At 42.6% G+C, this 144,179-nt stretch overlaps 1 protein-coding gene across 1 annotated transcript; it reads left to right on the forward strand.

The window, feature by feature from the left end:
- Positions 1–453: 453 nt before the first annotated feature.
- On the forward strand, positions 454–107,541 carry B3GLCT (beta 3-glucosyltransferase). The gene is made up of 15 exons (XM_032610845.1): positions 454–827; positions 14,648–14,697; positions 20,865–20,904; positions 33,885–33,994; positions 46,434–46,510; positions 47,318–47,429; positions 60,600–60,736; positions 64,744–64,807; positions 70,479–70,598; positions 72,174–72,243; positions 80,641–80,754; positions 83,069–83,168; positions 89,718–89,837; positions 98,005–98,149; positions 107,061–107,541. The coding sequence occupies exons 1-15, from the start codon at positions 755–757 to the stop codon at positions 107,226–107,228; spliced, it is 1,500 nt and encodes a 499-aa protein (XP_032466736.1). The 5' UTR covers positions 454–754; the 3' UTR covers positions 107,229–107,541.
- Positions 107,542–144,179: the final 36,638 nt, after the last annotated feature.

Raw genomic sequence — 144,179 nt, forward strand, 5'->3', positions numbered from 1 at the left:
TTTTATCAGACTTTTGAATAAAAGTCCTTCCCTCTTCCGTTATGGTGAACCCTTAAAATTACATTTATACAGAATTACGTTTACACAAATTTCTGTTAAAAGCCAAATTCCAGGCCTAAGCTATTGGCCAAATTCCATTAAAAAAAGAATATTTAGTAAATTAGTTGAGCTGATTAAAAGCACCTTCATCAAAGTAGAACATTGGTGCCAACGATGTTGAGTAGAATTATTGATTTTTTTAATATAGCAGATGGTACATTAGCAGGGAAGAAAAGTGATTCTCCTTCCCCTCCTCTGCCGCCCATTCCCTCCCCCCGCCACCCCCCCACAACCGCTTCACTCTGGGGATAAGAAGGGGCACTAGAGACTTACTGGCGACCACGGAAAGAGAGGTGATGGAATAAGGTGGGAGCGCACGAAGGCAAAGGATGGGGCCTAGGTGAGGGAGAGGAAGGAAAAGGAGGGGTGGAGACCGCAGGGAGCAAAGGTCAGATGCCTGGAAGGAGGGCGCTGGCCCCGCAGAGGAGCGGCCACCTCGACCCGCACCCCGGCCGCGAGTCAGGCGGGCGCTCCCGATACTGGCCGCCAGAGGGCGCGTCCGGAGCCGGCGCGGAGCTGGGGGAGGGAAGAGGGGAGCCGGCGGAGGAGGGTCAGCCGCGGCGGCAGGGGCGGCGGCGGCAGCGGCGGCGCAGCTCCGTTCTCCGCGCGTCTCGCGTCCCCGCGTCCGGACAGGGCGCGCAGCCCAGCCGCCGGGATGCGGCCGCCTGCCCGCCGCGGCCGCCGTCTGACGCTCCCGGCACTGCTCTCGCTGCTCACCTGCTCCCTGGGTAAGTAGCGGGCGGCCCGGGCGCGCACGGGAGAGGCGCGGGCTCTCCGGGAGCAGCCGCCCACGCCCCGCGTCCGCGCCGAGTGAGACGCCGGGCGGCCCAGCCCTGCCCCGCGGGCGCCCGCGCCCCGCCGCGCCCACGGCAGCGCCCTCTCGCGGCGCCCCGGCCGGACTCGGCCCCCCCAGACCTTGGGACCCAAGGGCGCTCCTTCCCGGCCCCTTTCGGCTCGCGGGGTCCCGCCGCCGCCACGGCCCGACTCGCGTCTTCCCGCTTCCTTCCGCTGCGAGCCGGCGGCCGGCCGGCCCACGAGGGCGCGGCGCCCACCCCCACAGGAAGCGCGGAGTGAACGCAACTGCGAGAAACTTTGGATGGAGGGAAGCGGCGGCCGCGGGTCCGCCCCCTTGCCTTCCGCCCGCGCCCCACCGGCCCCACCGGCCCCCCCGGCCCCCAGCGCGCCCGGCGCTTGCGGCAGAGGCTGGAGGCGGGCGAGCTCCGTGGCCCAGGTCCCCGCGCGCTCCGCTCCGCCCCGCCCGCCCGGCCCGCGAGGGCGACCGGCGGTGCCCCCGGGGCTTCCTGAGCGGTCTCGCGGACCTGCCCTGGCCCCCTCGGCTGGGGTGCCCACCGGGCACCAGCCCCTTCTACGGATTCCTTGACCAGGAAGGGAGGGCCGGGTGTCCGGCTGGGCCTCCGTGTATCGGTCGTGCCTCTGGGGAGGCCGTGGGGAAGCCTTCCCGAATCTTGCGTCTTCATGGGGGAAAATTAGAGAACACTTCTGCAAACGGTGCTTGTCTGCTGCTGCTGTAATGCCCCTTCCGTTTTTTCTTCCATGCTCCTCACAAGAGCGTGCTCCCCCCCTTTATCATAAAATAATGTGATGAAAGTTTTTTTAAAAAATCATTGCAATTGACTTTCACGATGAGATGTGTTCAAGCTTGGAGGAAAAATTATTCCTTTTCAGTGTTCTTAGGGTTGTTGTCTCTTTTATCACAGACTTTTGTGTTTCCAGCCTGTTAAGAGGCAGTAATTTCAGATTTTTAGAAATGGCAGACTGGTGCGATTTAGAAAAAGACATAGCGTCATTGTACAGTGCTGTTTTGGTAGCCCACCGGACAGACGTTTTGATTTGGACTTAAATTCTCCGAATAAGGACTTTAATCTGTGTACCCCTGGCATGTCTATAGGAGCTCCGTAAGTGTGGGAAAATCGAGTGAGATTAATTGGTAATTGTTCAGGTGCGTGACTAAGTAACAATGTAATTAAAAATGTTTGTGCACCTTGGGCAGAGAAGGCTATAACTGACGGTGGGGAGCAACGGAACTTGGCGGGGATCTGCTTTAGTGGAAGAAAAGAGTTGCATTGCTTGGGAGGGGGGCCGGCAGCCCTGGGAGAAGGGAAGGTTGGAGGGGTGGGACCGGGTCTAGGGGACTCCTGGCTGCATCGGTTGGCCTGCTGCCTAGACGTTTTGCAACTCACCAAATGGGGTGGGTGGTAACTGAAATTGGCATTCTATTAATAGCCCTGCACTTCGTAAGATGTACTGGGGATATAATATACGTATATAATATATATTCACTATACAGGCTGAAGTACACTCTTGTGTTGCTATGTGTATCTATTTTTCACTGCACGTAAGGGAATATCTGCACTGTCCACACTTGGTAACACATTAAAGGACGTAAAGAATGAACTAAAATGTCCACATGTTTTTAGAGATGTCTGTTAGCCTTGTGAAGTTGTCGGATAAGCACAATAAGTAAAACATAAAACCTGTTAAGAGTTCCCCGGGAGACATTTGGCTTTGTGAACTAGCTTTCATGGGTTGGTACAGAGAGGAAACTATTCTTCCAGGTCTGAAGTAAATCTTGAGTTCCTTTTATTGAGCTCTGCTTTGATGTAGTGGAGGGGCACCAAGAAATAAAAAGCTGTGGTACTTAGTCTTTTTATATCTTGGAATCAGGGTTCTTGGACTCTTGCTGAAATAGAGAACATGATAGGAGTTCCAAGGCATGTGAACAATCCGGACAGAGTAAAGATACCTTAAATATTCCCTGATAAGGGCAGGGTGGGGGCTGACTGTATATAGTTTAGTTTTCCCACAAATTGTAGTATATTCATTTGAGCTTTTAGAGAAAAGTCAATATAGAACGTTTATCTTACACCCATACGGTTATACAGACAAAATACACTGCAACTTCAGTTCTGAAGTCCAAAGCTAGTACTAAGAAGATTTATTCATGCCTCTAGGTCAGCCACTGTGGCTTCTCGTTGCCTTGAGTCTCAGTTTTCTCATATAAAACAGGAGGCATAGACTAGATAAAATACTAGAACTTTGCCATCTCTTACAGTTTTAACTGATTCTATTGTAGCAGAATCTGCTATCTGCCCCTCCAAAACCCTTAGTTCCTTCTTTTCCTGGATGAAAAACCTCTTAGATAATTAGCACTGTTATGGACTGAGTTGTGTCCTTCAAATGCCTATGTTGAAGCCTTGATCCCCAATATGACTGTATTTGGAGAGGTGCCTTTAAGGAGGTAATTAAGGTTAAAAGAGGCCATAAGGGTGGGGCCCTAATGCAATAGGACTGGTGTCCTTATAAGAAGAGGAAGAGATGCCAGACAGGCTCAGAGAAAAAAGGCAGTATGAGGACACAGTGAGAAGACATCCATCTAAAAGCCAAGGAGAGAGGTCTCAGCAGAAACCAACCCAGCTGGCACCTTGATCTTGGACTTCTAGCCTCTAGAACTGTGAGAAATAAATTTCTGTTGTTTAAGTCCCCCAGTCTATGGTTTCTATTATGGCAGCCCTAGCAAACTAATAATACAGGGGTAAGGGGAAGGGTGTAGGAGGGGTAGTGGTGGTGGTGGTGGCAGTGTGTCTAGTGGACAACATTTTTCATTGGCCCTTGCAAACAGAGGTAGCCAGTGAGCTATCTGTAGAGCTCTTCGGGTGCGTCTCTTGGTAAAGCTTATTAAAGGTGGCTGACCCAGCTGAGATGTAGGTCCTCTGCCATTGTTTCCTCCCCCTTCCCATGGCCTATTATGTGAATCTAATGGCTGGAGCTACAGTGGCCATCTTGTGACCACGAGGTGACCTTGAAGACAGAAGCCTACTAGTAAGGATGGTAGAGCAGAAAGGATGGTACCACCTGGGCGCAAGGTGGATGTGGGGCACTGTGCTAGGCCAGCATTACCTATTTCCACACTTGTATTGCATTAAAGAAAAAATCTGCCTTGTTTAAGCCTCAATTGTTGGTGGGGGGGGGGCGTTTATTACATGCAGCCAAACCTAATTCTAATTGATACATCTGTGAAGAAGCTTATTTGAACCAGTGGTCAAATAGTAGATGTTAACGTTTATCTTTCGTATCCCTGTTTCTACTCTGAGTCAGGATTATATTTCTTAGCACCTGCCAAAATTAGGGATGATTTTTCATTCTGATCCAGGTCTCGCTCTGATTCTTTTCATTGCAGTAAGCCAGACATTTTAGGACCCCAAGAGTCACCCCTGGCTCCAGGCTGGTTTGTGTTTTTTTATTTTGGATTTTTAAGCCCTCCATTTATTTCCTCAGCAGTACTCAGATATCACTGGCACAGATTTTAACGGTCTGGATGGATTCTCTGTTGTCCAGGTAGTCCAGGCCCCCCAAACTGGCATGGCTGTCTTGCTCATGGACTTGACCCAAGGGAGTTGGCCTGTGGCCAATAGTCAGGCTCTGGGGGGGCGGGTGGTGGAAGGGGAGGGAGGAAGAGTAGCTGTTTCACATGGGGGTGGGGGAGGGGAGGAGATGTCGAGACCCTCTTGTTAACTTCTTCTGAGGAAAACACTGTGCGCCCAGTGCTTGAGCAGGTCATAATTACTGGTCTCATTTGGACCATTAAGGGCCAGGTGTTTTGCTTTTCATTAGAAACATTATAAAGCAAGCCTAATTTGCAAATGTTACCCGTTTTGCTTCCTTGTAGCATTACAGGTAGTCTATCTTGGCGTTGAGCAGATTCTCGCTGAAGAACAATATACAGGAGTGCTAATTCCATCTTTCCAAATATAAAGGAAAAATGGTGGTGGGTATCAGGGGCTTATCAGACCTCTTATTGGTTGAGAGTCTCTCTTAATGTCACATTTCAACCGTCTGATCACTAAGCTCCCCCCAAAGAAAACAGATTCAGCGTAGGTGCTGATTTGAACTACTAGAACGTGTTAATAACTTTAATAGTATTAAAAGGAAGAGCTGTACTCACAGTTTCTTCATCTATTCCGAAAGTGTCGAGTACTGTCTACTATGTGTCAAGCCCTGGGGTTGACAGGGCAGGAAGGAGACCCATTTAGTCTGTCCCTACCCTCGTAGAGCTCTCAGTCTTGAAGGGGACCTTGAACACGAACTGCACCAGGAGTAGAATTGCAGCCTGCCCGGTGCTGCGGTGACGGTGTCCAGGGCTCTGTGCTAAGTGTTGCGGGGATGGTTGTGGCTTTTTACCTGGAGTCTGGAGCAGTGGTTCCCAACGGGGGGGGGGGGGGGGGGGGGGGGGGGGGGGAGGGGAGGGGCCATCTTGCTCCCCAGGGAGCGCTTGTAGATGGCTGTCACAGGGGCTGGTTTGGCAGGAGAGCTGGTGAGTGGCCAGCTCCCACCGCAAAAGAGTCAATTATCCGGTCAAATCATCAACAGTGCTGGGCTGAGAAACCTTGGAGTTGCCTGTTTTCTTTTCTTTTTTTTTTTTTTTTTTTTTTTTTGCCACATCGTGCGGCTTGTGGGAACTGAGATCCCGGACCAGGGATGGAACCCAGAGGGCCCAACATTGAAAGCCCGGACTTGTAACCACTAGGCCACCAGGGAACTCTGGAGTTTCTCAGGGAAGGGCATCAGAGCTCAGACACAAAGGGGAAGCAGAGATCAGGTACCTGGAGGGAGTGAGGAAGGAGGAGGAGCACGCCCACAGGGGCAGAGCTGTGCTGGAGGAAGCTGGTGGAGAAAGACAGGACTGGAGAGGGGAGGGGCTGGGTGGTCAGTCGGGGCTGCTTATGCAGGGCTGTGAAGGCTAGGGGAGGAATTCTGGGCTTTGTCCTTAGAGTGGGAGTGGGTACTGCGCGGTTGTCTTAGTAGAGTGACAGTGATTTGACTTCGAGTTTAAGAAGCTCATGCTCGTTAGAACAGGGATGGGAGGGGCCCGTGTGGACGTGAGGGACCAGTGAGGAGGCCACGTGAGAGCTGATTAAGAGTCTGAGGCGTGGTGGTTGACTGGTCCAGTGGGCTGAGAGGAGGGTCAGGGATGTCATAGGTTCTTGCTCTGAGCTGTAGGTGCAGAGTGCCTCTGTTTACTGATACAGGCACTGATGGAGAGGGACCAGATTTAATCCAAAGAAGAAATTTTTTTATTGTAGTTAAATATATACAACATAAAATGAATCATTTGAACCATTTTTAAGTGTACAGTTCTGTGGCATTAAGTACCCAGATGGTTTTCTAAAATTTACTTTTAGTTTTAAGGGGAGCTGAGGATGATGAGTTGCATTTGGTCAAGTTGAGTTTGGGGGTGCATGTGAGATGCTTAGGTACCACGTCTGGTGGGTAGTTAGTGCTGCGGGTCTGGAACTCAGAGGAGAGGTCAGCTCAGGAGAGATTTGGGGGAAATTTGAGTTGTTTGTTATTTTTCTTTCTTTCTTTTTTTTTTTTGCGGTACACAGGCCTCTTACTGTTATGGCCTCTCCCGTTGCGGAGCACAGGCTCTGGACGCACAGTCCCAGTGGCCATGGCTCACGGGCCCAGCCGCTCCGCGGCACGTGGGATCTTCCCGGACCGGGGCACGAACCCGTGTCCCCTGCATCGGCAGGCGGACTGTCAACCACTGCGCCACCAGGGAAGCCCTGTTATTTTTCTTTTTTAAAGAAGAGAGCACTGATTGACAACATAAATTTAAACGTTTACTCAAAATGTATGTGTACTGAAGATTTGGAAGAAGTTGGAGAAGCAAACAGTCTATCTGTAAAGCTGATATGATGTAAAGCTGTAGGTTTAGACAAAACAAATGAGTTAAAGTACCATCAAATAAGATTTGAATGCATCTCAAGTATAGCAGTGCTGGTCTCTCTGAGGGATATGACTTGCTTCCACTCATAAAGGAATATTTTATGATCTGAAAAGGTGATATGTTTTGGTTTACATCATTGCTTCCCATAAGAAGCTCAGGGCCCTTTGCACATCACGCTGCATTTATCTTCTCTGGATCCTCGAGGGTGGATATGCAGGAGCTTGCATTTCTACCTTTTTTTTTTTTTTTTTTTTTTTTGCATTTCATTTATGGAATGAAGGAAGTAAAGGAAGATAAATGGCCAAAGCCTGTTGGGAGAAAAGCCTTGTTCCGTCCCCTTGAGTGCCACTTTCCCTGTCCATCCCAGTGCCTGTCAGACTCCAGCACATACGGGAACACCTCAGGGTCTTAAAGAGTCCCCTTTGTTAAGGTCCCCTTTGTTAAAATGCAGATTTCTGGGTCCCAGCCCGAGAATTTTTGGATTCAAGAGAGCCAAAATGAGGCCCCATGGATCTGCATCTTTAATAAGGGGCCAGGTGAGTTGTGTGTGCTGGCAGGTGCAGAACCCTTCTCAGGCCCCCCTGGCCCAGGTGTAAACTGGGACTGTTACTGGGTGATTTTCCTGCAAGTCTGTAGAATGTAAAGGTGATTGCTGGTTGCTTTGTCTTTAAGCTGAAGTCAGGAGCTGTTATGGAGAAAGCCAAGTGTGGAACTGAGGCCTGATATTCGGCAGTCAGGTGTTCTGTCTCTTTGGAAAGGGAACTAGAAACCCCAGAACTCGAACTAAGAAGTCTTCCTCTGGTTCCGGCCTCATTTGGCAGATTTATAGATGCTGCTGGAGGGACTGTAGTGCGTGGAGCATGAGTCTCAAAAACAGGAGCAGTACGTTGTTGGAGCAGAGATTTTTGGATAATAGACAGGTGAGTTCCCAGAGGCGCTAGAACATCTCAGGCTGCGGGTGCCGCGGATTCAGTGGCACCAGCGGGCGTGCTTTTTGGGACTGACTTTTTATGTTACAAAATTAAGATACCAGAAGTCAGGCGTAAATGAGCCTGACAGTTAACTGCTGAGGATACTCTAGCAGTGTAGAGGAACTGCACGGAGTGCCGACTTCCTTGTGTTTGTATATTTGCTCTCCCGGAGCCCTTGTGTGTGTTCTGGAATGGGCTGTGTGATCAGGATTCTTCTGCCCCTCACCCATGACTCCGCCTATGGAACGTGCTTTATGAATCTCTCTCCAAACTCTGTTTGAGTCAGAATTTTCTTGTTTTCAGATCCTGAGCGGCATATGGGTTTTCATATCATCTGTTTAAATGAGATACGAATCAAAGAAGCCAAAGATCTTTTCCTTCCTAAAATATACGGTTATTTCCTTTTTCTTTTTTTCCCTCCCATTTACTGTCCTCCCTGTGCATATGCTTACCCTCTGGCACATAGAATATATTGGTCCTGGCAAACGTCGTTTCCAAGTGAGGAAAAATCTGTATTCCAAGCTCCACTTTCCCACTGACTTCTATGAGGAAATGGGGGACGTGTTTCAGACGGAGCGAGTGCAAGCGCGGGCAGCCGTGGGCTGAGTGTCGGGGCTGTGTGCTCCCTGCCACGCCTCTCGTTACTTCTCCCAACTGGCTGCATCCTTTGTAAGTGAACCCCTGGAACACCGCAGAGGGGTTCCCGACACGAAGTGCCATCCACCTCTCCACCTGCTGTGGTGGCAGAATTGTGCTGGCGTTGTCCCCAGAGCGGCAGATCCCTGAGAGTTTGCTGTTGGTACCTGGCACCTGAGCAAACGGCTCAGCTCCAGCTCTCCCCGTAGGCCAGCCGTGGCCCGGGACGTGTGCAAGCATTGCCTTAGACCTCCCCGGTTTAAATTCCCCCTGTACAGGGAGGGGGGCAGAAGCTCCCAGAGGCCTCGTTGCCGAGCTGCTCAGCGGTGGGTTGGATGGCATGTGGTGTGGGAGTTAGACTCCAGGTGTGAGCAGGGTGCTGCCCTCGTCCTCGGGGTCACGCGGGGCCCCTGCGATGCGGCGCCTTCCCTCGTTCTGTGGAGCTCTCACGAGAGGGCTCCTTCAAAGGACACCTTGAAAACGCCTCACACGCCTGCCTCCTCCTCTCTGCCTGGCCGTGCCTTTTTGTCTCCTTTGCAGTTCTGCCCCTGAGATGTCGGGGCTCCCCCGCCCCTGCCTTCCCCGTCCAGCCTTGCACCCTCAGTTCCCTGGCTCGTGGACACACTGAGCGCGGAGGCTCCCCTCACGCCTCTGCGCCGAGCGGCCCCCTGGGGACCAGGCTGCCATGCGGTGTGTCCACTTGAATGCCCGGCAGCACCTCGGGAGACTGGGAACCAGACTGAGTTTTCCCACAATCCGCTCACCGCTCGTTATACTCCAGCGTGTGACGGGCACCCCAGTCTACCCGCCCCTCGGATCTGAAACCCGAATCACCTACACTCGTCTCTCTGCCCGCTCCTTCCCTGCCCTCGTCCACCTGTAGGGTCCGTCTCAAGGCCTGGAAATTCTGCCTCTTCGGTATCTCCAGCTCCACTCTCGCTCCCCACGCCGCTCTGCCCAGGTGCTGCCTCGTCTTAATTCAGTCCCTGACCTCTCATTGCCTGGCTCCGTTACCCTCCCAGCTGGCATGCGTGTGTGTCTTTCTTTGTCCCTCCACAGCCCACCCCACACGCTGCCTCTGGAAACTTGTCTAGGGCACACATTTCCACATGGCACTCCCCTCCTTAAAAGCCTCTCAAAGCTTTTAATGGCACTCAGAACAAAACCAGACTCCCTAGCGCTAACCCCTTTCCCGCTGGCCCTGTCATCCCCAGCCTCACCTCTGGCCCCAGTCACACCCTCCCCCCAAGCTGTCCACGCCCGGGTCGCTCCCCTCCCCCCGGCTGTCCATGGTCTGGGCACACTGGGCTGTTTAATGTGCTTGGTGTGCAGGAGCCTGTTTCCAGGCCTCCTCCTCTGTACTGGAAGTCTCTGCTGTCTGGAGTTTACTTGCTCAAGCCCCGCGTTGAGCTTGCTGCCCTGCTTGGTGCTTTGCCCTCCCTCTTCAGGGGCTCCCTTGGCGGTGCCATTAGAACAGCTGCCATCAGAGGGTGCCCATCTGCAGTTGGTCGTTGGTGGAGGGACTCGTCTGTCACGTGAGACCATCAGCTCCTTGGGGAGCTGCTCATTCATCTTCGCCCGGCTGCTGGCATGACACGTGGCTGTGACACATGCAGCCACTCTTTGATTTTCTGTTGAACAAACAATAGCATAGATGAATAATGATAGTGACAGTAGCTGCTAACACCCAGAGCCTCAGCGTGTGCCAGGCCCCGTTCTGGGCCCGCTACATGGGCTGCACCACTGGATCATGAGCCGCCAGCAGCGTTCTGCCCTCTGTCCTCGGCCCTGCGTAGTGATGGGCCCTCCATCCTGTGGTTGGGTGCCCCCTCCTCCCCCCGACATGTCCACAACCCTGGAGACAGTGGATTTGTCAGGAGGACGATGAGGAAAGCAGGTCCTGCCCCAGTTCCTGGACCAAGCGCGTTTGTTTCTGTTCCCTCTGCTGCCAGGGATTATCTTCAAAGCAGGTAGTTGGAGCAAAGTAAATTGGCTGCAGACCTTGCATCCTGGAGCTTCAGGCCCCTTCAGAGGAGCTGCGATTAAACCTGGAAGCCCTAGGGAGCCCGAGTCGCCGGGGGCAAGGCTGTGCCGCTGAAACCTGTTCAGTGAAGTAGGTCGCAGCAAAGAACGGACCAGGGGGAGCCCTGAGCCAGGGGAGGCTCCAGCCGCGGGCTCCCAGGGGTGTGGTGGGCTCCGACCTGTCCGGCCTGGCTCAGATCCCTCCCTCCCGGCTTGTGTGGAGGACCCACGACCACCCGGCCCCACCGCGGTCGATCGTTTGTTTCCTCTTCCAGCAGGGCCACCGCCAGCACCTCCTGAGCCTTTAGTCTATACTGAGCCCTCGCTGGACGCTTTCCGCCTCGTCTCACTTCATCCCGGCAGCTCTCCTCCGAGGGGGTCATTTAACGTCTTACTGCTTTCGGTTTTTGGTGTTTAATTTGGTTTCTCTGATAAATGTTACCGGGAGAGCGTGGGAGGATAAGTCCGGCACAGGAAGGAAACGGGAGTTAGGAGGCGCAGTCGCCTTCCTGCCTGGGCTGGTCCTGCTCCCTCCCTTCTTCCCTCCCAGGAACAGAAGACCGTAGGTTAGTGTTGCTTAAGTCATTGCAATTAATTCCTCTCCCTCTCGCACTTGAGGGCTAGGCTGGCCTATAAATCTTAGGCCCAGGTTAGCTGTACAGTTTGATTTATCTCTCGGGATAGGTGTGCTAAGGCACATTAGCTGGCTTGAATCATTTAAAGTTATCCTAAGAAAGGTCTTATTTCTGTTGCCTGCCCTGATTTGCACTTTAAATATAGTTCCCTGGAGCGACTCACAGGAATTCATGTTGAAAATAGAAAAGGGAAAATGACTTTTAAACATCAGTTTGGCATAGAAGAGCACGATTTACCTTCGAGTATTTCTCCAACTGTGCATTAAGGCCAAGCTTTCAGGAATAATTTTTTCCCCCACTGAACCTGGAAATTATGAAGCCAGACAGCAAACACGGAGCCTCAGCACCCCCCCCACCACCGGCCCCGCCATGCTCTGTGAGATACCTACTCTGTGCTCTTGTTAGCCTTGTTGAAGGTGACAGGTCTTTTCTTACCTCACTTGCTAATTTTTCTCACTTTCCTCCTCTGTCAGCACCATTTCTCCTTCATTTCCACGAACTGCAAAAGCTGGCATTCTGTTGGTAGGAATTCTGTAAATGATTCATTATTTTCAATTTGGATTTGTTAACGGTGTAGCGTATTCAGTGCCTTCAAAATGCATTTGGTTCCTTGATGATTTCTTTTGTTTTATTTAGATTATGGAAATGCAAAGATAAAACCAGCTAGTATTTTTTTTTAATATTCATCTAATGGGGATTATCTTGCCATATTATGATTTGCTCTTCTGCCTGAAAGTAACGGCATTTCTTACGTTACTGCTTTAAATATTGTATAATTTATTTCTATTGTGGGAAAAAGGAGTTCTTAATTTCACAGCAGAGTGATAGGGAGAAATGTGTTTTGTTTCCTTTTTTTTTAGAAAGATATTTTACCATTAGGCCGGTATATTTTTGGAGAGAACTAAAATCTAGTTTACCCTTCCCTCAGTGCAGCCTTGTCTGAATAAAAGTATGGTGTCTTTATTCCATAGAGACAGGGAGGATTTGTGGAATTCACTTGATTTCAGGGGAACATCTTTCCTATCTGTAATTTCTACTTTAAACAGTAACAGTGTCAACTAATATTAGTTGCTTATTTATGAAAGGTTATGTGTTGGTAATATTTAGAACCAACACCAACTAAAGACAGTTTTTCTTCAGTACAGAATCTGTGTTCTGAAGGGCAGGGGCTTTTGTGTTAACATACTCTTCTTTTTCACATAGCTACCTGGCTTGGCAAAAAAGTGAGGTAAGACTAACCCTGGTTATTAGCTGAGGGGTCACTGAACTTGTTAAATTGGGAAGGTTATTTTTCTTGATAAAAGAGGAAATTCTAACCCAGAGAGCTTTGACTGTCCATGTTTGGAATAAGGCATCGATGGGTTTGGGGAAGATGGATATTTGAGTATCAGGTCCTGCATTAGATTGACCTCAGGTTTTATATCCCGCAAGTTGCTACAGTGTTCTGTTTTCTGGAATTCTGTGATGCTGAGTGGTGTTGATGTGTTGCAACCTCCCTGTATGATGTTTATTAATAATTCTATTTTTGGGGCTTCCCTGGTGGCGCAGCGGTAGAGAGTCCGCCTGCCGATGCAGGGGACACGGGTTCGTGCCCCGGTCCGGAAAGATCCCACATGCCGCGGAGCGGCTGGGCCCGTGAGCCATGGCCGCTGAGCCTGCATGTCCAGACGGAGCCTGTGCTTCACAACGGAAGGGACCACAACAGTGAGAGGCCTGCGTACCGCAAAAAAAAAAAAAAAAAAATTCTATTTTTGAGACCTTCTTGAGGGTTTTAAATGTGCATGCTAGTTTAGAGATAAACAAAAACAGAATATTAAATACCCAGAAGCAGAATTTAAATGGTGTTTGAGGTTAAATCTCTCCTCTCTTCTTAGAACTTAATGAATGATTTGGGCTCTGCATTTGCCTTGGCATGTGTGTGTGCGTGTGTGTATAAAAAGTGAGAAAGCAGATCATACCCTAGTGAACATAAATTAAATGGGGGCACTAAGCTCCTTTGTTCTGCTGGGTTGGCCATGTTCGCTGTAAGGAGGAGACAGCCCTGAAGTGACGGATTGGGAAGACTTGCATTCATTCGTTCAGTCACTCACGTGGGTAAATATTTATTGACCTTCTGTGTGCTGGCTGTGTTCTAGATTTGGGGGCAAACAGTACATAAAACCACATATTCCTGCCTTCATGGGGCTTACATTAAACTGATATATAAGACAAGCAGTAAACAAATGAGTATATATTATGTCAGTGGTGGTAAGTGCTCTGGAGGAGAATAAAGCAGAGGCAAGGGCGGGGGCAGTGGTGGGCTTTTCTCTCGGGAGCCACATACAACACCTGCTGGCATCTCAGCTCCCACAGAGAGGTTCATTTGTATTTCACCCTGCCTTCTGAAACGTCATCCTGGAGGTGGGAATGATTAAACCACGTTAGTCGTTTGCCTCTTAGCGTGAATATGTGTCAGATTATCTCCTTTGAACAAATGTTAGTTGAGAGAGAATTTGAGGTAGTGGATGTCTGGGGATGGGGTGGGAGGGATCAGAGGTATCGGGATGGGTGGCGTTGTCTCCTGCTTCTGAGTAGGACCTCCTGCTACTCAGGGACTACCCCCAACCCCCATGGGGCTTGCACTGCATTACTGTTCCTTGGAATTGCCTGGCCGGCCCTTCAGTACCTTCCTGCTCCATGGCATTGCTCGTTTTTTCCCTGGGAATGCTAATTGGAGAAAGCAAACTCTACGAAATGCTTTCCTCTTAGCTTTTCAGGAGAAGTGCATTGTAAAATTAAGGCATTATTCTTTGCCTGGTTAACCTTCCTGACCGTTGGGTTTATCATTTTGCTTTCTATTTTCCACATGTTACTGTCAGGTTACTATTATTACGATTTTTAATGTGGAGCCTGGATGTGTCTCTAGGGATGTCTTTGTCTGTTTACACGCTCCGACTTGAAACATTAAATCATTCTAAATGGGGAATGATTCTAATTCCTCCCGCTCCCCTGGCCCCGTGGCTTCAGCAGGGTTCTGGTAACGCTCCCCTGCGTGCGTGGAGCAGTATATGCGGCGTGCTGCTGACCCGAAACCGCTGAGACGGAAAGCTTGCCCCAGATTTAGCTCTGCAGCCCGCCAGGCTCCGGCAGGGATGTGAGAGTAGGAATTTGTACTTCTTCCTGCTCGATTCTCAGCAATTCCCCTTTGCTTCAGAAGGCACCAGAATCCAGGTTTCTAAGAAGTTGTATTCCATATGCATCTATCTTGTGGTTTGTAGCTACAGACACGAATGGTATACTCAGATCCTATCTCCGTTGATGTAGTATTTCCTTAGCTGGTAGCCTAAGCATGTTGCCTTCACACCGATGGATAATCTTCAGTCTGGAGAAAGGCAGCCTGCGGTACTAGTTTGTAGCAATTGCAGGTGCTTTTAAAAATGAGCAAAATTGATCATGTTAAACTATGATTTTTTCCCCCATTTGAAGTAAAACTGTTGACTATGAGAATGAACCCTTATTGCTGATTTTAATGTAAAAATGTTTCTCTCTTTTTCCAGCTTTTGCTTTGGTTTCTAAAGATGTGAAGAAGGAGGTCAAACAGTCTAAGGTACGAATTGTAAAGTCAAATCTATTCCTCCTGAGATTTGTCTGTATTTTCTTTAATAGGAGCTGTAATGATTTCATCTTTCAATGAATTAATGAAATGTTGGTTAACACAGATTTTTGAACCCAAGCAGCAACTTACAGATAGGTTTGCTTTAAAAAAAAAAAAAAAATCCTTTATAGTTAAGGCAGATCCACTTGATTTTAAATTTCATTTTAAGAAAAAAGGTGCTTGGTTATGAAGCTAGACATTTTAGAAGTCTTGCTTGGATACCGTAGTTTTCTCCAGTCTTACTGCGTCTTAACCTTGGCCTTAATTTTCCCAGCCTGTGAAAGGATTCTGCTGTGTCAGGGTCACCTGAGCATCCCTCACCTTGAAGGTGGCACCGTCTGAGAGGGCATCCTGGGGATTGGTCAAGAGACCCCAAAGGTGACTGCCAGGCTCCTTGCACAGTCAGAACCCGAAACCAAGACGTGGGGGACCCATGGAGAGGGGATAGCACTTTTCCAAAGCTCAGAGCTACTCCTTTGCCATCATTGGTCGCATTCAAGAACTGCATCTAAATTTTACCATTTGGGGTTGCGTTAGATCAGTTTAGCATATGAGAGAGAGAATATTTTAAAAATATGAGTTTTTTGGGTTTTTTTTGCGGTATGCGGGCCTCTCACTGTTGTGGCCTCTCCCGTTGCAGAGCACAGGCTCCGGACACGCAGGCCCAGCGGCCATGGCCCACGGGCCCAGCCGCCACGTGGCCTGTGGGATCTTCCCGGACCGGGGCACGAACCCACGTCCCCTGCATCAGCAGGCGGACTCTCAACCGCTGCGCCACCAGGGAAGCCCATGAGTTGTTTTTGTCACATTAATTAAGGCTCAGTTGACTCTATTTTTTTACCTCGCAATTTAGTATAAAAGCATTTTTAAATAGAACGTTTCTTTTACCATCAGAGTATGACTGTGCTAACTATGCCATGGGATCCCTAAATGCGAATAATAATTCCTTACGGTTTTAAGATTCTTTGTGATTAATAAAGCGTTTTCAGGCATTTCATTTCATTTGATTTTCTCAGTGATCATGTTTTTGCTAAGCAAAGCGGACATTCGCATGGAGAGCAGAGAAAATTTACCCTTGGAGAAGTTAAGTGATTTGATCGAGGTCACGTGACTGTTAAAAGGTGAAGTTAGAATCCAAATTTTCAGACTCCTTGAATTTTTCACACTGCAATTTTGTATTACATTGTCACGTGCATTGCCACGTGTGTGTTTGGCAGTAATGAGGCTCATTTATAATGAACTTAAGGGTTATTAATAGGGAATTAAAATTTTGTGTAATAGATTTAGAAATTATAGCCCATTCTTTCAAATGGAGGTTTTTACTAATCTTTTCAAAAGAGGAAATATATATATATATTTGGCCTTAAATACATATATAAATAGAATAGAGATAAGGTGAGTCCTATATCTTAGTGTCATGTCTCATGCAAAAGTATTAAAGCCCTTGAAAAATGCCATCAACCCCATCTGTGCTTAGGTCCGCAGAGCCGAAAAGCCATTAATCCAATGAGGAGCGGCAGTGATAAAATGTCCACTGTAGCCCATACCCAAGGCTGGGAGATGGAGGAGAATCAATTTGTCCAAGGTCATCTGTAGATGAACCTGAGATAGGAGTTAAGGCTCTTTCCAATAACCGCATGCATCCTGGATTATCATTAGTTTATCACTCTCAGCAGAACCGATCGGGATCTGACACTGCTGCCCAGAAGGCCGCCTTCCGTCCTGCTCACTGCACTGCTCGCTTTGGTCAAGGGCTCTGGTTCCCTAGAACTAGGCCAGCCCTGCTCAGGGCTGGGGTCCTTCCCCAGACCGATCAGATTCGCTGGTTGGCATCTGGTGGCTTCGTACCAGAATCCCGAGGCTGCCAGTGCCGTGTCATCCTGCCCGGGGCTTGCCCTCTGGCCCAGACTCCCCTCCTGGGCTCCTGGCCCCTGGCTCTGTCAGATTCTGACCCACCCCAGCTTTCCGTGGAGCCTGCCTACCCAGGTTGGGGCTCAAGCTGCTACCTCAGCCAAGCCACCAAACTGTCTTCCAGTTGCACGTTTGCCCGGCCTTACATTCTGTGCTGGCTTGTGATCCTGGACCCTGTGGGACGTAGGCTTAGAGCGGGCTCTGGAGCCAAACTGCTGTGGTTCACGGCCCTTCTACAACCCTGACACCCTGTGGGACTCACCAAACCTCACTGAGCTCATCGTCCTCGTCTGTAAGACGGGGTAACAGGACTGCCCTCAAAAAGCTGTTTTGAAGATGAAGTGGGTGTGTGTGTCCACCACTTAGAGCAGTGCCAGTTCCTGTTTAAATGTTGACCTGCTATAACAGCAAGAAATGTCTTATGCAACCTTTCAAGAGGTACCCACACAGATCAAAGTAACGGAGGAACCATAGACCTTCCTGCTTTTATCAGTTAAATGTCTTTTCTGGCGGTTGTTGACTTCATATGAAGCGGATGAGGAGGAGGATAAAAAGGGTAGGAGTTAATAATTACTGAGCGTTTGCTTTGGGCAGACATTATGCCATCTAACGAAACCCTCACAACAACCCTGGCAAGTAGGTCTTGTAGTTGTGATTCCTATTTCACTGAAACCGAGCCCTGAACTAGTGCATGGTAGAGGCAGAATTAGAGCACGGGCCCAGCTTACAACAAATGACCACATCTGATTCATTCATTTTATTCGAGATCTAGGGGGTGGTGACTGTTTGCGACCAAGTAGAAGATGCCAGTTTACGTCTCTTTCTTCTTAAAAGATGTCATAACAAATTCTTTGAGGTTGTTTTATCTTCTTTTAATGAAGGATTTATAAACTGAGCATCGCATATATGGATTGCAAATGTTGAAATCTATCGTGCCTTAAAAATAAAACCTGCACGGAAGGGTGACTTGGATTTGTCTTTTCCTGGCCAGGGTAGGAGCTGTCTGGGGAGTAGATGCCCTGGTAGCAAATGTCATTCCTGTCTGAGTAGCAATCCCGTTGACTTAGAAAACTTTGACAGTGAGCACATTTTGATGGGTATTGATAGTCAGTGTCAGAAACAGAGATAATGAAACAAACCGTGTGTTTCTTCTTGGGAAGAGCTAAGCCTTTTCACGAGGGAAGCTGGAGACAGAATTGTAAATGTTCTGTCAATTCGTTCATTTAGTCTCATTTTCTTTCTCAAAGGGGAAATTACTGCAGACCATTCTGGTTCCGTTTCAGTTCACCTCATGCAAGTATTTCTTGGATATTTTATTTTTACAGTTTACACGTCCTAGCTATTGTGTCAGGCAGTCGGAGCCGCAGTGCTTAATAACAGATAGAAAGCTGTGGAATTTTGGTTGATTTTCTTTGATTTTACCAGGGCATCTGGTAGAAAGTCCAGTTCCTGTTCCAGCTTGTTTAGTCTGGAATCGCTGAGTTCAGGATAGTTTTTGTGTTCTACTTGTGGATAAAGGTGACTTTTATTGTAGGTATTGCTCTTAGTGTACTCTCAAAATATATTTCCATCTAATGACACGTATTTTCTGAAGAATGCCTCTGGAGGAGGACCGGGCACGCGTTACCAGTGGGTGTAAGGAAGGAACGCCGGAAAGGAGACAGAGACCTGGATTTTAATCCTGGCTCTGTGGCTGGAATGGCTGTTGGAGGTTGGGCAAATCCTGTATCTTTCTGAGCCTCCCTTGCTTCCAAAAGGGGAGTGTTGGATTGGATCATCTCCCGTGCTATTTTTAAAAAAATTGTGGTAAAATACACAACATAAAATTTACCATTTTAACCTTTTTTTTTTTTTTCGGTACGCGGGCCTCTCACTGCTGTGGCCTCTCCCGTTGCGGAGCACAGGCTCAGCGGCCATGGCTCACGGGCCTAGCCGCTCTGCGGCATGTGGGATCTTCCCGGACCGGGGCACGAACCCGTGTCCCCTGCATCGGCAGGCGGACTCCCAACCACTGTGCCACCAGGGAAGCCATTTTAACCATTTTTAAATGTACAGTTCAGTGGTGTTAAGTATATTCATACTGTTGCACAAGCAGTCTCCAGGACTCTTTTCACCCTGCAAAACTGAACCTCTGCACCCAGTAAGCCACAATTCTCCATCCCCCTCCCCCAGCCCCCCACCACCCTGCCTTCCATCTCTGTGAATTCAGTGGTCCTAGGTACCTGATGTAAATGGAGTCATACCGTCTCTGTCTCTTTATAACTGGCCTATTTCACTTAGCATAATGTCCTCGAGGTTCGTCCATATTGTAGCAGATGTCAGAATTCCCTTCCTTTCTAAGGCCGTTGTATGGAGGGACCAAATTTTCTTCATCCATTCTAGTGCTATTTTTAAATCGAAAATCTCCAATTTTCCGTTATCCTCATCTGGCAGCCAAAGCTGTGGCCTGGCAAGGAGAAGGCAGCCTGGCCCCAGGGGAAGCCGAGGGTTCCCTCCCCGAGCGCAGGCCATGCTCCTGGCCAGAGGGGCAGTGAGTTCACACGCGCTAACCTAGGACGATAGCCTGGCTCTGCTTCAGCACATGTAGGGAAGTGGCTTGAGCTTTCCACTCTTCTTTTTTTTTTTTTGCAATACACGGGCCTCTCACTGTTGTGGCCCCTCCTGTTGCGGAGCGCAGGCTCAGCGGCCATGGCTCATGGGCCCAGCCGCTCCGCAGCATGTGGGATCCTCCCGGACCGGGGCACGAACCCATGTCCCCTGCATCGGCAGGTGGACTCTCAACCACTGCGCCACCAGGGAAGCCCTCCAGTCTTCTTTAGTGGCTCTTCTGAAAAGAGTTTTATCAGGATTAGGTAAAGTGTCACTTGATCCCGAGGTACAGCAAATCAGTACGTAACTCTGAGGTTCTTCTCGACTCGGTGGTATTTCTGTTCTTGAGACAAAGATAATTTCAGAAAATGCTACCGAAGGTGGCCGCTCCCCTGTGTTCCTCCCCCTCTCCCCATCTGCTGTCACGGTCCCTTCTGCATCCTAAGAGGACACTTCTCTGTGGCAGTGTCTTGGCTTTTAAGCTGTTCCAGTTTTGGTGATAAAGGCTCACAACTGCACTTCTTGTTGCGGTCTGTGAAGAAGATGGAGGGGTATTTGCCACCGTCCATTTATCATAATTATAGCATGTACCGTTGCAAATGGAAAGGGGCAGTTAGAGAGAAAATTCCTTCTTCCAGAGAAGACAATGAAAGTGGCAGATTTAGCTGCTGACACTCTGTGCTTTGTCAGAGAAGTCTTTGAAGAGCTCCTCCCTGATTTAATCAGGATCAGGATCAGGTACTTCTGTGCTCATGTGCCCACGTCCATATTTCTGCGTCTGAAGCTCTGCAGCTCTGAGATGTCCCTTCTGTGCTCATGAAAGCTCATGAGCCCGAGGCTGACCCTCTCCACGGTCCTACTCAGGCCCTCAGGGCTGCTTCTCAGGTAGGAGAGAACACGGTGGTGTCATTCTTTTTTTTTTTAGATGTACCACGCAAGCACAATATTTATTTATTTATTTTCTGGCTGCGCTGAATCTTCGTTGCGGCGCGTGGGCTTCTCTAGTTGTGACGCACGGGCTCAGTAGTTGAGGTGCGCAGGCTTAGTTCCCCCGCGGCGTGTGGGATCTTAGTTCCCCAACCAGGGATCGAACCCACGTCCCCTGCATTGGTAGGAGGATTCTTAACCACTGGACCACCAGGGAAGTCCTGGTGGTGTCATTCTTGACGGCAGTACGTCTGAACCCCCAAAATGTTAAATATGATAATTAGTAGAGCCCGTTTACCTGAGGAACACACAACTAGAATTGGTACTATCGCTGACGTATTTGTAATGCTTAGCATTTACAAGTTTTTAAAATTAACCCTCCCAAGAGCATCATGAACCATCTTACTCGGGAAGAGCGAGCCTCACCTCAATTCAGTGACGTGCTCAGGATCACATCAGAGAGGAACGGCCCCATAGGAATCTTCTGCTGTGATGCAGAAGTATTGATATGTTGTTGCTGCCCACCCCCCCCCACGCTTAATTTTGGTCTCTTTCTTTAGGGAAGCATTTCTAAGCTCTCATTTTCAATGTCTACCCCCAAATGTTAATATGTACCATACATATGTATTTGGTGTATTGCTAGTTTTGTTATGTGACGAGATTTATCTTTTTCTCTTTTATTTAAAATACAGAATTTGGAGAAAAGTGGTATATCAGAGAAAAATGACGTAGGTGAGTAATGATTTCTTTTTTAACTTAAGAGTATGTATCCAGGTGTACTCCTTGTAAATTATGTTTCAGTGAAGTGAATTTTCCTTTCTGATTTTATTTATGGGATAAATATTGTTGTCCAAATAGGCCGTCTTTGGCCCAGCCCGGTGTTTGCCCTCATGAAGACACAGGGAGAACACTTTTCAGATTGACATATTGGAAGTAACAGCTAATATGTTGGATTAAATTCCCTCGGCCACAGTTCACTGAGTTGCCAATAAGGACAGATTCCCATGCCAGGGGGGCCGCTGTGAGGGTGCGGAGACAAATGAGACAGAGGCTGTTCTTAGGGTGGCACACTTCGCGGGATGAAGGGTCAGCTGTGGCCTTTGCTCACGTGCCCTCCGCTTGGAGCCGGGTCGCCACTGCTGACCTGCAGGCAGCATGCCCGTCCCCTTCGGGTCAGCTTGGCAGCCGCGTCTTCTTTTAAAACATGGGGCGAGGCCGCTCCTGGCTGCCTTGCAGACACACTGTACCCGCCTCACAGCCCATCAGCCCTCATGTCTGCACTCCCTTTTACACACATCTTTCTCCCCACGTATAGTGAGCATCTTCAGGGGTGTGACCATGAGTTCGGATTTGGATTCCGTGGGCAGCGGGCCCCAGGGTGTTGATGGGAGGGCAGGGCCGCGCCTCTGTGTGTTGGGTCTCTTCCTAGAGGGTGTGAACTTGATCATTGTCAGTCATCCCAGGGTGGGCCATGGAGACCTGGGAGGTGGGCCTTTGGACGGGGTAAAGGGACGCTTTCCTTCCTAGGCCCTCCTTGCCTGGGCCTGGGTTCTGAGGCGTCTAGAAGGCAGGAGAGGCCCCCCTCCGGGTGGCAGGGTAGGATGGCCTGTGCTGGACCTGGGTGTGCGGGGACCACAGGGGGTGGGCTGGAGTCTTCGGATCAGAGAGCAGCAGTGTTTAAGGAGCCACGGGGGTTCATTGCTCTGCCTTTCCTGCATTACAACACCCTGTGTGGCTGAGCCTCTACTCACGGGAGGAGACTTAAAATCCTCAGAGATTTTACCTCTGCGGCCGAGCCTTAGGCATTTGGGCATTTGGCTGTGTGTTGATTCTGTGGGAGCTGGTGGGCCTCCTCGTAGTAAGTGGTTCTTAAATGAACAATGGCCCTGATCTGGAATGTGGTCTTGAACGTACCTGGGGAGCTGCCTGAGCAAGTGAATCTACAGTCTCCAAGTTGCAAATGGCAAATCCAGTGATAACTGAACTTGAAAAACGACTCAGGGAGCTTATTTGCTACACTCTTAACGTCAGTCTGCAGGACCGGGATGGCGGTGGGGCTACGAAAGCAGCCATCCCAGCAGAATCGGTGCCTGGATCCTGGTCTCACAGTGCTCAGGGCTGGGTGACCGACTCCAAGCGTGGGGCGGTCTTTTTTCCTCTTTTGACTCATTGCCTAATCAGGACATTCACTGGTGACCATGGTTCTCACCAAGTACGACATCCCTCCGGTGGCTCTTCCCGTGTGTGTGTGTGTCCATCCCCCAGCCTGAAGTCCCAGGCACTTGTTATGCAGCTTTTGTCAGAAGACCATCACATTGATTTCACATCGGAAAAACACCAGCGTGAGATAATTTTTGACCGGGAGAGATTAGTACTTAGTGGAATGGTTGGTGCATGGTATATACTCAGAAATGGGAGAATTAGAGAACCTTTGATTGCTTTTTCTTTTTGTGAATTTTTGAATTGTATTTTATTTACTTTTTTGTACAGGAGGTTCTTATTAGTTATCCATTTTATACAAATTAGTGTATATACGTCAATCCCAATCTACCAATTCATCCCACCGCCCCCCCCCCAACTGCTTTCCCCCCTTGGTGTCCATACGTTTCTTCTCTACATCTGTGTCTCAATTTCTGCCCTGCAAACCAGTTCATCTGTACCATTTTTCTAGGTTCCACATATATGTGTTAATATACGATATTTGTTTTCCTCTTTCTGACTTACTTCACTCTATGACAGTCTCTAGATCCATCTACGTCTCTACAAATGACTCAATTTCGTCCCTTTTTATGGCTGAGTAATATTCCATTGTATATATGTACCACATCTTCTTTATCCATTCATCTGTCGATGGGCATTTAGGTTGCTTCCATGACCTGGCTATTGTAAATAGTGCTGCAATGAACATTAGGGTGCATGTGTCTTGTTTTTTTTTTTAGTGGTACGTGGGCCTCTGACTGCTGTGGCCTCTCCCGCTGTGGAGCACAGGCTCTGGATGGGCAGGCTCAGCGGCCATGGCTCATGGGCCCAGCCACTCTGCGGCATGTGGGATCCTTCCGGACCGGGGCATGAACCCGTGTCCCCTGCATCGGCAGGCAGACTCTCAACCACTGCGCCACCAGGGAAGCCCGCATGTGTCTTTTTGAATTATGGTTTTCTCAGGGTATATGCCCAGTAGTGGGATTGCTGGGTCATATGGTAGTTCTATTTTTAGTTTTCTAAGGAAGCTCCGTACTGTTCTCCATAGTGGCTGTATCAATTTACATTCCCACCAACAGTGCAAGAGGGTTCCCTTTTCTCCACCCTCTCCAGCATTTGTTGTTTGTAGATTTTCTGATGATGCCCATTCTAACTGGTGTGAGGTGGTTCCTCACTGTAGTTTTGATCCGCATTTCTCTAATAATTAGTGATGTTCAGCAGCTTGTCATGTGCTTCTAGGCCATCTATATGTCTTCTTTGGAGAAATGTCTATTTAAGTCTTCTGCCCATTTTTGAATTGGGTTATTAGTTTTTTTAATATTGAGCTGCATGAGCTGTTTGTATATTTTGGAGATTAATCCTTTGTCTGTTGATTCGTTTGCAAATATTTTCTTCAATTCTGAGGGTTGTCCTTTTGTCTTGTTTGTAGTTTCCTTTGCTGTGCAAAAGCTTTTAAGTTTCATTAGGTCCCATTTGTTTATTTTTGTTTTTATTTCCATTACTCTAGGAGGTGGATCAAAAAAGATCTTGCTGTGATTTATGTCAAAGAATGTCTTCCTGTGTTTTCCTCTAAGAGTTTTATAGTATCGGTCTTACATTTAGGTCTCTAATCCATTTGGAGTTTATTTTTTGTGTATGGTGTTAGGGAGTGTTCTAATTTCATTCTTCTACATGTAGGTGTCCAGTTTCCCCCGCACCACTTATTGAAGAGACTGTCTTTTCTCCATTGTATATCCTTGCCTCCTTTGTCATGGATTAGTTGACCATAGATGTGTGAGTTTATCTTTGGGCTTTCTATCCTGTGCCATTGATCTATATTTCTGTTTTTGTGCCAGTACCATATTGTCTTGATTACTGTAGCTTTGTAGTATAGTCTGAAGTCAGGGAATCTGATTCCTCCAGCTCCGTTTTTTTCCCTCAAGATCGCTTTGGCTATTTGGGGTCTTTTGTGTCTCCATACAAATTTTAAGAATTTTTTTTCTAGTTCTGTAAAAATGCCATTGGTAATTTGATAGGGATTGCATTGAACCTGTAGATTGCATTGGGTAGTATAGTCATTTTCAGTGTTTATTCTTCCAATCGAACATGGTATATCTCTCCGACTGTTCGTATCATCTTTAATTTCTTTCATCAGTGTCTTATAGTTTTCTGAGTACAGGTCTTTTGTCTCCCTAGGTAGGTTTAGTCCTAGGTATTTTATTCTTTTTGTTGCTGTGGTAAATAGGAGTGTTTCCTTAATTTCTCTTTCAGATTTTTCATCATTAGTGTATAGGAATGCAAGAGATTTCTGTGCATTAATGTTGTATCCTGCAACTTTACCAAATTCATTGATTAGCTCTAGTGGTTTTCTGGTGGCATCTTTAGAATTCTTTATGTATAGTATCATGTCATCTGCAAACACTGACAGCTTTACTTCTTCTTTTCCGATTTGTATTCCTTTTATTTCCTTTTTTTCTCTGATTGCCATGACTAGGACTTCCAAAACTCTGTTGAATAATAGTGGTGAGAGTGGACATCCTTGTCTTGTTCCTGATCTTAGTGGAAATGCTTTCAGTTTTTCACCATTGAGAATGATGCTTGCTGTGGGTTTGTCATATATGGCCTTTATTATGTTGAGGTAGGTTCACTCTATGCCCACTTTATGGAGAGTTTTTATCATAAATATGTGTTGAATTTTGTCAAAAGCTTTCTCTGCATCTATTGTGATGATCATATGGTTTTTCTTCTTCAATTTGTTAATATGGTGTATCACATTGATTTGCATATATTGAAGAATCCTTGCATCCCTGGGATAAATCCCACTTGATCGTGGTGTATGATCCTTTTAATGTGTTGTTGGGTTCAGTTTGCTAGTATTTTGTTGAGGATTTTTGTATCTATATTCATCAGTGATAGTGGTCTGTAATTTTCTTTTTCTGTAGTATCTTTGTCTGGTTTTGGTATCAGGGTGATGGTGGCCTCATAGAATGAGTTTGGGGGTGTTCCTTCCTCTGCAATTTTTTGGAAGAGTTTGAGAAGGTTGGGTGTTAGCTCTTCTGTGAATGTTTGATAGAATTCACCTGTGAAGCCCTCTGGTCCTGGACTTTTGTTGGAAGATTTTTAATCACAGTTTCAATTTCATTACTTGTGATTGGTCTGTTCATATTTTCTGTTTCTTCCTGGTTCAGTCTTGGAAGTTATACCTTTCTAAGAATTTGTCCATTTCTTCCAGGTTGTCCATTTTATTGGCATAGAGTTGCTTGTAGTAGTCTCTTAGGATGCTTTGTATTTCTGAGTGTCCGTTGTAACTTCTCCTTTTTCATTTCTAATTTTATTGATTTGTGTCCTCTCCCTCGTTTTCTTGATGAGTCTGGTTAATGGTTTATCAATTTAGTTTATCTTCTCAAAGAACCAGCTTTTAGTTTTATTGATCTTTGCTATTGTTTTCTTTGTTTCTGTTTCATTTATTTCTGCTCTGATCTTTATGATTTCTTTCCTTCTGCTAACTTCAGGTTTTGTTTGTTCTTCTTTCTCTGGTTCCTCTAGGTGTAAGGTTAGATTGTTTATTTGAGATGTTTGTCGTTTCTTGAAGTAGGATTGTATTGCTATAAACTTCCCTCTTAGAACTGCTTTTGCTGCATCCTGTAGGTTTTGGATCGTCGTGTTTTCATTGTCATTTGTCTCTAGGTATGTTTTGATTTCCTCTTTGATTTCTTCAGTGATCTCTTAGTTGTTTAGTAATGTATTGTTTAGCCCCCATGTGTTTGTCTTTTTTACATTTTTTTCCCCCGTAATTGATTTCTGATCTCATAGTGTTGCGGTCAGAAAAGATGCTTGATATGATTTCAATTTTCTTAAATTTACTGAGGTTTGATTTGTGTCCCAAGATGTGATCTATCCTAGAGAATGTTCCGTGCGCCCTGAGAAGAAAGTGTAATCTGCTGTTTTTGGATGGAATGTCCTATAAATATCAATTAAATCTATCTGGTCCATTGTGTCATTTAAAGCTTGTGTTTCCTTATTAATTTTCTGTTTGGATGATCTGTCCATTGGTGTAAGTGAGGTGTGAAAGTCCCCCACTATTATTGCGTTACTGTCGGTTTCCTCTTTTAGAGATGTTAGCAGTTGCCTTATGTATTGAGGTGCTCCTGTGTTGGGTGCATATATATTTATAATTGTTATATCTTCTTCTTGGATTGATCCCTTGATCATTACGTAATGTCCTTCCTTGTCTCTTGTAACATTCTTTATTTTAAAGTCTATTTTGTCTAATATGAGTATTGTTATTCCAGCTTTCTTTTGATTTCCTTTTGCGTGGAATATCTTTTTCCATCCCCTCATTTTCAGTCTGTATGTGTCCCTAGGTCTGAAGTGGGTCTCTTGTAGACAGCATATAGATGGATCTTTTTATTGTATCCATTCAGCCAGTCTGTGTCTTTTGGTTGGAGCATTTAATCCATTCACGTTTAAGGTAGTTATCAATATGTATGTTCGTATTTCCATTTTCTTAATTGTTTTGGGTTTGTTTTTGTAGGTCCCTTTCTTTTCTTGTGTTTCCCACTTGAAGAAGTTCCTTTACAATTTGTTGTAGAGCTGGTTTGGTGGTGCTGAATTCTCTTAGCTTTTGCTCGTCAGTAAAGCTTTTGATTTCTCCATCGAATCTGAATGAAATCCTTGCTGGGTAGAGTTGGGTAGAGTAATCTTGGTTGGTTCTTCCCTTTCATCACCTTAAGTATATCATGCCACTCCCTTCTGGCTTCCTTAAGTATATCATGCCACTCCCTTCTGGCTTGTAGAGTTTCTGCTCAGAAATCAGCTGTTAACCTTACTGGAGTTCCCTTGTATGTTATTTGTCATTTTGCCCTTGCTGCTTTCAATAATTTTTCTTTGTCTTTAATTTTTGCCAACTTGATTACCGTGTGTCTCGGTGTGTTTCTCCTTGGCTTTATCCTGCCTGGGATTCTCTTCACTTCCTGGACTTGGGTGGCTATTTCCTTTCCCATGTTAGGGAAGTTTTCAACTGTAATCTCTTCAAATATTTTCTTGGGTTCTTTCTCTCTCTCTTCTCCTTCTGGGACCCCTATAATCTGAAAGTTGTTGCATTTAATGTTTCCCAGAGGTCTCTTAGGCTGTCTTCATTTCTTTTCATTCTTTTTTCTTTATTCTGTTCTGCAGCAGCAAATTCCACCATTCTGTCTTCCAGGTCACTTATCTGTTCTTCTGCCTCAGTTATTCTGCTGTTGATTCCTTCTAGTGTAGTTTTCATTTCAGTTATTGTATTGTTCATCTCTGTTTGTTCATTCTTTAATTCTTTTAGGTCTTTGTTAAACATTTCTTGCATCTTCTCGATCTTTGCCTCCATTCTTTTCCTGAGGTCCTGGATCATCTTCACTATCATTATTCTGAATTCTTTTTCTGGAAGGTTGCCTATCTCCACTTCATTTAGTTGTTTTTTTGGGGTTTTATCTTGTTCCTTCATCTGGTACATAGCCCTCTGCCTTTTCATCTTGTCTGTCATCCTGTGAATGTGCTTTTTCCACAGGCTGCAGGATTGTAGCTCTTCTTGCTTCTGCTGCCTGCCCTCTGGTGGATGAGTCTGTCTAAGGGGCTTGATGGGAGGGACTGGTGGTGGATAGAGCTGGCTGTTGCTCTGGTGGGCAGAGCTCAGTAAAACTTTAATCTCATTGTCTGCTGATGGGTGGGGCTCGGTTCCCTCCCTGTTGGTTGTTTGGCCTGAGGCGAACCAACACTGGAGCCTACCCAGGCTCTTTGGTGGGGTAATGGTGGACTCTGGGAGGGCTCATGCCAAGGAGTACTTCCCAGAACTTCTGCTGCCCGTGTCCTTGTCCTCACGGTGAGCCACAGCCACCCGCTGCCTTGTCAGGAGACCGTCCAACACTAGCAGGTAGGTCTGGTTCAGTCTCCTATGGGGTCACTGCTCCTTCCCCTGAGTCCTGATGTGCACAGTACTTTGTGTGTGCCCTCCAAGAGTGGAGTCTCTGTTTCCCCCAGTCCTGTCGAAGTCCTGCAATCAAATCCCACTAGCCTTCAAAGTCTGATTCTCTAGGAATTCCTCCTCCTGTTGCTGGACCCCCAGGTTGAGAAGCCTGACATGGGGCTCAGAACCTTCAGTCCAGTGGGTGGACTTCTGTGGTATAAGTGTTCTCCAGTTTGTGAGTCACCCACCCAGCGGTTATGGGATTTGATTTTACTGTGATTGCGCCCCTCCTGCCGTCTCACTGCGGCTTCTCTTTTGTCTTTGGATGTGGGGTATCTTTTCTGGTGAGTTCCAGTGTCTTCCTGTCGATGATTGTTCAGCAGTTAGTTGTGATTCCGGTGCTCTCACAGGAGGGAGTGAGCGCACGTCCTTCTACTCCAGCATCTTGAACCAATGACTGGTGGGTGGCGCAGTGGTTAAGAATCTGCCTGCCAATGCAGGGCACACGGGTTCGAGCCCTGGCCCTGGAAGATCCCACATGCCATGGAGCAGCTAAGCCTGTGTGCCACAACTACTGAGCCCGTGTGCCACAACTACTGAAGCCTGTGTGCCCAGAGCCCACGCTGCACAACAAAAGCCACCACAATGAGAAGCCCGCACACGGCAATGAAGAGTAGCCCCCGCTCGCCGCTACCAGAGATAGCCTGTGCACAGCAACGAAGACCTAACACAGCTAAAAATAAATAATTTATAAAAAAGAAAAAAAAAAAGAAAAGGATAGCTTTATTGCTTTGCTAGCAAAGGGAGACACACTGGGCTTCTGCCTCAAAGAACTGTGTGTCCCCACCTTTGATTGCTTTCCTCTTCACAGAAGAGTTAATCCTCCTACAGGGCTCCCTCTGTAGCCATCTCTGGTCCTGTTTCCTGAAAGTTCTACAGCTACCGTCAGCTTTAACACCGAGTGGGTCCTCGCTGTATCCTTGACTATCTTCCCTTCTCGCCCGTCACACTCATCATTATTGTCAGGCACTTAGTGTGTGACCCATTTATCACTCATTTCTGGAGGAGATACAGTGACAATCTGTCTTGAGTTGTGACTGTGTTTGCTCAAGGCACATTGCAGGGTTTAGGGAAGTATCAGCAAAGGGATGGGGAAATAGTGGAATCATCTTATTTGGTTCCACTGACCAGGCAGTGAGAGCTTAAGAGTCAAGTGGTTGAACGGCATGAACAGAGAAGACAACCCGGAGATCTAGACTCAGCCAGAATGCGATGCAGTCCAGGAGGGCTTAGGATGTATGTCAGGAAATATTTCCTGGTGCCGATATATAAAGAACAGCAGGAATTTAAGAACCAAACTGTACTATGCTGGTTCTTTCCTGGATTGGGGGTAGGGCTGAACGTGGTCATCGTTCATTGTGTCAGGGTTGTAGGACCTGGGTACACCTTTCCGCTTTTGCCTCATACAGGTAACTCCAGCACACGCACGCCGTTCCTTACCTCACCGTACAGCCTCCCCTAACTGTAATACTTTCAGGGCCCAACACTCCATTTGCTGTCCCGAACCTTCACTGCTCTCTCTGTTGGAAAAGTCGTCCCTGGGTGTCCCCAGGACTTGGTGTCCTCACCACATCCTCTGGGGAGGCTCTGCTATCTGGGGTCCCAGAGCGCTCTGGAGCTCTTCCCCAGTTTGAAAGCTGTTAGTCTATAGACCCGGCCTCGTTGCGTGGCACATAGATCCTTCCTGATCTGATCTGGCTGACGCAGCCTTCCTCTCTAACTTTATCACTGACTGTTCCCTTCATCCTTTTCTCAGAAATGCCCGATAAACTCCCTGGTCACTTCTCAGGGCTGCTACCAAGATAAGGTGGGCTGTGGGCTCTGTATAACTCTCTTCTTTCTGCCACTGATCTGCTACCTTGTGCCTGAGTCTGTAGGAAACTGTGTCTTATTTTTTTTTACTTTTTAAATGTTTATTTCATTTCAATTTTTTATGTTAATTTTAATATTTTATTTTTTTGGCCGCACTGTGCACATGTGAGATCTTAGTTCCCCGACTAGGGATTGAACCCGTGCCCCCTGCAGTGGAAGTGCGGAGTCTTAACCCCTGGACCACTAGGGAAGTCCCACTGCTGCATTTTAGAGGAAACTCAGGAAACACCCCTCCCCAGAAGCTCTCCCTGCACTGGCTCTCCTCCTCTGTGCCCCCAGGGTCCCCGCTTGGCTCTGCAGTGACACCCACGGCCTCGTGCTGTGATGGCGTCTTCTGAGCTAGACTCCTGTGCTGGGGTCACGCTTGCTCCTTTGTGTATCCTGGATCCTCGTGCTTAGGAGAGGCTTGGAGATGTTTGCTGAATGAGTGCACACAGCATGCGAGATCCAAGCACTTGATAAAGGAAGGGGATGATCTCTCAGGAGCAGAGGAAATAGCACAGGACCCAGATATGAAAAGGGGAAGAATTCGCTTTTTTTCTTCTCCCCAAGCCTCTTCCCCACACCAAAGAGCTGCTTCTGTGCCAACAGTGGGAACTTTGCTGATCTGGTAGAGGAGGTGGTGGGAGTTGATTCCTGCAGGGTTAACCTTTTGACAGATGGAGCTGCTCTTTTTTTTTAACTTTAAAAAATTTTTTTAAAATTTATTTAATTTATTTTTTGGCTGCGCTGGGTCTTCATGACTGCGTGTGGGCCTTCTCTAGTTGTGGCGAGGTGGGGCTACTCTTCGCTGTGGTGCACGGGCTGTAGGTGCGCAGGCTTGAGTAGTTGTGGCTCTCAGGCTCTAGAGCGCAGGCTCAGTAGTTGTGGCACATGGGCTTAGTTGCTCCGTGGCATGTGGGATCTTCCCGGACCGGGGCTTGAACCTGTGTCCCCTGCATTGGCAGGAGGATTCTTAACCACTGCGCCACCAGGGAAGTCCGAGCTGCTCTTTCAAAAAAATTTATTATGAATTATTTTGAACATACAGGAAGCTACAAAGAGTAACACGGTGTATCTACCACTCAGATTAAGAGATAAAGTATTCCTAACACAGCTGTAGCGTTTAAACCATTATCTTGATTTGGTGTCGATCATTCTCATTTCACACCATATTTGATACGTATACATGCATATATATTATATATCCATTTTTATATATTTGTGTTTATATTTTTGTAAACCATTGATTTATACTGTATGGTTATTCCCCTGTGCCTTGCTTTTTTCAGCATTCTGTCTGTAGGGTTCATCTCCAGGATCCATCTGGCTTGATCCACGTAGTGTCAGTTAATCCTTATTGCTGTGTAGTAGTCCAGTTTGTGTATCCTGTTAGGGGGCATCTGCTTTGCTTCCAATTCTTTCTTTTTACACAGTGCTGCTGTGAGCACTCTTGTTACATTCCCTTGTACACGCATCGAGAGTTTCTCAAGGATGACTAATAAGGCTGGAGTTTCTGGGTCATTGCACAGGTGCATCTTCCACTTTATTAAATTTTGCAAAAGTTATTCTCTGAGGCTTAATGACTCCAGTCTTAAAAAAAATAAATACTTCTCATTTTGATAAGTCAGTTATGTTAGTGTTTCAGATGTAGTGGATCGAAGGTTACATTTCAGTTGAAGTAGAAGATACCCGTTTGAACCTTATCTGTGTGTCTGATTTATACTGATTTAAAACAGAGATCGGTATGTGGAGGGTTCATGTTTATATAAACTCCTACAAAGAAAGAATGAGGTCATATTCAGCAGGTTGTTCGGCATTTCCTTTTAAATTTTTTGTTGAGTTTTAACCAGAGAGTATTTTGGATTATTTTTAGGATCTGGACTGCTCACCGTGGAGCTATTTGTTGTATGAATATTTGAGTGAATAAATGAATGGAACTATAGAACTGAACATGAGAACGATAAAATATAATGGAATAAATTAAAACCAAGTTAGCGGCCCTGAGTCGAGGGGTTAAAGTGAAAAGCTCCTGGTGGGGGGAGGGTCCTCACATTCATTTACTGTCAGCCTGCTGGAGGCTACAGTTTTTTAAATTTAAATTTTTAAAAAAATTTTATTTTATATTGGAGTATAGTTGATTAACAGTGTTGTGTTAGTTTCAGGTGTGTGTACAGCAAAGTGATTTAGTTTTACGTATACATATGTCTATTCTTTTTCAAATTCTTTTCCCGTTTAAGTTATTGCAGAGTACTGGAACAGAGTTCCCTGTGCTGTACGGTGCTCCTTGTTGGGTATCCGTTTTAAATATAGCAGCGTGTACATGTCAACCCTGAACTCCTAGTCTATCCCTCCCCCCACCCCATAACCAGGGTTTCATTCTCTAAGTCTGCGTCTATTTCCGTTTTGTAAATAAGTTCAGTTGTATTTTTTTATTAGATTCCACATATAAGTGATATCACATATTTGTCTTTCTCTGTCTGACTTACTTCACTTAGTATGATCATCTCCAGGTCCATCCGTGTTGCTTGGAGGCTAAAAGTTTGTGACATCTGCCTTCGGCCAGCACCCCTGTCTGGTGGCAGCGTCCTGACACAACGGCAGTCTCTTTTCTTTATCACGAGCTCAGAACCTGGGCAGGCCTGATATGCTTCCCTGGTGCGGGGCCTGAGCAGCCCCGTCTGCGGCGAGACGTCTGTGTTCTCCCCTGGCCTGGACACTGTCAAGACACCGGCTGCCCTGAAGCCAGTCTCAGCTGGCGGCAGCTATGGCCAGTGTTGCCGACAGGCTTTTACGCAGCCCTTCCCGTCACAGCCCTGCTGTGTGGAATCGTGGCTGTTTTCCTGGAGGTAACACTGCATCCTGGCCAGGTGCCTTGTGAGGTCATTGCTGAGCGTCACCTTGAAGGGCTGTCCAGAATGTGCTTGAGGTAGAGTGTTAGTTTGCTAGGGCTGCTGAAACTAAGTGCCACAAACCGCGTGGCTTCAGCAGAAGTTTGTCTCCCGGTTCTGGAGGCTGGGTTGGTTTCCTCAGAGGCCCCCCTCCTTGGCTTGCAGGTGGCCGTCCTCTCCCTGTGTCTTCACAGCATCCTCCCTCTGTGTGTCTCTTGCCCGGATTTCCTCTTTTTATAAAGACGCCAAGTACCGTATATCGGATTAGGACCTATACTAATAACCTCACTTTAACTCGATCACCTCTGTAAAGACCCAATTCCAAATTAGGTCCCATTGTGAGGTGCTGGGGGTGAGGACTTCAACACATGAAGTTTGGGGGACACAATGCAGCCCCTAACAGGTAGACACACTGTAGAGTTATGTGTGAATTGTTAAACGGCTTCTTGCAGACATTGGATTTTCAGTGACGAGGGAAGTGAGTGTTCTTTCCCACATTAACATTTGCGTACTTTCTGACAGATGCAGGAGCAATGTCACAGTTTGTTACCACAGACTTGGTCTAGTACAGCGAGCTTATTTACTTACTAACTTCTAGGAAGGAAGTTGCAGAGATCAGTTTAAAAAGGGAGATTGTGTTATTAGAATTACATATAAATTGATTCTTTTTCCCTAAGGGTTTATTGCCTGAAGGCTTGCCTTGTGGTTGTTTTTTTTTTTTTTTGACTTGTTTTCAAGTTTATTTCAGTCTTGTTAAAAAAATACCTGAAAACTTTTTGTTGTTGTCGTTCTAGATTTAAAAGGAATTGCATTTGTCATCCAGAGTCAAAGTAATTCTTTTCATGCAAAGAAAGCAGAACAGTTAAAACAAAGCATCTTAAAGCAAGCTGCAGATCTTACCCAGGTATGTAGAGGTGACTTGGAATGTCAGATACTTATTTCTTGATTCATTTATGTTTTCCAAAGCTCTTGGTCCATAGATGATCAATTTTATTGAGATAAACTACCTCGTTTTTGTTTTGCTGGCTTAATATGGACTATATTGTTTAAAATGCTCTAGTTAATTTCTAATGCTCAAAGCATCGTATTCTAAATTATTATATATATTTTTAAAGAGAATTGTATAAATGTATAGGACTATCATGGTTTCATCATAAAGTATGATAGAAAAAAGTGGAAGAAATAACTTTTTAAAGGCAGAGCTTAAAATAGCAAAGATAATTAATGTTCAAAATTTTGGTAACAAGTTCTATGGCAATTTCTATGTTGAAATAACACTTTCATTAACCTTAGTGCGGTGCTTCTTCTGTGAGTTTCTTAATCCGTTTTTAAATTGGATCTTATTAATTGAACTTTTGATTTGATTTATAATGTAATATCCAAGAAGGATTATGGAGAGAAAGATTGACACGTCCAGGTACACTTTAATGATGTTTGAAATAGGCGTGAGCTGAGTTTAAATCTGTTCTGAATGATGCTGGAGGTTTGGGGCAAAGGAAGATCTACCTTCTTGTGCTGCCATATAGGAGCTTTCTTTTTTAGCCAAGCAAAGAAATTCCTCCCAGCCCGCTCCACTATATGGCTGTGGCCTTCAAGACAGAAGTGCTGTCTGGAGGTAAAAGCCATCAAGAGCTCTCTGACAAGAGACCTGTGTGTTTGACAGACAGCTTCTTTCTGTTGGTGGGAGCCGGGAAATAAAGGGTTGGAGATATCGATGGAAAAATGAACAGCTGTAAATGGTATTCAAGGTTAAGGCACTGCTGACAGTAAAGCTTACTGTGCTTAATCTTTAAATGCTTTACGTATGAAATTCATCCACCCTCCCCACGTCCCCGCAAGGACAGACCGTCGGTTCCTCGTACCTTCTCAAGGGAGAGGAAAGTGTTGCAGGCTATAGACAGGTGGTTGGTTTTTTTTTTTTTTTTTCGGGGGAGGAACTTGGAGATAGGAGCAGCTTGATGAGTTTTAAGTTCCCCTTTGTCTGGAAACCCAACTTTGGAGATTTTCTTCTACTAAACCTTTTCAGATTCCATCAGAGAGGAAGTCCTGCAGCAACCTTGACAGGCTGGGGTTCCTCCGTGGGCTCTGGTAGAGGCCTGTGCGGGGGTCGGGGAGCAGGGCCCCACATAGTCCCTCAGTGGGGTCTGGGTGAGCATTCATGCAATTTAGCTCAGTTGGGCCTTGGCTGTTACCCCAAACTGTGAATCAGTGATGATGTCAGGACAGAGTTACGTATCGTTTGAATTCATATATGAATTAAGGGCACATATATCTCTGTACCTTGTTCCCAGAAGTACCTTCCCTTTTGTAGAGGCAGATTCATGTGTGTTTTATGAATTTTTTAAAAATAAATTTATTTATTTATTTTTTGGCTGCGTTGGGTCTTCGTTGCTGTGCACAGGCTTTCTCTAGTTGTGGCAAGAGGGGGCTACTCTTCGTTGCAGGGCATGGGCTTCTCATCGCGGTGGCTTCTCCTGTTGCGGAGCACAGGCTCCAGGTGCGTGGGCTTCAGTAGTTGTGTCACGAGGGCTCAGCAGTTGTGGCTCGCGGGCTCTAGAGCGCAGGCTCAGTAGTTGTGGTGCATGGGCTTAGTTGCTCCGCGGCATGTGGGATCTTCCCAGACCAGGGCTCGAACCCATGTCCCCTGCATTGGCAGGCGGATTCTTAACCACTGTGCCACCAGGGAAGCCCTTGTGTCTCTCTTTTCTAAAGTTCTCTGAGGTCAGTATAAAACATAAGAACGTAACATCCTGGTTACACGCTGTAATATGGCTCAACCATGTTCAGTGTTCTGCTTGTGGTAACCTTTCCTAGAAAGGTTAGGAAACATTTCTATTTCTCTAAAGTGTTGAACTTTTCTAGCAGTTTATTCTGTGCTTCTGTTTAGTTTCAGTATGCTTCTACTTAATTTGTATTGTCCTTTGCATTTACAGTTTGCCATTTAGACCACCTGTTTGGCTAGTGACTTAGATTGCCACTAGGTGGCAGTATTGGTTTTACATTTAAAGGCACCTAATAAAGCAGTATCGTCAAGCAAACCCCTCTCCCCCAGCATCTAATTTCTGTGATAATAAATGGAGTCTAGAGTAAAGCAATTGGAAACCTCCCTTTAATTATCAGATAGTCTGTTTTTCTTATTCAGTTCTTTCCTAGCATGGAGGCCAGCTCTGAGTACTGAAGTAGTTATGACAGAATTTCGTTTTAGCGCTTGGATTTAATTTGCTCACAAGATCCAGGGTGTGCGGTTACAACTTAGGTAGTTTCATATTTGGGTTAACAAGTCTTTTGGTAGTTGAAATGGCTGGAAAGATTTTACAGTTTGCATCTGTACATGATACTGGTTCATTTTTTTTCTCTTTGTAGAGTTCTTTATGTTACGTATGTGATTTAAAGTTGAATTTATTCCATGAATAGCATCTTGGAGATCCACAGATTGTCGAAAGCTCACACCGGGTCTGTAGACAATACCTGGGGCAATGATGAGCTACCCTGACCTAGAACTACATGAAAACAGAGAAAGAAGATTAACTGCAGAGAATTAAGTGCTGAGATGCAGAGACTATAGGGCAGCAAAGTCACTTGGAGAGGCAGGTCATGGCTCCCTAGTTGCAATTTGACTGGACCTTGGTTTAAGGAACTGACATATTCTTGAAAAAGAACTGACAGCCTAGTCGTCAGCTGGGGAAGACAAGGACAGCCGAATCCGGGGCAGAGTCGTCAGGGCTTCCCCAGTGCTGCGGCAGAAGCAGGCTGGCTCCTCGGAGGGGTCAGCCCCATGGTTTGCCAGGTATGTGCTGTGCCTCTAACGGGACAGGATGTCACCTGTGACCTGAATCATTAGGTCTTGAGGTTGCAGTTTTGGTTTTCTCCATCGATTTGCCCACCACGAGCATTCACCACAGTTGCTTAGTGAGGGAGGAATCAGCTACAAGTTTTACCATCTGAATATTTATCTGAGAGTCCAAAATATCGCTTCCACGCCACCAGATGTCTAGAACTGCTGTTTATTTATTCGTTACTCCTGTCGGGTTGCACTTGACTACGAAATCTGCCAAAAATTAAGGTGCAAAAATGTAATGGTTTCTGCAGTTAGGCATCTGCTTCCAGCTGTTCTCTTTTGCTTTGGCAAGTCATTGCCTACGCCTGTTTCGCCTCAAGGTGCTAAAATGTGGTCTTATTGAAAACACAAACGTTTTTCATTCTTCTCATTTGAGTATAAAAACAGGAGCCTAAGCGAACTTTCTATCTGAAACATGACACTGTCCTCGGAGTTGTTACCAGAGTGGTGAAGCTGTTTCCCTCGTTTTCTGCAACAGTCTGGGTCATTGTGAGTTGTCACTCCCATTTCCAGGTTTGATGCTTATCAGGCAGTTCATAATGGTTTTGAAGTCTATAATGATATAGTTCTTCTAGTCAGGAAGCTAGCAGACTTTACCAAGTGCTTCCTGTGTACAGAGAACCATTCTGGATTGTGGTGGAGCAGAGTTAGAGAGGATTTAGAAAAGATACTCTCGTTCTTTGAATTACTTATAAGATAGATGGTAACGATCTCATAATAGAAATGACTGTATCATTAAGTAGAAATTAGAAATCCGAAATAAGTCTATTAAAATATCTATTCAGGGCTTCCCTGGTGGCGCAGTGGTTGAGAGTCCGCCTGCCGATGCAGGGGACACGGGTTCGTGCCCCGGTCTGGGAGGATCCCACATGCCGCGGAGCGGCTGGGCCCGTGAGCCATGGCCGCTGAGCCTGCGCGTCCGGAGCCTGTCCTCCGCAGCGGGAGAGGCCACAACAGTGAGAGGCCCGCGTAACGCATAAAAAAAAAAAAAAAAAAATCTATTCAGCAATATTCATTGCACATCTGTAGCTACATTAGGTACTTTTGAACGTAACAGGACATCTCTAGACAGTCCATGGGGCCCTTGAGAAAGACGGTGGTCATGAAGCTGTTTAGGAAGTAGAGCGATAGGTAAACAGCACATGAAGGAAGACTTTTATCAGATCCGATAGGAGAGACAGGAAATTAGCTGGAGGGATGTTGGTTTGGAACACGGAACCAGATCTGGAAGACGAAGACATGAGTCATCAGGAAGGTTTGCTTTTAGGATGCCAGGGGACCTAGGATTTCTTCGGGGGGATGAGTAAAGCGTGTTTTAGCAGGAATAGTGATCTTTCTAGATCAAAATGGATGGAAAGTAGAGCTGGTGATATGGTTGACCAGTCCAGGGTTCCTAAATGTACATCTACAGATAGAAGAATGCAGATTTGGAAGAAGTGCTACCGTTTTCCCTGAGTGCTTTCTCCCTGCATTACAGATGGAAGGGTAATGTGAACTTATAAAGATTGACTATACCAAGAGGTGGATGAACAAAAGCCAGGTGGAGGTAAGGCTAACAGAAACCTATAAGGAGAGTTTGTGCAACAATCTCTGAATTAATCAGGCCCTTGAGTGTATTTTGTTTTAAATACCTGTTATGTGCGTGGCATCTGTGTGTCAATTGTGATTTGACTTCTGCTTTTTGAACTTGAAAAAAATTCCTTCTTGAGTCAGTGTTTGTGTGAAAATTCTTATTTTTTTTGTTACGCGAAATGGGCGCAGTCAGCTCGGTCTCTGGCGAAGACTCTGTTGGAGAAGCTTGAGTTTATGTTGTGATGGAGAGGCTGTCAAATGAGAGTATTTTTTTCCTTCTGGGACCTGGGATCCGGTAACCAAGGCTGATCCTAGATTGACATACTTTTTACTGCACCTTCAGAAATGTATCAACACTTGCTTAAAATTATAGAAGCCATTAATGTTCGCCAAAGGAATTTCAAAATAAGATTAAATTGGAGGCAATAAAGGAGAGAGGAGAAAGCATCATTGTGTTTTTTAAAACTAGGTTCTAGTAAAATAAAGACTCATGTACATTTTGAAGACTCTGAAGTATAATCTTAGCACAAGGCACAGGTCACGTGTGGTTGGGGAATCACTTTGAATGGGAGACAGGGAATAAGCCCCTGTAGGAGTGACTACTCAGAGAGAGGGGACAGGCTGGATTTAGAATGAAGGCAGGACCTGAGGGAGGGGCAGAACCACGGATAAGTTATGGACCCTTTTTTTTTTTTTAACATCTTTATTGGAGTATAATTGCTTTACAATCGTGTGTTAGCTTCTACTGTATAACAAAGTGGATCAGCTCTACATATACATTTATCCCCGTATCCCTTCCCTCTTGCGTCTCCCTCCCACCCTCCCTATCCCACCCCTCTAGGTGGTCACAAAGCACGAGCTGATCTCCTGGTGCCATGTGGCTGCTTCCCACTAGCTATCTATTTTACATTTGGTAGTGTGTATATGTCCATGCCACTCTGTCACTTTGTCCCAGCTTACCCTTCCCCCTTCCCGTGTCCTCAAGTCCATTCTCTACATCTACGTATGGACGCATTTTTTTTTTTTTTTTTTTTTTTGCGGTACTCAGGCCTCTCACTGTTGTGGCCTCTCCCGTTGCAGACCACAGGCTCCGGATGCGCAGGCTCAGCGGCCATGGCTCACGGGCCCAGCTGCTCCGCGGCATGTGGGATCCTCCCAGACCGGGGCACGAACCCATGTCCACTGCATTGGCAGGCGGACTCTCAACCACTGCGCCACCAGGGAGGCCCCGTATGGACGCATTTTTAAGGCATCCTCCAAATACAGAAAAGAAAATTCAGAAGTGGGTTAGGCTTATAAGGTTTTCTTTTTAGGGGGGTTATGGTGCCCCTATAAATTTCATTTTATGGCAATAATGGATTACATTTTCCGTTTTAGGCCCAAAGGGGCCAGACTAGCTGCTTAGAAACCTCCATACTCTCCCTTCCCACAGCTAAATAGCTTCTGAAGAGAGCAGACAGTTCCAATTTTGTTGCCTTCTTTTGTGGTACGAACTTTATTTAAAAGCTGGCAGAATCACAACCTTACAAATAAATGATTCTGCTTATTCACAGAAAGTTTTGGAAATCACTGTTTTCTCAAGAAGAGTTAGGTCTGGGCTCATTAGTTTAAAAAACCTCATTTCCATGCGATAAGGCAGGAAAGCTGGAAGCAAAGCCTTTCACAGATGAGCGAGAAGAAGCTTGAGAAAGTGGCCTTGTATTTTCTAGTTTTAGACGTTATCATATTGGCAAGGAGACAGCGTGAGGTGCTTCATTGAAAGGTTAGCTGTGAGAATCAAGTCGCTTTCACAAAACTTTCCTTTTTAGGTGAGAGCAACTGGATGCTAAATTACTTAGTGAAAGTTTGTTTTCTGTCGTAATCGGTAGGTGTTAAGTAATCGCGTTAAGTTATTTATTAAAGTGGAGTTCTTACTACCTAGCTGTTGAGTAAGAATTTATGCATCCACTTACCAAATCTTTGTGGAGTATTTACTTAGGCAAGGGCCTGGGCGAGATGCTGCAGGAGAAAACAGAGCAGTGAGACCGAGTGCACTTCCTCTGGGGCTTGCTCAGCTGTAATGAATTCTTCACACCATGTCGTGAATGTGGGTCTCTGTTTGGCGCCCAGCATTTGGACACCTTCCCTTACTGGAGATTTCTACCTGGTGTGAATCTGGTGGGAGTGGGCTCGGCCCACTCAGGACCTCAGAGGCCAGACTCGGGGTCTCCCCAGCTCATGGAGGGTGGCCAGCTGGCGTTGCCACGCAGGATTCTGAGTCTGGAGCTAGGGACCCATACAAGTGGTTTATTTATTTATTTACTTACTTTATTTATATTTGGTTGTGCTGGGTCTTAGTTGTGGCGGGTGGGCTCCTTAGTTGCAGCTTGCCAGCTCCTTAGTTGTGGCATGCAAACTCTTAGTTGCGGCATGCATGTGGGATCTTAGTTCCGTGACCAGGGATCGAACCCGGGCCCCCTGCATGGGGGGTGGGGCACAGAGTCTTAACCACTGTGCCACCAGGGAAGTCCCGAGTGGTCACTTTAGATCTTACTCTCCTGGTGGTGACATCGGTGCCCAGGGGACCAAGTGAGGTGGCAATGCATGCATGCACGTGTTGGAGGAGGCCAGTGCTCTGGGGCGGGTGATGCCCTGCAGGGCGACCTTTTCCCGGTGAGTCACTGTGGAGGGGGGCCCTGCCTGTGCCACCCTCTGGGAGGCTCGTGATGGGGGGCGGGGCACTGCATGTCGCTTCCTGCAGCCGCAGCAGCAGCCACCATGAGAACACAGGCCAGGCAGCAGCCCGCCCGCCCGGCCGGGGGAGGGCAGCGGAGGCTTTGTCGTGACATTTGAACTGAGCCTTAAAGAAACAGGAAGAGTTTGCCGGGGCGACTGTGAGGACTCCCACTGATGGAGAGAGGAAATCTCGGGTCTCGCGGGATGTTGGCAAAGGGCTCAGCTACTCTGTGAGCTACTACCGTGAGTTCACATTTGGGGAGGTGGGCTTGGAGGGACTAGTGAGACACCTAACACGTGGCGCCGGGGTCTGCAGTAGAGACCCTGGAGGAGGGTTGGAAGCCATAGTAGTGCCCGCAGCGGACGTTCACCGAGTGCTCACCATGGCCGTTACTTTACCTCGCGCTCATGTCAGTACACTATACCGCCTTCAAGCGTCAGCTCCTCTACGTCTATGAAGTGGTGTCTGTAATTCTCCCCATTTGCAGAGAGGAAACGGGCTTAGAGGGATTGAGCGACTTGCCCACGCTCACATCACTAACGAGCAGTGCGGCCAGGCTTGCGTCTCAGTTCTGAGCTGCCTGCTGACACACAGGTGGGGCCTTAATCACGGGGCCCGGCGGCAGATCGCTGCCGCTGCTGTGTGCAGGGAATTCCACGCCAGTTCGTAAACAGTGGTCTGTGCCCTCTCTCACCTTACCCGGCTTTTTTTTTTTTTTTTAATACCATTTATCCTTGGCATTATATTCTAGATATATTTGCTTACGGCCCGTATCCTGCATTAGAACCTGAGATCCGAGAGGCCAGATCGAAGACTCTGCCCGGTCTTTTCACAGATGTTTCCTGTGTTCCTAGAACAGCACCTGGCCCGTAGTAGTTGCTCAACAAATATTGTACCATCATAATAATATTAATAACCATCACATGCAAGCTTGTGCCAAGTGCTTGGCATGTATTAACTCACTTGACCCCAGCACTGTTGTGAACCCCATGTTAGAGATGAGATAACAGACCACAGGCAGGTCTGGGAACTTGCTCAAGGCTGAAGAGCTGGAGCGAGGATTCTGATGCAAGCACTTTGCCTCCAGAAATCAGGTCCCTACATGCTAAGCTTTATTGCCTTTCATGAGTGAGTGAATGATTCATTAAAACAGAGTTATATGAGCTATAAAAATGTACATAGTAATGCATTTCAAAGTAAATATTTAATAAAGAAATTATATCAGTGATGAGGTAATATTTTTCTCTTGTTAGGAAATGACAGGTTTCTGGGGAAAAAAATATATTTTAACATAGGCTCAGATTCCTGGAATGTTTGTCATTATAGCATTACTGTAGTCTCCCGGTCCACATGTGAATCCTGGGTTTTTAAAGGCTAGTAAATCTGTCTGATGTATGTTCCAAACAGGATATTATATCCTCATAAGATAGACCTACTTCTTATGGAAGAAATAACAATAAACAGATGTTAAATTTTGTCATGATTTATTTGTTGGTCTAAAAGTTCAGTGCCTAAGAACTATGTAATAGTTGGAATTTGGAAATACAGTTGAACTGGAATCAGTCTTAAAAGCAGGATTCAGGCCTTTAGAACTTTTGCCTAATACTGAACAAATATCTTGGTTTTTGCTTTCTAATTTAGTACTTGGTCTGAATAATGAGGCCGAATTAGACCGTAAACTCATGAACTTAAATTAAGGTATGGACAAGTAACGAATATTGGGAAATAGTCTGTTGACGAGGGAAGAGGCCAGCATCATGGAGTTAAATTAGTTGAACTTTTTCCAGACAGAGGCAGAAAGACTAAAGTGGTTCAAAACCAAATTTGCCTAATAAAGTCATTTATGACATTTAAAATATTAATCTACTTTGATCCATGTTCAGATGTTGGCTTTTTAATTCATACTAGTTCTAGATATAAATTTTTAATGATTTCTGCCTCCATATCAAGAATAATGGGACTTCTCCATTCTCAAAGCATTTTTAGAAGGCGCAGCTATGCGATCAAAACCCTCTCCCAAATGAAGACGATGAATATGTATGAGAAACAGGTAATGAAGTAGAGTGTTGGCTTTGAATTTGTTGGTTCTCAGTAATTATTAATGGCATTAAATGTGAACATGCCATGATAAAAAATGTTCAAAGGAGGTACTGCCTGAAGGTCCAGTAGGCCTTCTGACTTCAAAATGCTTATTAGGATAGCAGTAGATGTCAGTGATGGAAATAAAGGTAGATTTTGGTTCAGCAAGACAAATAGTGTTAACGTAAGATGTTTAAATTACTGTGATCAACTTTTTCTTTTTTTTTTTTCCTTTTCTGTCATTTACCCATATTTGATTATTTGCATTTTTAGTCCCTTTATGCTTGCCTCTGTTATGGTGTTATCTCATTTGTGATAGAATTTTACCTTCAACTTTTAGGTTTGAAATAGAATCATGGTTTGGTGAATAGGCATCATTTAGATTGCCGACAGGCATGACTGCCTTTGTTATAGCTTTTAGCTTTTATTCCAAAGGGCTCTGTTGATAGAACATTTTCTTACTTTTTCCTTGATTTTTCGTTTGAAAACTCATTCATCCCTGCAATTACATACTAAAAAACTCTATTTTCATCTAAAAGTGCTGTCAGGTGGTGATGTGGCATCTTTAAGGAGGTTTAATTCTTGTGGATAGAACAGACAGTAGATATAAAGAACATAAATTACTACAATCCCGAGTGGTAAGAACTGAGATAAGATCAGTTGATGGAAAATTTTATTGTGACCTTTTAAATTATTTTATCTTAGAGGTGCTAATACATATGAGTATGTGTGTATCTAAGTCTGGGTCTATGTGCATTCGCACACAGAATATATACACACAGACAAACATACATGCATATATATATGCACACACATATATAAAACAAGACTAAAAGCTCTTGGTCCTTTTTGAGAATTAGTAGACAAAAGTTTATAAGTAGAATGGCTTTGGCTTAATCAAGAGTTAATCAAGACCAGGTTTCTGAGTATCAAGGGAGGACCTATTTTATATTTTTAAGACAAAGGTATTCACACATATTTGGAGATAGTTATCAACATAGCATACTAGTTTTTGAAATGTTTCTATTTGGAGATACAGGGGTACAGAAAACTTGATTGCCATTTTTGTGTTCACCAACTGAAGCAAATTACAAAATCCAGGCATGTGATTTAGTAAACAGAAAGTAATGGAGATAGGAAAGATTGTAACCCACTAGTAATCCAGAGAGTTTATTTTAGTCGAGAATATAACTCCTCCTTTGCGCTGACTGAACCTTTGCCTGCTGCAAATTGTCGTGACAGAAGGTATTCGTAGGCCTGCCTCTGTACCGCTGCCAGGAAAGCGCCCTCACAGCCTTTCTGCAGAGGTTACCTGTCTGGGTGTAATACTTGTTGACATCACTTGTATAGTTCCTAAAACTCGGAAGGGTGGTTCTTGTTTGGTAACCACATTTTCGTATTTATTTTTGCTCAAAACAGTTTTTTAGTTAAAATATATTTTAAAGCATATATGTAATAATTTCATCCTTCTGATTCTGGCTCCTTTCCAGTCTCTATTCATCTGTGATTTTGTTTTACATGGTTGGAATTATGTGTTTTAACATTTGACATTCCCATTGTCATAATGTCTTCATTATTATAATTTCAGTTGCTATATAACAGCTCATTTGCCGCTTATTTTCTTGTAAGACTTCTTTTAGTGTTTGCTGTGTTTCTTTTCTAGCTCGTTCATATTAGCATGCTCCCATAATTATTTGAAAGTTTTATGCAAATATTAATGTTACTAGTTTTCTTCACACGATTTTTGCTCTTATGTAATCCTCATGAATATGTATGTGTGTGATATATATGCATGTGTATATATGTATGCCATATGTATGTATAAGCATATAGCTACATATGCATGTATACGTATAGATATGGCATATATATGTATGTGTATGGCATATACATGTATACAGCATATAGCTAATATATGTGTATATATATACACATACATATAGCAGTTTTTGAAAAGACAACGAAAATCACTTCATTATTCAGAATCAACAGTAGGAAAGCCCAGATTACATTGGGGTGCTGCTAATTCAACCTTTAGGAGTTTGCTTTTTCTCTCTGACGTGCCGTATTGTTAGTGTGATTTAACCTTTGATTACTGTTTTTACGTTTCATATTTGTCCACGGCAGTTAAAAAAAATACTGCATGCGACGAAGAAATGAGGCTTATTTGATTGCCCGAAGATTTATATTGGAAGGCATTCTTTTCTTCTTAAATAATAAACTTATCTGAACTTAAAGAATGGTATGGCGTCTACTTTAGTGTGGTACTATTTCATATAGTTAAGCATGTATTCTTAAAGTCTTTTGTAACAATTACCGGGGCTGTAGGCACTACAGAACACAGAATAGCCTACAGTTTGTTGGGGGGCATCCAGGCATATTAGGTGTCTGGGTTTTGACTTGTCTCAACTTGAAGTAGATTAAATAGTGCTTAACTTCAAAGCTCATATTGATAGCTTTAAAGATATGACTCTCTCTCTCTCTCTCTCTGTAGTAGAGCAGGTATGTATATGTAACCGTAGTTGTGTCTATTTCTGGATCTTAGTTCCTCCTAAGTTTATAAATTTTGATATCACATCATTATGCTATTACTGTTGTTGCCTGAATACTTGAGGATTCTATTTCTAGTGTTTAGACCCAAAGCTCTTCATTATGATGGTGTTTTAGTGTTTTAGTGTTTTTAGGGGCACTCTAAAATTTTTTCTTCACTTGAGGTAAATTGGCTATTATATCCTCTTGTTTAGCCTGAAGTGTTTTATTTTCCACGTGCTTTCCTCTGTTGTGTACACAGAGAAAGCTGTCTTTATGCCTCTGAGTTTGCCCTGACTGCTCCTGGGCTCTTGCCTTCCAGTCGCCTTTGCACGCCTGCAAATTCCAGGTCTGCTCCGGGTGTCACTGAAGACCCTTCCTGGAGGGCCTCTGAGACATGCGGAGCCTGGGGGCTGAGGAGGCTGTGTGGCTTCAGCGAAAATCCTTCACTTCTAGTAGCTCCAAAGGGAAGAGAAAAGAGACGAGTAGGAAGAGCAAAGCGTCAGATCTTTTAAAATACCTGGTTTTAAATTTGAGTCTTTTGAAGAAATTGCTGCGGTCATATTGTGTTTTTTATTTGTTTCTCTGCTTTGACGATTGTTTCTTCAGGAAGTCCCCAGAGTCCTCCTCCTTCACCAGCTGGCTCAGCAGGAAGGCGCGTGGACCATTCTTCCGTTGTTACCGCAGTACGTTTCACGTGACACGTGCTCATTATTGGCATCTCTACCTGACGCTCGTAGGCTCCCTAGTTTTCTTACTCAGAGGGTGTTTTTTCCTCAGTCAGGAAGTAAAGTCCATTTGGACTCCATGACCACTACTGTAATCGGATTTCTTGATGATTGATTCTTTTTTTTTTTCCTGTTTCACTAGGCAGTGGGTTTTATTTGAATTAATCTACAGTGACCGTAATTCCCCAGCTCCTTACTGTTTGTCTCGTATCTAAAACAGTTCTTCCCAAGTTATACATCATAAGTACTACTTCAAACTAATTAAGTATTTCTTGGATTTTTTACAAAAATGATTCAGTTCTCTGAGTCTCCTGTTTTTATATCTAGTGTACCATGTGTCTTTAGAACTACTTTAACTTACTATTAGAGAAATTAGATATATTTATAGTCAAACTGCATTATTCATACAGTTTAAGCATTGATGATTGATTCTTAATCATGAATAGCTTTTATTTTTAAATATGTTTCTTTCTTAAAGGATATAATGTCAATATATTTGATATTTTATTTGAGAATTATGTCTCTTCTGAATTGGGGTTTGTCATAGAAAGAATTAACTTTAAGAAGTCTAGCTGTTTCATAAACCAATAGTATCTGGCTTTCCTCTACGCTTAAACTATACACGGAAGAAAAATATTATGGGAAAAAAATCCAGATTTCTTGCCATTTTGTATGTCCTTCATCCATTTCCTGTTGATCAGTTTTAAACCTTATTATAAACTCACTTTATAAAGGTGATTACTATAACCTATTTGTTTTTGTCAGCTTTTCTGTAACATATAGCAGAAATTCATCATGGATTTTCTTCTGTGAAGAAGAGACAAGAATACAAATTCCACAACTCTTACAAGCACTCAGAAGATATGATCCATCAAAGGTAAATACAATTTCAATACGAGTATTTTTATTTTGCAGAAAATGCGTAAAAGAAGTTTAATGTTGATTAAGAGGTTTTTCAGTCTAACAAAAACACTTAAGTTAAGATTAAGAAGAATGAAATAGGCTGCTCTTGCCTTGTGAAACGGAGCACATTCTGTCTATGCAATGTGTATCTCAAAAAAACCTGCTTTCACTTAAAAAAAGAAGCATGAAATAACAGTTGAATATCTGGAAGCAATGTCAAATACTTCTCTTTGACGTTTGGAGCTTTCAGAAGGATGGAACTTAAAATGAGCCATTTTTAAATGAAAAAAATATATGGGTTATCAATTTTGAAGAATTAAAAAACTATTGATATAACCTAGAGTTAAGAAATAAATTTAAATTGGTTATTTCTCTTTATCAACAATGACCACATTATTTTAGACAAGAAATATTTTTTGAGTACCAACTGTGTATCAAGCACTATGATAGCAGAGGCTAGACAGACAGGGGTCCTGACTGCCTGGATGGTACAGAGTAGCAGGGAGAGGAGGGACCATTAAGAAAGCAATTACCGAGGGAGAGGACTGGGGTTGGCGGCCTGAACACAGCCTGAAGTGGTTAGTGCACCACGGCTAGCCTAGCCGGGAGGGAGTCCCGGAAAACGTCTGGAACTGCCGAAGAGGCAAGACACTTTTTCTTCCCTCTTTGTTTCCTGGTACACGAGGAGAGGGGATTAAGAGCGCTGCTTAAAGGAGCTCCAGAGATGGGCACGAGCCGCGGCTATCAGCGCGGACCCCAGAGATGGGCATGAGACACTAAGGCTGCTGCAGCCACGAAGAAGCCTGTGTGCGAGCACAGGTCACTCTCCACACCTCCCTTCCGGGGAGCCTGTGCAGCCTGCCACTGCCAGGGTCCTAGGATCCAGGGACAACTTCCCCGGAAGAATGCACAGCGCACCTCAGGCTGGTGCAATGTCACGCCGGCCTCTGCCGCCGCAGGCCTGCCCCACACCCATACCCCTCCCTCCCCCCGGCCTGAGTGAGCCAGAGCCCCCGAACCAGCTGCTCCTTTAACCCCGTCCTGTCTAAGCGAAGAACAGACGCCCTCAGCGACCTACACGCAGAGGCGGGGCCAAATCCAAAGTTGAACCCCAGGAGCTGTGCGAACAAAGAAGAGAAAGCGAAATCGCTCCCAGCAGCCTCGGGAGCAGCGGATTAAATCTCCACAATCAACTTGATGTACCCTGCATCTGTGGAATACCTGAATAGACAATGAATCATCCCAAATTGAGGAGGTGGACTTTGAGAGCAAGATTTATTATTTTTTCCCCTTTTCCTCTTTTTGTCAGTGTGTATGTGTATGCTTCTGTGTGAGATTTTGTCTATATGGCTTTGCTGTCACCATTTGTCCTAGGGTTCTGTCCGTCCGTTTTTTTTTCCACTTAAAAAAATTTTTTTTCTTAATTTATTTTAATAACTTTATTTTATCTTATTTTATCCTCTCCCTCCCTCCCTCCCTTCCTCCCTTCTTTCCTTCCTCTTTTTCTCCCTTTTATTTTGAGCTGTGTGGATGAAAAGCTCTTGGTGCTCCAGCCAGGCGTCACGGCTGTACCTCTGAGGTGGGAGAGCCAAGCTCAGGACACTGGTCCACAAGAGACCTCCCAGCTCCAGGTAATATCAAATGGTGAAAATCTCCCAGAGATCTCCATCTCAACACCAGAACCCAGCTTCACTCAACGACCAGCAAGCCACAGTGCTGCACACCCTATGCCAAACAGCTAGCAGGACAGGAACACAACCCCACCCATTATCAGAGAGGCTGCCTAAAATCATAATAAGGCCACAGACACTCCAAAACACACCACCAGACGTGGACCTGCCCACCAGAAAGACAAGATCCAGCCTCATCCACCAGAACACAGGCACTAGTCCCCTCCACCAGGAAGCTTACACAACCCACTGAACCAGCCTTAGCCACTGGGGACAGACACCAAAAACAACAGGAACTATGAACCTGCAGCCTGCAAAAAGGAGACCCCAAACACAGTAAGATAAGCAAAATGAGAAGACAGAAAAACACACAGCAGATGAAGGAGCAAGGTAAAAACCCATCAGACCTAACAAATGAAGAGGAAATAGGCAGTCTACCTGAAAAAGAGTTCAGAATAATGATAGTAAAAATGATCCAAAATCTTGGAAATAGAATAGAGAAAATGCAAGAAACATTTAACAAGGACCTAGAAGAACTAAAGAGCAAACAAGCAACAATGAACAGCACAATAAATGAAATTAAAAATACTCTAGAAGGGATCAATAGCAGAATAACTGAGGCAGAAGAATGGATAATGGACCTGGAAGATAAAACAGTGGAAATAACTACTGCAGAGCAGAATAAAGAAAAAAGAATGAAAAGAACTGAGGACAGTCTCAGAGACCTCTGAGACAACATTAAATGCACCAACATTCGAATTATAGGGGTTCCAGAAGAAGAGAGAAAAAGAAAGGGACTGAGAAAATATTTGAAAAGATTATAGTTGAAAACTTCCCTAATATGGGAAAAGAAATAGTTAATCAAGTCCATATAGCACAGATAGTCTCATACAGGATAAATCCAAGGAAAAACACGTGAAGACACATATTAATCACACTATCAAAAATTAAATACAGGGGCTTCCCTGGTGGCTCAGTGGTTGAGAGTCCGCCTGCCGAGGCAGGGGACATGGGTTCGTGCCCCGGTCCGGGAAGATCCCACATGCCGAGGAGCGGCTGGGCCTGTGAGCCATGGCCGCTGGGCCTGCGCATCGGGAGCCTGTGCTCCGCAACGGGAGAGGCCACAACAGTGAGAGGCCCACGTACCGCAAAAAAAAAAAAAAAAATTAAATACAAAGAAAACATATTAAAAGCAGCAAGGGAAAAACAACAAATAACACACAAGGGAATCCCAATAAGGTTAACAGCTGCTCTTTCAGCAGAAACTCTGCAAGCCAGAAGGGAGTGGCAGGACATATTTAAAGTGATGAAGGAGAAAAACCTACAACCAAGATTACTCTACCTAGCAAGCATTGCATACAGATTTGATGGAGAAATTAAAACCTTTACAGACAAGCAAAAGCTGAGAGAGTTCAGCACCACCAAACGAGCTTTACAACAAATGCTAAAGGAACTTCTATAGGCAAGAAACACAAGAGAAGGAAAAGACCTACAATAACGAACCAAAAACAATTAAGAAAATGGGAATAGGAACATACATATTGATAATTACCTTAAATGTAAATGGATTAAATGCTCCCATCAAAAGACACAGACTGGCTGAATGGATACAAAAACAAGACCCTTATTTATGCTGTCTACAAGAGACCCACTTCACACCCAGGGACACATACAGACTGAAAGTGAGGGGATGGAAAAAGATATTCCATGCAAATGGAAATCAAAAGAAAGCTGGAGTAGCAATTCTTACATCAGACAAAATAGACTTTAAAATAAAGACTAGTACAAGAGACAAAGAAGGCCACTACATAATGATTGAGGGATCAATCCAAGAAGAAGATATAACAACTGTAAATATTTATGCACCCAACATAGGAGCACCTCAATACATAAGGCAAACACTAACAGCCATAAAAGGGGAAATTGACAGTAACAATAATAGTAGGGGACGTTAACAGCACACTTTCACCAAAAGACATATCATCCAAAATGAAAATAAATAAGGAAACACAAGCTTTGAATGATACATTAAACAAGATGGACTTAATTGATATTTATAGGACATTCCATCCAAAAACAACAGAATACACATTTTTCTCAAGTGCTCATGGAACATTCTCCAGGATAGATCATATCTTGAGTCACAAATCAAGCTTTGGTAAATTTAAGAAAACTGAAATCGTATCAAGTATCTTTCCCGACCACAACGCTATGAGACTAGATATTAATTACAGGAAAAGACCTGTAAAAAATACAAACACATGGAGGCTAAACAATACACTACTTAATAACGAAGTGATCACTGAAGAAATCAAAGAGGAAATCAAAAACCTAGAAACAAATGACAATGGAGACACAAAGACCCAAAATCTATGGGATGCAGCAAAAGCAGTTCTAAGAGGGAAGTTTATAGCAATACAGTCCTACCTTAAGGAACAGGAAACATCACAAATAAACAACCTAACCTTGCACCTAAAGCAATTAGAGAAGAACAAAAAAACCCCAAAGTTAGCAGAAGGATAGAAATCATAAAGATCAGATCAGAAATAAATGAAAAAGAAATGAAGGAAACAGTAGCAAAGATCAATAAAATTAAAAGCTGATTCTTTGAGAAGATAAACAAAATTGATAAACCATTAGCCAGACTCATCAACAGAAAAAGGGAGAAGACTCAAATCAATAGAATTCGAAATGAAAAAGGAGAAGTAACAACTGACACTGCAGAAATACAAAGATCATGAGAGATTACTGCAAGCAACTCTATGCCAATAAAATGGACAACCTGGAAGAAATGGACAAATTCTTAGAAATGCACAACATGCCGAGACTGAACCAGGAAGAAAAAGAAAATATGAACAGATCAGTCACAAGCACTGAAATTGAAACTGTGGTTAAAAATCTTCCAACAAACAAAAGCCCAGGACCAGATGGCTTCACAGGCGAATTCTATCAAACATTTAGAGAAGAGCTGACACCTATCCTTCTCAAACTCTTCCAAACTATAGCAGAAGGAGGAACACTCCCAAATTCATTCTGCAAGGCCACCATCACCCTGAAACCAAAACCAGACAGAGATGTCACAAAGAAAGAAAACTACAGGCCAATATCACTGATGAACATAGATGCAAAAATCCTCAACAGAATACTAGCAAACAGAATCCAACAGCACATTAAAAGGATCATACACCATGATCAAGTGGGGTTTATTCCAGGAATGCAAGGATTTTTCAATATATGCAAATCAATCAATGTGATACACCATTTTAACAAATTGAAGGAGAAAAACCATATGATCATCACAATAGATGCAGAAAAAGCTTTCGACAAAATTCAACCCTCATTTATGATAAAACGCTGCAGAAAGTAGGCAGAGAGGGAACTTTCCTCAACATCATAAAGGCCATATATGACAAACCGACAGCCAACGTCGTCCTCAATTGTGAAAAACTGAAACCATTTCCAGTAAGATCAGGAAGAAGACAAGGCTGCCCACTCTCACCACAGTTATTCAACATAGTTTTGGAAGTTTTAGCCACAGCAATCAGAGAAGAAAAAGAAATGAAAGGAATCCAAATTGGAAAAGAAGAAGTAAAGCTTTCACTGTTTGCAGATGACATGATACTATACATAGAGAATCCTAAAGATGCTACCAGAAAAGTGCTAGAGCTAATCAATGAATTTGGTAAAGTAGCAGGATACAAAAGTAATGCACAGAAATCTCTGGCATTCCTATGCATTAATGATGAAAAATCTGAAAGTGAAATTAAGGAAACACTCCCATTTACTGTTCCAACAAAAAGAATAAAATACCTAGGAATAAACCTACCTAAGTAGACAAAAGACCTGTACTCAGAAAACTATAAGACACTGATGAAAGAAATTAAAGATGATACAAATAGATGGAGAGATACACCATGTTCTTGGATTGGAAGAATCAACATTGTGAAAATGACTCTACTACCCAAAGCAATCTACAGATTCAATGCAATCCCTATCAAACTACACTGGCATTTTTCACAGAACTAGAACAAAAAATTTCACAAATTTTATGGAAACACAAAAGACCCCGAATAGCCATAGCAACCTTGAGAATGAAAAATGGAGCTGGAGGAATCAGGCTGCTTGACTTCTGACTATACTACAATGCTACAGTAATCAAGACAGTATGGTACTGGCACAAAAACAGAAATATAGCTCGATGGAACAGGATAGAAAGCCCAGAGATAAAGCCACGCACATATGGTCACCTTATCTTTGATAAAGGAGGCAAGAATATACAGTGGAGAAAAGACAGCCTCTTCAATAAGTGGTGCTGGGAAAACTGGACAGCTACATGTAAAAGTATGAGATTAGAATACTCCCTAACATCATACACAAAAGTAAGCTCAAAATGGATTAAAGACATAAATGTAAGGCCAGAAACTATCAGACTCTTAGAGGAAAACATAGGAGAACACTCTATGACATAAATCACAGCAAGATCCTTTCTGACCCACCTCCTAGAGTAATGGGAATAAAAACAAAAATAAACAAATGGGACCTAATGAAACTTCAAAGCTTTTGCACAGCAAAGGAAACCATAAACAAGACCAAAAGACAACCCTCAGAATGGGAGAAAATATTTGCAAATGAAGCAACTGACAAAGGATTAATCTCCAAAATATACGAGCAGCTCATGCCACTCAATAACAAAAAAACAAACAACCCAATTCAAAAATGGGCAGAAGAGCTCAATAGACATTTCTCCAAAGAAGATATACAGATTGCCAACAAGCACATGATAGAATGCTCAACATAATTAATCATTAGAGAAATGCAAATCAAAACTACAATGAGATATCATCTCACACCTGTCAGAATGGCCATCATCAAAAAATCTAGAAATAAATGCTGGAGAAGGTGTGGAGAAGAGAGAACCCTCTTGCACTGCTGGTGGGAATGTATATTGATACAGCCACTATGGAGAACAGTATGGAGGTTCCTTAAAAAACTACAAATAGAACTACCATACGACCCAGCCATCCCACTCCTGGGCATATACCCTGAGAAAACCGTAATTCAAAAAGAGTCATGTACCACAATGTTCATTGCAGCTCTATTTACAATAGCCAGGACATGGAAGCAACGTTAAGTGTCCATCATCGGATGAATGGATAAAGGAGATGTGGCACATATATACAATGGAATATTAGCCATAAAAAGAAACGAAATTGAGTTATTTGTAGTGAGTTGGATGGACCTAGAGTCTGTCCTGCAGAGTGAAGTTAGTCAGAAAGAGAAAAACAAATACCGTATGCTAACACATATATATGGAATCTAAGGAAAAAAAAAAAGGTCATGAAGAACCTAGGGGCAAGACGGGAATAAAGACGCAGACCTACTAGAGAATGGACTTGAGGATGTGGGGAGGGGGAAGGGTAAGCTGTGGCAAAGTGAGAGAGTGGCATGGACTTATATATACTACCAAACGTAAAATAGGTAGCTAGTGGGAAGCAGCCGCATAGCACAGGGAGATCAGCTTGGTGCTTTGTGACCGCCTGGAGGGGTGGGATAGGGAGGGTGGGAGGGAGAGGCAAGAGGGAGGGGACATGGGGATATATGTATATGTATAGCTGATTCACTTTGTTATAAAGCAGAAACTAACACACCATTGTAAAGCAATTATACTCCAATAAAGATGTTAAGGAAAAAAAAAGCAATTACCATTAAAAGGGAGAGGTTTAAGGGAAACATTGGGCACTGTTAGAAACACACCAGGGTATCAGACCGAATCTGGGAAGGTCATAACAGGAAGTGACATTTAATCTGAGCCCATGGGATGAGTAGGAGTTAATAGGAGAGAGTGCTCTAAGCAGAGGGAACAATATTTGAGAAGGTCGGGGTGAGACAGTATGCATCTTGGGTGAGAAGTTCACTGCTACTTTCATATTTTAACATTTTTATCTTGTGCAGATATGATGTTGCAGCTGGATCTTGTTTACCTTTAAGTTCTGTCTGAGCACTGAGCACAGTGTTTAACACTTAGTAGGTGGTCAATAAATATTTGCATACGACTGAATAAGTCTGTAAGTCAGCTGTCCTGCTGGGCTACATTCAATGTCTCTGGAGGTTTAGAGGCAGCGCTGGAGTTTTGTGGAGAGGAAATCAGGCCGTTCAGTTCTCTTCGAGCAGCCCAGGCTGCACCCTGATCAACTTAACAGAATTCTTTAAACATGGAATAAGCAGAACTGGGTCCTTTCTGGGATCACTGGACACCTGCCCCACCCCTGTTCTGACACCCACTCCAGAAATGAGTCAGATTTGAGGAGGATGTGGAAAAGGAGCCGTGGCTTCTGGGTGCCCACTTGGTCTGTTGATGGGGACACACAGAGTTGGGCAACATTGATCATTAGGTTGATTTCTCAAATGCTGGAAAGTTTGTCACTATGATAAAACCACTGGTCTTGATGCTTTTTAAATGCTGGAAGGACCCATTGTGATTCCTCTTCATGCATTTGATTTCTGGGAACGTACAGATTGAATTGAATGAGAAGGTTGTTAGGTTAAAAGAATAATTCCTTCAAAGGAGAAAAGAATTATGAACGTGTCTCATCTAGTCTTTTCAGATGACGGCTGAGCAGCAGCTGTGTACTCGGTGCCGTATTTTATGTAAAACATTTGTTAGGCTTTTATGTTTGCCTTTGACTTGAGAAAAACTCCCAGATCTTTTTTAGGATGTAGGAGTTTTAATCTCCTCCTAGTGTTCGTTTCACCTGGAGATTATTTTTTCCATTATCCATAGCTCTAATTCTGTACAGAAGATGGTGACTCATGGTACTTTTTAATGAAAATTGGAATGATAAATAAGTTCAAAGCAAGTTCATGCAAAGCAAGTACAGAGCCAGAGGTAAAATGAGATGCTTTCTTCTTTTGTGAGCAGTACCACGTGAAAAAAAAATCTAGGATGCTTTGTTTCTTTTGAAACTAGCATTTGGGAATAAAAATTACATAAGGTTGAAGTTAGCTCAAACCAGTGTGTTTTTTTCCCCCACCATGTGAAATTTTAGGAAAAACGTATAAGACAAACCTGGTTTTGATACTGACAGAGATAAATGACATTAAACTCATAATAATGTGTTAGAGTATCGGTTACTTTGTTGGATTCTGACATTTTTTCCCTTCAATATCATTTTGTCATTCTTACTAATGCAAATTTATGCTGTTACATAATATTTTAAATGAAAAACTTTAATCTTTATTAAAGTAATTAATCTTTGTTAAATTGCCTTTCTAGGTGATTTCTGTAAATTTCTATATCTTATTGAAGTCTTTGTTTTTTCCCCACAGTATGCTTTTAACATGTGTATGTTTGCTGAAATGTCTTTAATTTTTAACTTTTAATAGAGGTGAGACAGTGCTGGCAAAGAGTAGTTCTGACACACTAATAGAACGCTGAGTTATTCTTTTACCATCTGTCTTGATTGTAATTGTCTTTATTAAGAAGGCATTAAGAAAATTATTAAGAAAGATGGGGCAGTGTCTCTTCACAGAATCTGTATTAATTTCTCCCTTAGAGTAGTTGACAGTATAATCCCCCCCAAATATTGAAAAACAATCTTAAATACTAGATAATAGCTGAACACTGCTATTAGTTGTTGAAACATAAAAACATGTTCTGCATAAATTTATGTTTGGAACAGGAGATTATAATAGTGAAAGATTATTGAGAAAGGTGCTAAAATATACTGAAGTGTTTATTTTCTTTAAACAAGCTATATTTACATGGTGTGTTAAATGTGATGATTTTCATATTGGTTAATGTTTAGTAGTTTGATTGTTTAAAAAGATGTTGAATATTCTATCTCAAGCCAAGGCTATTTGTCTTATAATCACTTCTCTTGCCCAGTGGTGACTTAATATATCCATAAAATGTCAGGAAGAAATCCTCGGGCGGAACTATGGACCTAGACACACAGTTATGTTACTGGCTTTCACATATGTTCATTTATGACTTGTTGCTGAATTGACCCAAACTAAGACTCTGGGAGGTATTTGGAACACAGCCATGAGCAGAAGAGGGCCCTGGGAAGACAGGACTGTATCCCTCCTGCTTTTATTTTCTGATAAGGGATAGGGAGTGAGGGGGTGATGGTTGGGTAAGAGAGAAAATATACAAAACTTTTAGAACTTAGGGTACTTGACTTAAATCATCTGCTGACATTTCTTTCATAGTTGCCTTTGAAAGCTCTCCTGGGCTTGCTGCATCATTTAACACAAAACTAGGGGCACCTGGGACATTTAGGTATCCTGGGATACAGCAGTGAGCAAAATAGACAACATCCCTGGTCACAAGGAGGGGATAGTCTTTTGCAGGGCAGATAGGCAAATGTGAAACGAGGTGTCAGATGGTAATAAGTGTTATGGAGAAAAATAAAGCAAAATAAGAGGGATGAAGGATAGATTGGGATGGGCTTACTTTTCCGTAGAGGGTGTTCAGGAAAAATCTCACAGATCAGGTCACATTTGAGCCAAGCATGAAGGAACCAAGGGAGGGAGTTATGTGCTCCCTACTCCTATGTCCAGCTGCCTACTTGTCTACCAGGAGCCTCAAACTCAACTTGTTCAGAACTGAACTCTTCATGCCCCTTTTTAACCTCTTCCATCTTCAGTCTCCTGCATCTCAGAAATGGCATCACTGTCTATTGAGTTGCTCATATGAAAACACCTGGGGCTGGTGATTGATTCCTCTTTCCCCTCAACCTCATGCTGGCACATTTAGTGGAGTCTCTCTCCAGGATACACCTCTCATCTGTCTTCCCGCTGTGTTGAATACTATTACTGTGGTCCAGGCTACCGTCATCTCTTTCCTGGACCATGATTTAAGCATCCTAGCTGCCCTCCTGGTTTCTGTTCTTGCCATCCCAATAATCCAGTATCTGTAATTCACATCTTCTCGTTCACCTGCTCAAAAACCTCCTGTGGTTTCCCACTGCACCTAAGATAGTTCCATGAGGTGTCACACTCCAGGTCAGCAGTAATTTTCTGTCACTGTAAAGATGCTCCGTTCTTTCACTTCTCTTGTTTTTGTTGAAAAGTTAACTGTATGTCTTATTTTTGCTCCTTTGAAAGAAATGTGTACACCTCTCCCCCAAAATTACTTTTAAGATTTTCTCTATCTTAGGTTTTTCACCCAGCATTTGCCTATGTGGTTTTCTTTGTATGTCTCTTGATTAGAGTTTATAGAGCTTCTTGAATCTATGGCTTGATGACTTGTATCCGTTTTTAAGAAGATTCTAAGCCTGTGTTTCTTCAAATGTTGATTGAGTTCCATTGTCTGTCTCTTCCTGTTCTGGGTTTTGAACATCATGTATTTAATTTATTTTTTTATTGAAGTATAGTTGATTTACAGTGTTGTACCAATCTCTGCTGTACAGCAAAGTGACTCAGTTTTACACATACATACATTCTTTTTTTAAGTTTTCTTTTCCATTATGGTATGCCAGGAGATTGGATATAGTTCCGGTGCTCTACAGTAAGACCTTGTTGTTTATCCATTCCAAATGTAATAGTTTGCATCTACCAACCCCAAATTCCCAGTCCATCCCTCTCCCTCCCCGCCTCCCGCTTGGCAACCACACGTCTGTTCTCTATGTCTGTGAGTCTGTTTCTGTTTTGTAGATAGGTTCATTTGTGCCATACTTTAGATTCCACATACAAGTGATATCATATGGTATTTGTCTTTCTCTTTCTGACTTACTTTGCTTAGTTTGAGCATCATGTATTTTAGACCTTTCACTGTGTCCCGTGTTGCCCTTAAGCTCTTTTCTGCATGTTCCTCTTTTTCTTTTTTGTGCATAAATGTGGAAATTTTTTACTGACTTACCTTCCAGGTCACTATTCTCTCTTCTGTTATGTCTAATATTCTCTTGAATTCCTAACTTGAGTTATTGCATTATTCGGTTTTAGGATTTCCATTTGACTCTTGTTTATAGATTCTAGTTCTTTGGTAAAAATCATCATCTTTTCGTCTGTTTTCATATTAATTATATATTTTTTAAACTGCAAAACCTGGTTTATCTGCGAATCTCTGTTTCTCAGTTTTCTCTGTTATTGGTCTGGTCTCGTGCATTTAATATTCTTCTGGGTTGTAGACCTTGTCTGGGTAGGTGTAGCTACAGACTGCCCTTACTTCTAGACCCTTTCCCCCGGCAGACCCTGCCCTCCAGCCTTGGGCTCCCAGAACCACTGCTGAAGTCTGCTCAGGTTAACCACTTCACTGCCGTTTCCCACTTGGTTCTTGTGTTTTCCCTTGATTTTTGTGCAGCCTAGGAGTTGAGGGAAGATTGCAGGCAGAATTTGGGGCTCATTCCTCTGGGATCCCCTTAAATCTCTACCATCTCGGCAGCTTGCAGCTCCAGCCTCTGTCTCTGCAGTGCAGCCAGATTGCACGAGTCCCCAGCTGCTGCCCTTGGTTGTGTGCTGTCCTCTGCTCGGGTAATCAGCAGATTCCTTGAGGGTAAAAGGAGGTGAATATGGGGCTCCCATGGATGGGCTCCCCTTCTCTCTCAGGTGTTAGCCCTCACATCCTATTTGCTTTCGTTGTTTTTTGATGCCCTCAGTCATTTGCTCTAAGAATTCCTCCAGCTTTTATACTTGTTCTTGGTGGGAGAGTCGGTCTGATCCAGGCTGTTCTGTTGTGACATCTGAACCCTGGTCTATCTCCTGCTTCTCTTTCGTACCATGTTTCCCATACCCAGTATATTCCAGCCATACTGCACTCATTTTTTGTTAGAATATATCAAGCTTTTTCCCACCTCAGGGACTTCGTATTAACTGCCTCACCTCTTCTTCCCCAGATGTGTGCTTAGCTGGTTCCTTGATGTTATTTAATCTCCGTTCAACTGTTAACTTCCTAAGAGGTTTCTCTCTCTTTCCAGGGTCACCCGTCCCTCTTTTATTTTCATCATAGCACTATCTGAACTTACTTTATTTACTTGCTTACTTTCTGTCTCCCCACTATTGTGTAAGCTCTGTTCCCACCTGGCGTGGGATAAATGTTAACAGATAACAAATGATAATAAATGTTCATTGAATGACTGAATAAATGAATAAAATAGGCACTGATTCTGGAAGGAATTTTTCAAATTCTTCTTTGCAGACCTCAGTGGGACATAAAGGAACACTGTTTTCTTCACATTAGTGGTATTTTGATAAGGAATATTCTATAAAATACCACTTTTATGTGTTTATAGTATAACGATGACTAGCATTTTGTTCATCCTGGCGATCTGATCTTAAATTACTTTCTTTATAGACCAAGATTATGCTATATTCAGTATCACATGAGTAATAATTATATTTTTGTTAAAATTCTTTAGAAATATATAATCTGTGCTTATTCTCTATTACCCAGGATCTTTAACTAATGATACCAATTTGTTTTTGGTCATGCATGAAATGGCTTTTTAAAAAAATTTTATATCTTTATTTAACAGGAATGGTTTTTAGGAAAAGCATTACATGACGAAGAATCTACGATAATTCACCATTATGCCTTTTCCGAAAATCCTACAGTTTTTAAATACCCAGACTTCGCTGCTGGCTGGGCCCTCAGTATCCCACTGGTAAACAAGTAAGAATTTATGAGACTTGCTTTTTGTTGCGTCTCGTGTACGAATCAGCTTTAATTTCGCCGAGTCTTGCAGTTGATGGAGCTGAGTGAACTTCTCAGCAGAGGCAGCGGGGAGACCCGCGGCAGGAGCCGGACACAGGCTCCATCACTTACTCATCCCCTCAGACTCACGCTCAGCCGCTCTGCCCTTCCTCTTACCTGCACAATGAGGCGAATGATCAACTGTGAGGCTGAGGGAGGGCCCACGAGTGCTCAGGACTCCGTACCCGGAGGAGTGACCACTGTTGTGAGCTCTAGGCGTGACTCTGATTGTCAGTAAAGAAATGAATCAGCAGCACGCCTCGGGTTGGGGTGATGACTGGTTATGTGCGTGGAGGTGTAGACGCGTTTAAACGTGGGCTGGGCAGGAGGCGTACCTAGCTCTTGGTGTGAGAATCACAGTAATGCAGTTTTTGATGTGAAAGGGGAAGATAAGTTGTAATTCAGGAGAAGCATGGCTGTTGACAGTCCTCTTAACCTAAGTAGTTCAGATTAATTGTGAGTTTTTGTTCTTTAGGGAATGGAAAGTTGATAGTGCAGTTGTGGTTCTTATATCTGCAAAGATGAAAATGTTTCTCTTATTTCTTACAGTAAGTGTCCTGTTTCTAGGGTTTGGAGTCCTGAAAAGCTTTTTAGCCCATTGTAGGAATATAAGGTAGTAGATACGTTGTCATTTGTGGTTGCTGAAACTTCTGGACTGCTCCCTTGACGTTTGAAAGTTCCTTACAATGTAACATGCTCCTTTCCAATGTAGATGCAAGTAGCAGAAACGTATGCAGAGTGGATGAAGGGAATATTGTTGCTGGAATTGGAAGCGGAGGTGGGTGGTTGTTTGGTGCAGGAGTCCAGCAATGTCATTGAGGGGAGGCTGGATCTCTCTGTCTCTCCGGCTTAGTGCACAGCATCATTTCACCCTAAATCTGGTTTGCTTTGTGCTTTCAAGGCAGTAAGGGCTATGAACTTCTTATTTATGTACAGCAGGAGAGAGCCTCTAACCATGGAATGAAAGTACTTATCCCCAGTCTCTAGGTGGATCCTGTCCAATTAAAGTCAGTTGGGACAGCTTCAGGCCTATACCATCCTCTGCACCGTTAACAGCTGCCAGAACTTCAGTGCATCGGTTGGGATCAAACTAACTCTGACCCTGGAGCCCCTGTTTTGGCCTGAATAATTGATCAAAATCAGAATTCTCTTAGAGGAAGGAAGGAGAGGCTCTGGTTCATGTGGGTACCCAACAGTGCCCACTACGGGAGCGTCGATTCACTGTGTCTCCTTTCCTTGACTTACGGCTCACTTTGTAGGTAGGGCAATGATATAGTTACTCAAGTATTTCTTCTGCTCAAGTCACCAGAAAAACTGGTTACTTAAAGACACTTCATGACACTCACTTTCTTAGACTTTCTCACCGAAAATATTTTTGGGGCTAGCAATCCCGCGTCAGTGAGTGTTGAATTAACACTGCCCAACATTTCCCAGTGCTCTAGCTACGTGATGTCCTCACGATAGCATCAGTAAAAAAAAAACAAAACAAAACAAAAAAAAAACTTGCATCTTTGGAGAAACGCTCATTGATTTTCAGTAAGATGGTTTCTTCAAATAGGTGTTACTACAGAACACCGTTACTGGTTTCCCCTGTTGTTTTTCCATCAGAAAACCTTATCTAGATGTCCTGCAACATCTTGCTCTGTTGACTGTCTCGCACGTGGGACTAGAAGAGTCAGGTAGGGAGTTTTCCTGGTATGGAGTTGAAGGAGCCCTATATTTGTTGCAAGTTTCCGGTCTAGCTGGTTGTGTCATTAGAACTGTGTTATCGGGACATAACTTGGTGCCTTCTAAAAACAGGAAAGCTGAATGTCAAATTCTCTTTTGCCAGGAACTGAATATTTAATGAAGAAGTATTTTCACAAAGTAGTTGGGATTTCTGGCCTTGTTTTTTTTGGCATTGTTGGTTCCTGAAATTAGCGTTTGAAAAGCCCTTGGGTATAGCCCTTGCTTGGTGTATAGAAAAATGAAACCTAGTTCCCACCACTAGGACTGGCCTTTTAAGTCGGGTGAATGCCCCCCTGCACACTTTTAGAACTGGGACTTGTTTGCAAGGTGACTGGGTTAGGCCCCAAGTGTCCCATGAGGCTGACTCATCCATGCGACATTCGTAATATTGAGGTAACCATCACTGGTTCTGGCAGATTCCACAGGCTGCTAAACGTAGCCACTTACAGATGTCAGTGTACATACTGATTTGTTTCCAGTCAGTCAGTGTTCATCTTAAAGAGATTCTTTCCTCTTAAAGAGATTCTATCAGTGGCTGTCACATTTTTCTCTAGTTTCCCTCAGAGAAAAATGTACAAGAATTGAATGCGAAAGAAACTCAAAAAGTCAGGAAGAGTAGAGAGCATGTTTAAGGTAACAGTTCAGAGGCGTGTATTGTCTCTTAAGAACGGGTGTGGGCAGCGTGGCCATCTGACAGTGGATGTCACGTGCCATTGGATGCTGATCGCAATTCTGTGTTCCTTGTCCGTGGCGATAAGCCCAGGTATGACTTTTCTTTTTGTGTGTGTGTTTGGTGTCTGAATGTGGTTGGCTCAGATTTTGAAGGCACTTGGCATGAGTCCAAATCCCCAAGTTACCTTAAAAGAGTTTATTCATGAAAACCGGCTCCAGCCAAGCAGAGTTCGAGTTGGACAAGATTCCACACCAGGGCAGAGTTTTCTCTTAATATATGTCAGGAATGTTCTGAGAATGCAGTCTCTCTACGCAGTGTCCTCACCCACTCCTGCCGCTGAGCCGGTGGGCAGGTACTGAGCAGGAATGGAGTAGAGGCTCCATGGGGCTTCTTTCCGAGCTGTGTGCCATCAAGCCACACTCCTACCAACCGTGAGGCCGGTGCTTCATGACTACACGTAAATGATGACCTGTGTCCTCCTTCATCTTTCCTCCGATTAGAGATAAATTTTTGTCTGTGGCTCAACCAGGCTAAAAACTCAGCGAGGACTTTTGAAACTGATTACTAGTTTTCCTTTTCAAATTACCATTATTTCTTTGTAGTTAAAATATTTATTAGGAGGTTCGTCATTGAAACGAGGGTCCCGTCTGTAGCCCTGTAATAAACGTAAAGCCTGTGGCAGTTCCGTGGTCTTGGTAAGCATGTCGTTCTACCTCCCTCAGCCTGAAATGGAGGAATGTATTGCGATTTGCCCTCATCCCTTCAGATGGCTCACCGAGTGCTCGTTTGGGCCTGGGCGGTGGGTGCTGTTTGGGGTGCAGAGCAGGAGAGGGGCGCAGGGGGCTCGCCGTGTGTGATGAATGGGGCTGTGCTTCCCACTCTGGGGGCAAAGGAAGTTTCCATTTATTCTCGTGGGCAGGTCTGGACACCCTTGAATTCGGTCTTGGAGAAAAGGTTGCGGGGGCTCTAGAGCCAGGGCCCAGGGGTCTGGGCCTCTCTTCTGTGTTGAAAAGAGCCATTAGGGCTTTTCTGAAGCAAGAAAATGACTTGAAACTGTTATTCTTTCCCGAAGCCACATGCTTTCTCCCCCAGGAAACTCCACAGACTGTAATTCATAGGGTCGTTAAAAGTAGGAGACTGAAAAGTAGCAACTTCTGTTTCTCTATCAGGCAGGCTTTTCTCTTTTCCTTTTCTTTCTCTGTCATTATTTAGTCAAGGATTATCAGGAGTCAGCACACTCCGTGGCTTTTTAAAAGACATGCATTGTATCGTATTGTGTTTTATGTTATTTTCCAGATGTTGAATAACAAACACTACGTTTGCAACAAGCCTTGCATTCGTGTCCTGGTCCGCAAATAATTGTGTTTTCATCGTCCTTTGCCTCAAGGAAATTAAACTCTTATTTTTGTCTTAAAATTTATATTTTTATTTGTTTTCAAACATTAGAAAGTCTCAAGAATGTGTTCTTCTTGTTGGATGCTTTTTTGGTTTTTTTCAAAAAACTCAAATTGTCTCTATTTTCTAGGCTTACCAAGAGATTGAAGAGCGAGTCCCTGAAATCCGACTTTACAATAGATTTAAAATATGAGGTAGGTCATTATTTGTTTGGTTAAAGGTCTTTGTAATCAAGAATTTGTGTCTTTTGATACAAAAGGTGTCTTGTGTTCCCTGAAAGGTGCATCCCCTTCGCCACTCACATCCATATTTTCCCAACGAGGAAATTGCACTTGCTACAGTCTGTGAGGGCCTTCTTCTTTAAGCCCATTTTGGTCATGTAGGTGGAGAAGGAACAGTGGAGAAAACAGTTGTGTCTGTGATTCTTCATCCTTTGTTTCTAAGCTAGGTGGATGGGTCCAGAGATGGATTTTTAAAAACATGCAAAAATGTCAGTAAAATACCTCTGGTCTTTTTTTGTGCTTTGGTTGCACATATGTCTTCGACATGTCTCTTGTGCTGGACCCTGTGGAGCAGAATTGGGCCAGCTGGTCCCCCAGCACCCTGGCATTTAGTGGACATCTGTGACCAGTCGTCCTGGAGGCAGGTGGCGGGCGTCCCGTCCTTAATCCATTAATCTCTCCTGAATCATCATCAAGAAGGTCTCTTCATGCGTACATCTGACTGCCTGAAACAGACCTGCCTTTCCCTCTGTAGGAATCTGTATTTTAGGACATTGGGGCCAATCGTGACTCAGTCCAGCAGTGCTGGTAGCCTGCCAGGAGCGAAAAGGGCACTCACAAGATTTTAATTTGGGGAGTATTTCTAAATGATGAAATAGGTTATTTGAGGAGAAATATTCATGTTAAAAATCATTCTTTTCCACAGAAGGGAAAGAATGACTAGTTGAAAGCCAGGGCCTGTCTAGATTTTTTTTTTTTTTTTTTTTTTTTTTTTTGCGGTACGTGGGCCTCTCACTGTTGTGGCCTCCCCCGTGGCGGAGCACAGGCTCCGGACACGCAGGCTCAGCGGCCATGGCTCACGGGCCCAGCCGCTCCGCAGCATGTGGGATCCTCCTGCACCGGGGCACGAACCCGCGTACCCTGCATCGGCAGGCGGACTCTCAACCACTGCGCCACCAGGGAAGCCCTGTCTAGATATTTTTAATGAAAAGTCAGCTCAGGTATAGATACCCAGGTTTGGGAGTCTATGAAACATTGAATAACGTACCAAAAAAACCCTCTAACATACGTGAAAGGTATAAAGATCAGTCAGAATATCTATGCTTAAGAGATTGAACTTGATCAGTTGCTTGGAGGCTACCTGTAAGTATCTCCCCAGGAGGGTCCCCCTTCATTCTAACGAGAGTCAACAACTTTCTTGAATTCTCTCCCTCGCCCCCTTTTCTTCATATTTGATCACATATGAATGTATCTCTGAATAATATGTAGTTTTGCATCCTTCTGGCCTTTATATAAACAGAACTGTACCCTGAATAATGTTCTAATTTGAAAGTCATCCGTGTTGATGCGTGTGGCTTTCATGAACTATTGTCACTTTGTATAACGGTCTCTCGCAGGACCACACCACAGTGTGTTTGCCCAGTCTGCTGGTCGTGGGCCTCCGGGTTGCGACTGGGTTTTGCTGTCGCAGTCACCAGCTCTATGACTATTTTTGACATGTGTCACGATGATCCTCTACAAGAATTTCTCTAGGACAGAAGCTTTTAAACTGTTTTTTGACTGTGACCGACTTTAAAAAATACATTTTCCATTGTGACTCAGTATATTTGTGTGTTGTTATTGATTTCTAACTTAGTATGATGGGTCTATATAACAGTCATTTGAAATATTTTTAGGTTTGCTTAATGGCCTAGTTCGTGTTCACTTTTCATAAATGGCGAAAAGGATGTGTGTGCTCTGATTTGGGGGTGGTATAATATTCTCTTTCTGTCTGCTAAAGAACAAATAGATTAATCAGTTAATCTGTTGTGCTTTTCACATATTTTATTTCCTCCCTCTCTCCCTTTTCCTACTTCCGTTTTGTTTGCTTGACCCGTCATTTGCTAAGGGAGGAATGTGAAAGTCTTCCACAATAGTGGTGACAGTGTCTCCCTGTGGAGCTGCCAGCTCTTGCTGTTTATACTCTGAGGCTATGTTAATTAGATGCATACAAGTTTAGAATTGTTACCTCCTCCCGGTAAATGTATCTTTATCTCTAGTAATGCTCTTTGCCTTAGCATGTAGTGTGTTGATAGGAACACTTCGGTGTTTGCTTCATCATTGTTTTCCACTTTTTTTTTTTTTTTTTTTTTTTTTGCGGTACGTGGGCCTCTCACTGTCGTGGCCTCTCCCACCGCGGAGCACAGGCTCCGGACGCGCAGGCTCAGCGGCCATGGCTCACAGGCCCAGCCACTCCGCAGCATGTGGGATCTTCCCGGACCAGGGCACGAACCCTTGTCCCCTGCATCGGCAGGCGGACTCTCAACCACTGCGCCACCAGGGAAGCCCCATGTTTTCCACTTTTTTCTTTCAATTCTTTTGTGTCCTCTTTTGATGCATCTCTCTTAAAGAGGACGTGTTTGTTTTTTTTTCTCCCAGTTTGACAATCTTTATCTTCAAACCATGTAGCAAATTTACATTTTTCATGCTTACTAACACTTTTATTTTATCCTTTGTCTCCCATTTTTTTCTTTTGAAAATTTCCTTGCTTTCTTTTAGATTTTTAAAATTTTGATTCCATTTTTTTCCCCTCCTCTGTTATTTTTGAAGTTCATTCTCAATGTCTGTTCCTTAATGGTTGTTTTAAATGCAGTAAGTCCCCTACATACGAACCTTCAAGCTGCGAACTCTCAAAGATGCAAACGTATTATAAACCTGTTACAGTGCAGTACTATATGGCCGATTGCGTTAGTTGGGTACCTAGGCTAACTTTGTTGGCCTTACGAACAAATTGGACTTACAAACTCGCTCTTGGAACGGAGCTTGTTCGTATGCAGGGGACTTACCGTACTTTAACATGTACAGTAAGTGGCTAATTAATCAATAGCCTAAAAATCTAAGGGCCTGAGCATAACAACTCTGATTATCCCTCTCCCAGTTTTTATGCTCTTTTGTCCAGTATTTTTGTTCTTTCTTTTTTTTCAACCCCGCAACTCAGATATTGTCCTTCCTTACTTTATACAGTTAAATGATTTGTATTAGCTTAACCCTGTATTTGCCGTGTCTGTGCTCACTATTCTGTTTTGCTTCTTGGACCTGCCAATGGGGATCATTTTTATTCTTCCTGAAGTATATCCTTCAGAATTTCCTTTTTAGTGACGTGGCAAATTCTCCTTTTTTTGTATTTTTTTTTTCCTTAAAAATTATTTCAGGGGCTTCCCTGGTGGCCCAGTGGTTGAGAATCTGCCTGCCAATGCAGGGGACACGGGTTCGAGCCCTGGTCTGGGAAGATCCCACATGCCGCGGAGCAACTGGGCCCGTGAGCCACAATTACCGAGCCTGCACGTCTGGAGCCTGTGCTCCGCAACAAGAGAGGCCGCGATAGTGAGAGGCCCGCGCACTGCGATGAAGAGCGGCCCCCGCTTGCCACAACTAGAGAAAGCCCTCGCACAGAAACGAAGATCCAACACAACCATAAATAAATAAATAAATATATAGGGACTATAAATAATTTAAAAAATAATAATTTGTTTCAGCTTTGTTCTTGAGACATAGTTGCATTGTGTGTACAATTCTAGGTTGTGAGACATTTTCTCTCATCACAATACTGTTCCCTTGTGCTCTGGCTTCTGTTACTGCTGTTGTGTTAGGAAATCAACCGCCACTCTCACATGGTTCCATTGTCAGTAATCTGCCGTTTCTCTGGCTGCTTTTAAGATTGTTCTTTGTCTTTGGTGTTCTGCAGTTTCACTGTGGTATATATATGTCTAGGTGCAGACTCTTTTTTTTTCTAATCCTGCTTAGAATTCATTGGGCCTTTCTATAATAGGATTGTTAAGCAATCCTATTTTTTTTAAATTACATTTAAAAAAATTTCTCAGCCATTGTCTTTTCAGCTGTTTTCTCATCCCCTCTGTTATCTCCTTCTGGAGCTTTAGATATATGCTAGAAGTTTGAACTTCTCTTCTACATTCCCCATCTCTGTTTCTAGCTGGGCTACATTTCAAATAACTTGGAGGACTTTATCTTTTAGTTCCCTAGTTTTTATTCAGCTGTGTCTAATATGCTGTTTATCCCCACCATTAAAATGTTCATTTTAAGCATTGTATTTTTCTTCTCCTTCTTTTTTTTTTTTTTTTTTTTTTGTGGTACGCAGGCCTCTCCCTGCTGTGGCCTATCCCGTTGCGGAGCACAGGCTCCGGACGCGCAGGCTCAGCGGCCATGGCTCACGGGCCCAGCCGCTCCACGGCATGTGGGATCTTCCCGGACCGGGGCACGAACCCGTGTCCCCTGCATCGGCAGGCAGACTCTCAACCACTGCACCACCAGGGAAGCCCTAAGCATTGTATTTTTCACATCTACAAGTTCTAGACATTTCTTTTTCAAATTTGGTCTCTTGTACAATCTTTCAGAAATTTTGCTTATGTTTTAAAGTTTTTCTTTTCTTTATAAAAATATATGAAACAGTCATTTTCTATTCTGCACTTGATCATTCCAATCCCCAAAGTCTTCTGGGCCTGAGCAAGCTGTGTCTGCTGGCTCTTGCCCATCATCTCGTCTCTTTGTACTACTTTTTGTGATTGTTCTGAGTACTTTAGTTCCTTGGGAACTGTGGCTGTTCCCTGTCCTATATTAAGGTTGTGGGCTCCTCAGTAAGGATTTGTATTAGTTTTTGCCGGCTGCTAGAGGCTCAGGCTGACTTAGGGCCACTTTAAATTACTCCGAGGTGTTTCTGGAACACGTAGGTGACAAATGAGGGAGGCCTGCCTTTGGTTACAGAATCTCAGGATATCTGGAGATGATTTTTCCCTCCATCTAGGGCCAGTTTTGGGGCTTTGCTGTTAGACACGCCCCACCTTGGGCAGGTCATGGGCTTTATTCTCTTAACATGCATCAGAACCTTGGCATCCTCAGAGCCCAGCTGATAACTACTGGGGAAAACTACCTTCAGTGGCCTTTTTCCTCAGGTTCTCACTTTCCATTTTTGTCCTCATAAGCTCCACATTTTTGTGCCAAGTTAGCAATACATTTTAAATGCTTTGAAAAATATTTTATCTCGATATTTTTAGATATTTTCAGCCAGTCGGTTTTTCAGGGTATGTAATTACCATCCTGCAGGAAACCAGAGTCATGATATTTCCTTTTATCTTTCTCTGTGATGTTTTAGAATCCCTGAAATAGCTTCCCTAAAATTGCTTATGACAATGTGGAATTTTTTGGAGGTCAGAATACTGATTCTTAATTAATTGTTTACGGTTAATAAAAGATTAGATTGCTGCACATGGAATTACTCTTTTTGTAAGTAAAAAAAACCCAAAGGGCTTCCCTGGTGGCGCAGTGGTTGGGAGTTCGCCTGCTGAAGCGGGGGACGCGGGTTCGTGCCCCGGTCCAGGAGGATCCCACATGCCATGGAGTGGCTGGGCCCGTGCGCGTCTGGAGCCTGTGCTCCGCACGGGAGGGGCCACAACAGTGAGAGGCCCGCGTATTGCAAAAAAATAACCAAAAAAAACACACAAAAAACTGTTGAATGCTGACGTATTGATGTGGTTCAATTTAATATTCTCTAGAGAAGGTAAGGTCTGCTTGCCCTTGAGATGTTTCATACCTTCGTGGACCTGTGGTGCTGGTTGAGAGCTTTCATTCACGCCGGTTTCCTGTGTGACAGATCGCTCTCTACATCTGGGACAGAGGTGATGGACCGCCCCTCACTCCTGTGCCTGAGTTTTGTACAGACGGGGTGGACTCTTCCTGTGCCACCGCATTTCATTCTTTTCTACCGCTTTGCGTAAGTAATGAAAGGACAGCTTCCTCGTATGTCAAAGGAAAACATACGTGCTGTGCACAATGTTGTCCTAGCACTTTCCATCCTAAAAAACCCCAACATCTGCCATGTGCCACGTGAGAACTATGTATCATGTTTCTGGGGATACTGGCCCTATAAGGTGAGCACTGTCGTTACCCTGTTTCGCACAAGAGAAGAGAGCAGGGTGGCACTGAGAGCTGCGGAGGTGTAGCCTGGAGTCATTTCTTTTGTTGAAGATGTAGCATGTAGCTGTTGGAATTCCTATTCTATTTCCTAGCAAGGCAATCTCAGACATTTCCCGTTATTCCTAAGCCTTCTCCTTGAGCCCACCCGCTTTACTTTCTCAGCCAGTGACCTCACTTTGATCTCACCTGAGACTGTGTAGAACTTTTAGAATTAACCTACTTGTTAGGGTAGACCCTTGGACCAGTCCCCAGAATGGGCCTGAAGACCCCGGGACTCAACTGGGTGGTTAACAATCCTTCCTCATAATGAAAAATATATTCACTACCTCAAACGTTGTCTGTTATTTTCAGGTCATTGATACAGAAGTCTGTGTGTTGCATTTTCAAAGAGGAGTACATGTACACACAGACACACACACTGCAACAGTGGGAGAGAATCTGTACTGTTGGCACAGTTCCTGAGGGGGAGATGTCTTTTTAGACATTATGCTTGCTTGTTCTTTAATGTCCTCCTGGACAATCTGGAGGGGTTGACCTCCTAGTGCCTTGAGTGACATGACAAAACAGTTACGTGTCGCTATAAACCAGCCCCAAATGATGCAGAATTAGGATTGAGTATCACTGCAGGGCTAAGATAGCGATAAAGGGGCCAGAACACTCCGCCCAACCCAGCTCCCTCCGTGAAGTGCCCATGGCCTGAGTGTGGATTGTCCGCAAGCCCCTCCGTGAGCCCCTTCCTCTGAGTGATCGGCTTGGGCTGGAACCAGGGCAGGGCTCCAGGCTCCTTCAAAGCGTTGGAAGTTATCCTGCCTTTGGCAGAGGACAGAACATCGCTGTTGCCTAGATTTGGGTAGACGATAAAGGGCCATAAAAATACTTTAACATCAAAGTAAGGCTGGGCCCCCAGAAGGGAGTCATCTCTTATTTTACACTAAAACACCCCCCTACTTCTCTCTCCCTTTGACAAAAATCTTCACCAGCTGGAAAAAGGAAAGGGAAGGTAGCCAACATTTACTGGGTACCTGTGATGCGCTTAATAAATAGTAGTAATAAAGCAGCCGTACGGGTGGTTGGTTATCATCCTAATTTCCTAAATGAGCAGATGGAAGTTTAGAGAGCTGAGGACGCTCGTCCAGGTGACATAGTGGAAATGCTGACCCGGGATCCTGGTGCCGGTCTTGCTGAGCAAATGCTTTGTGGTCAGCAGAGCTACAGTTCCTTTTTTCCCCTAAAACTTAATCCTGGAGACAAGTGTGATGTCCCTGACTTTGGTGAATTTGAACTTGAGAGCATGTGAGACCTAATGTGGATGTGCAGTTAAGACACATTGACTCATGTATGCATATATTTTTCTTTTTTTTTCTTTTTTTAGGGAAATCCAGTGAAGAAGAAGGATATTTTTGTTGCAGTAAAGACATGCAAGAAATTTCATGGTGACAGAAGTATGTTTTGGGTTATTCATTTTTATTGAACTTTAAAAATGCAAACTGCCTTTAAAAAAACAGTACAAACCAGATATAAACTCAACCTAAATAAAAGGGACAATGACAAATGTGCCATTGAAGTAGAAGCAGTTATTTAATCAGTATTCTTCATCATACCACTTCAGTCACCAAGATCAATTAGAAAAGACAATTTTGTATTGCAACATGAGTGGTCATAGCTCTTCTAAGGACTGATTAGAGCAGTATTTTAAATTGGAAATGGAAAAGCTCAGCTGTGGCAATCTAGGAGACAGTTAGTGAATAACAATCCATTTTGCAAAACAATGTCCTGTTATGTCCAAGTGCAGTCTCTGAGCTGTATGAGTACGAGAGGGGATTTCAGGGTAACAGAATGCCAAAAAGAATGTTTTTCTAACACTGTTCCTTCTTTTTATATTTATTTCAAATGCACACATCAGAACTTTTAAGTGAGGATATGTATTTGCTCACATGTAGATATATAGAGAAAAGAAAAATGTGCCTTACAAGCAGTGGTTCCTTCTTAAAGAAATCCTGCATGTATTGATAGATGAATGTTGTTTTTATTCAAATTGTTGGTTTCATTTCAGAATTCTACTAAGTTATTATGATACTATTTTTTAAAAAGCCTACCTTAAATATAAATACATAATTTATCTCTTTTTTCACCTTATTTCAAGCAGCACTTTTCTGAAATTGAAGGTTAGACAGTCTTTTGCATTTTCTAATTTTAACACATATTTTAATTTTTTCCATGAACAGACTCAATTTCACCAAGAGTGTGATATTTATAGAGAAGAGATTTCTAAACCAGCTGTCTTTTTCTGTGGGATTAGAGCTATGTGGGGAGTTCATTTATATAATTTATGTGATAATATATTTACAAATTATATTTTAAAGGGGATCATATTTTCCAAATAAAAGAAAATTATAATTTGGGATTAAAGTGTTTAAGACACTGACATAAATTCAAATCTTGTTATAGTCAACACTATCTTTAAAGTACATTTACTATAAACCTTCATGGTTACCTAAAATAGTCATGATAAATTCTAAGTCCTATTAAATCAGCCTAAATAAACATATACATTCATTATATGAGTCCTAAAATACTATCAAAAATCAATATAGCACTTAAAAATTTCATTTATCATAAATTTAACCTAGATTTAATATTCTTTTGTCTTTTTCATAATCTGTAAGGGCTCTGAAGGATGATTTTTTTTTAAAGTTTCTTTTATTTATTTATATATATATTTTTGGCTGCATTTTGGGTCTTTGTTGCTGTGTGTGGGCTTTCTCTAGTTGCTGCGAGGGGGGGCTACTCTTTGTTGCGGCGTGCGGGCTACTCATTACAGTGGCTTCTCTTGTGGAGCACGGGCTCTAGTCACGCAGACTTCAGTAGTTGCAGCATGCGGGCTCAGCAGTTGCAGCACAGGGGCCCTAGAGCATGCAGGCTCCAGCAGTTGTGGCATGTGGGCTCGGTAGTAGCAGTGTGCAGGCTGATTAGTTGTGGCTCGTGGGCTCTAGAGCACAGGCTCAGTAATTGTGGTGCATGGGCTTAGTTGCTCCACATTGTGTGGGGTCTTCCCGGACCAGGGGTTGAACCCGTGCCCCCTGCATTGGCAGTGTAGGATGGTTTTTGACAAATACCTTTCATTAAAAAAGTGTGAAGGCACTGCAGAAATACAAAGGATCATGAGAGATTACTACAAGCAACTCTATGCCAAAAATGGACAACCTGGAAGAAATGGACAAATTCTTAGAAAATCACAACCTTCCGAGACTGGACCAGGAAGAAAAAGAAGATAAAAACAGACCAATCATGAGCACTGAAATTGAAACTGTGATTAAAAATCTTCCAACAAACAAAAGCCCAGGACCAGATGGCTTCACAGGCGAATTCTATCAAACATTTAGAGAAGAGCTAACACCTATCCTTCTCAAACTCTTCCAAAATAGAGCAGAGGGAGGAACACTCTCAAACTCATTCTATGAGGCGACCATCAACCTGATACCAAAACCAGACAAAGATGTCACAAAAAAAGAAAACTATAGGCCAGTAGCACTAACAAACATAGATAAAAAAATCCTCAACAAAATACTAGCAAACAGAATCCCAACAGCACATTAAAAGGATCACACACCACGATCAAGTGGGGTTTGTCCCAGGAATGCAAGGATTCTTCAGTATATGCAAATCAGTCAATGTGATAAACCATATTAACAAATTGAAGGAGAAAAACCATATGATCATCTCAGTAGATGCAGAGAAAGCTTTTGACAAAATTCAACACTCATTTATAATAAAAACCTTCCAGAAAGTAGGCATAGAGGGAGCTTACCTCAACATAATAAAGGCCATTTATGACAAGCCCACAGCAAGCATCATTCTCAATGGTGAAAAACTGAAAGCATTTCCACTAAGATCAGGAACAAGACAGGTTGCCCCTCTCACCACTATTATTCAACATAGTTTTGGAAGTTTTAGCCACAGCAATCAGAGAAGAAAAAGAAGTTAAAGGAATCCAAATCAGAAAAGAAGAAGTAAAACTGTCACTGTTTGCAGATGACATGATATTATACATAGAGAATCCTAAAGATGCTAGCAGAAAACTACTAGAGCTAATCAATGAATTTGGTAAAGTAGCAGGATACAAAATTAATACACAGAAATCTCTTGCATTCCTATACACTAATGATGAAAAATCTGAAAGAGAAATTAAGGAAACACTCCCATTTACCATTGCAACAAAAAGAATAAAATTCCTAGGAATAAACCTACCTAAGGAGACAAAAGACCTGTATGCAGAAAACTGTAAGACACTGATGAAGGAAATTAAAGACGATACAAACAGATGGAGAGATACACCATGTTCTTGGATTGGAAGAATCAACATTGTGAAAATGACTCTACTACCCAAAGCAATCTACAGATTCAATGCAATCCCTATCAAACTACCACTGGCATTTTTCACAGAACTAGAACAAAAATTTCACAAATTTTATGGAAACACAAAAGACCCCACATAGCCAAAGCAATCTTGAGAAAGAAAAACAGAGCTGCAGGAATCAGGTTCCTGGACTTCAGACTATACTGCAAAGCTACAGTAATCAAGACAGTATGGTACTGGCACAAAAACAGAAATATAGGTCAATGGAACAGGATAGAAAGCCCAGAGATAAACCCACGCACATATGGTCACCTTATCTTTGATAAAGGAGGCAAGCATATACAATGGAGGAAAAACAGCCTCTTCAGTAAGTGGTGTTGGGATAACTGGAGAGCTACATGTAAAAGAATGAAATTAGAACACTCCCTAACACCATACACAAAAATAAACTCAAAATGGATTAAAGACCTAAATGTAAGGCCAGACACTATAAAACTCTTAGAGAAAAACATAGGCAGAACACTCTATGACATCAATCACGTCAAGATCCTTTTTGACCCACCTCCTAGAGAAATGGGAATAAAAACAAAAATAAACAAATGGGACCTAATGAAACTTAAAAGCTTTTGCACAGCAAAAGAAACCATAAACAATACGAAAAGAGAACCCTCAGAATGGGAGAATATATTTGCAAATGAAGCAGCTGACAAAGGAGTAATCTCCACAAGCAGCTCATGCAGCTCAATACCAAAAAAACAACCCAATCCAAAAATGGGCAGACGGTCTAAACAGACATTTCTCCAAAGAAGATATACAGATTGCCAACAAACACATGAAAGGATGCTCAACATCACTAATCATTAGAGAAATGCAAATCAAAACTACAATGAGATATCACCTCACACCAGTCAGAATGGGCATCATTAAAAAATCTACGAACAATAAATGCTGGAGCGGGTGTGGAGAAAGGGAACCCTCTTGCACTGTTGGTGGGAAGGTAAATTGATACAGCCACTATGGAGAACAGTATGAAAGTTCCTTAAAAAACTAAAAATAGAATTACCATACAACCCAGCAATCCCACTACCTGGCATATTCCCAGAGAAAACCATAATTTAAAAAGAGTCATGTACCACAATATTCATTGCAGCTCTATTTACAATAGTCAGGACATGGAAGCAACCTAAGTGTCCATCAACAAGTGAGTGGATAAAGAAGATGTGGCACATATATACAATGGAATATTACTCAGCCATAAAAAGAAACGAAATTGAGTTATTTGTAGTGAGGTGGATGGACCTATAGACTGTCATACAGAGTGAAGTAAGTCAGAAAGAGAAAAACAAATACCATATGCTAACATATATATGAAATCTAAAAAAAAAAAAAAAAAAAACTTCTGAAGAACCTAGGGGCAGGACAGGAATAAAGACTCAGATGTAGAGAATGGACTTGACATGGGGAGGGGAAAGGTAAGCTGGGATGAAGTGAGAGAGTGGCATGGATGTATATACACTACCAAACGTAAAATAGATAGCTAGTGGGAAGCAGCCGCATAGCACAGGGAGATCAGCTCGGTGCTTTGTGTCCACCTAGAGGGGTGGGATAGGGAGGGTGGGAGGAAGGGAGACGCAAGAGGGAAGAGATATGGGAACACATGTATATGTATAACTGATTCACTTTGTTATAAAGCAGAAACTAACACACCACTGTAAAGCAATTATACTTCAATAAAGATGTTAAAATTAAAAAAAAGTGTCAAGGGAAATGAACTAGCTGCTTTCTTTTTTTTTTTTTTTTAAACAGCAAGCAGAAGTGCTCAAATTGATTTACTTGATCTTGAAGCTGCATTTGGAGTACAGTATCAATGTTAGGAATGGGGGTGGTAGTATTTTCTCTTTAGGAACACATTTTTCAAGTTGACAGTAAAGCCCTAAAATTAGGGACCATCCCTGTTGTAGTTTTCATGTTCTACAGAAATGAAAAAAGAAAGTTTGCTAATTTTAATGTAGTCATTTATAATAATCTAGTTTATTGCTTGCTTAACTTTGCATAAGGTTGTGATAATCCTTTCAGGTATCTATCAAATGCTTTTATATTTGAATTTTGAGTCGAAGTTCTTTAAAAATGATAAAATCTTCGAAGCCTGTTAGGAGCATTAAAACCAAGCCTCCCAAAACCAGCCCTTAATTTGCATCTGGGATCACTGCAGCCTGAGACCTAAGAGGTATTTTGCGGATGTCACAGCCGAGTTGCTGTGACAAGCCATTTTTAAACTTGGACCTGTTTGTTTGACAAGATAAGTCTAGGCAGCAGGATTTTAGGGGCTCTGAGGTCCATTTTGCTTGATGGAAGTGAAACCTGCCTGGGCCAGTGGGCTCTGCTCCTCGTTTTGGAAATCTAGTCCAGTCAACCAGCTGGCCCAGAGAATTATCCAGTAATCGTTTTAGTTTCAGTGAGAACGCCACAGTAGCTGCTTCTGACTGCTAATCTTTTTTTTACATTTTCTGGTGTGTTTTTCACATATATTCTATCATCTGATTTCATGTTGACAGTCCTTGCGATGTGGTCATTATTTTTATTCGCTTGATATCATAGAGAAAGCTGCCTTTGGGTTGAGACACAAATAGCTTGGCATCTTGTAGACTGAGCAGGGAGCTGGGGCTCAGGGTTTCTGGCTCCAAATCCCCAATTCTTTCTGCCACAGAGAGCTGTGCTGCACTGTCTGTGGATGTATTATAAATCTAATGCTTGATAAATAGTATTTGATAGCGGTGTTGATGCTCTGCTGTGCTCAGGGTCAGTTTTGACGCGGCCAGAAGCTGTGGCAGGAGGCTTTTTATTTTCAGTAGCAGGAGGGGTCGCCAGGAATTCAAACCCGCAGATGATTTCAAATATACACTGAGCTGGGAATTCAGATTCCCATCTTGTCCTCGCATATTACTGCTTTATTCAAGCAGAATACACGGACTGGGGGGGTTGTTTTCTTTTTTCTTTCTGTATGCACTCTGGTAGAAACACTTGAAGTTACAAAAACCAAATGACAGTGAAGGAAAAAATAAACACAGACAAGACTGTATTTATCTGTGAGGAGTTGAGAGCTAGCTACACAGTGACTTCTCCGAGGCAGGCTCTCACTGTGTGTGCGCTGCCCTTGGTTCCGAGCGTAGGTGGACCCTAGCCATGGCCCCTACTCCTGGCTCCTCCAGGGACGAGGGTGAGGGATGAAACATTCTGTTTAAGGCTGTAGTCAAGGCAAGGGAACATATACAGTGAACTCATTTTTCATACTCCTTTGGAAAAATTGATAATAAAGCCAAGTTCCAAAATTAGAAAAAATGATTTTACATCTTGTAATTTTTTTTTTGCCCAACAGTGAAACAAGCGTTTCGATAACTGCTTGTGTCTTGATTCTGATTTAGATGAAATAAAGCAACTTAGGACACAGCAAAAATATACTCTATCTTTTGGCTTAAGAAAGAAATACACATCGACAGTATTGGAACAGCAGTGCTGGCTGACATGCAAGCAGTTGGTAGGGTTTTAAAGAAACTTTGAAGGTATTACATAAAGTGATGAACTGCCACAGCATGTGAAGTTATGTTTAAGCAAGGAAAAGATCTCTGGAGTTCAGCGTTCCGCCTGGTCACTTCCTCCTGGGTTACGTGTTTTTCCTTGTGTGACATGAGCTGTCAGTGAATGTTACGGATTTTCTCTGTGTCCTCCTGCCACGCGGTTCCCACGCGGGTCTCAGATACCACGTGGCAGCCACCGTTTCTGTTCGCGGTGGGTTGAGGTGTTTCTCCTCCTGCGGTCTCCCTCTCATTAAAGAGGTTAAATTACCATTTGCTCAGCCTTTAGTTCCTTTTCACAGCTTCCTGAGCTCCTAAAAAGAAACACTTTACTCCTTTCAGAATTAAAAAAAACCCTGTTTGCTATCTTCACTGTAGTGATCTTTCCTCTAGGTCTGAACACACTTCTGAAGAGTGTGTGGTAGCTGTGTTCCGTCTGGTAGGTACCATGGTGCAGTCTGCTCACTGAAAACATGAGGGTTTGAAGGAAAATGCAGCCAGCTAGCAGGCCACACCCCGTGTTAGATGAAGTGAGTGCATGAATTATTAAGGAGAGTTTGGTTCTCCCCTGGCTGCTGCGCAGATGAAGACGGGCCAGACTGCCCTGAACTGCTGTGTTAGGTCAGCCAGGAGGGGGGTTCTTCCGTCTTCCAGATGCCTCATCTGTAAACCTGGGAATCACAGCACACGCTTGGTGCTGTCGCTAAGTCTCTCCCTGAGAAGAGAAGAGAAACCAGGGCTTTACTTTGTGGTCATACTGAGACAAAAGGTGCGTTTGTTAACTGAAAACAGTAGACTCCTTAAATCAAAACCATCATGCACAATTGACTAAATTAGAAAGAAGCCTAATTAAAAAGATGAGTTAGGGCTTCCCTGGTGGCGCAGTGGTTGAGAGTCCGCCTGCCGATGCAGGGGACACGGGTTCGTGCCCCGTTCCGGGAAGATCCCACATGCCGCGGAGCGGCTGGGCCCGTGAGCCACGGACGCTGAGCCTGTGCGTCCGGAGCCTGTGCTCCGCAACGGGAGAGGCCACAACAGTGAGAGGCCCGCGTACCAAAAAAAAAAAAAAAAAAAAAAAAAAAAAAAAGAATTACTGGGATAAGTTGGTCAAGTTAATTAATATCAAACAGTGATCAAGCAGATTTCTGTGTCAGGTGTGGAGACACAGCTACCTTTGAGCATCTCACCCTAAAATGCAGAAAACGAGGAGAGTTTTCTGCTGTTCGTGTTCACTGTATTAAAATAACTTATCTGTTGATGATAGAGTTTTAGAATCTGCAACGGTTCTCAATCTTATTTTTCCACATTTTCCCAAAGTGCAGCTCAGTAACGTCAGCCATCATATGCAGTGATTCTCAGGAGTAGGGTCATGCCCTTTATAGGGTTGGGTGGTCCTGTAAGAATCTTCGGGCAGAGACATGTGTAGTTTGAAAAGGTCCCCTCTCCACCGTGAAGGAGGCAAGTTTACATCTCAGCTACAACCACATACAATATTCCAATCTTTAGGAGTAATTATATTTCCCCCCCTCAAAAGCATTTAAGAAGTCCAGTTGTGAATTTTAAATGAAGCAGCCTATTGGGAAGAGAGAAAAATTAATTAAAGTTAAAATTAGTGTAAACACAATAGTATAATCAGACTAGAAAATTTATCCTTATGTGGAGGCAGTGTATTTATCACCAGCAATGAGAAGTGCTCGGCTCTAGAGTATATGTGAAAATGCCTCAAGAAGAGGATTTTATTCCTATGCTGTTGGCATTTCTCAGGGTAGAAAGCAAGCTCTTAGTCTTGAGACACCTGAAGAAGAACAAGTAATGCTTCCCTTCCTTTATAGGTGGTTATCCCGCCGCTTTGAGATTCCAGGCTTCCTAGATGCCCGTGCCAGTGACGGTCCCCTCTCTCATTTTTTCAGTCCCCATCGTAAAGCAGACTTGGGCGGGGCAGGCAGGTCACATCGAATACTACAGCGATTACGCAGACAGTTCTGTTCCGACGGTGGATCTGGGAATTCCTAATACAGAGAGAGGTGAGTCCTTAGTTCTGACGACTCTTATTCAAAATGTCCATTCTGGGGAATTCCCTGGCGGTCCACCAGAGTCCAGGTTTGGACTCTGTGCTTTCACTGCCGTGGCCTGGGTTCAATCCCTAGTTGGGGAACTAAGATCCGGCAAGCCATGCGGCGACCCACCATCCCACCACCAAAAAAAAAAAAGCAAAATGTCCACTCTGTAAATATAGTAAATTAAGATAAAAATGAAATATTTTATAAATAGTATAATTTTTGCCACTTGTAAGTTTCTTTCTTTCCTTCCCTCACATCGTTACCCATGGATGTGGGCGGATTCTTGCAGTTTAAGTGCTTTTAGTGCTAACAAAGTTTACAAGTTTTCAGTCAGTCATACTGATATGATTGACGCACATGACAACTGTGCATATGACAGGGTTTAAGAATAGATTTCTTCGTACCTTCCTAGATCACTGTGGCCATGATGGGGTGTGCAGAGTTAATTTATCATCTTCCCATACAAAGCACCTCCTCATTTAATTTTAGCCATTTATCCAGCCAGGACTGTTACCCAACTGCTGCATGCCAGCCATTGGTAGATACTGAGGGAAGCAGGAATGAAGCTGACCGTTTCCATCCTCCTGAAGCTTATGGTCTGTTGTGGTCTAGGACGCATTTTGCTTGTACTTCTGAGAGCACTTAACCACATTCTATATGGGCTATATGTAGTATAAGCTCATATATATTAATATTTTAATTAGTAAATTGTTGGAAGTATACCTGCTTTTCTCTTCAGATTGCAGGCTTTCTAATTCAAAACATTTTTTATTTCAAAAAAAATGGAAGTAGAAATTTGGCCACCTCACCTTCAGATGCTCTTTGTTCATCTTAATTTTTTTTTTTTTTTTTTTTTTTTTTTTTTGCGGTACGCGGGCCTCTCACTGCTGTGGCCTCTCCCGTTGCGGAGCACAGGCTCCGGACGCGCAGGCTCAGCGGCCGTGGCTCACGGGCCCAGCCGCTCCGCGGAACGTGGGATCCTCCTGGACCGGGGCACGAACCCGTGTCCCCTGCATCGGCAGGCGGACTCTCAACCGCTGCGCCACCAGGGAAGCCCTGTTCATCTTAATTTTTATCCAGTGTTCCTGCCATGTTTTTTCTTTAGTTTTCTGGTTTCTCCAAACCCTTTTATGAAAGAAAAAAAAAAAAAGTGAGTTGCTTATCTTGTTCTATAATTTATCTTGATTATTTTATGGTAGTGTTGCTTATATGCCCTGATTGATAAAAGTACAGTGTAGACCAGATGTCATTCCTGTAGTTCTCAGTTATTCTGACAAGGTTAGTAAACATATCACTAAGTCTGGCTGTTTTGGAAAAATGATTTTTGTTTGAATTTTTTTTTTTGTTTGTTTTTGTAACCTTGCTGTTTAGACTTTGACTATAATAATCACTTATTTGTTGATGCACTCCTTACTTGATTTCTTTATTTTTAGTCTGACCTTATTATTGCTCACATTTATATTCTACTTTATCCAAAAGGAATTTGAGGTGGCTTTCAAAAATACATACAAAAATGGTTAAAAATACATAAAGAGATCAAGAATAAGGAAAATAAAGGTTAAATCAAGTGGTTTGTTCTCTATTGTGTCACCAAATACTTTGTTGAAAAGAGGGGCTTATTCTTTTTTATCGACTTGAGTTCTCTTCCCAAGCATTCCATTGCTACCCTGGCCCCAGCATTTTCCATTAAAGCTTCGATATCCGTTGGCATCTAAGGGACTGTGCCTCTGTCTTACTCAGTACTGTATCTTTAGTGACATCTGAGAACTGGCCACCATGTCTGGCATATTAGAAACTTAATAGCAAATACTTACAAAATAAATAACTGAAGGTGTAATCCTGTACTTTTGCACCATTGTTTCCCTAAGGTTGTGATGCTTGAGCTTCTAATATTTCCCTTCAGAATAAGCAGATCTAAGGAAAGATGGCCAGGCTCCTGTAGTTTCTTCGAGGCTTACAACTTTCTTGTATGTCTGACGTGAAGATACTAGTCCTACCTGTACTTGACCTTGTGTAATTCCCCTCACCTCTCTAGGTCTTCAGTCCCTCATGTGCGAAATGAATGCCTTTGATTTCATGATCTCTAATGTTCTTCCTGGTTCACTATGTCTACGGAAATCAGAGAAGGATAATTTTTAAAATTTCAAATTCTTAAGGTGCATGTCAGTGTTTACACTTTTACTTACAACACTTTAAAACTAAAATAATGTTTCCAAATGAATTATATATGTTTTAAGGAAAATAATGCATTGTTAAGTTTTCTTCTCACCTTTCCTAGGTCATTGTGGAAAGACATTTGCCATTTTGGAAAGATTTTTGAATCACAGCTATGACAAAATAGCATGGTTAGTCATTGTGGATGATGACACATTAATAAGGTAAGGAGTCATCCCTGTCCTAGGGTGGCTTTAAATTCTACATATACTCATAGTCAGAAATGGTGATGGGTGCTTCTGCTGCCAGCCAAGATGGAGTAACAGGGACTGGATTTACCCTCCCATCTGAAATAACCCCCCAAAAAGGACACAATATATGAAATAAGTGTTTTTAAGACACTGATATTAGGCAACAAACGACAGTCATCAATGAGACACATGAAGCAAATGAGGTGAGTCCTATGACTGCCCCAGCTACCTGTCGTAGGGAGTTTCCACGTCCCTGCTCAGGGAGGGGAACCCAGGTGGAATCCAGCTGAGCCCTTGAGTTGAAGTGATGATGCTGAGAGTCTGGGGAGACCAAGGCCATTAGAGTTAGCAGGACAGAGCACTGGAAAGGAGAGAGCTGCACAGGAAGAGAACACTGCAGATCTGTGGAGGGGCGCCTTAAGTATTCAGTAGAGTTTAGTCAGTGCATATGTATGAGGAAACTCCTGGAGGCTGGAGAAAGAACCAACCAGAGTGATTAGAGGGGGTGGTGCCCACCACTCTCAGAGGGCTGAGTATGGTACCTCTTCCCACCAGCCAGACTGGAAAACCCTTGATTCACAGGTATTGGGTAGAGTTTGTAGAAGGGTCTTGCTTTAATAGTGGGAAATAGCTAACCCTAGACTAAGCAGTGCTTTGGTCAGGCCTAACAAATACTAAAGCAAGACCCCCAAGGACCAAACTGTTTCTAAGTAACTGGCTTGCATCCAAGAACAAACCTCAAGAATATTTATAGAAACACAAAACATCTAGCACCCAACAAAGTAAAATTCACAATGTCTGTGTTTGAAATGGAGGAAGCAGTGAAATCTAACACATGTATAATTGGAGTCCCTGATGGACGAAAATCAAAAGAACAGAAATAATATGTAAATTACCAGAAATAAAAGAAGACCTTAATTTATATCTTGAAAGGGCCTAGTAGGTCCCAGGGAAAACTGACCTGGGATCATCAGCTTCTTCACATCTCCTAGTAAAACTGTTAGATTTTGATCATAAAGTCCTCTGAGTCTCTAGGCAAAATGATGAAATAATCTAAAGACCAAGAAGATTAGACTGGTGTCAGACTTCTCAAAATAACATAAGAAATATGGTAACAGTGGAGGAACATTTTCAACAAAGAAATTGTGACTCATGGATTTTATACGCAGTTAAGATGTTCTTCAGTATTGAGGCTACAGAAAAGGTTCTCAGTACATAAACTCAGGGAATAGTGTACACACGTGCCCTTCCTAAGGAATAGATTGATATTAGGGAAAGAAGTTCATGCAACTAAGATGAAATTTGGGTAAAACGACTGATGGTGAGCATTTCATGTATTTAACTTGTAGCACTAAAAGCACAACAGGGGTGGGGACATGGGTAAATAACAGTATGTGAATGTTATATGTTCTGACAAAGTATTCAACTTAAAAAAAAAAAAGGAAGGAAAAAGGACAATAGGATAAGATCATGGCCTATTGTACAGGTAATGGATGGAATTCAAAGGATACCGATGTAAAACTGACAGACCAAGTAAGAAAAAAAGCATGGTAAGACATGAAAAGTTAAATAGAACATAAATACCAGGAAAAGAAAACTTTCTAATATCCAGAATGTTAGTAGATAAAGAAACACAGTACATACAGTATAATATGTATAATAATTCAAACCTAAAATAATTTTAGTGTTGAAATCAAACATCAGTCATATCACAAAATGTGAGTGGGTTTAAATCCCCTAATAAAAGAACAAACTTTTCACATTGGCTCATAAAACAAACCCTAACTCTATGCTTTATATGAAAGATACATAATCATTCAAGAAGTCTAACAGTAAAGGGATGGATAAGGTTTGCCAAGCCAGTGGGAACAAAAAAGACAAAAAAATTCAATTCCCAACTCAACAAGTTAGGAAAAGAATCACAAAGTCAGCCCCCCCAAAACAAGAAAATAATAATGAAGATAAATGCAGAAATTATGAGGTAGAGGTCAAAAAAGCAGAGGATCAAACTAATGAACCAAAATTTTGGTTCCTTTAAAAAAAAAAAGAAATCAAATTGTATTGAGTGATTTCCAGAAGATACCATTACATGGAAAAAGCCAAGTGCACAAGAATGTATTCAGTTTGCTTCCCTGTATGGAAGAAAGAGGGGGAAATAAAACATACCCATGTAGACTTACCTGTACAAAAGACAGATGGACAGATAAGCCAGAAAACCATGAAGTAGTTTCCAAACGGGTGGATGGGAGGATCGGGTAGATGGAGTGGGGGGTGTGTGTGTGTGACCCTTTGCTGAGTTTATCTCTTAGTTTAGTTTTGACTTTGGGAAGCATGCTAATATTTTACCTATTGAAAAATAAAATAAATCTGTAAGGATGAGAAAAATCAACAAGGATGAGGAGAAGGCTGAAACAAATGAACCCAACTGCATTTCAAATGAAAACATATCACACTACAGGGAAAGTATAACTAAGGCAAATACGGCTGAAGACAGGATTTAGAGACACACCTTCAGTCGGGTGGGAAGGAGGGGGGCATGTCAGACAACTCCTGAGTTTTCAGTCACCGTGTGGGTGAAGCAACTCTGAAGGCATTTTAGGTACACTATAGGGCTGAGTAGGTGAGTAAGTGTTGGTTGGGAACCGTGGTGCTCACTGTGGGAGGATATGGGACGGGCCAGGTCAAGGAAGAGGCCTAAGGTAGAGCTGGAAGATTGGAAGTGGAGAAATCTGCAAGAATTCATCATTTCTGTGAGACTCATGATTGCCAAAGTGTGTGTGTGTGTGTCACGCACGCACACACACACACACACACACACACACACACACCTTCCTAGTCCTTCCCACCAAAGAAGACCAGAAGCAAAGATACCCCCGTAGCCCTGAGCAACTAATGACCGGCACTGATACTGCTACTTTCCTACTAAAAGGCACCAGTCTCAGAGAAATCACTGATTTAAAGGTTGAGGCAAGGAAGATACAAGAAGATATTTGGAACATTCTTTTTTATACCAGAGAGTAAGGAAGTGCTTAGAAAAAAAAAGAAAAGTGCATGTCAAGAGGACCCGGAAGTGAGCTTGGAAAGGTTCTCTTTGGCAGCATCTGCGACGAGAGCGTCAGTATGATTAAGGACGGTAATGGATTATCAACCATTAAAATTAGGAATCAGGGAGTCCATGCTTATGATAAAGAAAGAAATAAGTAAATGAGGCAGATCATAACCTCATTGAGGAGGTTATGAGGCACTCATAAATGAGGCACCATAACAAAATATCACAGACTGCGTGGCTTAAACAACACAAATTTATTTCTCACAGTTTTGGAGGCTGGAAAAGCCCAAGATCAAGGTGCTGACATGGGAGGTTTCTGAGGCATCTTCTGGTGTGAAGGTGGCCTCTGGCCTGCTGTGTGCTCACGTGACCTCTTCTTTGCGTGCCATGGGGAGGGCGCCCTCTGGTGTCTCTTCTTATAAAGACACTAATTCTGTCACGGCAGGGTCCTACCGTTAGGACCTCTTTTAACCTTAATTACCTCCTTATAGACTCCATCTCCAAATACGGCCACATCCCCGATTAAGGCTTCAATATATGAATATTTTGGTTGGGGGCATAATTCAGTCCGTAACAGGCGGGCTCTAGCTAGCAGGTTAACGAGGGGTTCTGACTGATAAATGTGGAGTGATGATGGAGCTGGAAAAGTCATCTCTTTGTAACCAGCACAGTAAAGATGGATTCAGGCAAGAATCATTAACGGATGCTAAACTCGGGGTGAATTTTGATGAGGACCAGTATATTTGCTGGCTGTTAAAGTGTCTGCCTGGAGCCTGAGAAATGGCGAAGGGAAAACTAAGTGTCCAGGGGAGACACCAGACAGCACCGTGTGATCAAAATAGATGCTCCCACTGGAGGACAGGTGGACACCACATGCCAGACAACATCACTTATGTGATACTGCACCTGGGAATGCGCAACCTTGCCTTTATTACGAGGAGACATCAGACGAACCCAAGATGAAGATCAGTCTATTAAAAAGGGGGGTGTGGGGGCATTTATTATTTTAAAATATCAATGTCATGAAAGACAAAAAGCTGAGGAACTGTTCCAGGTTAAAGGAGAATAAAGTGAATAATAAATAAATGCAGTAAAGGATCCTGGGCTCCATCCTGCATTGGAGGGAAAAATTGCTATAAAGAATGTTATTGGGTCAGTCGACAAAATTGGAACATGGGTGTTAGCTTAGATACAAGCACTGTGTCACTGTTCATAGTTCTGGATTATAATTAAGGCTGCTGTGAACCTTTGTGTACGTCTTTGTATAGTCATCTGCTTTCATTTATCTCGGCGAAATACTGAGGAGCAGAATGGTTGGGACGTATAACAGGTGTGTTAACTTTTTAAGAAACTTGTGTCAGTGGTAGTTTCTGAGGTGGCTGACTTTCACTGTTCTTAGAATATATACATTGGTGTGTTTGGAGGGAAGGGGCATAATACAGATATGTGTATGTGTATACTTGTGTGTGTGTGTGTGTGTAGATATATATAGAGAGAAATTGAGTGAGAATGATAAAACACTAAAACGTATTAATACCATTTTGATTGCACTTGAACATTTCCATACTGTTTCTGTTCATTTCTGTGCCTCAGGTTGCCTGAAGTGGTAACAGGTTGTTAAATGAAGTTCTTTGCCTGGTTCGGTAGCCAGTTCCCTTGGATTGAACTGGAGGTCTGCCTGCTTTAGCCACATTTCCAGTTTTTACCAAATATGAAGTGTGTAATAGTTGTCAGGCTCAGTATGCTTCTTCAGCTTTAATATGATCTTGCAAATATGGAAACGGTTAATGTTACTAGGAAAAGAAACCCAGATGAGATGTTAAATCCTAGTTATTTTAACCTCAGAAATTGAGGGTTTATGGTTTAATTGATAATTTTACAATATGCAGGAAGAAGGGAAATACTTCTCATTTCTTCACGCATTTGCTAGAAGGGGCTTTGAGCTTTCAGGGAGCTTTTCACCAAGCAAAGGCTGCGATTTCCTTAGAGATCTTTGTCTCTCCATGACCGAATGGTGATTTACTAGGTGTCCACACCCTTCCTTGCTTTCCCCTGCAGAGGTATTTATTAGATGACTTCCTGAATACTGATTCCAAACTAGGAGCCTAGAATGTTTAACTTCTGTGTCAAAAATTGGGTAGTTTTCAAACACTTTCTGGCCACTTAGAAACTGTCACCATTATCAGAGCCCTTGACCTTTAGGCAGATATAAACCTGATCAGTCAACTTGGAGACTCTGAGCACCGCACTTGTAAGAGATTTTTTTTCGTACATCAAATGTGTTTTCTTCTCTTTCAGCATCAGCTTTATTAGCTGGGTGTAAGATGCATAAGCACAGATGGAAAAGACGGCCCTTCCTGTACATCCCAAAGACAGGAAAAATGAAACTCCAGAGCAGCAGTGTTCTGGACGTTAATGTTGCTCTTGAGAAAAGAATCCACGATTAGTAATTGAGAGAAATGCTTGATGTATCGAGCTCTTAGAGATGCGTGGTGCTCATGAATCACAGGCTTGAGAAACACTGAAATTTACTTCACGCATAAAAAATATTTAATCCAAGGTCGGCCATGGAAAAGCTTTTTTCAAGGCACGCTGATTAATATCATGAGGGAAGCTAGGATTTGGTGTGTATGACCTGAGAAGCTCTAAATTAGAAGAAACAGTAGAAGGACTTTACAGGGCATTTGTAAGTGACAGAAGTTCTTAAAACATGGGAAAACTAGCCTTTCTTAACGTCAACCTTTGTCTCCACTTAAAATATTTATAGATTTTATTTTCCTAAGAAATCTTTTTTTCTCATCCTTACAGCAGCCATAGTTGCTGGCATTCTTCTGAGCAGCTCATGGATATTCTCAAGGCCCTTTGCAAGACACACGACAAAGAAGCATAGGGGCCAGAGGTATAAACAAATAGACACAAAAGAGCGTAGATTAGGGAAGCCTCATTTGAGAGCATAAGCACCGTGGTGCATCATAGTCTGGACGTTTCCTGGAAAGCTTGGCTGCTCACACATTCTCTTCCCTACCTGCTGGCTCCCTGCCTGACATGGACCTCATCTCTACTTCAAAAGTTCCTTTTTTAGCCATGAAGAAGTTTGTAAAATACCAAGTGCACCTGAAAAGGTGTGATGATTAGTTCACGCTCAGTGGTGAGCAGGACTGGTGGAAGTGAGCCAGGACACCTGCCGCCCTGCCCACCCACACGAGGCAGCCACGCCCGGCAGGGGCTTGGTAACACTGGAGAGGAGGCTCTTGTTTCTCAGTTCCTCTCCTGTTTCCAGGAATGCACAGTGTTCAATTTTTTTTCTTTTTTAAAAAAATCTTTCTTCTGTAAATCTCTTGAATTTCATCTCTAAATGACTTCCATATTGTATTGCATAATATAACCAGTGGGCTGTAAGAACCATGAAATACTTACTCTGAAAATGCATTTGAATTAAGTGATTATCACTTCTATTCCCTTGGGAACCTTAGCATCTCCAGGCTCCAGCACCTGCTAAGCTGTTACGATGCCAGTGAACCCGTGTTTCTGGGAGAGCGTTACGGCTACGGCCTGGGCACCGGCGGCTACAGCTACGTCACAGGAGGAGGAGGGTAACTATGAGCATGGCTTTCTGCAGATACTCACGACATTACACTTCCGCTTCCAGGATGCAGAGATGGGTCTGTAGCCATGGGATCTATACTGATACGCAGGTGTTCTGTCAGTGGGAGCTGCTACTATAATAGGAAAGTGAACATTAAACAGAACCCACAGTGAAGAATATTTTACTCCTTGAAGAGACAGTATACAAATGTATGTCAGGGAACTTGGTAGAAATGTCCCTTTAGTCGTGAGTGCTTCTAGGCAGCCAGTTAGTTTTGATAGTCTAAATGCAAAAAGTTTTGGATATTAATTTCAGAAAATAAGTCATTAGACTTTTTAATTACCCGGTGCTTATAAATCACATGTGGGAAAAGAGTGGTATAGAAGTTTAGACTTAAGCAATTAAATGATATTTGTGTGGGATTTATAGGGTTTAAATAACAGTTAGAAGTCGGTGCTTTTAAATAAGCATCTGCCTAATCTCTTATGGGGAAAGGTTTTTGATTTGATTTATGTAAGTAAATCAATTGAGCAGTCAGTCTGTTCTATTATCTCTATAGCCCTTGCTATTGGGGTATTTAGGAAGAGTCTTGTTATCCACTATAGTAATTTAAATTTATTCAGCAGGTTTTTGTTGAATGTCCACTATGTGCTGAGCAACATTCTGGGCACTGGATTGTAGACTTCTGAAGGCTAGGACTTTATATTCTTACCTTGCGATCTCCTAGATTAGAACCATTCCTGCTGCAGGACTACTACTTACTGCGGGGTCGTGTTCCAGGAGTTATGGTTTGCTCTGGCCCGTTCAGTGGTGACTGCAGCCTTGTTACTGAGGTGACCCTTTCCTAGTGATGACCAGGCCTGGGCAGGAGTACTGATCTTTGTTGATCCAGTGCTAAGGTTGATCCTCCATTAGCAATAGGAGACAGAGGTCCACAGAGGCCTTTGAGAAGACACTAAAGTGGAAAGCCAAGGCGTACTGAGCTCATTCTCGTTAAAAAAAGAAAAGGTTCCAGCTCTTTGCAGGCTTATGGTGATGCATTAGTTTCCTGGGTGAGGTGCCGGTGCCCGTTAAGCCAGAGCTTTCCCCTTTTGTAAAGGGCCCTCCCTGTTCTTTGTACCGGGGGTTGTACGTTTTGTAGCAGGAAGGTGTTAATCCTTTGAACCCGCAGATGCGCCGCGGTCACACAGCTTCTCTGAAAGCACCTGGTCCTCTCGCTCCCCTGCTCGGGGGCCTGCGCTGCCTTCCTGTGGATTTGAGTGCGAACTCTTTCCTACTTCTGTCATCTGACTGGGAGATAATCGTTCAGATTTCAACCGGAGTCACGTTGATCTGGGTCAGGCCTCAATTTTAACCACCTCTTGTTGGCCTAATTCCCAGCGTCCTGGGTGCTCCTGAGGCCGTGGAGCTGGAGTCTCTAGCGGGTCTTCCCTTCCGCCTTCCCGCCCCCAGACCCACTTTACCCGCTTGCTGCTCCCCCGGGGAAGGGCTCCCCCGGGAAGGGCTCCTCCCTGGAAGCACCTAGGCTTCATGTCATCCATCTCTTCAACAGTTCCATAGGTTAATGTGATTTTTATTTTACTTGGATTTTTCTTTGCGTTACCAGGGGAGTGAAAGTCTTTCACATCCTTTTATAACCTCTCGTTGCCGTCAGAACGTAAGTCCACATTCCTCGCTGAGGCTTACCAGGCCTCTTGTGATCTTGGCAGATGCTGTTTTAGCTTCTTAGCCTCATTTATCTGCACCCTCATCTTAAAAGAATTTGTGCTGAACCTGTTTCAGTTCCTCAGAGGCACTATTTTTTTAACTCCTCCACTCAGATATGGCGTCTGCTGGTCTGTACACAGCACTGTCCCTCACCCCAGCCTTCTGCCTGTCACCTGGCCAATCCTCCTTCATTTGGACTTGATAGCGCTATCAGTTACTTATTCCTGGAAGCCTTCGGCCTAGTCCAGCCCCTGAAATCTGGGTTTGATGCCTTTCTAATACACCTTCATAGCATATTATACAAACCATTATCATCTAATTGCCTATTGACTTTTCTGCTTTCCACCCAGATTATGAATTATTTGAAGGCAGCACCTGAGTCTCCTTTCCCATTCCATTCCCCCTTCCTAGCATGAGGACTCATTTTTTACAGAATACAAGGGATAAATGAATAAATAGATGCATGAACACTGGTACTAATCTTTACATAACTAACATTGACCAGTGTAATACTCTGTTCTTAGTAGCACTTTACAAAGATGCAGAAACATTCTTCATGAGATTGTCTTATATCTACCATTGATAAAAACTGCAGACATAAGAGTTTCTCTGATATTACAAGAGACTTTTGTGGTCATCTAGCTTAAGAATCAGCTCTTTTTTTATCAGCAAGTCAGGATCAACTAAGGGATGGTAAAACCAGTTAATGGATCATACCATCATTTAAAAATAATGAAAGCCCCACGTATCAGAGCTAACCCAGGAGCGTGGACTCCAGGGATTTATGCGTAGGTACTCTGTATTGTTTGGAAAATGAGACCTTTGTACTATTTGAATCCAAGTGTCCGTTTTCCGCTTTGTTGCTTACTTCTTGAAAGTTTGGGTATTTGGAGGATTAGTTCAATAAGTATTAGTTCAATAACTATTTTCTTTTTTGAAAATACTTCCTTACATACTTTTGGGTAGGAAGCTGTGGTCAGGATGAAGAGGCCCTGGCAGTGTTGCCCAAAGAGACGGCCGTGACCCGTGTTCATCTGCTAGGAGTCCAGGGGGGCAGGCCCGTTTCTGACGATGCAGTTCATCTTCTGTACGTGGTGTGTGTGTGTTTGTTGCTACGCTGCATGGCTGTTGTTGATCTGCGGGTATTCCCTTGGGCAAATCCCTGCCTCTCATTTCAGTTTTTCTTATTTTTAAAATTAGTATATTGTATATTAAAGGAAGTCATATTATTAGTCTTACAGCCTTTCAACATGTTTTTTATTAACATTCTTTTAATTTTTTTAAATTGATGTATAGTTGATTTACAGTGTTGTGCTAATTTCTGCTGTACAGCAAAGTGACTCAGCTATACACATAATATACATTCTTTTTTTATATTCTTTTCCATTATGGTTTATCCCAGGAGACTGGATATAGTTCCTGTGCTATACAGGAGGACCTTGTTGTTTAGCCATTCTAAATATAAGAGTTTGCATCTGCTAATCCCAAACTCCCAGTCCATCCCTCTCCTTCCCCCCGCCCCCTTGGCAAACACAAGTCTATTCTCTATGTCTGTGAGTCTGTTTCTGTTTTGTACATAGGTTCATTTGTTCCATATTTTAGATTCCACATATAAGTGATATCATACGGTATTTGTCTTTCTTTTTCTGACTTCACTTAGTATGATAATCTCTAGTTGCATTCTTGTTTTTACAAATGGCATTATTTTGGTTTTTTTTTATGGCGGAGTAGTATTCCATTGTATATATGTACCACATCTTCTTTATCCATTCATCTGTCGATGGACATTTTAGTTGTTTCCATGTCTTGGCTATTGAGAATAGTGCTGCTGTGAACATAGGGGTGCATGTATCTTTTTGAATTATAGTTTTGTCTGGGTATATGCCCAGGAGTAGGACTGCTGGGTCATATGGTAACTCTATTTTTAAGTTTCTGAGGAACCTCCATAACTGTTTTCATGGTGTGAATTTACATTCACACCAACAGTGTAAGAGGGTTCCCTTTTCTCCACACCCTCTCCAGCATTTGTTATTTGTAGACTTTTTAATGATGGCCATTCATTCCGACCAGTGTGAGGTGGTACCTCATTGTAGTTTTGATTTGCATTTCTCTAATAATTAGTGACGTTGAGCATCTTCTCCTGTGCCTACTGGCCATCTATATGTCTTCTTTGGAGGAATGTCTATTAAGGTCTTCTGTCCATTTTTCGATTGGGTTGTTTTTTTGTTGTTGAGTTGTGTGAGCTGTTTGTGTATTTTGGAGATTAAGCCCTTATTGGTTGCGTCATTTGCAGATATTTTCTCCCATTCTGTAGGTTGTCTTTTCATTTTTTTTTAAGGTTTCCTTTGTTGTGCAAAAGCTTGTAAGTTTGACTAGGTCTCATTTGTTTATTTTTGCTTTTATTTCTATTGCCTTGGGAGACTGACCTAAGAAAACACTGGTGCGATTTATGTTAGAGAATATTTTGCCTATGTTTTCTTCTAGGAGTTTTATGGTGTCATGTCTTGTGTTTTAAGTCTTTAAGCCATTTTGAGGTTTGTTTTTTGTGTGTGTGCATGGTGTGAGGGTGTGTTCTAATAACTTCAGTGATTTACATGCAGCTGTCTAACTTTCCCAGCATCACTTGCTGAAGAGACTGGGAAAGACATTTTCATATGTTTTTCCCATTTTATATTCTTGTCTCTTTTGTTGAATATTAATTGACTGTAGGTGTGTGGGTTTATTTCTGGGCTCGCTATTCTGTTCCATTGATCCGTATGTCTGTTTTTGTACCAATACCACACTGTTTTGATTACTGTAGCTTTGTAGTATTGTCTGAAGCCTGGGAGAGTTATACCTCCTGGTTTGCTTTTTCCCCCTCAGGATTGCTTTGGCAATTCTGGTTTTTTCTTTTTCTTTTTGGTTTTATGTAAATTTTTGGATTATTTGTTCTAGTTCTGTGAAAAATGTCATGGGTAATTTGATAGGGATTACATTAAATCTGTTGATTGCTTTGAGTAGTATTGCCATTTTAACAATACTAATTCTTCCAATCCAAGAGCATGGGATATCTTTCCATTTCTTTGAATCCTCTTTAATTTCCTTTATTAATGTTTTATAATTCTCAGCATATAAGTCTTTCACCTTCTTGGTCAGGTTTATTCCCAGGTATTTTATTTTTTTGGTGTGATTTTAAAAGGTATTTTTTTTTTTTACATTCCCTTCCTGATATTTCATTGTTAGTGTAAAGAAATGCAACCAATTTCTGAATGTTAATCTTGTATCCTGCTACTTTGCTGAATTCATTTATTAGATCTAGCTGTATTTGTGTGGAGTCCTTAGGGTTTTCTATATATGGTATGATGTCCTTTGCATATAGTGACAATTTTACCTCTTCCCTTCCAATTTGGATACCTTTTATTTCTTTTTCTTGTCTGATAGCTGTGGCTGGGACTTCCAGTACTACATTGAATAGAAGTGGTGAGAGTGGACATCCTTGTCTTGTTCCAGATTTTAGCACGAAGGCTTTCAGCTTTTCACTGTTGAGTATTATATTGGCTGTGGGTTTGTCATAAATGGCTTTTATTATGTTGAGATATGTTCCCTTTATACACACTTTGCTAAGAGCTTTTATCATGAATGGATGTTGAATTCTGTCAAAAGCTTTTTCTGCATCTAGTGAGATGATTGTGTGGTTTTTTACTTTTCTTTTGTTTATGTGGTGTATTACACTGATTAATTTGCATATGTTGAACCATCCTTGTGAACTTGGGATGAATCCCACTTGGTCATGGTGTATGATCTTTTTTACGTGTTGTTGGATTCAGTTTGCTAACATTTTGTTGAGAATTTTTGCATCTATATTCATCAGAGATACTGGCCTGTAATTTTCTTTTCTGGTGGTGTCTGTCTGCTTTTGGTATCAGGGTGATGGTGGCTTCATAGAATGTCTTTGGGAGTGTTCTCGCCTCTGCAATCTTTTGGAAGAGTTTGAGAAGGATCAGTATAAGTTATTTGCGTGTTTGGTAGAATTTGCCCGTGACGCTATCTTGTCCTGGACTTTTGGTTGTAGGGAGTTTTTTTTTTTTTTTTAATTACAGATTCTATTTCACTTCTAGTGATAGGTCTGTTCGAATTATCTGTTTCTTCTTGATTCAGTTTTGGTGGGCTGTGTGTTTCTAGAAAGTTGTCCATTTCTTCTAGGTTGTCAAATTTTTTGGCATATAATTGTTCACAGTATTCCCTTATGGTTATTTGTATTTCTGTGGTATCGGTTGAGATTTCTCCTTTTTCATTTCTTTTTATTTGGTTTCTGTCTCTTTTCTTCTTGGTGAGGCTGACCAGAGGTTTGTCAATTTTGTTTACCCTTTCAAAGAACCAGCTCTTGGTTTTATTGATCAACATCTTTTTAATATTTAAAAGTTGGCAGAACAGACATACTGCGCTGTAATTGGTAATTTTTCTTTTTGGGGGTGGGGGGGTGGGTAGAGCAGGCCAAAATGAAAGGCTTTCCTTTTCTTTTTTGTTCTACTGGATACTGGCAGAAGAGAAGCATTTTTATTCAAATAGGGTTTGAGAGGACGAGATGCCCGCTGTGATTGGGACAATTAGTTACCTATGAAACTTTCCTTGACAGGGCATCAGGCAGACACTTTAAGGGAAAATGTCTGTTTATGGTGAACACATGTCCCCTCACACAGGCTCTTTCCTGGGATTGGTCAGTAGAGCAGGAATTTGGCTCGGCACGTAGGTGTGAGGCCCTGAGTCACTGATGGACACTAGATTTTTAAGAGAGAGGCATTTTACGGTGAGTTTTCACCCTTGCACTTCTCCCTGTTGTATAGGTCATAAGCACTTTTTTTTTTCTTCTTGTACGGTCATATTTCCTTGTATCACCTTAAACAAAGAGCTTCTTTTTCCTCCTGTTTGGTCATATTCCATCCCGTCTTCTGACATCTCAGCACGGGCAGGGAGTGACTTCCGTGTCACTGCATCACCAGCCGTGGTCGCTGGTGTTGGTTATATGGCACTGAACTGTGAGCCCAGCTGAGCAGGCATCGACATGTTTGCGTCAGGGATCGTGCTCACGTGCTCTGTCCTCTTTCCTTCCCGACTAGACTGATTCATAGAACTCTCCCTCCCTGGGGAAGAGCTTTGCAGAGGCAGCTTTGTTCTCACTTGTTGGATCATTAGACTTTTACTAAGGGCTTACTGTATGTGAGACCCTGTATTTGGCTATGGGAATAGATGGATAAATTCTAGATAGTTTTGCCGTCAGGAAAGTTGTTGCTTATTGGGAATGAACTTGTGAACCATATCAGCCCTATGAGCTATTGGGTTATTCATGATATGAGAAGATCCATTACTACTCTAGGACCAGAAGGGAAAGCAGAAACCAATCTATATGTTTTAGAAGAGGAGAATTTATTGCAGGAACCTGGTACAAATGTATTGGAGAGGGCCAGAGGAATAAGAGGGAACAGGTGGCTTTACCCAGAGCTCAGTAACTATAGGAAGCACTGTTGCCTCTGAGGCTGAAGGAGCAAAGGGTGCTGGTTTCTGGGGCCTATTGGTGTGGGTTGCTGTGGCCGCTGCTACTGTCGGGTTAACAGCACTGCATCTGGGGCAGACCTGGGATGGGCTCCAGGTCGCTGCTGCTTTGGGACCATCACCGACGCTCTGCCATCCCATGCCGGCTGTGCTACAGCCTGTTGCTACCCACGCCCCATCACCTGCCTCTGCCACAGAGACCACCAGAGCCAGAAGCAGATGGCCTCCCCCAGTACTGGGCCCTTTGTCGTCAGGATGAAGCCAGGACCCATCTGGCCAGGGAGTCTGGAAAATATTGTAGAGTTTCTAGCCTCCTGCAATGCTGAGGAGAGCACAGAAAGGTGGGGATGGCTGTGAGTTCCACCAGAAAGTACCCAACGTATCTGGTCAAGCAGCGTCTTAGCACTCTTTGAGGCAAATCAATCTCTGTCTCCCTCCCTCTCTCTTTTTTCCCCTCTTTCTCGAAATTACCTAAAGGAAGCTTCTGTGGACTGGAATCACTCGGACCATGCGTGGTTTTTTTCAATTAGATTTGCCCTCATTGTCAGTCTTCACCTGTATAACTGAGGTACCTAGTATTTCTGGGCCCATCTACCTGCTGGGAATGTTGGCGGATTTTGTTACTGAACTCATCGAGAGTGTGTAAACTTAAGAACTATTCTGATTTTCCAGTGACATACTAGAAAAAGAACACTGCCAAGTGTTAGTGTATAGGATATATATAAAGAAATAAAATTGCCTATTAGATAAGGCAAACATATTTAAAAGTGCTTTTCCTTTCATAGAAACACAGAAACATTTCCCTCAGAATAACAAATATAAAACACTGCTGATGTCAACATCTTCATCAGAAATGTGGCTCTGAACTCTGTCTCCTTATTGAGATTACCGGTTGTGAGGAGCTAACCGCCTTCCCTGTCTGCTCTGGCTTCCCCCAGGATGGTCTTCAGCAGAGAGGCAATCAGGAGACTTCTCGCCAGCAAGTGTCGCTGCTACAGCAATGACGCTCCAGATGATATGGTCCTGGGGATGTGCTTTAGTGGGTTAGGAGTCCCTGTGACACACAGCCCTCTCTTCCATCAGGTGAGAAAAATGTTTTTATTCCTACCTCAGAGGGAGAGAGGGGGGTTTTCATCTCACTTGAAGGTACTACTGCTTTCCCCTCACCTGTTCTTCTGGAAGCAGTCTTAAGAACTGTGTGGACAGGCTCCAGGGGGAAGTCCTTAACAGACCTCTTCGTGCAGAGGGTTGATGCTGTGTACCAGGTACAGCATGAAGATGGAACGCAGAAACATCTAAAAAATGAAATGGTGTTTGGCCAGCATCCTTGCATGTAGGCTCAGGTAAAAGCTGTTTTTTTTTTTTTTTTCTTTGAGTTAAAAAAAAATTGGTGGTATTTAAAAATTATCAGATGCTATTTAAAAATATACAGGACTGACCTAACGTTGTCCTGCTAGCCACCAAGTGTTTGCAGCTCTACACTGTCCTCAGTCCTTACACTGTCTGTTGGGCTTTCTCCCCTTTGGTTGCTATTAAACTGACAGGCTAAACTTAATTAAATTTCAGTATAATATCTCAATAAGCGTATACTCTGGGGGTTATAGAAGAGATGGTGTTTACCAGAGGTGGTTGGTGCTAATAGTTTCACCATCCTGCAGTGTGGGGTAAGAAGGGAATCCTTTTGCAACCTTTTTAGTGTTTCTTTTTTGAAGAATTGGGTTAGTGAGTATTCTGATCAGTGACTATTCTGATGCTGTAAGAATAATAGCAGATAGATGCATCTGCACTAAATAACCAGAGCCCACATTCGCTTCATGCTCTCCTTTAAGAAATCAAAGCTTTTTGAAATTCGAATGCATAGGTATTTTAAGTGCTCTCGCTTACACTGAAAATATAGTCTTCATGCTTTATTTAGTAACCAGTAGCAAGCGCTATTATAGCCCTATAGAGAATTGGGCGTGACAGAAATAGCACTATAGGAGATCACTTGAACGAGGCAAAGAAAGTGCTTGCATTACCAAGAAAGGCAGAATCCATTTCTGCATTCTTGAGGACTGCAAGGAAAGATAAAGATAGACCTTTATAATAAGAAATGTATGAGAAACCTCCCTCCTGGTACTAGTCAGAAGGTACTTTGCCATGTTTTAAAACCTTGAGCCTATGTGTGGTATTATAGGACTTAGAAAAGCAAGTTGTTCTCTCTTACCCTCTCTCTCACTCTATCTCATAATGTTTCACTCACAGAAAGGAAGGGTAATTAAAACTGTTGGTGTATAAGGGAAATAATTTATCACTGTTACTATCATAATTTTATTATTTATTTATTTCTGGCTGAGTTGGGTCTTCGTTGCTGCATGCAGGCTTTCTGTGGTTGTGGCGAGCGGGGGCTACTCTTCATTGCAGTGCACGGGCTTCTCATCGCGGTGGCTTTTCTTGTTGAGGAGCACGGGCTCTAGGCCCGTGGGCTTCAGCAGTTGTGGTGCATGGGCTTAGTTGCTCCGCGGCATGTGGGATCTTTCCGGGCCAGGGCTCCAACCCGTGTCCCCTGTGTTGGCAGGTGGATTCTTAACCACTGCACCACCAGGGAAGACCCGGTCTTAGGTTTTCATAGCAGCCTTTTTCACTTAGGGAAGAATACGTTACTAAATGAAATGATAAGGATTATTTTCCTTCTTTCTTTTCTCCTTATGTAAAAGTCCTTTGAAGATAATTTAAAACATTTTTTTAAATTGTTGTTTCCCATACTTTAGAACTCTTGATTTCTCTAATTCACATAGTAAATTTTAAACCTTTCCAAAGTCATAAAGTATGCTCAAAATGTATCCTCCCCAACAGACACTGCTTTATCTTCTAATTCTTAAGCCTCTTTTAAGAGAGTTTGCTCTGATTTGGACATTACTTTCCATTTGTAATGTTTGAACACTGGTCCAAACAGTGTATTTGTTCAAATTGAGAAAGATAAAATCTAGGATTCCTGGTAAGTTAGAGCAGGCATTTGGAAACAAGCTCAGATACAAAGTTGCCTGGGCCACATTTCTTCTCCTTTTAGTCAGGGAAGGTTATCGTGAGATCACAGGTTCAGAAGGAAGCCTCAAGGAGGGTCTAGTATAGCCCTCTGTTAAAAACAAAGTATCTAGAGCATGTGGTTTTCTGCTCTTCCAAAATTATATGCTACTAATGGGTACGGCAGTGTGCAGCGGTCAGTGAATCCTCTGCACAATTGTCACAGTAACTATTTCAGGATCTGGAAGTCAACCAAAAAGCACTGAGAAGCATTAATTCCTGAAAAACTACTGTAGTTCTGGGTAAGAGCAACAGAGTCTGAGGCCTTTCTGCCTGAAACCCCCCCCCCCCCCCCCCCCGCACCCTACCCACCTTCCATCCAAGCTTGGTTGGAGAGAGCAGCAGTAGTTTCAGTGGTATGGGCCTGGCTGGAAAAAAAAACAACAGGTTTGCTGTCAGAGGGGGTGGACTTGATTTGTGGGAGATATGAAAACCCACAGGTATGTCAGCTAAAATTGTCAAATTTGGGTAGGAAACAAACAAGAAAAACCTGCATCTTCACTGGCCTGAGGTTGCAGTCTCAGTTATGGTGAAGGGACTATTGGTCAGAAGTTTAATACCTAATACCCTGGAAATAAGAAAGCATAGTAGGGCTAGAGAAGCTGGCCACAATTCTGTGGCCTACAGGGAAAAACTATGTGCATGCACATGGGACAGTGGATGAAAGTAATTAACAAGCTAAGGCATGTTTGAAAACCCACTGCAGCTCTGAACGTCCTTTCCAGTCCACACACAGATTGAAGCTTTACGGGCCTGAGACGTTTGAGCACAATCTCTGCCTATATTACAAACTAACTACTGAGCTATTCAGGCACAGGACTGACTTCTAGAAAGTCATCCTAAAGAATAAACATAAGAACTAAAACTTGAGAAACTAGCCGCCACACGCTCTACGGAGAAAGATTCCACAGTGTAAGTTCAGGCAAATTAGTTTTTAAAAAAGAGTAGTAAACAGATTTTTGAGTTGCTATAATACATTATTTAAAAATAACCAGTTTCCAGTCAATTATAGTGAAACATGCAAAGAAACATTGAACTCAGGGGAAAAAAATGTAGTCAACAGAAATGGACTCTGATCAACAGCAACGGATTCTGAATGGGACCAGATGTTGGGTTTGACAGACAAAGACTTCAAAGCAGCTAATAAAAAAAAAACTATATTCACAGAATTAAAGGAAACTGTAGTCAAAGGAAAATATGATTACGTTAACTCAACAAATGGCAAGTCTTAATAGAACAATAGAAACTATGATAAAGAACCAAATGAAAACTCTATAGTTGTAAAACCCAATAAAAGAAATGAGAAATTATCTAAATGGACATAACAGTAGATTTGAGATGGCAAAAGAAACAATCAGTAAATTTGAAGGCCGATCAATAGAAATTACCTAATCCAAAGAACAGAAAAAAGACTGAAGAAAAATGAACACAGCCTCAAAGACAAGTGGTAAAACAAAGTATACTAACATACATTTAATGGGGGTCCTTTTTAAAAAGAGAAGGGAGAAAGAAAGGGACAAAAACAATTTTTTTGAAGAAATACATTTTCTCAAAAATGTAATGAGAAACAATCTATTGATCTGAGAAACTCAACAAGGCCCAAGTAGGATAATCAGGAAAAGAATCACACATGAACATGTTATAGTCAAATCACTGAAAAACAATGACAAAGGGAAAATCTTAAAAGCAACAAAAAACCTAATGAAAATGGAAATTAAAATGTTACTGGCTGATTTCTCATTAGAAATAAGAGGCCTGAAGGCAGAAAGAAAAAAAGTTAACCAGAAATTCTATATCCAGTAAAACTATCCTTCCCAAATGGAAATGGAATAAAGACTTTCCCAGATAAACAAAAAGTGAGAGAATTCTTTGCTAACAGACCTTCCCTTAAAAAAACTAAAGAAAATTCTCTGGGCTGAAAGAAAATGGCACCGTGTGGTACCTGGAATATATATAGGAAGGAATTAAGTACACTGGAAAGACTATGTATATACATGTTTGTGTGTATATATACAGATATGTGTGTATATGAGAGGAAAAAATGTCTGTGTATGAACATAAAACATATGGATGTGTATATATACATACAGATATTTTTCTCAGTTTCACAAGATTGTTTAAAACAATATAACTATATTGTTGACTTTATAACATAGATAAATGCAATATATATGATGAAAATAGAACAAAGGCAGGGGAAAGAAGTGGAGCTTTATTGGGGCAAGGTTAATTTTGTTGGAGTTAAGTCAGTATTAACCTGATAAGTTAAAGATACATGTTATCCCTAGAGAAACCTTTAAGAAAGTAACTTCTTTGATGTTTTAGCTATATTTTTAAAGACTTAAATGTACACTGAAAGATTTTAATAAAAAAGGGCAATAAAGGAGGAATAGATGGACAAAAAAAAGTATAAAAAAATGGCATATACACTACAGAAAAACTGTAGAGGTTGCTCAAAAAATTAAATATAGGACTATATGCTGCAGCAATACCACATCCTGGTGTATAGCAAAAGGAAATAAAAACAAGGTATCAAAAAAACAAAAACAATGGCATATAACATGGCAAATGGCTAATGAAAATACAGCTATATCAAGTATTACATTAAATATGAATGGACTAAATACCGCAGTCAAAGGGCAGAGATTGTCAGACTGGATAAAAAGCATGATTTGTCTATATGTTGTGTAGAAGAGTCAAGTATACTTTAGATTTGTAGACACAAACAGGTTGAGTATAAAAGGAAAAGATATACCATGCAAACAGTTGATCACAGAGAGGAATGTAAATTGGTGCAGCCACTATGGAGGACAATATGGAGGTTCCTTAAAAAACTAAATATAGAGTTACCATATGATCCTGCAATCCCACTCCTGGGCATATATCCAGAGAAAACCATGATTTGAAAAGGTATATGCACCCAAACGTTCACTGCAGCACTATTTACAATAGCCAAGACAGGGAAGCAAACTAAATGTCCATCAACAGAGGAATGGATAAAGAAGATGTGATATGTATACACAATGGAATATTACTCAGCCACAGAAAAGAATGAAATAATGCCATTTGCAGCAACATGGATGGACCTTAGAGGTTATCATATTAAGTAAGTCCGATAAAGACAAAAATCATATGACACTACTTGTATGTGGAATCTAAAAAAATGATATAAATGAACTTATTTACAAAACAGAAATAGACTCTCAGACATAGTTACCAAAAGAGATAGTGGGGTTTGGGGGATAAATTAGGAGTTTGGTGTTTATCTATTTTATATGTAGTAGCATGTATATGTAAACAACAAGGACCTACTGTATGTAGCTCAGGGAACTATATTCAATATCTTGTAATCTATAATGGAAAGAATATATATAATATATATATATGTTATATATATATTTTATATATATATTCAGATTTTATATATATAAAATCTGAATCACTTGGCTGTACACCTGAAACTAACACAACATTGTAAATTAACTATGCCTCAACTTAAAAATTTAAATAAAAAAGATATACTGTGCAAACAGTTGATCACAGAGAGCTTGAGTGGCTATAGTAATATTAAAAACAATAGATTTTAAGAACAGAAATATTACTAGACAGGAAGTGGGCCATTTCATGACAAAGGTCAATACATCAAGAGAATAAAACAATTATAAATGTATATATACAGCTAACAACAGATCTTCAAATTACATGAAACATAAAGGGACAGAATTGAGAAATAGACAAGTATTAACTACGTGACCTGTCACATATAAAGTATTTCACCGACAACAACAGAATGAACATTCTTTTCAAATGTATATAGAACATTCTCCAGGATAGGCCATATGCTAAGTCATAAAACAAGACTCACCTCCCAGAACAATGGAATGAAATTAGAAATCGAGAAAAAAAATTGGGGAAATTCACCCAATATTTGGAAATTAAACAACACACTTTAAAATAACCCATGGGTCAAAAAATAAACCATAAGGAAAATTAGAAAACACCTTCAATGGAATGAAAATGAAAACACAACATATCAAAAACTTTGAGTGCAGCTATATAGGTGGTTAGAAGGAAATTTACAGTTTAACATGTTAAAAGGAATAAAGGTATTAAATCAATAATCTATCAAATCTGAACTAAGTGGGAATAAAAGAAATACTAAAGATCAGAGCACAAATCAATGAAATAGAAAACAGAAAAACAGGAAATCAATTAAGCCAACAATTAACTCTAATTTGGTAAACCTTTAGCTAGCTTGACCAAGAGAAAGAGAGAGAAGACAAAAATTGCCAAAATCAGAAATGAAGGAGGGGCATCATTATATACCCTACCACAATTATGCCAACAAATTAGACAATTTAAATGAAATGGACATAGACGTTTCTCCAAAAGACATACACATTGCCAACAAACACATGAAAAGAGGCTCAACATCACTAATCATTAGAGAAATGCAAATCAAAACCACAGTGAGGTATCGCCTCACACCCGTCAGAATGGCCATCATCAAAAAATTTATAAACAATAAATGCTGGAGAGTGTGTGGAGAAAAGGGAACCCTCTTGCACTGTTGGTGGGAATGTAAATAGATACAGCCACTATTGAGGACAGTATGGAGGTTCCTTAAAAAACTGAAAATAGAACTACCATATGACCCAGCAATCCCACTACTGGGCATATACCCTGAGAAAACCATAATTCAAAAAGAGACGTGTACCACAATGTTCACTGCAGCACTATTTACAATAGCCAGGATGTGGAAACAACCTAAATGTCCATCAACAGACGAATGGATAAAGAAGATGTGGCACATATATACAATGGAATATTACTCAGCCATAAAAAGAAACGAAATTGAGTTATTTGTAGTGAGGTGGATGGACCTAGAGTCTGTCATACAGAGTGAAGTAAGTCAGAAAGAGAAAACAAATACCGTATGCTAATGCACATATATGGAATCTAAAAAAACGGTACTGATGAACCTAGCAGCAGGGCAGGAATAAAGACGCAGATGTAGAGAATGGACTTGAGGACACAGGAGGGTAAAGGGGAAGCTGGGACGAAGTGAGAGAGTAGCATTGACATATACACACTACCAAATGTAAAGTGCATGGCTAGTAGGAAGCTGCTGCATAGCACAGGGAGATCAGCTCCGTGCTTTGTGTCCACCTAGAGGGGTGGGATAGGGATGGTGGGAGGGAGGCTCAAAAGGGAGGGGGTATGGGGATATATGTATACATATAGCTGATTCACTTTGTTATACAGCAGAAACTAACACAGCATTATAAAGCAATTATACTCCAATAAAGCTACTAAAAATTTTTTTTAATGATGAAAAAAAAATAAATGGAGAAATTTCTAGATTACACTTTTTAAGCAAGGCTATTTCTCAAGAAGAAATAGAAAATGTATTTAAACTTATATACATTGATGAAGTTGAATTAGAGAAGCAAGAATGCTTCCTAACTCAGTTTATGAGGCCAACATTAACCTAAAATGTCAGAGATGTACATTGTATCCCTAGAGCAAGCACTAAGAAAATCACTAAAAAGAAAAAAAGCTAGAAAGTTAACGAATTAAAATGGTACATTACAGAAGTAAAGGACAGGCCAGTGTTACTCTTGAACATAGATGCAAAAGTCCATAATAAAATATTAGCAAACTGAGTCCAGCAATATATTAAAATTGTTGCTTGTTTTTCACACTTAAAAATGAACTGTTGGAGATACAAATAGATGTAACACAGGAAAAAATAAATCCATAATATTTTTGCCTTTATTAATGCAGATTCCAGAAGTGATTAATTGCCTCTCAGGAGTCACCTCTGCAAGTGACAAGCTGGATTATTAAGCATTAGAATGTGCTAATCATTTCTGATAAATGAGGTCATGGAAAAGAACAAGACAAAACTAGAAGAGTAAAATGCATACAAAGAGGCACCTGTGATGCTGAGAAGTCTATAATCAACCTCTGTGCCCAAAATGCTAAAAGGAAATCCCAGACAGGCGGGGTCAGTGTGAGGAACGAGGACTTGGGAGCAGAGGCGGAGCAGGGTGGGAAGCTGTACACACGGAAAGAGCGCTGGCTTAAACTGCATGAGAGGGACAGAAATTGGGCAAAATATAAACCTTCTTATCTGTAAAGATCACAGCACACTGAACAGTGTAACATGGAGATTGTATTTTAGACACACTTTTTTTTTTTTTTTACAGCTGTACCTGAGGTATGATTTACATACCATACACAATTCACACACAGTAATGGTGTGAATGGTTACGTTGAAAATTTTTAGCAAATTTCCAGAGCTAGGCAACCACAAACCCGGTTTTAAAACACTAGGATCATGCCCCCCAAATTCCCTTGTGTGAATCTGCACTCATTCCCCACCCCCATTCGCAGACCCAGAACACCACTGATTTGCTTTGTCTCCAAAGTGTTTCCTTTTCTAGGCTTTCCCTACTCTGAAAGACATATGCCTAATTCCAAGTTAGAGCAGCGGACAGGCAGTGGGAACGCCCAAAATTCCTTGCCCCACCTCGCCACACAACCATGCATGGCCAAAGTTTCTTTAGACCTGGGAAATAAGTTTTTCTGCCTCTTTGCAGAAGTCATAATAGTAACTTAAATGACTTACCAAGGAAAACTTTTCACACTTATTACCACGGTTGAGGAATATCCCAGAGGCATGACTGTGGAACCTAGAAGCAAAAAGCGATGCATTGGGGATACAAAAGTAATTGGAGATGCAGAAACAAAGAGCCTACACTTAGAGGGAAGATTTTAGTGGAAAAGATTTTCCTTCTTGCTTTTAGATTCCCATAACCAACATCAGATATTGAAGGAGAGCAATCGTTTCATGCATTTAAGTGCTATTCTGAAGCACAATTGTTTTCGATGAGTGAGAGAGCAGGATTCTCTGTTCTTCCTGCAGGCTCGGCCTGTGGATTACCCTAAGGACTACCTATCTCACCAAGTTCCCATATCGTTCCACAAGCACTGGAACATCGATCCCGTGAAGGTCTACTTCACATGGTTGGCACCCAGTGAGGAAGACAGAGCCAGGCAGGAGACACGAGAAGGCTTTAAAGAAGAGTTATAAAGCATGGTGGCCTGTGGGCACAGGCAGGACACAGAAGCAGAGACTGGCATTGTCCTGCTGTGCTGGATCACGCTGCTTACGTGCGACATGCAGCATCGGAAGCTTCCTGACTTTGGGTGGACGTTATTATACGGTAATTTTTGAGTTGAGTGTGGGGAAGGAGTCACAGGGAAAACAGATTTTTGTTTTCTGGGGAAGATCACCTGCTTTAGCATTATGCAGTTATTGCGATACACAGTGATTACGGTGTATCTTTCAAGCTGTGAAACAGCTTTATTTCTGTCATAGAAAAATAAATGGTACCAGAATTTTCCTTCCTGTCCTGTCTCTTCATTATAATGAAAGTTTCAGTTGGGCATGAGTCTGGAGAGACGTGATTGTGTTATTATATACATAAAAGAAAGAAGAGGGAAGGTCTCTTGATCTGGATATTACAGTGGGGTGAACTTTTTAACCGTATTATTTTTTTTGCGGTACGCGGGCCTCTCACTGTTGTGGCCTCTCCCGCTGCGGAGCACAGGCTCCGGACGCGCAGGCTCAGCGGCCATGGCTCACGGGCCCAGCCGCTCCGCGGCATGTAGGATCTTCCCGGACCGGGGCACGAACCCGCGTCCCCTGCATCGGCGGGTGGACTCTCAACCACTGCACCACCAGGGAAGCCCTTAACCGTATTATTGATGATCGAAATTACTTCCTGGTAACTCAGTAGGAAGACTGCTGTGTTAAGGATCATTCATAAAACGTCATAAAAGTCTAGTGATGAAAAATCCCCTGTAGTCTATAATCCGGGTTGTTATGTTTTATCTGGTTTTCTGTTTGTACCTCATAAAAAGAGAATAATAAGCCTTCTGCAAGAGCTTTCTCCTTCTTTAGAGGTTCATCTGTGTTCTATTTCTCCCTGAAGCCCTATCTTTATGACCTACTTGTAACACAAAAGTGTAGTGGCTGCTGCCAGAAGATAATGTTCTCAATATCTTAAAAAAAAAAAAAGTTGTCATATTTTATTCAAGTCACTGAGCTCAGAGTCTCAGGAAGTGAATTAAATTAATTGTACCTGGTGTTTTACTCTTATTTTTATTTGTATGTTATATAATGACTCTCTCCAGACTCAGAAGAGACCCCCATTGTAAGGGAGGACCACATGGTGATTTGGCAACTTCCCAGGTTTCTTAAATAATGAAATTTGCAGACAGTATTTTGAAACAGCTCTAATTTCCAAATCATACCTTTAATATACAGTAACTTAATACATTATTAATTTTAAAGCATATTCTGTATTTAACATTTTAACTATATAATTCAGTTTTCTAGAGGTATTTGCATAAAATTTGATATGTCTTAAACTAGTTTTGGTATAGTAAAATACTTTCCTCTTTTTTTAATAAAAATTGTTATTAATTTTGCCTGTAATGTTTTTATAGCCAAGCACAGGGTTTTAAAGCCATGCCACCAAAAGTATCCATGCGTGTGTTTTTTAACAATACATTTTTCTTGCAGCTTATATGTAACTGATTTCCAAAATGATGCAGTAGTATTTACCATTTTTCCAAACTAGCAAATACCAGGACTGTTGTGTTTTCAGTGATAACTGAATACACTGGATTCATTGCTGTGAGGGTGGATTTTGTGGTCCGTCCAAGGAACGGATCCGGGATGATCAGCCGGATAAGAAGCACCCGCAGGACGTGTAGATCTGGCCAAGCTATTGCTGGTGACGTCAGTACTGCTGTCATAGCTGGGATTACTGTCACTGGTAGTCACCTTCATGTCATCTGTAATCATGCTCCTGGTGGGCCTGGCTGCCTAACCCAGTGGAGAAGAGCCTCCAGTTCCCACTCTTGCCTAACACTGTCACACTCAGAAAAAAGTGTACTCATTTGATAGGAGTATACTGGCAGCCGGACAGGAAGATCCACGTCATCACGCTTTCCCTGTGTTACGATGATCAGTGCCTTCTACTGATACCGGAGCACCTTCTCTGGTACTTTGAGGTGTTAGTTATGTTTACTTTTTGGAAGGATGTAAGCCTAACCACAAGTAAAAGACCTTTGCCTAAATTTCTGATTTCTCAGATGTATTTATTAGTCCAAGTGGAGTGGGAGTTGGGAGGGCTGTGAGGAAGAGGAATGAATGAAATCAGAGAAAAAAGTTGGCAGCTCAGTAAACACAGTTTTTAAAAAGAAAAATAAAAACCTATCCTTTTAAGAGAAAACCATCAGACACTGAAGATATATTTATACAAAGTCTACAAAACCATTATCTATTTTATTATATAATGAACTGGAGATATTTTGGAACTGATTCTCATAGAATTCATAACTTAAGAACCAGTTTTGAATCTGTGCTTTCCTGGACAGATACTTTCCTATTCGTATTTTCTTTGCCTTTTAAATAGAAGTTTGCTTCAAATGGCTGTTTTTATACCGGGATATCAACATCAAGGAGGTACAGGTGGAACCACCGGAATGCCGTTTTTGCTTTTAAGCCACTTCTGCTGATACAGCCAAAGCAATTTGTCGGACAGTGTAGGATTTTTACATCTTTCCGCCAAATTGGAAATCCAGACACAAACACGGCCTTTATAGGCTGTTTGGGAACACAGAACAATAGCATGCTGGGCTGCAAGTGATGCTGTGCATGGGTATTTAAATATCAGTGCTCCTGGGTTTCCTGATTTACTGAATACCTTCAGTGCTTCCACATCCATATCATTATAATTGTTTATGTATTTTCCTCAAAAATTAATAATAGAGTAGACATTTGTAAGAATGTTTCCGTTGTCTTCCATTCATAATCAGAGACGGAACTTCCGTGGACCAAAATGAATCAATGATTCATCCAGCAACTGTTTATTAAACCCCTACTATGTGTCAGACCTTCCAGGATGCCCCTTGTCTCTTCTACTCACCACTCCATCCCTGGCATCTTTGAATGCCTGGCACACAGTAGGTGCTACTGTTTTATGTTCCCAAGCTTTCTAAAAGCATGTCACCTGCAAAATGTGCTTTCCCTTGTCTATAGAAAGTGAAGACTTCGTTTCTGGCATCAAGTCTTTGAGCACATGTCTTCACTTTAAAGACACATATTTCTGGAGGGGGTTGGGGTAGGTACAAGGGAAAAGGACATAAACCGGTAACAAATGAACAAGATGATTTCTAATAATACCTAAAGACACTAAGAACAGGGAGGCAGAACTGGATGGGGGCTGGGGACTAGCTTGGATAGAGTGGTCAGAGAGGGCTGCTAAGAAAGTGATGGTCGAGTGAAGACCCCACTGAATAGACAGAGTCAGGAATGCAGAGATATGTGCGCAGTAACTGCAAACATGAAGGCTTTAAGGCGGGGACAAATCTGGCATGTCTGAAAAAGCAAGCCTGTGACCGCTTAGCTGTCATCACTGCTATTAGTAAACATCCAGGTGATGTCAAACAGTTGCTACGGAAGTCTGGAGCTCATTGGAGCAGTCGGGCTGGAGTGATAATTCTGGAACTCATCAGCATTTTTAACGGTTTTGAAAGCCACAAGACTGGACAAGATCGTGCAGGGAGAGAAGGAAGTAGAGTCAGCCTGAGCAGTCAGTGAGGTGGAAGGGACACCGGGGTAGGCAGGGGAGCTGTGTAAGGGAAGCCAAGGAAGGAGTGTTCTGAGAAGCAAATGATCAAGCGTGTCACGTGTTGCCGAGAGGACGGAGAAGTGACAGTGTGACTGGGCAGCGTGGAAGTGACCTTGACAAGACCACTCCCAGTGAGTGGGGCAGGAGGCGGGCAGGATGGGAGCTGCGATTGTGGAGAGCGATAATAAACATTTGGGCCGGGGGGGGCGGATCTACAGTTAATCCTTTTTATGATTTAAAGACAAGGAAACAGGGGGTCTTGGGAGTTTATATTTTAAGATGGAAGATTCTAGGAAACGTCTGTATGAGATGCGAATGGCCTCGTAGAGAGGGAGGATGACGAGTGACTGCATCGACGGTCCTGGCAACATGGGATGGACCCCAGAGCCCAGTGGGGGAATCTGACAGGAGGGTCTACTGTCAAATGTGGGGACAGTGTAGGCACAGAGAAAGGTTTTTAGATTCGCTGATATGAAGATATGGGTGTTTACATCTGATCATTTCTATTAAGTGTGAGACAGTGTTATTTGCTGGGAGTGTTTGACTTTTTACATGGGTTTGCTTTATGGAAACCGCAACATTAATAATAATAACCACAATGACAACCACTTACATAATGCTTACTATACTTGGCACAATTCCAAGTGTTTCACACATTAAGTTAGTTAATCCTCACAATAACCCTCAAAAGTGAGTACTAGTGCTTTCTCCAATTTATATTGGAGGTAACTGATTAAGTAACCAGCTCAAGGTCACAGAGCTAGTAAGTTTTGAACCCAGACATTTTGGCTCTAGAGTTTGTTCATGTAATCTCTGTGCTCCTTCACCTCTATCAAGAACAATGTTGCCTCTTCCCCGACTGAATGTATATCTAGTTCTGAAACACTATCATAGGTAAAGATCACCAAGAATCCAAGAGTTAATCATGAAGTAACCCTAAAAGGCAAATATTATATATCAAATAAATTATAGAAGCAGTATGTGCTGGGAGGTTAAAAAAGGAAGAAACTAATTGAAACTGAATTTTGAACTTTTCTTCTAGAACTTTGGAAAACAATACCTCTGGTAAGGGTTAAGATCCTCATACACCGTTACACTGTGACCCAGAAGTTCTACTCTGAGGCATATACCCTAGTGAGACACTCACATCCTTGCACTAAGAAGCATAAACAAGAATGTTCACAGCAGCATACACAGTTCAGGAGAGCTGAAAGTTGCAAACAGGCTCCATGTCCATTGCTTGAAGGATTCATAAGTTCTGGAATGTCTTTACAATCTCACATTATGCTGCGGTTAGTACGAATGAAATACAGCTACGTGACACATCTCAATGTTAAGATGTTTTAAGGTCACAGGACAAAACTTATAATAGGATCTCCTTTATATAACTTAAAACCATGCAGAATTTAAAAATAAACATGTAAAAATACACATCTAAAAAATTAAGAAAAGAGAAGGATAAACACAAAATTCAAGACAGTAGTTACCTTTGCAGGAGAGACAGAGGAATATGCTCTCATAGAGACACAGGGGACTCAAAGCTAATGGTTAGTTCTATTTCTTAAACAGGTTGGTGGGTACATGGGTGTTTGTTTTATAGGTATTCTTTATGCCTGATAAATATGTTATGAATATTCCCTGTTCAACATTTAATTTTGATGTAATTAATGTTAATAATGACTTGCTTTAATTAAAGAACAAAAATGTCTTGTTTAGCACCGGATGTGTGAGTATTAATTTCCTGTGAGTATTAACTGTTGTTCCTGCAACAACTTATCACACTGGCTGGCTTTCAAAAAACAGAAATAATTATCCTGTGTCCTGCCTGTAGAATTTGGGGAGTCTATCAGCCTTCTTTCATCTTGTCCTGTTTTTGTCCCTTCTGATTCAATCTGGCAACATTCCTGCTTATATAACAAGCTCAAAAACCTTTTGAATCTCCTGTGTATGTTAAGGGGATTCAGGCTATTAGACAAAGGCTCCTCCACAGATCTTTTCTGATGATGTCATCCCTATTCCCGGCTCCTGCTGAGATGATTGAGGGGCTCCACTGGTCATCAGGGAACCCTCTGTGTGATGGGAAACTCTAACCTTTCCATCCTTTCAAGGCACTAGCCAATCACTGTCCAGCTACACCTGTGGCTTTCTTTTCGGAATGTGCTTTTCTAATGGTGAATCTCCTAATTTTAGCATCTCTTACCATGTGGATTTGCTGAAATTTTCCCAAATCATCAAGTCCAGGTTCGTTTTTCCTTAACAGTTACCTCAATTTATCTCTTTCCTCTCAAATTTTCCCATAAACTACAAGAAGAAACCAGGTTGCATATCCAGTACGTTGCTTGGAAATCTCAGCAAAACATCCAAGTTCACTGCTTATATGTTCTGCTTTCCGTATAACTATAGGACATAATTCAGACTTCCTGCTAGAAGAATTACTTCCTAGACTTCCTGCTACTGCATAACAAAGGATCCCCTTTCCTCCAGTTTCCAAAAATATTTTCCTCATTTCTTTCTGGGCCCTCACTGGCAGGGCCTTTAAGGTTCAAATACCTACCAGCATTCTGTTTCTAATGATACGTGTGTTCTCTAAGGCTTTCTCTCCTTGCTCCTTACCTCCTCCTGAGTCCTCACCAGAAGCACCTTTAACATCCACTTCTACCAAAAGTCTGTTTAAGGCAGTGTAGGCTTTTCCTATGATGCATATCAAAAATTCTTACGGCTTCTCCCCACCACCCAGTTCCAAAGCCACTTCCACATTCCTAGACATCTGTTACAGAAGCATCTCACTTCCCAGGACCAAAATCTGTCCCTGTGGCTGATGTAACAAGTTACCACAAACTTAGTGACTTTAAACAACCAAAATTTATTACAGCATCACTGGGCCAAAGCCAGGGTGTTGGCAGGACAGCGTTCCCTCCAGGGGCTCTCGGGGAGAATCCATTCTTTGCCTCTTCCTGCTTCTAGCGGCTGCTGCACCCCTTGGCTGTGGTCGCATAACTCCAATTTCCACCCCCGTGGTCACTCTGACTTCTCATCTCATGCCTGTGTATCAAATACCCCTCTGCCAGCCTCTCGTAAGGATACACGTGACTGCATTAGAGCCCACCTGGATAAGCTAGGATAACCTCCCCATCTCTAGACCCTTTAGTTAATCACATCTGCAAAATTCTTTTTTTTTTTTCCATATAAAATGACATCGACAGGCTCCAGGGATTAGGACGTGGATATCTGGATATCTTTTGGGGAGGGAGCACCGTTCAGCCTACCACAGTACGAGTGATTCCTCCCATTGGCAGACAAGTGGGTGAATCAGGGGAGTCTGAGCATGGCCTGCCTGTTCTTTCTTTCATTCACTCGACATACGTGGGGTTTTGTTTTTGTTTTTTTTTTTTTTTTTTTTTGCGGTACGCGGGCCTCTCACTGCTGTGGCCTCTCCCGTTGCGGAGCACAGGCTCCGGACGCGCAGGCTCAGTGGCCATGGCTCACGGGCCCAGCCGCTCCGCGGCATGTGGGATCTTCCCGGACCGGGGCACGAACCCGTGTCCCCTGCATCGGCAGGCGGACTCTCAACCACTGCGCCGCCAGGGGAGCCTGACATACATGTTTTGAGCAACCACCTTGTGCCAGGCATTGTGCTAAACACTGGGCACTCAGTGGTGCCACCTAGATCATCTCATCAGCAGACACACACACACACACACACACAAATATCAATTTCTTATTTTAAAAAGCTAGTCATTGTTAGGCAGAGAAGAAATGAGGCTAAAGACCTGCCTGGTATTATTCTGGGCTTCTCTGCCCACCAGTCTACTGGATATTTTCAGACATTGCTAAATCTAGAATTTCTTTTCACTATTTTACCTTCCTGTTTTATCCCTCCTCCGGGTTTTTACTGATTCCACAACTGGAATTGGGAGCTTATTCTGCTCTTTTATATCGAGGTGTGTGGGATGAGCACTGCGTTAAAAGGTCCTGAGCTGTGGCCTCACTGTGCAACCTTGGGCAGGTCGCGTCATGTCTCTGGGCTTCAGTTTTGTAACGAAATGCAGTTTGAACTTTAAAATGCTATGATTTTACTGTCTAAATATAGGACCTGCATCACTAAATATTCCTGGTGGGTGCTGTTTCCACATCTGTGCTCCATCCTGAAAAGACCTTAATCTCAAGCCTTCAAGGTTCTCTCATTACAATGAATTATCTGCTCAATCAGTCTGGAAAATTTTGTCATATTGAGTTTAATCAATTTGAAATAAATCTGACTTTCATTCATGGATTCAGAAACATAGGACACCGCTGTAATAAAGGTTTTGAGGTTATATCATTTTACGGATACAGAAGTTAACTTTGGCTCATTCAGTAAATATTAAGTTCTCTCTTATGTTTTAAGGTTCTGGAGATGCTATGGTAAGTGAAAGCACACCATTCATTGTTCTTGCAGAATTTATCATCTAGGGCACAGAGAGTAATCAAAAACAAGTACTACTACTAATAAAGCATATACTCATAAACTTAAATGCTGACAGAGAGTTGGGCTTTGATTTGAGATACAGAAATAAAAAACAGTTAACCAGGTAAAGGGGTCAGAAGGAGAGAATATTAGGAAGAAGAAACAGCAGATGCAAAGGCTCTGTGGCGGAGGGATTACAGCTGCTTTGAGAAACTGAAAAAAGTTAGTGAGACTGGAATGCTTTAGGATGGCATTTCATGCCCCTCTGCAACTGGCTTTCCTCACTTAATACATCATGGACATCTCACATGCTGTCAATATTCTACAACAACCCCCCCCCCCCCCAGAGTATTCACTGTATGTTTATACCGTAATGCATCTAAGGATTTCTCTATTATTGGTTATTTTGATCATTTGCCATTGCCGTGCTTTTAATTTTTGTAAGAGATTAAATTGAAGCAAGAGAAGTAGGATGACCTGGCTTAGACTTAAGGTGGTGATTTTGAGTTAGACTCGTTATGTTGGTCCTATCAGGTAGGTGGGTTGTGGAACTTTAACTGTTTTTCTTATTAAAGGTGTTTGTTTGAAGAAAGTGAAAGGAAAATAATAAAAACTGTGTCTCCTGCAACTCCCAACTCTCTTCCTATCTCTCCCTCCCTTTTCCCTTCATTCTCCTCTCTCTCTCTCTCTCTCTCTCTCTCCATATATATATATATATATACACACACACACACACACACACACATTTATACATATATATATTGACAGGTTCCAGGGAGAACCTGTCAATATATTTTATATATATAAAATTTTATAAGCTGTAATGCACATCCTAATAGCTAAACCTTGGTACGTGTTCAAGAGTTCAAGATTACTTCTTTAGGCTAAATTCCTACTTACGTAAATGTCTGAAGGCGTCTACTGCACGTTATCAAGGAGGAGCGCTCGAGCAAAATGTACCAAGTTAGACTTCCACCAGCCCATACGGCTCTTCATATTTCATAATATTTTTGTTCTTTAGGGGAGCCTTCCTTTTTTGGTATGTTTCTTTTCATTTTGATTTAAATCCACCTTATTCCTCTATTACCCTGGAGGAGCCTCAGGTGAAGGACGTCGGCATACTTGTTCTTGTGTCCTTTGCAAAAGAGCCCAGCACAGAGCCCATGCTCAATAAATACGTGTGGAATCGCATTAACCAGCAGGTCAGTCAGCAAAGGTTAATAAGGACTGACCATCCTGGACCTTCTGCTCACATGAAACAGATCCTTCTCCACCATCTTGAGCCCACATTTCTCAATGTCTTTAAAGCACAAACGTCCTTGTGTGGTCAGGAACCTTCCACGCAGTTCCCCTACCTAGATTATAAATCTCTGGACATTCTCTTGGAGTTTGAGAATTCTCTTTGACAAGCTTTTAATTCTGAGCTTACTTTTAGATAACATGATAATCAATTGAAGCGTTCTGATCACCAGTTATAGCTGTAATCTTTGTGTTTCTCTGTGTCGACACCAAGCAATCACCGATGTCAAAATGACAACAGCACATTCTCTTATCAATTACAGAAGTAAACCTTTCCTTTTTCAGATAATGAATCAATGACAGTCTTTTTTCACAAAGAGCTACTTAATAAAGGCCTTGACTTGATGTGAAAACAACAGTTTGGGGTGAGTAATATGATACTTTGTCATTGTTTAGTTGGAAAAGAACAGGGGCAAACCCGGTTCACAAATGGTGAGTCTGTAGACCACAAAGGCCAGATGATGTCATGGCACCTACGAAAATAGACTTTGCATGTGTGGATATAATTGGCATCGAAGGCAAAGTGGAAGCAACAGCAACAAACCTTGATTTATTGTTGAAAATGGAGTGAATAAACCATTTCCCTTATTACTGGTTTAAGAGTTTGAATTTTTTTCATTATTCGCATGCAAATGAACTTTAGATAGTTTTCAGATCCCAAGTCCAGCAATAACTGGATTAAATATTCATTTAAATTAGATTTCAATAATGCCACAATAGTAATCTTGTTTTCAAAAGACCAATTTGTTCTAAGAATGTTGCTATTACAACTGTCAGCATTGCTTTTGTTACCTGTTTAATTATCATGAACCAGCAAACCAAGTGTCTGTGGACAAATGAGATTGTCTGCAGAATGACCCCAGAGGCTCTCTCCAGGTGGCCGGGTGTGCTGGATGTTTTGTTTGCCCCTTGGATCTATCTCCATCCTTCTTCGTGTCCCGGGAGGCTCACTGGCCCTCTGGCTTCCAGTTTGGGTTAGCCAGTGGGAGACACCTGCAGGAGGCTGGGAGGCGGTGCAGAGAGACGTCTTTTGCCTCTGGCTCCCTCCAGGCTGGGCACCGTGGGGTGGCGCTGCCCATCTGTTCCTGTTGGACAGCCTCTCCCACGTAGCTCCTCTGCACGTGGTCCAGTAACAGCCCCTCCCGTTGCCCCTTCGGGCCCCTCCAAATTGCTAGGGTTGAGGTACTGCAAGATTCCTGCTGGTGTCCCGCACACACTGCCCACGCCTTTGCCAACAGTCCCTTTCTCAAACTCTTCTCAATTACCCAATTAGAGTGTGAGATCTGCTTCCTGCCAGGGCTCTGACACCCCTGGCAGGGCTGCCAGTGAGTTAGCTGCGACCAGGTGCTCCCTCCCCTCCACAGGAGACGCCGCAAGTGTGCTCAAGCTTTAACAAGATGCTCTGGGTGCTGTTCCCAGTGTGCAACTCCCCTGAGCAGCAGGCGCTCCAGCCCAGGCAGCTCCCCGGCTTGTAAGGCAGCTCTCCTGCCTAAAAGGGAGAGCACCTGCTGGGGGAGGAGGGGAGGGGCAGGCTCCCTGTCCTGGAGCACAGCCTCGAGGTGCTGATGTCCCCAGCTGTGTCCCGGTCAAGCCGAGGTCCCATGCATGGGTGTGTGCCAGAAACCAGGGGAAGACTCACGGGTCTGCGACTCCGTGACTTCCAGCTAGCATCAGTCATTGGTGTCTGGCTGAGCTCTTTTGATACGTCTTGAGGTTATTAATAATATTTTGCACTATATGGTTACTAAAGTCAGAATGCAGGTAGCGTCATAATAGAACCAGACCCGAGGTTCCATTTTTCTGCTATTAAACATAATACCAGATATTTACTTTTAGGGAAAAAAGAATTCATCACACTAAATTAATGTGATTATGAAAAGATGTTCGTCACCACTAATTTTTTAAGAAATGCAAATCAAAACTACAATGAGGTATCACCTCACACCGGTCGGAATGGCCATCATTAAAAAGTCTACAAATAATAAATGCTGGAGAGGGTGTGGAGAAAACGGAACTCTCTTACACTGCTGGTGGGAATGTAAACTGGTGCAGCCGTTATGGAGAACAGTATGGAGTTTCCTCAAAAAACTAAAAATAGAACTGCCATGTGACCCAGCAATCCCACTCCCGGACATATGCCCAGACAAAACTATCAATATAATTCGAAAAGACACATGCACCCCAATGTTCATAGCAGCACTATTCACAATAGCCAAGACATGGAAGCAACCTAAATGTCCATCGACAGATGAATGGATAGAGATGTAGTACATATACACAATGGACTATTACTCAGCCATAAAAAAGAGAATAAAATAATGCCATTTGCAGCAACATGGATGGACCTAGAGATTATCATACTAAGTCAGTCAGAAAGAGAAAGACAAATACCATATGATACCATTTATATGTGGAATCTAAAATACGACACAAATGAACATATCTATAAAACAGAAACGGACCCCACAGACATGGAGAAGAGACTTGTTTCCAAGAGGAAGGGGGGTGGGGGAGGGAAGGATTGGAAGTTTGGGGTTAGCAGATGCAAACTAGTATATATAGGATGGATAAACAACAAGGTCCTACTGTATAAACTCTGTTCAATATCCTGTGATAAACCATAGTGGAAAAGAATATGAAAAAGAATATATATATGTATCATTCAGTCACTTTGCTGTACAGCAGAAATTAATACAACACTGTAAATCAACTATACTTAAAAAAATAACGTGATTAGTTTTATCGGTTTGGGAATGCTGTTTGTATTTACTTTATCAATTAGTTGTCCTTTCATAGTTGTATAAGAGCTATAACATAAGAAACTGTCATGGACTGAACTGTATCCCCACCAAATTCATAGGTTGAAGCCCTAACCCCTAATATGACTGAATTTGGAGGAAGGATTTTTAGGGAGGTAATGAAGGTTAAATGAGGTCCTAAGGGGCTTCCCTGGTGGTGCAGTGGTTGGGAGTCTGCCTGCCGATGCAGGGGACGTGGGTTCGTGCCCCGGTCCGGGAGGATCCCACATGCCGCGGAGCGGCTGGGCCCGTGAGCCATGGCCGCTGGGCCTGCACGTCCGGAGCCTGTGCTTCGCAACGGGAGAAGCCACAACAGTGAGGCCACAGCAGTGAGAGGCCCGCGTACCGCAAAAAAAAAAAAAAAAAGACTTATGAATACATTTTTCTGGGAGGAAAACCTCGGGGTTCAGAAGAAGCAGATAATGTAATTGTTCTCAAATTATCCCATTTAAGTTCTATTATTCACACTTTGAGGGACCAGAGAATCAAATACATCATTGAAGAAACTGACGCATCTGTGGGCAATATGGTATCTAACTCACATCAAACAGGCCCACAGAGATGTAGGAAGGCCTGATTCATAACAACCAACAGTTAGTGGGGGAGTACAGATCAGAAAAACATTGTAACAACTCAGAATGGTTCCCTGAAGGTAGCACTTCCATATAAGACTGAGGAGCTGGAATCTCACAATGACTATGCAGAGAGTCAGAGGTGGATCAGAGTGGCCAGAGCACACAAAATCACCCCTGGATGAGAACTCCATAACAAGTAGGGAAATACTAAGGCCAGGCCTGTGGCCTGGTCTATCTAAGTACTGAGTGCTGAGGAATAAAAAAATATGCCGGTATTTTTACTGGGATCATGTTAAGTATTTTCCACCTTTGGAAAGTGTCACCTCTTGGTCTCTGCCACCCTGGGACCCCATAATCCACACTGCACTTAGAGATCCCAGTTGTGTCGTAGTGGTTCCCACTGTAATTTCTGACCTACAGAGAAGAGCAACCACAGACCCCGCAAGGATGCTGGGGGTCCCCTACCAAATCTGTCCACAGTCGTGGTGGGTGAGCAGGGTTTCTATGATATATCCACGTTAACATTCCAACATCCCTACATCTTGGATACCTTCAACTGCAGTACACCAAGCCAGTGCTGGCATTTCCCACCTTCAGTCCATATTTCAGACACTCGACGGAACGGAGCTCTTCCTCCTACTCCTGCTAAAATCCTGAATCCAGAATTGTGCTTAGCAAGCCCATCTCAGCCTCATCCAACTTTATACTCCTCCGCCTTGATCGCCTGCCCTTGAGATCCATCCCCACAAAGATTCTCGTTTCCTAACTACACAAACGGGAAAGATCGGAGAGTTCTTTTGGTACGTATCACAGCGCCTCAAGTACTGGACCTCAGAGAGGGGAAGACAGCTATAAAGGACTTGATTGGGATAAATGATGCCATCTGTGGATTTGTGGATTCGCTCCTAGAATCCTATGTTAAATTTTCTGAGTTTGATCCTTGTGCTGTTATTTCTGTTCTTGTTCTTAGAAAATACGTACAACCCTGGGCAAAAATAGCCTACTAATCCTCTAAATCATAGCTAGGCGTGAACTGCATACTCACACTTACAGCATTATTGTTCGTGTAGCCCTCAAAAGGATTTTGAAAAATTATGTTACTCTTCTTACCTTTTTGAAGTTAACATTTAAAGTGTTTCATCATAGATTTTACTGAGAATTATCCAAAACTTGTAAATAAGATAAAAAGATGATTCTGTGAACTTCTCATGTTTTGCTAAGAGCATTTTCTAACAAGCCAGTTTTAAAACAGTCTGCCTCTTTGAGGGAATGGAAGTTTGACTTAGTTTTATACTTGATTGGAGCCCAGTCATTTTATAATTTTACATTTCTGTAAAGTTAGAGGTTAGCTTGTAGAAAAATAATGTGTCTTGATATTTCTTCTGTTTGCTAGAGCAGATGACCTTTAAGGATTATGAGTTTATTGCCCTGTAGGAATTAGCCAGTTTTGCTTCTAATTTAGCAGTCTTCTTTCAGCATTCCTTCTCTCACTAACTACATAAAACCCCAGTTTCTCATATCCTTTTGGAAATGGCTTTGTCTCACGCTGGTCCCTTCTTTAGTGGGTTAAATAAAATGTTCATTCATCTACCTGTATGATAATTATGTTTTCAACATTTTGTGAGTTATGCTTTGACAGTTCAAATAGTCATAAAACATGTAACTGTAGTATACTGTAAAAACTTTAAAACCGCTAAATCATCTTTTGATCTAGCCAGATGAATCCAAATACAATGGTGACTTAATACCTACTATCATTCTCTAAAAAATACAGGAATGAGCTCATCTTTAACAAGCAGCTTAAATCATTGTTTTTCCTCCTTAAACTCATGCCCACAATTCTCAAAAGCCATTTATTAATAATCCTATCATACTTCTTGGCAAAAGATATATATGAACTATTGTTTTAAAAAATTTCCTCTGAGGATTTAAATGTTAAAAAATTCTCAGTTGATTTATCATAATTACTATGAAAACACAATTGATTAAAACAACAGTTATGTATTAGATTTTTTGGATAGTTACTAAATATAAGAAAGTATTTTATTGGAAATGCAACTCAGTGAGATTAGTGGAGCTTTATACAGTTTTTATATATTCATGGATGAATATTATTTATTGCTATTTTAATTTTTGTTGATGTAAGCACATCAATAAGTAGATGGGAAATGGAAATAATATTATTATAGTATTGCCATTTAATTCTTTGAAATCCTGAGTTATAATGCCAACAATTACAGTGCAATTCAGTCCTCCAAAACGATGTTTAGTGATCTACCAGCTAATAACTCCATTACATCATCCTTCAATTTTGTTGACAGCAAAGGACTGGAAACCACCTGATTTACATAAGGATTTTCACCTGGTCATTTCCCATCACTGATTCCAAGGTTTTGAATGGATCCTTTGTTTTGCACCTAGGGGTCTGTCTACCCAGAGCAATATATCATAGTGAGGTTAGGGGTGGAAGACCAGTAGGCCTTTCTTTTACAGAGTGAGAAGGGGGACCGTGAAAGGGGAGGTGGGGAAGGAGAACCCGTACCCGCAGTACACAGTTCACAGCATGGATGCAAGCATGGGTCTGGAAATGCATTCTGTTAAACATCCAAAGCCACTTATAGTTTGAACGCTGCTACTCTAGAGAATTTAGCCCATGATTTTGTGATGATGCAAAACAGGATTCCCTTGGCCACCAGTGCTGACCTTTCAATGGATTTAAATGACTTTCCAGCACAGGTGCACCGAACGCATCATACCAGCTGCGCAATTAGCCCAGACATACCTGCCAATATAATTCCAAAGAGAAACTCACAAAATGAAGAAAATACAACCTAGAAATTTATATCAGCATTTAACAACAATTTTTTGAGGTAAGCACTTTAAGAAAGATGAGAAATATCCTCTATCATCGGAAGCTAATGGTGACGTTTTATTCTGACATGTTATCACGTAAAGTTGTATTGACTCACTTGCCTGGAATTAAGATGCAGAAATGTCATATCATGTCCCCAGTGATACGAAGAAAGGCAGTCCACCCAAGAAAGTTAGCAGAACACACCAATGCTTGAAGAGTCTAATCAGAGCTATCATCATTTGCTGGATAATCAGTTCAAACCACACAAAAGGGGGAAGATATGTAGTCCCCTCCATTTCTTCTCTTCCAGCAAACTCTCAAGGAGCTTATGCTTAAATTTCAATAAGTGATCTTCAAAATGTGAAAGAAACAGGCTTTTATATTCTCTTGTTGCAATCCACTTCCAAATCATTTCATTTGAGAACCTCACGTGGAAGTCAGGGCTAACTTAATTGGGGGAAAAAGCAAACATACAAAAAACATAACAAGCTCTCTAAACTCATCCTAAGGCATGCTATATTAACTTGTAAGCTAGTCCTTGCTAATGAGGTAATATACATATTCCAATATTCTAGATGAGAATATTTATCTGCCCTCTGGCTTTATGAAGGTAATTCTAAGGCCAGAAGATTAAGATGTTTCCCCAGCACAGAACAGGGGTCACTGCCAGTGTCCATCTGTGAGGGTGAGTGGTCAGCACACTCTCACTCATCTCCTCTCTCCCCATGACTCCCTCGCCATCACATGGGCCCAGCAGAGAGAAATGAGATTGTTACACTGCTGCCTCTGGGACGGGACAGGCCAGCAGGGGCCTCACGGTGGCCTCCTGTGCCCTGTGGCAGAGGGGGAGGCAGAGCCGTCGTCCTGGCGGGGAGTCCACAGCCAAACACCCTACTCACCCTCACCGCTGACCCAAGGGGCAAGGGAAGGGGAGGGACACAAGTCTGGGTGACTGGGCCCAGGGGCAGGAGGCACCTTGTTCCCCTAGTTCTTGGCTCCACAGTTTCCAGATGGAACTATGAAGGGAAGTGATCCACTACATGCAGCTTTTCATCCTCCCAACTAAGCAAATGGCTTTTGGCCTGGGAAGAGGATGGAGGATAAAAAAAGAAAGCCACAACCAAAGAGTTCACCCCAAACATTTTCCCACACGCTTTGGAAATTCAAAATCAAAGTTTAAAATGTTTCTAGTGAGGAAAGGGAAGGTTTCTCTTTTCCTCAAATTAATTTTTTTTGTTTTCTCTCGTGCTCTGCATTACTCGACTGCAGAATCAAAGCACGCCTTCCTCTATTTAGTTAACAGGCTCATTGTTCATGTTTCTTCAGTTTAGAGCTTTAAGTCCTCAACTCTCAAGGATCACTAGGATTTCCTGAGTGGCTCTGAACAAGTGCAGATGCTCAGGCTCCATCCCTGGAGACTCTAAGACAATAGGTGTGGCATGGGGGATTATCTGTAGCACAGCAAGGACAGAACTCTAGAACTACATTAAGTCCCTTTGGTACTTTTCCTCACATGACTTGGATGGTAGGTGGGGTACCTGCTGTCCACTCCTGGGAAGTTGGGCCCATGGCCTGACATTATGTAGCATGTCCAATTTGTTATAAGGATTCTTGTCAAACTTGAATGTAAGAACATCTTTCTCCTCCTCTTCTGGAGTAGCTTCCAGTCATGCTAGGAATAGCAAATTTTGCTCCTAAGTTTATAACTTAGGAAATACTTTGCTTTTTGTTTTATAAATAAGAAACATTTTGTATTTTTTTCTGATTAAAAGGCATATGTTCATTATTAAAAATTCACAGAATGCAGAATATATAAAGAAGAAAAAATATCTGAATAAGATTAAGTCACATGTAATACCTGTACCTGGAAAAACTACAATTCATATACATTGTGCAAGGCATTATTTTACGTCTAATCACAAAATTGGGATCATACAGTATGAACTGGTTTGTTACTTGATGCTTTCACCTAATAAAATGTCAGGAAGATGCTTAAGGTCAACAAATACATACAAAAACACGTGTGTGTGTGTCTGTGTGTGTATTTGCTCTAATGACTGCATAATATTCCATCATAGACATACACTGTAATTTATTCAAAGAACCACCTTTCGATTTCACTGATTTTCTCTATTTTCTCTTTATTTTCTATTTCTAGCTTCCCCAGACATGATTTCATTTCCCTCTAGACAGTACCTAGACTAGGGGCAAAAAACTGATCCAATCAGGATTTGAGATGATTCAAGGGGAATTTCAGGCTATCTGAGGGCTGGTCTTCCATTCTGTCCTTACATCTAGGGCTTGGCACTTTACGGATCTCTGCTAAAAACCTGAAATATTCACAAGGGTCCTTCTTCCTTGTCTCATCCTGATCTGCAGTTTTACTTCCTCAGCTCTGTGAGACTGTGTAAATTCTGTTTCATCAGGTAGCCACTTAGCAACTATTTTCTGCGCCATTTCTTGGCCTCTCGACCCAGAGCAGTTTACCATGCGGCAAATTCCTTGAGGACAGACGCAATATGGAATAATACAGAATGTTCTCTGTAGTTCCCTTGACTTTAGGATCTTGGCACCTCAAGCCCTGGCTGCCTTATTAACCCTGCGTTCACTTCTGCCTCCCAACTGCAAAAAGCTCCAGGCAGCTATTTTCTGCTCAGTCGCAACCTTTTGCACTGAAAATGAGCCATTTATTTCTTGAGGGAAAGGGGGATAAAGAAGGTTCAGCTCACCTCAGTATATTGCCCTTAACTTTGGGCTTAGCTCTTTGTATTAATTTTCTTTTGCTGTGTAACAAATTATCATGAACTTAGAGGCTTAAAACAACACACATTTATTATTTCACAGGTTCTTAGGGTCGGGAATCCAGACCTGGCTTAGCTGGGTCCTCTGCTTCCAGATCTTTCATGAGGTTGCAGTCAAGGTGTCAGCTGGAGCTAGGATCTCATCTCAAGGTTAGACCAGGGAAGGACCCACTTCCAAGCTCACTCAGGGTTGCTGGAAGGATTCAAATCCTTGTGGGCTGCAGGGCTGAGAGCTCACTTCCCACCATCGTTTGGCTGTAGCCCCTCAGTTCCCTCCACATGGCCTACTCGGACATGGCTGCTGCTTCATCTACACAAATGTCTACATGCTGAGAAGGCTACAGAGAGAGTTTGCTAGCAAGGGGGACGTTACAGTCTCACGTAATGGAATCACAGAAGTGACAGCCCGTCACTTTTATGATACACTGGTTAGAGGCAAGTTAGAAGTCACACCTACACTCAAGAGGAAGGGATTACACAAAGGCATGGATACCATGAGGCAAGGATCACTGGGGACCATGTGGGAGTCCACCATCCCTCATGTCCTGCCTGCCTTGGCCAATCTTTGATGACCATCCTTAAAACCTTTGTTGTTGTTGTTGTTTTCTAAATTTTACTCTGTTTTTAGAGGTCTTGGTGGAAAGTTTGGTCTAATACAAGCTACTCTATCAGTGCCACAAGCAGAAAAGTATACATGTACTTTGTTGTGGGAAAATACACATAACATAAAATGTACCATTTTAACCATGTTAAAGTGTACAATTTAGTGGCGTTTAGTTTACTCACAGTGTTGTGCAACCATCATCACGACCTAATTCTAGAACATTTTCATCACCCCACACAAAAACCCTACACCCATTCATCAGTCACTCCCATTCCTTTCTCCCCCAGGCCCTAGAAACCACAAGTCTGCTTCCTGTCTCTATAAATATGCCTATTCTGAATACTTCATATAACTTGAATCCCACAATATGTGGCCTTTTGTGTCTGGCTTCTTTCATTCAGCATCACTGAGAACAAGGATCACCCATGCTGTAGCATGTGTCCATACTTCTTTTCTATTTATGGCTGAAATATTTAATTGTATGGATTACGCTGTGGTTACTTTTAATTTACACAAATATAAATTCTGCTATGGATCTCATTATACCTTTTACTCTGTTTTGACTCAGGAACTTAAAAAAAAAGAGTTATTTTCTTTGAGGTATAATGTACCCCATGGTTAAGTGTTACAAGTGGATGAGCTTTGATAAAAGTATGAATTTATGAAACTACCACCAAAATCATCATCATATAGAACATTTTCATCTCTCTAAATGTCCCCTTGGAGACAATCCCATTTGCCCACCAGGGCCCTGGGGCAGCCACTCATCTGCTTTCTGTCATGACAGTTTTGCTTTTCCCAGAATTTCATATATATGAAACCATTCAGTACAATATCCAGTGATTGGGGTTTCCATGGATAATATAGAAACTGTGGAGGAGAAATTATCACAGAAATAATTTTCTAAAATTTCCCAGGGAGGTAGAGAGACTTCAATTTTCCAATTAAGAGGTCCTAGTCTATGTCTAGCACGATAAATAAAAAAACATAAAGCGAAACATAAGCACCTCTGATGCTTAGACAGCAATGTGAAGTTTGACAGAACCAAGGATAGAGGGACTATCTAAAATGTCCATGAAGAAAACCACAGGACTCCTATAGAAGGGAGAATAAGATGGGCCTTAAGCAATACTGTTAATAGAGAAGAAGTGATCTTGAACTCGGAATGCTATACAAGCCATACTGTCGATCAAGTGCGAAGAGCCAGTAAATACATTATTAAATACGCCAAGATGCAGAAATTTCATTTCTCATGCACTGTGCACTGCTTCTTAGGAAGCTGCTCATGTTCCAGCCAAATGAGACAGTAGACAAAGGAAAGGATCCAGAAAACAAAGGCCCAGTTGAACAGTAAGAGTCCAGAGTGACAGAATGCAGCAGGTCTAGAGAAAAATCCGTCCAGCTTGCAGCAGGAAGACGGACAACTCCAGGAGGGAGATCTCCTGGGGAAAAAGAGATCCATAAGGCCTCAGAGTACTGTTGAGATGCTGGATGAACTTAAGAATATGACAAAGGGAGGAAATGTTAGAAAGGCAGTTAGATATTTCAGAAAATAAAAGCTGTAAAGGAATTGACACATGATCATAACACACTAGCTCTGCGGTGAACAGTATTTACACAGATATAATAATGTCAGTACATTATTGATATTTAAAACCTTAAAAATCCACCTACAAAGAACAGAAGAATTAATTATTGTTCCAAATAGCATATAAAGATTGTAAAAGTGCATATGACAAAGGGGCAAGGAGTGGGCAAGAGTGGGGAGAGGAGGTGATGGAGGGGTAGGAAGGCTATGTGCTCGTATTATGGATACAATCTGAAGTGTTGAAAGATAATATCTAGAGTTGATGCTGTAAGAGATAAAAATTTAACTATATTATTTGAAGTTAAGAAAGGTAATTAGTAGAGAGATAAATAGGTGCTATAACTATATTGGGGGAAGGTGGAGAATGCAGGTAAGTGGGTCCCCTAAACTTGCTAAGTGAATAATGATAGTAGAAGTATATCATGTAGAAATACACTGGTAAACACCAGAAGAGTTAGAAACGAGTGATGAAAAGTGCCTGCCCTGGAGATCTGAACTGGGGAGGAAAGGACTAGAAAAAGAACTTGTGCTTTTCACCACCTTCCCTCTGTATTACTTGATTTTTAAGACTATGTATATGTATTATTTTTATAAAATGTGAAAAGACAAACACCTCAAAAGCAATGAAATTTAAAAGATGGTGTTGATTTGAGAACTAAGGTCCAGATTTACGAAGAACTTGGTGGTCTGTAAAAAGGAGTAGATTTTGTCCTAGGTTAGGGTAAGATCTTGAAGAATTTTTACCAAGGGAAAGGCTTAGTACAATTTGCGTAGCACAGAAAGATTTTGAGGGATTGATTTGATGAGGTTTAAGACTACGGACAGGTCACAGTAAGGAGGCTACTGCACTACAAGGAGGAAGAGTTGAGGGGCTGAGCCAGAACAGGCATCGGACGTGAGGACGGGTGGCTTGGGCAGTGAGGGTGTGTGCAGCCCATCCTACAGGTGAAGAATAAAGGGAGGCAGGCTGACCTAGGGGGGGAAGACAAAAGTTTACATTTGGTCACATTGCATTTGAAGTCCCTGACGTGGCCTTTGGAAGGTCCCTGGGCCAGTTGGAAACACGGGGGTATGGCTCTGGAGGGATGTTTGGGGGCAAGCGCACACACCTGCCTAGGGTCCACTGAGGCCATGACTGTGGGTTACATCACTCAGAGAGAGGCCACAGGAGGAGCCACGGGCCAGAAGAGCATCTCCAAAAACATCCCGGAGGAACGGCAGCGTCCTGGGGGCTGGATGCCTCAGAGGACGCCTGGCCGCTGATTTGCACACACCTCTCTTTATTTCAGAACTCCTGGCACAGACACTGTTTGAAACTCACTTTATTTTCATATTCTCTATCGCAATTGTCTAGTTACGTGGCATGAAATTAGCAGTTATTTAGTGGGAAACGGAATACATAGGCTGTGAAAAATAACCAGAAAAACCAAATGAATTTTTCACTTTTCACTTGTTAGGTAGTAACAGGTAGAATTTTAGTTGGATAAGTTAAGGTAGCTGGCTCTCAGTCAGTACATTTACTGGTACTTATTTTCCATGAAGTGCTGGGTCATGCTGTCTTGGTTATTGATTTCAAACCAGCCAAGGTATATTCTTACCTCTCACAGAGTAACTTTAGAGGCAACTAGACATTTGGAAAAAGTAACAACAGTGAACATGGAATCCACCCAGGGAAAAGATAATCTGAACAATTTATTAATACACTTAAAGGTGAAAACGAGTGGAATTCAAATGTTCACCATGCAAGGAGTGATAATATCTCCATGGTAACCAATTACGGCTTGACTTTCTTGTGACCACAAAGATAGGGAACACTAGGAACATAAAAACCAAGGGAAACTTTGAGTTGACAGATGGGTCATAAATATCAAGTGCGTTCTCTCAGTGGAGGCAGGAAGTCTCCTGCAAGATAATCTATACCACAAACACCTGGGCACGCGGCTTCCATATGTGACAAACGTTTTGAGATGGCTTTACTCCCCTCCACGCCAGCCCAGCGTCCAGCCTCATTCCTGCAGACTAACAGTTTGAAGCGTGATGTTGCCTTCATTATTTCATAGCACTTGATTTCTGTGTTTTCATCTTAAATGGGTCCACAGAGATAGTGGTTTAAATCATTTTGTTGACCTGAGGTTGAATGGTATGTCATTCGAGTCAACACACACATACACAAACGTAAACGGATAAGAAAACAATGGTAACCTGACAATCCATAGCCAGCACTACCATCAACAAAGGAAGAAGCCTGGGAGAAGTTCATTTGGCATTACGTAGGCCAAGTTTTCCTAGACAGGAACAACCACTTTTCAAATCGACATATACAGGAGGAAAGAAACATTGTGACTTTGTGGTTTTAAGCGGCCAAACCAGATGAGAAAGTCCACAGAGGAGGCAACGGGAGGTACAGTCCTGCTGTAGAGCACTGACCTTCTTTAGTGTTCGTTCAGGAGTCCCTCTTGGGCTGGCTGGGTCGGCCGATGAATTTGGAAGAATATAGAATTAGGTGGCATGAGGATGCTGCAAGACTGAATTTAAACACTATAATTTTGCAGTTACGAGGGGCCACTGATCTGTGTCACGGTCTGCAATAATAGTCACAACTTTGTTTAGATGGTAGATCAACTAGAAATCAAAGAATTCATTTTAGAAACCCACAAATACTGAGTTTATTTCCTCATGAAGCCAGGAACAATTCTGTACACATAAAATGATAGATATATGTGGAAAAAATGCCATCGGATTTATCAGGACCATCCAGCTAGGATTCCCTGTTAATATCTGCTGCTGTCGAGTCATTAGACTTGGCTGTCTTCTTTTGCTAACAGACAAGCAGCAGTAGCTTGCGTGGGTGTGGGCACCACCGTGGGGTGGGGTGGGGATCTTAAAATCCAGAAAGCATTTCAATTCATCTAGTTTTCCCCAGGCAATTGGGAAAGAACTGTTGTTAAAACCTGAGCACTTGAGCACGATAACCCATCTCCTTGGGAAACTATTCTGTAGGAGTACCTTTCTGAGAATCACTGTTTTAGCCAAAATAGAAAGCAATGCCAAGGTATCAGAAGTGTGGGATTCACATTTGCTCTTCTTTACTGAAGTAAACATTTGCTTAGCTCACTTCAAAAAAGTTACTGAGTCTTCGATTTGCCATGTTGACTCAAAAGCCAGCAAATTCTTCTGTATTAAATGGCTGAATTAATAGAACAATCCATTGCCTTAATCTAGAAATTCAAAACCTTTTGAACTACTGCTGCCAATTTAAAGTAAATTAGTAAAAGTTACTGTCATTCTCCCCAAGCCTATTTACAATATCTACGATTCAGATAAGAAAAGACATATTGAGGGACCTCCCTGGTGGCCCAGTGGTTAAGACTTTGCCTTCCAATGCAGGGGCTGTGGGTTCCATCCCTGGTTGGGGAGCTAAGATCCCATGTGCCTCATGGCCAAAAAACCAAAACATAAAACAGAAGCAGTATTGTAACAAATTCAATAAAGACTTTAAAAATGGTCCACATCAAAAAAATCTAAAAAAAAAAAAAAAGACATATTGAAAATATCAACATATACAGGGTAATGAAGTGGATTTCAGGTGAAATCCCAAAGAGAGCTGGCAATGTGGAGAGCAGAAGGCATAAGAGGAGGGGAAGAATACTAAGAGGACAGGAGGGACAAAAAATTAACAGGAGATGCTGAGTTAATGGCAAGTTAGAAAAAATTAAAAAAAATTTTTTATTGAAGTATAGTTGACTTATATTAGTTTTAGTTGTACATCATAGTGATTTGATATTTTTATACATTATGTACCACATGAAGTTATTATAACATTGACTATATTCCCTGGGCCGTACATTACATCCCTGTGACTTACGTATTCCATTATATAACTGGTAGCTTGTACCTCTTAAGCCCCTTCACCTATTTTTCCATTCTCCACCCCCTCCCCTCTGGCAACAACTAGTTTGTTCTCTGTATTTCAGTCTTTAGTTTAATAGCACACTAAACACATGAAAAGACACAATTAGTGAACTAAAAATTGGATCAACAGATATCATCCAAACCTAAGCACCCAGAGACAAAGGAATTTAAAATAAAAACCAATGTATAAAAAATGTGAAGAACACTGTCAAATCATGTAACATATGTGGCTGAAGCCCTAAAGGAGACAGAAAATGGGGCAAAAGCAGGTTATGAATTTTCTAAACCTGAAGAAAGATCTCAATCCACAGACTAAGAATCTCAGTGCATCCCAAGCAAGAAAAATACAAGAAGTCAAAATTTAGATACATCACAGGCCAAATAATCCTTAAAACTAATGATACAGGGGGGAAAAATCTTTAAAGCAGCCAGAGGAATTAAACGACACATTAACTTCAAAGGAAAAACAGATTGATAAACTTTCCAATAGAAACTCTGGAATCCGGATGACAATGGAATATCTTTAAGGTGCTAAAGGACCTAGTATTCCCAATTCTGTGAAGTTATCAACTGGAAATGAAGGTAAAATAGATATCTGAAAACAAATAAAAATCTAGATAAATAATTTCCAGCAGACCTACGATTAAGAAGTACTAAAGAAAATTTTTCTAGCTGAAAGGAATAATCTGTGAAAGGCTAGATACATGGCTGAATATAAAAGAGTACTGACCATTTAAACGAACAATAATAACAACTTATGAGATTTAGAGTCTACATAGAAATACAATATATGACAACCTAAGTACAAAGGGCTGAAGAGAGTAAACGGAGTTGTGCTCTTGTTTATTGTACTACTCATGAAGAGGCAAAGTACAAATTTATGACAGGTGCAGATAAATCAAGAATGTATACTGTAATTGCTAGTCACTAAAAATAAAATAAAAACTAAAAATCTAGTAGAAGAGATAAAATGGAATGTTAATAATTAACCCAAAATAATTCAGAAAAAGGAAGAAAATATGAACAAAGAACAGATGTGACCAACAGAAACTAAGTAAAAACACTTAAATCCAACAATATCAGTAATTACCTTAAATAATATAAATTGACTAAAAACTTTCATTAAAAGACAAAGGTTTTATACTGGGTTAAAAATTAACACTCAACTTTGTACTGTTTAAAAGAAACACACTTTAAATATAAAAAACCCTTATAACTTTAAAATAAAAGGATGGAAAAAATAGGCAAGGCACACACCGACCAAGAAAACAATGGGAATTACCTGGTGGCCAAGTGGTTAGGATGCTGCACTTCCACTGCAGAGGGCATGGATCCCTGTTTGGGGAGCTAAGATCCCACAAGCTGCGTGGAGGCCAAAAGAAAACAAAAACAAAAACAAAACCTTGTTTGCTATGTTAATAGCAACAAGGTAAATTTTGAGGCAAAAACATTACTAGAGTAAAGGAAAACATTTCATAACCATAAAAGGGTACATTTAACAGGAAGATACAACCATTTAAAATTTTTAGTGCATCTAATAATATAGCTTCAAAATATTTATATAAAGCAAAAACTGAATGACCTAAAAGGAGAAATAGACAAATCCATCCTCATAGCTGCAATGTTTTAATAAACGCTTAGTGTTTTATAGTACTAGCAGACAAAAAAAAAAAAAAAAAAAAATCAGTAAAAACTCTCAGAAAACTAGAAATAGAAGGCAAATTCCTCAGAATAATAAAGGGTATCTACAGTTATCAGAATATTTGATGTCACCATATTGAATTATTCCCCCCCCCCCCAAGTTTGGGGAAAAGACTAGAATTTTAACTATCACTACTTCCTATTCAACCTCGTTTAGGAGATCGTATACAGGGCAAGAAGACAAGGAAAACGGCACTGTAATAGTGAGGAAATAGAGGAAATAGAGAAGTAGAATTATATTTGCAGCTGAAATGACTGAATACAGAGAAAATCCAAACAAATTTAATAAGTACCACTTCTAATGACTTTACCAAGGTCACCAGACATAAGTTTGATGTAAAAATTAAATGTATTTCTACATACTAGCAACATTTAGGAAATAAAATTAGAAAAATAATGTTCTTTACAATCATATAAAAAATATCAAATACCTAGAAACAAATTTAATGAAATAGTTGCAAGACCTCCACCTTGAAAGCCATAGAATTTTGCTGAGAGATATTTAAAAGGAACTAAATACATGAGAGAGTTATCATTTCACGTACTGAACTATTCAACATTGCTAGGACCATGATGATCTCAAACTGATCTACAGCTTCAGTTCCAATCAAAATCTCAGTAGATTTTTTTGTGTGTTAAAGTTGACGGACGTGCTGATTCAAAATATATATGCAAATGCAACGAACCTAGCACAGCTGGACCAATCTTGATGACAAGCTTTGAAGATTTACATGACCAGATTTCAAGACTTAGCAAAAAACTACTAAAAAGTGTTTTATGGCAGAAGGATATAAATTAGACAGACTGAACAGAACAGAGTTCAAAAATAGATGCATACATATATGGGCACTTTAAGACAAAAGCAGTAAGTGCAGTTCACGAGGGAAGTTATGGAGAGAAATTAGATATGTCTATGGAACAATAGAAAGCAGCCACATAAACTTTGATGGATAGTAACATACTATTCAAATTTTAAACTAACAGCATATAGAACAGTGGTTCTCAGAGGGGGCTTTGTGGCTCCAGGAGACATTTGGCCAGGTTTCTGGCTGTCACAATGGGGAGGACGTGCTACGGAAATCTCGATGCTGTTAAATATGTCACAAGGCCGACGTGCTACAGAAATCTTGAGGCCAGGGATGCTGTTAAATATGTCACAAGGCACAGGAGAGCCCCCACCACCAAGAACTATCCAGCCCCAAGCGTCAGTACTGCCAAGGCTGACAACCCCTCGTCTAGAAGAAACAACAGGAGAACAGCCTCATGATCCTACGTAGCAACGAAGTGTTGAACAGATCAGAAGAAACACTACCCATGAAATAAAAGATGGATACGTTTGATTTCGTTAGAAATAAAACCATTTTTTCTATCAAAGAAAAGGAAAAGGTAAGTTACAGACTTGAAGAAGGTACATATGATCCATATGTCTGACAAGGACTCTGGCAGGCAGACTCCAAAATGGGCCCTCTAACCCCTGACGCCTGGTACCCATACCCTTGTGTAACCCTCTCCCCTGGAGCTGTAGGGGGACCTGCGGCTTATCTGTAACCAACAAAATATGGCAAAGGTGACGGGATGTGTGTGATTATGGTCCATAAGCCTGTGAGGAGACACCCTCCCTCGCCGGCTCTAGGAAACGAGTTGTCGTGCTGGGGAAGCCCACGTGGCAAGGAAGTAAGGGCAGCCTCCAGGCAACAGTCAACAAGAAGCTGAGGCCCACGAACTGACAGCCCACAAGGAACCGGATGCTGCCGACAACCACGAGCCCGGAAGCAGATCATACCCGCTGGAGCCCAGAAGACCGCAGCCCCGACCCACACCTTGACTGCAGCCTCGCGCTCAGCCTCTCCATCCACAGAAACTGTCAGATGATGAACGAATGCTGTTCTGTGTCACCGGGTTTGGGTTAACACTGCTGTGCGATACATGATGCAGACTCATAGGCAGAGTATCTCCTACAAATCTGAGACAAACACAACCCGATCGAAAACGTCCAAAATACTTGAACAAACACTTCACAGAAATTCAACTGACTAATAAATATACATTTTAAGTGCTCAGCGGCATCACTAATATCACGGAATCACAAATTAAAATCACAGTGAGATATGCTACACAACTACAACATGGCTAAAACAAAAAAGACTGACAATTCTGAGTGTGGGTGAGGATGTGAAGCAACTACCGAATTCTTGTGAAGTACTGCTTAGAGTTTTAAAAGAGCAGCCACTTTGGAAAACCATTCAGCAGTTTCTACTAAAGCAAACCAAACATCTGCCTCAGGATTCAGCAAAATTTTGTTTCACAGGAATTATTTGCTCAGGGGTCATCTATGGCCGAGTTGACTAGCTATGACAGAATATATGGCTTGCAAAACCCAAAGTATTTATTATCTGTCCCTTTACAGAAAAGGTGTGCCGATCCCTGGTCTACACTATGTCTCAGCAATTCCTTTCCTAAGTGCATAGTTGTACAAAATGAAATGTTCAAGGGAGTTCATCAAAGTTTTACTTTAATAGCCCCAAACTGGAAAAAAAACCTAAATTCCCGCCAAAAAAAGAACGGATAAATTCCCATATATTCATACAGTGGAGTACTTTACAGCAATTAAAAGGAGCAAAGCATTGGTAGATATAACATGAATGATTCTCTCATAGGTATATTGAGCGAAAGACACCAGACACAAAAGAGAACGTACTGTGTGGCTCCATTTACATGAAATTCAAGAACTGTTAAAAATAGTTGATAGAAATGGAACAATGGAAAATTCTGGCGGGAGGGCTGGATATGGGCAAGGAAACCACCTGAGGGAAACTTCTATGGTGTTGGAAAGTCAACGTCATGACCGTATGTACACACTAGAAGTCAAGTCAGACAATAAAGTTTGTTCTTTATTATATCCCTCAATTAGAAAAGGCATGTCTACTGTAGAATATCTGACAAGTACACCAAAATTTAACAAAACATTTAAAACGCAGGCCTTCAGGGGGCAACTACTCTTAGCATTTTGCTTTATTTTCTTCCCGTCTTTTCTTTTTAATGGCTTCAAACCTACTGGAAAGTTGCAAGAACAGAACAAAGAACTCCCTCATCCCTTTCATCCAGGTTCCCCTTTACCACTAACTATACTTCCCCAGACAAGAGCGCTCTCCTATGCTGCCAGTGCACAACTCTCTGCAAGTCAGGACATCGATGTTGCACCATATTTCCATCCAGTCCACAGACCCTGATCCAGTTTCATCACCTGTCCCACCACGGTCTTGTTTTCCTTTCTGGCGCAGCACCCCATCCAGGGATGTGTGTTGTGTTTAGTGGGGACATCACAGTCACATAAGTTTCCTTCAGTCTTTTCCTGTCCTCATGTCCCTGCAAATCTTAAAGAATACAGGTGATCTGTAACATGACTACCGATCTAGTTTCACATCAGGGGACACATGACGCTGTTGCACTGGTTCCACTAAGATGTTCTTCATGATCACCTGGGCAAGTTAGCAACTGTCAGCCTTCTTCTCCCCCTTTGTATTTGATCAGTGTTTTGTGGAGAGATGCTGTGAAATCATCCTGTCCTCAAACCTCTATCCACCAAACCTCACATGCACTGAAAACTCCTGCCTGTGTCAACTGCTGCTGTGATGGTGGCCAAGCGGTGATTATTTTTATCATGCCTTCAACACATGTTGCTTGGCATTCTCTTTTAAAGAAGAGCTTTCCCTTCTCCACTTTATATTATTTTTATTAACATGGACTCATGGGTTATTATTTTATTCAATGGGCTATAATCCCACATTGTGTGCATATTTCAAAACAGGGAAGTAATTACGAACTCAAGCTACTTGGATTATTTCAAAAGATGCAATAATTTTCTTCATTCAACAATGAAATAAGTTAGAAAATAACTTCATAAGCAGCAAACAAATTTCCCTGAAAGTCACAGTCACATACGTGGTACATCCTAGAAAAGATGAGGGGCATGAAATTTTCATTCACTCTCACACGTTTCATTAAATATTGGATCCAGTGAAGGGTGGGGAAAAAAAGGCAACTTTCAAAAAGGAGCATATGGCTTATAGAAGACATTTACTCTTACTTCCTAATTGCACCAGATGGGGAATGTGTCTTCCCAGTAGATCTAGGAGGTGGAGTGGGCACTCAATCCATCCTCCTCTGCTCAAGGACTTTCCACGGTCCCCTGGTTAATTAATTAAAAAACAAGACCAAATAAAAAAATTAAAATCTCCTCAAAGGACAAAAAACTAACAAACAAAAAAGAAAAAAACAAAAAGAAAGCCCACTAAGACGTCCCAAGTTACTCTCCAGAGTGTCACCAGGAAGCAATTCCAACAGTTTGAGCCAAGAATTTATCTATCACAGTCATCACAAGCATGCCTTCCATTTAAATAAGCAAAACTTTTTGAAATAAACAGAAGCAAAAACGGCACTGATCACTTTTCTTGCGATGCACAGTTACTCAACATGAACTAGTATTTAAACTGAGTTAGGAGGGGAAGGAGGCCACACCTCCAGGCCTCGTCTCACAAGAGTACACGCGGGTGGAGGCAGGGCATCTGTCATTACTGAGAAGCCAAATGTTAAGTTTTAATCTTTGGTTTGGTTTCAACGATGCTCTTGGTAGCATGCCAGCACCACTGGTGCAGAAAGGGCTCTGGAGATGTTCACAGCAGCACACACCTGTGGCCCTTCTGTTCTGGAAGCTGCAGGGAGGCTAATAAGTAGTGTTTTGTCAGACACACTCTTTAGGTCCTTCTGTGTGAGTACAAAATAATCCCCAAACGCCACAGCCTTCAGGCTGCATCTGCTTTTCAGGGTGTCTCCAGGGTGACAGACTTTTGTTTGTCCTTAGCTAATGTCTCAGTATTAGGGGGACCATCTGAGGTCAGTGTTGGTCCCCACAGGCAAGAAAGGAGTCTTTGGACAGTGGTGTTTCAAGTATCCACTTTTCTTTCCGATTTTCAAATGAAGACAGAGGGCACTGAAAAACAGACGAGAGATGCACCTATTTGTGGACTGGTGAGAGGTCGTAATTTGTTATAACTGTCTTGCCCTGTAGTATCAAAATGTCCAAGAGCAAATGGCTCTCTACCAACCCGAGCAGCGCCTGCACAGAGGTCAGGGAAGGCCGGGACACACTTGGGAAGGGGATTTGCTTGTTGGAGAGACTGTCAGGTGACCTTCCCGACCAATGGCTCTTTCACTGACAGCACAATCGGTTGTGTTGCTAAAGTACTTCTGTGCCCACTTTACATACTTCAAATTCAACGCTGGCCTCAAATTCTCCACCAGGGCGCTGGCAGCACTGTGTAGGGTCTCACGGCTGCTAGATAGTGGCTGCCCATTTTATGCTCAGATGCTCAAATATTTCTAGATTTGGCCAGTGGGGCAGCGGGGGCCCCTTCAAGCTGTCCCTTGTGTTTTCTGTCCTTACAATTCTTTGAGCCTTTTTGTATTTTCTGGCAAAAAAAAGTTGTACTCTTCCTAACCCAGTGATGGAATCAGCTATTTCTCTGAGGAGCTCTGGTTCCTTGTAGTGAAGGAGGACGTTTAGAAACCACATTTGATTTGGGCACTCAGAATGCTCATTGCTACTGGGCTGCCACCGCTTCTAGGCTCCTTCAGCAGATGGAGATGAGAATACATGTATGTATACAGACACAGACACAGATATTAACATCCATATATACACAACATCTGTAACTGTTTCTGTACCTATCTGTGCATGTATGTATTAACAATCCCCGAGTTAATACCAATATGTCTAATTCCAATTCAACACTAGAGTTATTTCTAGCCTTTTCCCTTTCCATGTTGGTAAATCCCTTCTCAGATCCGATCAGAAGATTTTATTTTTCAACTGAGGTTTAAGCTGTTGGGAGAAAAGTCAAAATTGCAAGCCTGGGTATCATAGGTGCAATAAATACCCCATGGGAATAGATCATTCCCGGCTTTCTGTAACTAGTTTATGCACAGGTCACCTTCTCTAAGTATAACACTTGCTGAGACCGTAAAGGCCCAGTCGCACTATTGCACAGAGTAAAGTGGGGTGTGCTAGAACCCGGCTGTGGGCAGAGTTTGGCAACAGCATGCCAGGACCCAGGAGGTAATGAGAGGTAGAGGTTCCCCGCCCCGCCCAAGGAACCGATTCTTCACACTCAATCTCCAGCCTAACCCTGGAAGGCTCTAGACTGCACTAACCAAGAAGGGGCATCCTGCTTATGGCACTTCTGGGGGCCTCATCCAGCATCCGGCAGCTTGTCTCAAGGTCAGGTTTATCAGAGGTACCCTCTCCCCTTATGATGCTTGTTTTTCAGGCTGCACCAGAGCCTGGGGCTCCTCTGGTCTCTGTGAGGAACCTCATGGTGAAGGAGGCTGCAGCCCCCAGAGTCACATTACAGAATCTAAGCCAGAAACAGAAATGATTAGCCTGTTGTGAGAGTTTGGCCACAGACACTTGGTTTGAGCCAATTTTTTAAAATTCTGAGTTTTCAAATAAAAATCAGATTTCTGACTTTTCTAGAAAAATGTGAAGATCTGGCCACAAGAGGCCCACATTCTTATGCACTGCTACTCAGCTCCAAGTTAAGCAGGGGCTTAACTTCTCCATGGGTCCCGCGTTCCCCGCCTGTCCGCCTCACCACCCTTCACTACGTGAGAGCCTTCCCCGAACCGTCAGCACAGGAAGCCTGGGCAGAGGGCATGGGATTTTTCTGTTGCTTTGATCGCATAACCATTTAGTTCAGGGCCAGCTTGAGGCCACCAGCCTGTGGGAAGCAGAAGTCCAGCACCGCAGGTAGAGGCCAGCTCTGGGCCAGCTGGGGGAGATGAAGCAGGCAAGAATGCTGGCATACACCAAGACTGGACTTCAAGTTCATTTCTGAGACATAAGGGGAAAAGAAACCAGGATCTCTAAGCATCCGAACCGGTCCACTCTCCCACGTACCCAGAGAGCACAGGAAGAACAAAGAGTCACAGCAGAGGGGCTCAGAGGGAGAGGCTCACGTGTTGCTTGCTTTTCTGGGCACACACCTGAACCCCACTTCCCAGACAGCCTTCTGGTCAGAGTCGGGTCATGTGAGCATGTGAGAGCCAGACACGTGTGGATGGCGGTGATGGACGCCAGCTCCTAGCCTCGCCCTAACTCCTCCCTCTTCCCATCGGCCACTCACAATCCCTTTCTTTGCCTAAGGAGTCACCGATTCAGGAGAAGACTCTGCGGCCTCAGGACGGATGAGCCAGCTGCTGAAGGAGCCCAGGGCCCTGCATGACCACATGGAGCAGAGTACTCCTCCTTCACGTCCACACTGGACTCGAATGAGCGCAAGCAATACACTTCGACGGTTTTAAGCCACTGAGATTTGGGGGTTGTTAAAACAACTAGTGTGTCCTGACTAGTACACGGCCTTGCCTAGTACGCAGATTAAGGGTTTATTAAGGTACTTCCTTTGGGGTCAAGTTCCTCAAATCAACATTACATATCCAAATACTTCTAATTGTTTTCAGTCTAATCACTGCCTTATTACCAATAATCTGGTTCGCGTTTCTGCGGCTCTACTTGCAGCGGGCTTGCCAAAACTTTTAACTGCCAAATCCAAAATGCTTCCCAGCTCTCATTTTACTTGCGTTCCTGTGGTATTTGACACTTAACTCTTCTTCCCGAAGCTCTTCCCGCGATTCTCCATGTCCCCAACTCCACCACCACTTACTAGCTGTGTGACCTTGGGCAATTCCTGGACCTCACCAGGCTCACTGAGGGGCTCCTGTGAGGATGCCATAGGATAGTGTGAAGCTCACTGAATGAATGCAATGAATAAACGTAAGTGCTCACTGAATGTTAGCTGCTGTTACTATTGTTACTAATACAGCGTCTTGATTTTCTTCTTTCTTCTCTGGCTCCTCCTCTGTAAAATGTTGTGGCTCTTCTTTGTCTCTCTGCTGATTGCTGGCTTTTCCAAAGGTTATTGTCTCAGATCTTTTCACGCCTCATTTCTCCTCTGTGACTGACAGACTTCTACGTCAGATTCTGAATGTTCTATTATCAAGCTTTATTTCCAATTTGTGTCCTCTACACCTCTTCCCTCATGTGTCATCAAAGCAATCACAAGTACACAGAACAGACCGACGGAGCACTTTCCTCTCGGGCTCTGGGGCAGACCCAGAGACTGGATCAAAAAGGAAGGACTCCTCATGGACATGAATTGTGTCATGTGTCCTGTTCACTAGAGCTAAGTGACTCAGCCACAGCCCAGCCCAGTGAATTGGAGAGACTTCCTGAAGGGATTGCGACTGCTCACTAACTTCCAAGACCTTCATCCAGTTCAGAGTCAGGAAGCATATGGTCCCTGACTCCTGGTCCTTCCTAGTCTTCTCTCCTAACACAGCCCATTCGAGGATTATTTCAGTTGGCTTAGTTTTCTTTAGAATGGGTTTCCCAGGGTATGATCCACAAAATATTTGACTTAAAGATACTTCTCAAAAGGAGACGTCCAGAATTAATTAAAAAAAAAAAAAAAAATCTGTTGGAAATTCCCAGAGCACATTAGTAAACCACAGGCCCTGGGAAGCCCTGCTGTGGAAAGACATGGGACTTGAGTCAGCTCAGTGTCTTTCAAGCTTATGTGGACACAGAACCCTTTTGGGTCGAGCCCAGTGTGCGGAGATCCTTCAGTTGCCACAGCAGCTCCACAGGCACAGACAGGGAAGAGCCCCAACTGCCTGGGAGCTCCCTAAGGGGCAGCTGAGAACAATCAGGCCACAGAGGGAGGGCCCGGCACCGTGAGATGCAAGGAGGCATGTGCAGCGTCCCAGGAGTCGAGGCGTCAGAGAGACTTCGCAAGGATGGGATGGTCAACTACATAAAGTGATAAAATGTCAAAGAGAATTTGCTCATTCCTACAGCGAGTCATTCTAAAAGAGTTTTCTGGATTACTGGCACCTACCTAGGGGTTTGTGTTGGACACCTGGCCAAGGTTAGTCAGTAGCAGTGAACAAGACAGACATGGTTCCAGCTCTTGTGCCCGAGGGGACTGCAGGGACTGTGGGTTCCCACAGCAAACTGAGACCCAGGTGGGACAGCCAGGACTGGCATGTGCCCCCAGACTGAGCTACCCTTGGAGCTCCAGGCACGGAGCAGTGTGGAACAGGAGCTAGTGGGAAATGAGACTGTCCCAAGTTTCTTACGACAGTCCTCAAACAGCAGAAGAATGCCCGAGAAACTGCTAAAGAAGGAGCCCCAGGCGCCTGAACTAATTAGAGAAACCTCAGAGTAATCCTGACTCTCAATTACAGGTTCACGGGGGCCGGTGAAGGGGGCGGGTCTGGGAAAGAGTCATGGAGTGTGCTGTTTCCTCTCAGATTCCACAGGAATAAATAAAGTTGACGCCTTTAAAGAAGTGCTTTCAAAATGTTTTGAAAAGAAATGCCAGAGAGGGAAAGAAAAAATCTCTGTGCCCATTGCAGCTCAGCAGGAAGATGACTTGCACATGGGTTGGAGCCCTTGATGGGGCTCCAAGTGTCTTATAAGGATATTTCCCACATGGCCAGGGGCAAAGGCTGTGGAGCAGAGATTGCACAGCGGATGCCCAAGATCCCGGAGCGACGAGCAGACGTACTTTGTTTAACCTACACAGTGTTTTGAAAAATTAAATAAGTTGCTAACATTTAAAAATAGGGAGATTTAGCATAAAATATGGATTTTTATCTTCTCTTGAAAAAATGGAGGGTCTGAGCAAATTGGCTGGATCTGAGGAGTTGTTTCCCCCTGTACACGGGGCAGGCGCTGTGTTTCTACACCAGGGTAGATTCATTCACTTCTGGTACCCGCATGGCCCTTGCAGAGACCTGAGTTGGTGACCTTTGGCTATGAAGCATTGTTGGAATTGATACTAAGGTTATTTTTAATCATGTTTTCAGATGGTATGAAATCTGGGTTTCTTAATCCCAACAATATAAATGAATGGGCCGATCTAGCCACTTAAAATTCGTCCCAAATATACTCAAGATCCCTTTGGAGGTATGTCTCATGGTTGTATATACCAGCTATATCCACTTTTTCTCCCAGTTTTGTTTTGACTTGTAGGGTCCAGTGCCACAGAAGCTTCTAATACCCAGTGAAATGGATATTATGTAAAATAACTGAAGGTGCTCATCAGAAGTGGAGATTAAGATAATATTCACTTCATTGAGGCATTAAGGCAGTTAAATGAGTGAATATTTGCAAAGTGCTTCAAACAGGGCCTTGTAAATAGTAAATACTTCATTTGTACCTATTAACTAAAAAAATTTAAATGGTGTTAACATTTAATGATGTTGCCAACTCGTATTAACTTTTTCCTACTTTTCTCTCTCTAGTCCGGTTTCAGGCTGAAAAACGGCCTATTCCTCAGGTCACTGTGTCTGTTCTTGGTCCTAGTTAAAAAAGGACCCATCATCCTTGCATGTTTTATTCTCTGTATTCATAAGCTGTATAAGACTACACTCCTGAGTCCTCAAGGCCTTAGAGAGATTTTTAGTGAAAGATATCTTTTAGTCTTTATTTGCTCTCAACTGTACCCTTCCTGTTTGCCCAGATGCGAGGACATGGTGTCTGGTCAGAAAAAATCTAAATCACAGAGACTGGGTGCCATTCAAATTCACATCTCTCCTCCCAAGGTATTAAGCTTCATGGCCCACTTTTCTCTTTCTACAGGAAGGTTTCTATGGCTTTGCAGCTAGAACCTGCAGCCCAGGTCCTCAGAATTCAGGGAGA

The sequence above is a fragment of the Phocoena sinus genome, chromosome 18, assembly GCF_008692025.1.
Source record: "Phocoena sinus isolate mPhoSin1 chromosome 18, mPhoSin1.pri, whole genome shotgun sequence".
NCBI classification, from domain to species: Eukaryota; Metazoa; Chordata; class Mammalia; order Artiodactyla; family Phocoenidae; genus Phocoena; species Phocoena sinus.

Coding starts and splice junctions, on each gene's coding strand:
- B3GLCT (XM_032610845.1), top strand. CDS start 755: ATGCGGCCGCCTGCCCGCCGCGGCCGCCGTCTGACGCTCCCGGCACTG. Junction 47,430..60,599: donor GAAGATATGATCCATCAAAG/GTAAATACAATT, acceptor TTTATTTAACAG/GAATGGTTTTTAGGAAAAGC. Junction 70,599..72,173: donor ATTCTTTTCTACCGCTTTGC/GTAAGTAATGAA, acceptor TTCTTTTTTTAG/GGAAATCCAGTGAAGAAGAA.